The 121,803-nt window shown below is 28.9% G+C and overlaps 1 protein-coding gene and 1 long non-coding RNA gene across 4 annotated transcripts; one reads left to right on the top strand and one right to left on the bottom strand.

The window, feature by feature from the left end:
- Positions 1-1,696: 1,696 nt before the first annotated feature.
- LOC111034938 lies at positions 1,697-48,645 on the bottom strand. The gene is made up of 3 exons (XR_002604598.1): positions 48,519-48,645; positions 28,678-28,754; positions 1,697-2,217 (listed from the first exon to the last, which is right to left on the bottom strand). It is a non-coding gene; the product is annotated as an uncharacterized LOC111034938 (long non-coding RNA).
- A 2,835-nt stretch (positions 48,646-51,480) lies between these two features.
- On the top strand, positions 51,481-105,747 carry LOC111034945 (cytokine receptor-like). Of its 3 annotated transcripts, XM_022316394.1 has the most exons (22): positions 51,481-52,064; positions 81,083-81,273; positions 85,824-86,291; positions 87,054-87,192; positions 87,260-87,432; positions 87,552-87,709; positions 87,775-88,000; positions 88,160-88,337; positions 88,430-88,578; positions 88,639-88,805; positions 90,060-90,261; positions 90,358-90,513; positions 91,046-91,216; positions 91,317-91,534; positions 91,651-91,762; positions 91,838-92,071; positions 92,142-92,306; positions 98,060-98,141; positions 98,238-98,313; positions 99,203-99,484; positions 101,778-102,347; positions 104,069-104,551. In XM_022316394.1, the coding sequence occupies exons 2-22, from the start codon at positions 81,129-81,131 to the stop codon at positions 104,549-104,551; spliced, it is 4,554 nt and encodes a 1,517-aa protein (XP_022172086.1). In that variant the 5' UTR covers positions 51,481-52,064; positions 81,083-81,128. The 3 variants fall into 3 exon arrangements, with proteins under 3 accessions (XP_022172086.1, XP_022172087.1, XP_022172088.1); XM_022316395.1 differs by lacking the exon at positions 51,481-52,064 and having other exon boundaries at positions 81,129-81,273; positions 104,069-105,747; XM_022316396.1 differs by lacking the exon at positions 51,481-52,064 and having other exon boundaries at positions 81,129-81,273; positions 101,778-102,380; positions 104,069-104,125.
- Positions 105,748-121,803: the final 16,056 nt, after the last annotated feature.

A 121,803-nucleotide genomic window follows, 5' to 3' on the forward strand; every position in this document is an offset into this window, starting at 1 on the left:
TAGCCTATTGCATATTACCCTGTGACTATATTATCTTCTAAAATTGTATTTTGTTATGTTTTTGGTTACTTGTATTTTGTTACATACGTTTTTTTATATAATCTTCTTTGTTTTGAACACTACTCCCATTGTTTCGAATCAGTTATGGCTCGTTCTACATTAGATTATATTATTTAATCAGTTATACTAGACGTCCCGATATCACATGGTACAAACCAGACCTTATAATGTAACGGCATAAAGCTAAACATAATAGCACGAGTCGCCAACCGCACAATATTACAGAGATCTGTTCAGGTCAGAATATTATGTAGATATTGTGAAACTTTCATTTGCAGCTATTTTCCCTCTTTATATTTTTTACAGTCAGTGCTAGCTTAAAATTGTAGTTACCTACCACTTGAGTATATCACTTAATAGTTCAATTATAAAAATATGCATTTTATTTGCATGGGTATATTTAGTAAATAATTGAAACTTAAAAAAATTACAATTTATAATTTTTCTGAATCACCGAAAATTAATTTAAATACCATAAAATACTTATGAATTCAAATACTACATTCAATTTAATGTTGTACTTATAAAAAAAAAAACTTAAATAAACAACGTCACACACTATTTGAATAAAAAACTAATTGTCATGTTTACATTGCATGTTATGAAAATAATAAAAATATGATGTGTATACATTTATTTTTTATTACGTCTGGAACAATGTAAAAATGCCCCTCTTTTTTATTGAGCTAAAACTGTGGATATTTGAGCTCACTCGGATATTTTTTTTACTCGTGTTGTTTCTAATGTCGATATCAAACGAACGAGAAAATTTACCTTGTAAACTATATAAAAGCCAATAAACTAACTGTTTGCAGGGATAGTAGATACTGAACCAATATTGACTTTTCACATTGCACGGGGTTAACTATAATATTCATCATTTAGTCAGGTTATGTAATAGCACAAAGTTTGATCAGTCTCAAGCTATTGACCAATGATGTATTATTTTAGAACTCGTTTTTTGACATATCATAATATCATAAACTGTTTATCATATGGCCAATCAACCAGCCCAAGGCTTATGTGAATATAGTTGGTAATCAATTTCTGTAGTTATGAAGACGGTTTTTGGCTGTATCACAGTAGTTATTTCCTACCACAAAATAATAACGATAAAACAAAATGAATTATATTTATCACATTATTTACAAAAACATTTAACTCAAAATACCAGTAGAGATGTATGTACCAGGTCCAAGTATATCAATATATCATGCTTGCATAATTTCATCCAAACATTCATATTATTGGTTATAGGTACAACTTTATACTTACGATGTCGTTTAAAACAAATCAGTCAAACATCAGAGAGACTTGTTATTATAACACATTCACTATAAAAGCCTTTGACCACGTCATGGTTTTCTGTCAATCGTTTGAATGGTGACGATATCGTTAGCCCACCGCTTTCTTGACGTTTAAAATAATAATATTTTTAGATTCAAATACAGCGTTGTGCCTTTATGGAAACATACCAAAAAAAAAAATCACCAGGATCTTGACGTAAACGTTACAAAAACACATTCATCTCCAATTCTGGTGGAGCCTGCAGTAACGTGCAGTGGACCGAAGTAGCGGTTTCGCCCACCCACCCTTCTACCCACAACCTTTGTTTATACCTACTACGCATTTCATTTTAAAACTATATTTTCAAGAAATATCCTTCACGTTTGGTCTCAGATGAAAAATACCCATTATAAATATGAAAGTAAATGACTCTTCCAATAGGCAGGTCGTCGAGACGGTTTCGCTAACTTAAAAAAAAAAGTAAGCTCGCAAATTACACCTTTCACATTCGTAATGTATTTTTTTATCTTTTATTTCGTATATCGATTGTTTAACATAATAATAATTTGCTTGACAAAATGTAACATGACGGCCACTCATAAAAATATATATATTTGTTATTCTCTTTATATTTTATTTTGACGGTGTCAATTTTAAGTGTCCATTTCGTCTAAAGATTAAAAACCAATTTTACGGATATTCATTTGGAATTATAGGTGATAGTCTTGTGGATATGATGCACAAATATCACAGTAAAACGATCCACTCAATAAACCCATTTCAAAAATACCGTATTTTCACAATGAATCATCTTTAACTAGGTAGTCGTGTCCACTTCAATCAATGTCAAATTCCTGGTAGACTCGAAACCTGCAATACATAAATCCACTGATTAAGCTTAAAATAAACATCAAGTGTTATACCCAATATGAATGCTTCAGCTTGTTATCACTGTCATTACTTACCATTGTATTGTATTCATTCACAAATCACTGTTAATTTATTTGGGTACTAGAAGTCTTTTTACTCATAGATAATCGTATATTTGATCTAAACATTTGTGGTTTTGTCGGTGTAGAGTATATTTGGAAAATACTTAGACTGAAGTTCTAAACAAACAAAAATGGTACTATTCTGTTTAGGTAAAGTATCAGATGCCATATTAACAATCGTGACGGAATGTCACAGTATCTTGAAATAATATGCATAGGTAAGGTAAAGGGCAAAGTGAGTTTTTCGGACATATTGCCCATTAATTTTAAGCAACATTAAAACATATAATTAATAAGATAAATATTATAGTTAAGACCTTTCATGATCACAAACGTAAAATAAATCGTTTGTATTGTTAATACTAAGACATGAAGATATTAAAATATGAAATTTCTATTTTTAAGCTTTACATATTAGTTTTTGTGTATGTTTTTATTTATTACACAACTATAAGATTATAAAAATAAATATATTATAACTTTAACTTTAAGAAGTTTTTGAAACATAGTACATTAGTGTAAAATATAATATAATATTAATAGTTACATGATTCTAAGATTGCAACTAACTTTAAGTTCTAAAATGTAATTCACCGAATTTAAAACCAATGAATACAAAGAAACTTAGCTCCAAAATGTGGTTGATATCAAAAAGTGTGCAACGTCGTACAGTATGTGGTTTTAGTCTAATGAAAATGAAAATGTACAATAACTTTCTATTAACAGTAATGTCTTAATAATTTAGCACTGATGCGTTATTATGTAGGTATAAATAAATATTATTAACATAATTCATAAGCTTAATACAAACATTGGTTGATGTTATACAACAATAATGTAAGGCCCCAATGTGTATCTCTGTTTTGGATACAAACCTGCATATTTTAATTCAGAGAAAATGCTCGTTTACTAGTGCAGTATATTTTCAATTCGTATAGGTGTGTTTATGAGCAAGCTGCCATGTGTATGATCTACATGTTTATTATATAGCTGTTTTAGCTATTATTTCAGTTTTACAGTGAAAAGTATAATTCAGTGAAATATATTTAAAATGTACGACTAATAAAATTGAAATTTAACAACACCCTTAGTTACTAGGAATTAATTGTTACTCAATTTAGGGTTCTACAATCACATAATATACGTACAATAAACCATTAGATTTTAACATGGTAAGTAATTTATTTCACAAACATTAATAGAAATTAATAATGGCATTGAAGGCACTTTGAAGTTAATGTCAATAAAAAAAAATGTCAGCTATGTATTGAATAATGATTTTATCGAAACATACTATGTAATTACTAATTACCAATAGGTATGAAATTAATTTCAAAATCAATTTTAAATATCAAACAAAAATTAATAAAAATTTTCAATGAAATCAAATTTGAAATTGTTTGTAATGATATTCAACCTGTATATCAAAATTAAAAAATTTTAATTAACGATTTATATCAAAAAAAAAAATGATTTTTTTATAACTCGTATATTCAAATTAATTTAAAATTGAATTAAAATTAAAAATTCAACAATAACCAACAGTTCAAACAATAATGTTCACCGGTATTCGGTGGGTAATTCCATTTTTTTAGTACTGTTTCACAGCCACGTAAAACAAAGTGAAAATGTAACGCTCAAACCAATATGCGGATATGGCTCGTAGGGTTAAATCGTAAAACCGTAAAATGGATATTTTAAATAAAAATAAAAAAGAAGAAGTTTGTTTAAAATTGTGTTAAAATCAGAAAAAAATTATAAATTTAAAAAATCAGTGCATTATTTTTAAATTTAATCAGAAAAAAACTAATATCGATTAGCAAAATTTAAATTGAAATAGAAAAATGTAATTTCGACTCCAAGCCTGGAAGGCCAATAGTATACATTTCATAGGTATACATATAGTTGTAGTGTAGAGGTGACAGTTTTAAATAAATAAACGTGGTAACTGGTAAGTATTTAAATTTCAAATGTTTTTTAAACGGTTCGAAATATTACTATGCGGATTTTCTTTGCTTTTTATCAATAATCCACAGTAAAAATAGTGTTTCTCAAAAAAATTATAAAACGGGAATAGTACTTTTTGAACGTCACCTATCTCCCAATTATCAAATTTCTCAGAGTACCTATGTATATTGATCATATTTCATCATAAATAACTATTTATCGTCTTGAAATAAGATGTCATCATTATTGTACCAACAGAAGTATTCATATTACATTGTGTTTCAGGTTCACCTAAACATTGCCACCAAATAATGTAGAACTCAAATGACTTTTTCAACATTTAATTATTTATTGTTTTCCATTAGTCTAATAACAGGAATCTACATAGTTCAAAAATTCGATTCATACCACACGGGATATCCTATAAAACATATATTTTTTTCTTCTGAGTTATATTTTTTGACTTATAATTCATTAATTCGATTTTTTTAATTTCAGAAGTCACAAATATCATCACTTAGAAGTTAGAAAATATTTATTTCCTAATTAGTTTTTAAAAATAATTTTTAGTTGTTAACCTATGGTTTTTATAATTTTTTTGATTTATTTTAAGTACATTTCTATAATCTCACAAACCATCAAAACTCTAGACTTGCTACTCAGTATATTGGTGAAAATAGTTATATTATTGACATAGGTGCTCATACATAGTACTCACTTTAATTACAATGTACATTTGAGCGAACGCAAATGTAAGTAAACCTTAATGAGAGATGTAAATAATCGTATATGTAAATAAATTGTGTATATTATAATTTCACAGCACGTCGCGGTCGTGTTTTAATTGTGATTTTCTCAATTCAATCGGAACCAAGCGAAGACAATGTTTTGTGTATTCAGTTACTGTACCTAACTGTATATTTAGCTTTTTTTTAATAACAAAATCATTGATAAAATAAAAGAAGTGAAAACAACTGCAAAAACTACAAATAAATTGAAACATATTAAAAATATATATACCTACCTATAATGTAATTACATAACACAGTCGAACGTAGAAATTTCAAAATCAACTGTGCCAATACTGACAATCAATTTTCGTAATGAAGGGAATTCTAGGTTTAACATTACTACCAGGGACTTATTGATATATTATTATGATAGATTTTAAAATGTAGACAAAGACACAACAATACCAAAATTATACCATCATTAAACGAATATGAGTTAAGTCCACACATAATGATTGAGACTTATATTACTTTGGTAGTAAAAAAAAATACCTATAAATATTGTGTTTATCAGTTCAGTCGATTGGTATATTAAAAGAATCAAAAAATATTTTTGAGATAGTCACAAAAATGTAGTTTGCAAGTCACATTTCTAATAAATAATTTTTAATTTCCCAAAAATTAAAATAATCAATAAATTCATATTAAAGCACTGGGAATCGTATGACGTCTGGTCTATATTTTATTTTTCAATAATAACAATTGTATTTTTGGGCGAAATATATAATATTATGTACATATTTTATAGATAATTATTAAAATCAAATAATTACTTTTGTTTATGGGTTATAAATTTGTTAATGTTTCAACTTTAAAAAGTATATTTCAAAATCTTAAATAAACGCATATAATAATATTTTTTAAGATCGTGTTTAGGTACATATATTTGCATATCTTTAAGAGAATTGTTCGTTGTTTTATAGCGCATAAAATTTAAAATGAAATAAATAAAACTCTAATAAAAACAACCGCCCTTAAAACAGTAACCAATGATGCGTTGAATGCCAATGTCCATTTTTTTTTTATGTTAATCAAATACTGCATTTGTTTGTTTAGTAATACAATATGATGTAAAAATATACAATGATTCGAAACCACGTTTGTTTTTTTTTTTTTTTTTGTACAATGCATCGCACATATAAGTTTATAGATTTATTAAACAAAACATAAATATACCGAACATTAGGTAATAATTACAGTTCCTCTATTATAGTAACTCACATTTATTTACCTTCGGAGCAGTGCTCTAGAAAGTGGTAAAAGTCAAATAAATAGAAGTGCTAAATATTAAAAAGCTCTATAAATCATATTATATTTTATGGATAGAAAACATGTCTGGCCGAGTTGAAAAGAAATTTTAAAATGTGAATGCGCCAAACGGTGGTTAGCGAGGCACTTGGTCTAGTATATTCAGTACACATACATTTATTTTCAACAAATCAATAAAATATCATATAACCAAATAATATTATGTTGTACAAAGTATTTTATGAGTAGGTAGGTCGTAGGTAGGTATTTCGATAGAACTCAGTATAGCTCACTATATTATACTGGTATTATTATATTTCACGTATGGCCTCGAACGAGGTTTTCCCTCATCATTTCTCGCTAATTTTGACAATCTATTTGAAATATTTTTAAAACAAAAGTTTGAAGCATATCATATGCATCACGTGTTTTTACTTTTACTGTAGTCTACCTTCGCTGTTCGTTTTTCGTAGTGATCAAATGTGGTAATAAATGTAAAAGTTTTATGTCGAGTATAGTGTCTAACATGATCCCTGTGATATTTGCAATTACTTGTTTACATTTAATACGTACGCTGTTCGTATAGAAAAGATTTGGAGATAAATTTTAATATAGGTACTTCGCCTGCATACACTTGTGCGAATAAAATATTAAACATTGTGCAAACAAGATCCAAAAATATATAAACCATTAAACTATGTTATATCCTTTAAAATTAGTAGTAACTACACGTTGTTTATACATTGAGTTTCTATGAACTTTGTACGGAATTTCCACTAAAGGTTCTTTCGAATAATTTAACGCAATGCATCATTTACATTGAACTTTTTATTCCGTCCCAATATTCATAATATAATGGCAAAAAATATGTATTGTTTTTTTGCTTTTTACTCGTGTACTGAACAGGATTTTTTATAAATAATTATTCTCTTTAAAAAACAGTGATTTATTAAATTTGTTTATTTTAAGTTACATTCAAATATTAATCGGAACTTTGTTGAACGGTAAAACCATAATATTGGTACGATTTATTACACAGGAAAGGTCAAATCAATTTATTTCATATTCATGTTCAGTTACATAGTATGTAATAAATTAATATGGACCAATATAATATGGTTGTTATAGGCTTCAGAGCAAAAATAAGTGGTTGAATACAAAAATGAATACCAGAATAATACGTTTTATTTTGTAGACATTTATAAGTAGGTAATTTTATGTTTTTATTATTTTTAACAGAACCATATGAACATTGGATAAAATTTATTTGTGTTTACTAATATCTAAAAAGTAGTAACTAAGGAAATATTATAATTAAATATCCTTGTTTGAAAAAAAATGTATCCTGTAGAATGCAATTATAAACGTTAAATCGTATTTGAATAGTCTCGTTTATAAAACATAGTAACCTCAATAGGTAGGTATAACAACATTAGCTAGTTTAGATTAGACTTTATGTGTAGCTATTATAAATCAAATCGTTCATCTTGATGATCGGAGACGGTGGGATTATTTTCTTTAAATTTCCAAGTCTATGTCATTTGTTAGTATATATAATATTATATGTTGTTTTGTTAAAGAATATTAATATATTTAAATTCAAAAGGGCCAGAAAATAAATAAAAACTGAAAAAGTTAGCAACGTTTAGTGAACCAGCTGCGACGTTTTCAAAGCTTAACTATTTTCTCGGTGACTTGGACAATTTACTGAACACGAGAAAAAAAGCCATTGCGATATTGTCAAAATTAAATTTTACCTAATCTCATTTAGACTGAGAGATCTAGCAATAGAAATGAATAATATATTTTACTTTAAATAATAAGCCTGAATTTCAGTTTGGCTTCCACTCAAAAACTTAAATTAAATCAAAATCATATACTCTACTAATCTATATAAAAACTATAAATATTATAAGACAATTTAAAGAAATATCAAAACATAAAAAGACAATCACATTAATAGCTTTTTGAGATCATTAACAAAATCAGAACAAATAGTCCAAAACCTGAACAGGTAATTTGTTATAATAAATATAATATTATATCTACCATAATGAACATTAAAAAATTAAAACAATAATAAATTACAAACGTTATTAGACAATTTATGATGTAATTTGTGATTTAAGACTTGTAAAAAAACATATTTTAATTGATGGTGGGAAACTCTGTGGACATTTTAAAATACGTGGTGTCACCTACGACAGCTGAGATGAATCGCACAGCTACGCAGGTTTTATTATAATAATAATATAATATAATTGATTGTGGCGCTGGCGTGTGCCATTAATATAGCTGGCATTTTTAACATTTCTGCATATTATTATAAATGTATAATATAATTGCCATTCATATTTTATCAATACACAAATAAAAAATACTAACCGTCAAAATGTATTAAAATGATATTATAATTATTATTAAAAGTGATAGTTCAATAATATGTTATGAAGTTAAATTATCATACATTATTAGTTATTACTAATAACATCATTACTAATTTGACATATTATTATTATACAAGTTGAGTACTTGCGTATAGATATATTACTGTTTATAACATCATAAAACCACATTTTTGCAATCGTACATATAATTAAATCCATGTATTTAATATATGATATATTTACTAAATAATAATCTCTATTTTTAGAAAAAAAATTACAAATATTATAGGTATATTGAATATATTTGCGTGTTCATGCGGATCCCGGATTTCAATGCAAAGAGAATTTTTTGTTTTTTTGGGTGCTCTAGAACAAAGCACTTCAAGTACATAATTCGATCTATGTAACAGATACGTACTTCAAGTGTGAAACTTTTATTTTGAACTGTTTAGAGTTTTTAGTGCGTATTTGTTAGGTATACATTTTTCCAGTTCGTATATATAGTGTAAAATTTCAAATTAAATAATTCGAAACAAAATCTATAGACATTTTTGTAGATTTAATGCATTGCACACAACTTAACACTTATCGGGTATGAAATAGTTGAACAAAAAATTACTTACCGAAGTCTAACACTATGTTTGGATATTAGCATATGAATAATACAGCCGAATAAGATAATGTTGTTTTAGGGTAAAAACCATTGCCGGTGAGCCATTTTGAATTTTTGTTATGGAATTATTAAACTTAGGTACTATTGTATAAAGTGATTTATAAAAAAAATAAAAACGTTTTCAAGTAATTTATTAGGGGCATTATTTTGGTCGAATGTGTGGCGGATTAGTGATACTGATTATACGGTCCTCATAATATCATAATAATAATATTTAACCACAATATAAATTATATATATCCAATACAGTATATTATCCTTTATGCACAGTGGTATGACCAAGGGAATTTGGATATTTAGTGGTTGTATGTGTTATAACCGCCCTCTCACAATCAGAAATTTATTTTTAATAATTCAAATTTATTGAATGCTTTTGAGATGAACAATACAATGTTATGGTATCTGCGTGACAAATGACAATATTGTACACATATTATCATTCCGTTCAGGTGTATGAAAAGTCATCAATTTTGGTTCTAAAAAAAATTTATCTGCTACTTTGGCATGACTGTCATAGCTTATCAGATGGGATGAAACAGTTGATAAGATTATAAAATGGTAACGATAAACTATAATAATTGAAAAATGGTCTTTATATTATATCGATTTTATTCTGTGAGGTTTGTAATTTTATATTTTTTTTCTAACTATTTATTTTTGAGTTTTATCTATGTTTTTGGTATATGATCATAAATTCATAACTATTGTTTAATGTGGACGATTATTGTTATAAAAATTATTATTTTTTGTTTTGATAATAATATATTATATTAATTGTATACTGTTACTTGATTTTCTATACATTAACCCAATTTTACCCGTTTTTTTCGTGGTGGAGTACACAAAAAAAAGGTACTTGTAGCGGAGCTTACATTATGCACCCCTTTTTGTTCATATGTGCCCAAAAGCTTCTGGTAAGATGATAGGAACTAAAGTTGTATCAGCTATGTCCAGAGCCTACCCTAGTCAGAAATATGAGTTGTTGAAAGGACAATTTGATTAGCTAAGAACAAATACCATACAAATTCATGTCAATAACATGCTGGCGCTAATATTTGGTAAAAAAGTTATAGTTTCACTTTGGGGGATGGGGGCTGGAGTCACATTATGCCAGCCCTCTCGTACTTTTATATAAATAATTCGTAAATAATAGTCATGAAAAAATCATGCTAATGGCATGGTAATTATTTGCATAGTTTTTTTAAAGTTCATGGATGAGGGGTCAGTTAAATGTACGCGACAACCAATGCGGATTTGACATTTTCATAAAGTGATAAAAAATGAATTTGAAATTATAAATATTTAATTTTGTTTTTTATTATTTAAAAAATTGTTATTTCTCTAGAAATTACAGATATACTTTCAGAAACACCAGTAGGTAGTTTATATTTTGAAAGCCATAACCTCAGACAGTCAGCTCCGTATACTATTTAAGATATAATTGCTCCAGGGTAGCATTACATTACAATATCAAAAATGTTCTGATGGTATAGGTATATAATATTATGTTTGGTACAATCATCTCCTTTGAATGTAATGTTTGTTCTCGTTATACTCCCCTCTCCCCACACCACCCTTAAAAGAAATCCTCAAGTTACGCCATTTTCACACTTTTAATATATTATAATACTCAGGTATAACATAAACGAAGCGTATACCGCACCTAATTAATTATTATTGATTTGTCTGATATTGTATAGTTTTTACTTTGGTGAGAGAGAAGAGATAAAATAATAAGCATGCAGCAAATTCCAGCATCGGATATTTTATCTAGCTTATACTTTTATTAAAACCGACGTTTATCAATGTTTTTCAATATTTTTGCAACGATTTTTTTTTAAGTTCGGGTTAAAACTTCTGATAATTGCGTAAAAAAATGTTAACCAATTATAAACACTGTACCTAAAATACCTAATTTTCTGACAAAATATACTCTTTCCTTCCTATTGTAAATTTTATGACTTTATATATTATAGGTATTGCAAAATTAATGCAACGAAAATCTGAGCATTTAATAATAAATTTACAACCTAGCCTGTTATGAAAAGTTTTTTAAGGGGTTTACCTTTTAATTATGACGAATTACTTTAAGTTTATGTTGGTAGTATTTTTTAGATATTTTTTTACATAGTAAAATTCTTTTACGGGGTATCAAAAATTAATGTTTTAATACAAGGTTATATTATTACTTCACTAAGCGTTCAAAATCTTTAATCATAATTTGTATGTTCTCGGAACTGAATGTGCAAAAAACCAACTATATTTAAAACTCTATTTATAGTAAACCAATCTGTGTATACTCAGATAAGTTTTTCGAATACTATATAAAATATGGTTTATCATGATTGGATTCAAATCTATAAGAACATAAAATATAAAATAATTTATCATACCAGTGTCCTGCGCCAAAATGATCGAAGAGTTACGAGTGCCCAATATAATGGCTGTCCGGTTTTTTGTTTTTTTATTTTTTCGTGGTACCTTAAGATTAGTCGGATGCGAATAAATTTATGTGTGAAAAATAACTACCTGCAGCATGTTGTTTTCGTTCTATGGTAATTTTTTTTAATAAACGATTGTAACAAATACACGAAATCTCGTTGTATTTGATCAGGCAATAACAGATGTCACTGGCTGAAATTTTATTCTGGTGGTGAACCGTAACCTGCAAACTACTACTGTGATGGTTATTTCTCAGAAACGTCGACAGGATTTCCACAGAATTAATCACAGTCGAGTCCGCCATCGAATGATTTACACGGAGTTTGAGTATATTTTACGCCGAATATATTTTAATTAAAAAATTCGTGACTCTAATGGAACAATCTTATGAATTATGTAGATGACTGAAAAAAACAAGAGTCATTTCACATCGGGTTAAAATACCTGTTCAATTTCATTTGTATATGTGTCGATAATAGCTTTGACTGCGTGGTATTATTAAACGTGGACAAATTTATTTGTTGTTGATTTATTTAATTTTTTATACGTACAGAGGTACAATTTTTTTGTTACAAAATAAAGTGTATAATGTATAATATTTTAAGTATTTTTTTTTTTTATGATTTTAGATCCAGTTAAAAATTATTATCCACTTTAGCTGCAAGCGTATTTTTATTCTAAAGACGATCTAGCAAAATAACTTTTAATGTAATTTTAATTAAAAACATTTTTTACATTTTAATTTGATTACGAAATGGTAACATTTTTCATAAAAACCTCCACTTAAAAATATTTTTCAGTTGTTTGTATTGTATAATACCTACTATAGGTACTTGTTTTTTGAAATAATATTGTAACTCATCGAAAATGAATATGAGAATAACATCCAAAAATTAATAATCTTGTTTTATAGTTGTGTTAATTAGGTATACCAAGGTAATATACAAACATTAATTTTTATTGCATAGTTACCTATTGTCTGGATATTGAGTGTTTTGTAGTCGCATGGTTAAATGTAAATAAGTTTTCTAAATTGAACTGTAGTACCTGCGAGCGCAGTTGTACAGTTGTAGAGTGTTTTCAGTTCATGCACTGATCGAGTTCCGTGCTGACTACTTAACATTCAATCGAGACATTCCTAACTACAAATAAATTAAATTATTCTGCACTTTGTCTCTTTCTATGCATTTTGATGGTATACACATAAACCAATCACCGTCGTTTATTTGATTGGGTCAAATTTCTCTCTCACCATGTGTAGTACACATGGTTAAACTCTAAAAACCGTATTGGTAGGTATGGGTACTTGATTTGCTCAAATGAACTACACTAACATGAATTATAATAACATGATTTTTTTTCCCCCTTTGTGATATTTTTTTACCTGAGTACTTATTTAATAGTCTAACTGATTTAGGTCAAGTAGTTATGCAAAAAATATTATACTGATCAACGATAAGTTTTCCATTCCTTTGATAATGCATATAAATACGTGATTTATTTTTTTTATTTAATGATAACATAAAATATTATTTTTTTTAATTGAAAATATTATTATTTCATGATAAGTAAATGTTAAATTTATTTAAATCTAAAATGATTTAGAAAACATGTACATAATATAAAGTGAATTTAAATTTTAAAATAATAAACGTATGTTTACAATCAGGGTGAATTCATTAACTTAAAATAATAATTCTAGATTATCATAACCTATAAAAACGATCATTTTATTTTGATATACATTTTTTTAGGGAACTTAAAGGAACAGCACACTCAGCAATTTCAGGTCATGAGTATAATAGTTTTTGAAATATAACAATAAGAACTACTCAGAACTTTATCCAAACATCATATTTTTTTACTAAGGTTAGGTAAACTATAAAGCCGGTAAATCATACCATTAATTTTAGCTGTCCCTGCAGGCTATCATTGTGTGAAACTTTTTTCAGTAGATACATATAAAACTAGTTGTTGTATAAGTCTCAATATTTAATGCAATCAATATCATTACTGTTAGTTTCCGATCTTTACTCTGAGTGAAGTCCTTTTTTTTTGAGAATTATTTTAGCTTTGATTCACAAAGTTTATAGAACAAGATTAATACATTTACAAAATAAGCTCGACCTAACCACAAATACTGCTGCTTATCATTGTTTATTAAAGTCTAAGCTTATTGTTAAAACCCATATTGCAACAATAACAACAACAACAACCTATATACAAACCTATATACTTTCCATTAAGCCGTGAGAAAATTATTAACGAGCAATGAAAGTCAGAATTTCCTGAATAATCTTGCATGAACAAATAACTTCACTAGAACTTCTACTAAAGAGCCTATAATATTACTCATAGGTAACTTCAATAAATGGATATACAGGTGTACTCTCACCGGGCCGCCCGCGGTTACCGCAAATACCATGGCCAATAATTAAACCGGCAGATACATAACGTAATCAAACCATCATCGTTGGGGTGGTGAGAACGGTATACCTAGTACCTACATTAACTAGCGCATAAACTTTTTATTTTATTTCTTCCGTCTTTGATCGATGTACATCTTCTAGGTACAATTTAGGTACACCCACTATTTGCTGCAGTTTGCTTGCACTTGTAATGCTGCAACTACCGCATAAGTGCACCGCCTCCTGCAGGTTTTCGTCAAATGCATATTATAATAATACCTAAGATATGTATTATAATATCAATTCATAGAAATATATTTTAATAATGACGTCTTGTAAAGAAAATGTGTACTCCAAAAATAAATGGTTCCTGTAATTTTATTATTAAATATTATGAATATACGTACGCATTGTATGGTAGTCCGATAAAAGTATGTTTTTGTACGAATAAATAAATAACCGAAGAACCGCACTTCCCGCCCGATGCGCAGAGCACAAAAAATCAATGCTTAAAAATGATTTAAAATTTTCATTTAAAATACATAGGTACTATATATAATATTATTATTTTCAGTTATTTTGCACAACTGACGTAATAAGACAGGTATGAAAAATGTGTTTGGATGCTCTGAAAACAAAACATGCTAATTAAAGATACTTGATTGTATTGCGATGTATTGTAAATAATGATATGGTCGGCTGCATAGTACAACCATATTATACTTATTATAATAATCTATCTGCATTTGAACATCACTAATTCTGCATAAAATAAATCTTATTTTCTTACATTCGTTAATAGTATCGTAAATTAAAAATATAATGTAAAATAATCGATACTGATATTAATGAAAACAAAAATAAAGGTCGTGCAGGTCGTGCATTATTAGAAGCAGAATCAAAAATACTTAGTGAAGAAAAAAAGAAAGTAAGCTAATAACCATTGTAATAAAACCTTATTCAAAAAGAAAAAAGAAGTATTTTCCGCTCCAAAAATTCACGAAAAGAAAATTAAACGAATGGAATAATGGTTAATATTAATATTGTACCCAATAAGTCTTTATTATTTATTCAAACGTTTTTATTTTATTGTTATGATTTTGTAATTTTGTAAGTCGAAGAAAAATGACGGTATTGATCAACGAGCTATCTTGTATACCTACATTTTATATTATATTTAATATTATACATGTATATAATGTACAAAAACACAAGATCAGGCTACTATTAGGGGAAGTATAATGCGCAAACATTCCATCCTTCCATCAGTGGTGGAAAAAGGGACTTCTTTAATATTACAACAATACTGCAATACATAATAAAACAAACAAAACAAAGAAGTAGTTGAAATATTTCGCTATACCAAATAAATATTAAAAACATTATCGTAGTCGGTACGGGCACAGGCTATTAGACCGGAATAAAATAAGTTTAATTTAACCATTTATGATTTATATTATAAAATTCTAACCAAAAAATTCAGATAGTTAATCCGACAAACCCGGAATCGTCAAACTCAGATATTCAGATTCTTTATCCGTTCCTAAAATATTTATGTACAATTTTCAGGAATTCTCCTGTAAGTAATATAAATATTTTTTCGTCCCTTTTATATTAGCTCTCTTTGCCATTAGCTATTCTCTTTCTCATCGTTCTATTCTGTTGCTTACTGTTACATTTATAATTCATGGTGTTGCATTGTAGTCACCACTTACCTGCAGCTATTATAAGTGTAGGGCACAGATTTAAAGTGCTCTAAAAACCATGAAAAACATTTAAACATCCCATAAGTCGGAAAGTAAAGCCTGAACTCTAACCTCCAAAAAATCCACGGTCTCTTGATTTTTTCTTGCAGGTTTCTTGGAGGTTTTGTCAAAACGTATATAAATAGTAACAAAACTGATCTAAACCTAACCTGTAAACATGGACGTGTAGGGTTGACTGGAGGGTTCTATTTCATCTTCCGGTTTACATTTCAGAGGTTTACCTTCGCGCTAGAACATCTCATGTATGGCCACTTTAAGACCTCTAGAGCTGCTAAAAATATGAAATACAACTATCGCAAATATTTGAAAATGATATGACGTCAGAAATAAACACGACGCACCAATAATGACTAATTAAAATGTCTTATTTTCTGACGAATTCAGAGGACCGTCTCTCAGTCGTTTACGATGATAAGCGTTATCGTGAATATTCATATAAAAATAAAACCAGTAACGATTTTTCACTAAAATATTACATGTTACAAAAACTATTTCTGTTTAATGAAAATTATAATATTATGATCATGGCTAAAATATACAAACTATTATTGCGTATATACCTACCCATTCTCCATAAATTACAAGTTTCGTGATAAAAACGAAAGTGTCAGAGTAAAGGGAATCAATCATTTTCAAGTTTAAACCTAACTATATATGATGGTACGAAAAATTGATATCTTCCGGTACGCAGCCATTTTTTTTTATCTGTTGATAACAATCCATATCTATATTTCAACCATGGTTATAATATTTGAAAGAAAATTATATTATTTACTTTATTCTATGTTAAATACCCTCATTTCTAATTAGTAGGTAGATGAAATGTGTAACTTGTGCACTTAATGTTTATTTCACTGTGATTAAAACAAATGTTTTGGAAATCCCCTGAAGAATAAAAAAAAACCAAAATGCAAAAAAATGTTTCATCTTTTAACTAAACGGTAATAATTAATGGAATTTTTTTGAAGGTTGGGAAAAGCATATTATACCTATAGACAACCACAAAATAATTAGTCCCAAAATAAATAAATACCTACCATCTTTAATAACAGCAGGTGTCGGCATCTCTCTTGAGTTTTCGCACTACTATTCCTGAAATAAAACTGCTATTGGACATAATTCTGTCCCTCTATTACGTAACATTGAATGTCGTATTGAAATTACAAAGGAAAAAATTCCACTCAGAGTTGTTGATAGGACATATACACAACTTATAAGCAATGTTTCCAAGAATAAACTTAAGGCACGAGGCATCGTTCGTGTATTCGCGGAACTCTGGAAGTAAAAGCGTCTTCGCCGCATACAGTTAATGAAGTGTCCTTAACCCAAGTGTCAAACAAGTAATTACTACTGTAAAGTTCTTATGAACAAATACACAAGCCTCCGTTGCTCGTTAAGGATATTAAAATATTATTTTGTGACCATCAGGAAAAAAAAATGTACCTAGTTAATATAATATGATGTATTGTGTTGAATAATTATTCATAATAATAATAATTCATATTGCAGGTTTGACATAACCGGCCAAGCCAGATTAATATTGCTGTGAATTTCTTCAGGAATTTAGAGTGAAAAAAATTAAGATACTTCCAATTTAATTTCTGCTCGAACGTTAAGTAATTAATCAAGTTGTATATATGCAAGGCGGATAACTATTAATAAAACACGACAGACATTCCAACAAATAACATAATATTTTACAGAATATTATTAAACTCAGTTTATAAATTATAATTCACATTTCACTGTATATAATATATTTGGTTTTATTCCTTAAAAGTAATATAAAAATACAAATGCACACTATACCTTATAGTTTATAAACAAATGTATATTTTATTCTTAGCTATAGCTATTGACTGAAAAAAGCGAGTTTGTAATTTATGTCGAATTAATATTTGTCATATTTTTAAATGTTACTTGGAATAAGAATGATTACTGTGTGTTACCACTATAGATAACCAAATATAAATAATTGTTTTAAGGAATGGCGTTTGGGTTTCATTTTATTTCAACGCTATGTCAAGCGCTATGGGTACATAATATATTGCATGTATAGTCATATAGAAATAACTCAAATAAGCACTAAATAACACCTATCTATAGCGTCTTGATGAAAAAATGAAATTTATATTGAAAGTTAAATTGAGAGTTACTTTTTAATAATAATTTATTGGAACATTATAATATCATATTGAGCTAACTTCTCACCCGAAACCCCGCAATTAATTTTAAATCTATATAGAAAGAAAGGTATTATAAGTACGTAAAACTTTTAGAGCCATTATTTTAGTACCCAAGACAAATTCTTTCCAAAAAAATCAAACTTTGCTGTAAAAGCATTAGTTTCCTCGAGTCACCAAGTAGCAGGTAAAATTCAGTTTATTACGGTTTAATACGGTTTTCAATCTATAAATAAATTTTATTTACCCTCTTTATTCTTTTTTATATTCTGTAAAAAAAAAAAAAGAATTGATAAAAGTTTATTTTTGCCTGTTGTATTATTCATTTTTTCCACCACAGCCAAATTGTTTATATTAAATTATGCATTACACATATGACAATATAATATGTACATTATTATAATATACTCGTATGTGATGATACAATAATTATAATTTTTTATCTTGTGAACTTTTTTTTACTTAATACGCAATGTTTTAGAATTAGGATCTTTGTTGACCAATAATTAACCAATAAATTACTCAATCTAGCACGATAAGATTTGTTTTGTATAAACACTTTAGGAATCATTTACACCACATTTACATTAATAGGCGAAATACTCAAAACTGATTAGAAAATCCTCTGTTATATTGGTTATTATTATTATTAATTAAGAGTTTCTTTCTTAAAACTATCTTCGCAGTATATACCTCGACAATTTCCCTTTGATTAACTTCATTTCCTACGATGGGTGACATAAAAACACAGGGCAATGTGTATCAATATATAGATAATGGATGAGACAGTTTCAATAAACACTGAAGTCTAGTAAACATGATTTTACTACCTAGGTATAGGTACTATATTGTTTACAATTTCAAACCATAAAACTGTGTATCGGTTTGCTGATGAATAATATTTTATTGTGTTTGTACAGCATAATATAATATAAACAAATTTATACGTACACAATTGTTACTGTTTTATCATTAAACAAAACCACGATCACAGATAATATAAATATTTATTTTAAATTAATTATAAAATACAATAAGTAGAAACTTAAAAAAAAAAAGAATGAATTCAATTAAAATGGAACTGATTGTTAAAAATGTTAAATGGAATAAAATCAATTCAGATCGTAGTTTATAAATAAAGGCATGAAAGGCATGAAATTAAAAAGCACAACATTTTTCTGTTTGAAATGGCACTGTCTAAATGCCCGCTCTCTTGATTAGTGATAAGTATTGGTAAAAGCAATACTACTTATTTAAGATAATATTTTTTTTAAACTATAATTAAATAACCAACATGTATTTTATCTAGATATACAAAAGACGCATAACATGACGTAAATGACGACAATTTACCATTCATTTTGCACCTAAAAGACTTCTGTGAAAACCATAAATCATATCTCTAAGCTCTACATTTCCAACTAGAATTTCAAATTTGTAAACAAAACAGGTGCACATAATAACACTCAATCTACTTTTCATAGTCATCGTATACATATTACCTATATACTAATATAATATTATATACATGGAAATGATGAATATTATAAATATTATGTATATTATACAACAAGAAAAAAAAGCTTAGTACAGAATCTCAAGGTAGACTAAATATCACTCAAGAGGACGGCACAAGAGTGGTTATACCTTTCGCATTTACATAATATAATTAAATATTTTATGAATGTAACCACTTCATCCCAAAATATTTTATAGTTGCTCCACTGCAGTTTACGCGCGTCCGTAGAAGCGTTTATTAAAAGCTTTTTCGCGAGGGCAAGAATTGTTGCTAAAATATATAAAGATTATAGTTCATAATCCTACAGTTTTTACAACCAAAAACCGAAGAATCCCTTCAGCTGTATAGTGGTTAAAATCAAAATCAAAAATATTATATTGTAAACACGATCACACATGCAGGGAAGTAGGTATCCTATAGGTACGTCAAAATATCCCGTAATCCATTGAGGCAGGTTGTTGGGGGTGCAGGAAAACTGTTTTGTTTATATTGAAATATTGATGGAATTGCACCAAATGAATGCGCCCATAATAAATAATAATATTATACAAAAAAAATAAATACCAAGTACTCCAGATACAATTCCGATTGTATGTAAGTATAACACTAATTTTGTGAATATAGAATAAATGTTAATAATTGGAATAATAGATGATGATTCGTCTAATGCTCGCACATAATAATATTACGTTGGTATATTATATTGTATATTTTTTACACTACAACTACTACAAAACACTGTCAAAAACAAAATAACAGCCCAAATCCAACCTGTATCTGTGTAGGTACCGTATTTGTATTATTTCACACGGCTAATTTTTCCGTATTTTATTTTTATTTCCTCCTGAAAATTGAAAATTGTTGTAGGCGCATCATCTAGTTCAAAAAGTAAAATGTCTTCATTGTTGCGTATATTTCCTCGTTTCAATATAATAGCTATCGATATACATGTCTATTCCAGCTAAGTGGTTATTCGTCTAAAAACGAGTAAATAAGGTCTTTCGAACAATCGTATTACTGTTGTACGTATAACATATAAACTCTGAGGATATATTATGTCAAAACTCAAAAGTGGATTGTGTTGATCCAGTAAATTATCTTGCAATAATGGAACGAACGGAAATAAATGCGTTTTATTTTGACGTTTTTTTAGTATAGTTTTATTTTTATGATATTTTACAGTCAATATTTAAATAGGCATAATAATTATTTAACATTTTTTTCCGATAATAGAAAAACTCATTTTAAAGTCTAAGCAACACATGATATTGTAGGTAGATAAACTAAATTGTATCTATGAGCATTTAAAATTCTTGTCTAGTTTATTTATCTTTGTTTATTTATTTTTTTTTGTTACAGCTTCAACTGCTAAGGTTATTAGCTTACAAAAATAAATATTATTAATGCTACAAAAGGATATATTTTATAGTGTAGTGAATAAATTGAGTACATATTAATTGTTTGTGTAAAGGGAACAATATTCTTAAGGTTGTCTTCTTGTGGATTGTTTTATTTATTTGACATTATTCTATTTTCTGTATAATATATATTATAATTGTCATTTATTATTGTCTTAGATTTTAATACAGTGTAAGTAAAAATATAATGTTCAAAATGACAAGAAAACGTTAGACTAAAAAAGACAACTAAAACAATATCTAAAAAAGTTCCTAAATACTTAAATCATAAAAAATTAAATGATATGAATAAAAATATTTTACACTTAAATTAAATAAACTTAAACATAAAATATTTGAAATAAACAAGTGTAGTTGTAATTGTGCTATCATTCTCAGGTCTCAACTATTATTGAGATTTGTGTTTTGTGGTAAGTGCCTACGTCATACACATGGGTATAATAATTTTCTAGCTTTGCTGTTTCAAAAGGTACCTATATATAATGTATTCAACAAAAATTGTAACTAATTTTATGACTTCAATTTATACTATAAATAGAAACCCTCATCTGACAGTCGTCCATCTGAAAATCCATCCTCATAAATTCTCTGGTAACTTATTTTTACCTTTGTTATTGTTAATTATGGTTTATAAGAATAATAAATGTATTGTTCTATTAAAAAATTGTTAAGATCGAGAAACAACCGAAATCAGAGTGGCTATACATTATATTCCTAGATAAGAAATCATATTTTCAGGGAAAAAAAAAGAAAAACGTTGACTGTTTAATATTATTATTATATTTTCAATTTCCGAAAACATAAAATAATAATAACATTTTAGCTAGGTAAAGTAATATCGAAAAATGAAAACCACATTGCATATAGCCAAAATTCTCCTCATTTTATATGGTGAAAAATTGGTTTCTTATGTTTAGCCGTAAACTTTTTGGTACTATCCCACGCAAAACAGCTTTTCTGTATAATTTCCTAAATCTTAGACAACTCTCAACAATATTGAAGTTTACGTTACTTTAGATTAAATTTTTGTTAAATGTAATATGCTATATAGTGAGATGTCGACAATTATTGGTAATATCGTTTTAATTCAAATAATGAGCGGGAGTGATGTAGTTAGGCTTTTTTACCTCATCTATATTTTGATGAAAGTAAAAATGTTTCAATCTTTAACTATGAGAGTGGTTACTGGTCAAAAATCTGATCTAGTTGACATTTGGTTAAAAGAAAAATGTGCAGTACTTTTTAAATTAATCAGGAAAGTGATATTTTTATGCAAAACCCGATTACGATAAATCTAATTTGTTTTTTATTGTTCTTCAAAAATGAATAACTCTAGAGACTTAAATTGTTCGATAAATGTTCTTATTAGCATTTTCTATATGCAAATATAATTTTTAAAATGTTTTGACTCTTACTGTGTAATTTATAAACATTTAATTTTTTAAGTTTTATTTCGATTTATGCAAGATAACATTTTTGTTGATGAGTAAAAATGGCATGCAGATATGCTAGTTATTTTATAGTTAAAAATTGTATACCATTTTTAATATTAATAACTTGGGCTTGGTAATTAATAACAAGGTTCTTCTTAAGTTATTCTTACAGACACATAAAAATCTAAAAAATAAATGTATGTATTCACCATTTTATTTTATACTTTTTTCGACATAATCTGATTTTCAAACAAAACATTTTAACTATTTTGTTGTAATTTAAAAAATATTATTCATAGTGACTTGAAACTTTTTGAAAATTACTTGCATATATACAATAAACACAGTGTCGTTTTCAAAATATTTAAATTCATTTTAAGATTTATATACACCGATCTATGCATACCGTTTTTTTGAAAATCTATAATGATATTTAAGTGAATTGCAATAATGTATTATAAAAAATATTATTAATTAGTATAATATAGGTGTACTTTGTACGATTAGTGAATGACCTTTTGTATTACGTACTATTATGCAAATATGTAGATTACTAACATAAATATAAATATAAAATAAATATAGTAAGAAATATAGGCTGACAGCCTGTCCCCGATCAGAATCGTTTTTCGTATTAATAATGATTTATCATTGAATTCAAATTTGACACATTCATTAGGAGGTACACTCGACACTTTCTTTACTCTAGAACGACTTCCTCTGTTTTTTTAAGCTTGTTTTTGTATGATACATGTAAATGCTATGCAATATTGGAAATGTATAAATCATAAATGCAATTTATAGTACCCTAGCGATTCATTTTTCGATATAGATAAATGAGTTTTCTGACCACAAATCGATTATATTTTATAAATTACCCGCTTGTGCTACTCAGTTATTGTCAATAAGCCGACAGCAGCGCTATTTTTAAAATAAAATACATTTCTGCCAAATAATAACTTTATGTTAAATCGTATTTTTTTTTTTACATTTTTGCTGTACAAATGGTAATGAGGTTGTGTCTAAAACGACAAGTATGACACAATATAATATAAATAATGATTTAATATTAACATACCTAGTTATAAAGTGACTTTAAAAAAAAAACGTATTTAAATCCGGAATTCAACACGCTCAGAGAGTTTTCCTCACTTATTTATATTTGACATTCACGCATGATGTATTAAAGGTGTATTTTATGTAGGTATATAGGTATAGTACCTATGGTATTAAAATTATTTCAAAGACTTACACATAATACTTCAACATATTATAGTTTAATATTTATATATTATAACATAATATATATATTTTTGAACAGTGTTATATTTTTTTCAAGTAACTCTAAGTTCCTTTACTAGATTCGTTAGATTGAATCCGGTACTTTTTTAAGAGTCATTTCGTATTTAATCATGAATACGTTTTCACATTATTTCTCGATTTATTAAAATCTTTAAATCTATTCATATACATTTAATTATTAATGTTGTCATTTTTTTAAAAAAATGTACAAACAATAGTATCCATCTATATTTTTACTATATAAAGTTATACCTAAAGTAAACACGAGGTGTACCAGGGAAGTTAAGCATTTTAAATGTTCCTATAAATATGTGTTCACTTTACAGAAAACCTCGATTCATACAGCCATAAATCGTAACCCAGGCAATAAATTTGATAAGAATGATTGTGTCTACAATTTAATATAACAATTTAAATGATCGCACTGTATAGAATATAGATCCATGTTTAGTTTAAATATATTTCTACATTACATCGTTTAAATCTAAATTTCAATAATTACATTTAAAACTTTATCTAATTTGTTTGAATATTAGATTCTAATTGTTTTTAATTTCTGCAATATCTATCCTTAGTTATATTCTGTACACATATTGCATATAATATAATAAACATCTTATTATTATATATATTCATTATTTCAATAACCATCGTTAGTTATACATTTATAATTGATAATATTATGATACTTTTTAACCACCAAATTGTTTTTAAATAAAACAACAAATAAAGCAAGTGTATAGATTAACATTTTGAATAACCTTAAATGTTTGTTTTGTTTTTCAAACTAATGAAATAATATAAGTTTCAGAAAAAAAACAAATTTGCTGATGTTGTGTATAAAAATATTGGGTACTTACATAATGTACAATGTAAAGAACAATTCCTAATATTATATCAATCTTGATGTTATTTGGTTAAAATAAAAGTGGCACTGAACACGTTTTCTATTTATTTGAATAAATTAGTATACGTGCATTTAGTATTATAGAATATAATCGATCGTACAATTATTTTTTTAATCTAATCGTATTTTTTTACGAACACGCATGTGACTATAGTGGTGTATTCACGTGTTCCGAGACTATCAAAAATATTTGCGTTAGTTATTTTCTTCGATGAAAATTAGTACTGTGGAAAAACTAAAAAATCCAATGTACTTACAATATTTTGGAGCAAGATAGCCTGATAACAGTAATAATGCAACATAGGATTCAAAACAATGTATACCTCTGATAACATCATTGGTGATTCATAATTACTAATTTGTAGGAATAAAAATATTTAGATAAATAAAAAAATTCGATTTTAATAACTTAAAACCACCGGTAATGTTGCTGGTCCATTTGAAGGTACTTATTCTAAATTTTACCTACCGGGGAAACTTAAATAAAGCGCCACTGCCCACATCATTTAAAAGTTCTCTAGTACGTTTAATAAAACCAATTATTTGTATAGATTTACATAATGGCGATTATGTCTTAAATACGTGGCCTCTGGTTTAAAAAAAACAAAGATTTAAATTTATAGTTTATCAACTATTGTGTATATATTCAGTCAAAATAAACTCAAATCGTTGAAATGGATAATTGTTTCAAATTAACGCTAATGTTAAAATAATAAATGTGTATAATTCGTGTATTTTCTTAGTTGAATGTAATAAAGTTTTTGTTTAATGATCAGTTATGTCGACATCGTCGAACCACAAATAAAATAACATCGGACTTTGGGTTGTAATTTATAATCATCTAAGGATTTAATAGAAAGAAAAAAAACTTTAAATCATTAGTAAATAGAAGTACTTACTTTTGAAAAGTTACCAGAAGTATCATTTACGAACAAAGACAAAATATTAGAGCCAAATGAAGCCCTTAAGAAACACCTGCGGCTACAGAAGGGATATAATAAGGAGCAGATAAATACTTTTTATTATACGTAATAAATTGCCTTTTGCCTGTAAAATAAGAAGTCAGCCATGGAAGTGAAGAATTTCTTATACCAAGAATGGAGTAATTATACAGAATCAAAAGTTTTTAAATTGTTGGTGAAAAAGCATTTACTTGACGAACCATAAACATATGAATATCGGTATAATGTACTTGTTCTTAAAACAATACATTTCGAACAGTCGATCAACCACGTTCAAAACCATGCTGTCACAGTACTTATATTATAGTGCTGTGCAATATTATACTTGGAACCTGAATACCTACTGGTATATTAATCTTCCGATTAATAGTCTAGGGTTTTTTAGGAACATTCGTTAGCCGAGTTCAAAATTTCATTAAATTTATTCGAATACCTTCTAAATTTGGAGTATTTCTTAAAAAATAAAAACTGCAATATGTAGTCAATATAATCCAAAAATTATTCATGACAAATAAATGCTTGAGTTTTGTAATTTTTTGATTCGTAGGTAAGACTATAAATATTAATTAAGTAACGTTATTAGTATTATTGAACTACCATGTATCATGATAATAATATTATCTGCTATAATTATTATATTTAAATTGTATTGTATTATAAAATATATTGGACAACGATTACATTCATACTTTTTATCAGAGTAATGACTAACTATTATTTAATATGTATTATGTCTAATTAATAATTATCATCATCGTTGAGTGTATGAATGGGTGATTGGTAGAACAACTCATATTTTTGAATTGATGAATATTATCGTCAGATAGAATTATATAGATTATAACTATAAGTGCTCATGAAGTTATATGCCCAATAGTATAATACACCCCTTATCATCAAATTAATAATTCAATTTAAAAAAAAAAAATGGACAAGTAGGAAACCTCTCTGCTGTATAGTAGGGTTCGAGTGTAGGTACCTCGTCATTCAGTTGCTCACTGCTGTAATGGGTACCGATGTTAAATTTTAATTCAATAATAAATCATTGCATATGAAAAGCGATTCTATGTCAATACATTCATCATGCCACTTTAGAATTGTATAACTTTATACCTAATAAACTAAAAGAAACTATCAAAATGTTTAGTTTTAGTCTTGACATATTAAGTTCTCAGATAAACTTTTAAAATATTAATAGTATATACTCTCATAATATTTATTTTGATGTTGTGATTCACGGATGTGAAGGTGGGACATAAATGAACTCAATTGAAGACAAATATTGTAATTAAAATACTCGTGGAAGCAAAATAGTTATTTATTTAACCATTTTTAGTTACAAATAAAACTGTAGATTTAAACAACAGTAGTAACCTATTTAAGTTTTTATGTATACTAATACTTTGACCAGACAACATTAAACTTAAATATGTTGTTTTTATTTAGATACCAATGTTTTCAAACATCCTCTTTCATTTATGGAATAGGTAAGATTTTACTTTAAGCATTTTTTAAATTTTAATTTAAAGAAATATAGAATTTGTACGAATTTGCACCGGTATAATGAGTAATAACTAATTAATAGGTATATAATAACAGATAAGAAAATATTACAAAACATGGATATCAGTCCTGTTTGGGAAGTCATTATCAATACTAACTCCATGTATGAGAGTGTAAGATGTGAAAGGGGTGATTGGTATAGTTGTGTTTTGTTTTTATTTTTAATGTAATATATAGTTAAAGCAAAATATCTCAGTACAATATTCCCAATTTTAAGTTTTAGTCCTGCGGAATGGAATTTCGTAATCTTATATGCGGAGAAAACCCATAAAAACAGAAGAGGTATTAGGTGAACTCGTGTCTTTTGGACAAGATAATATTATATAGTATCAAAAGTACCCTCTGTTTACTTTTCAAAACTAATTTCGATGCGCCAGGATGTAACTTTCGACACGTACATTCATTTCGTGACACAGGTCATGATGAAAATATACAATGATCATCGCTGCTCACCCGGGTGCAAAGTGTAGGTAAATCATTGAACTGTGTTAGGCCGTTCGTTATTATTCTAATTTTAATTTCTTTTTTCGATTATATATTGCTTAGTCAAACATTAGCTATAGTTAAAATTATTATAGTTATTATTTTAGCTATAACATTATCTACAGCTACTATAGTATCATAAATGACCAATAAGCATATAGGATACTTGTTAAATAGTGAAATTCAACATTTTTGTACTCCAAATACATTTGATAACTTAAATACTTGGCTATATTATGTAATTGTATAATTAAGAATTTAAACTAATAATAACAAAAAAAAAACAAGTACACTTTTATGCTAAATTCTATAGGGCTTAATCTAATTATGTTTGTCCTTGCTCAATTTACAATATTTGTGTAGAAAAAAACCTTAGGTACACCTGAACAAATTCTGGTCTGAAGAGCTCTATTGACAAGTAGGTACTTACCTATTTAGGTATTTATGAAATATTAATTTGACTATTTCTTAAATGTATTCATTTGATTAGTATTTAAATACTTATTGGAAAATATATTGACATACTTTTTTATCCAAGTATTTCTATACATATTTTAAATATATTTTGTAATTATTTATAACAATCGCGGATGGTAGAAAAAAACGTTTCTGCTCTAATGTCCTTTACTTGAGTGATTTTTAAATAACAAAAATAGGTGGTTCACTTTGTGTTGTTTGTCAAAACCTAAAGGGCTAACCTGAGGATGATGTGGGGGATCTTCAACATCCCTAAGTCACTATTATTATTTGTTTCAATTATCATGCATTAACACGTACTCATGGTTATAATATGTAGAATTTGAATCACTAAATTATATATATGTTTAAAAATGTCCCTCTAAAAATGGAACATGAGACGCCCTTGTAATTTTCCTGCCATTTAGTTTTACTCATTTTTCGGATTACCTGGAATGTTGTTTGTATTTGAATTGCAACGTTTTTAGGTCCATGCATTTAATGGACACAACTAGTAGATCAATTTCCTAAAAACAAAACTCTTATTTATTATTTGCTTTAAATATTATTATAGAGATGACTTTTCGTGAAACAGAAACGGATGTTGAAAAATAACATTGTGGATTAACAAAATTATCAAATGTACGAATACATAATGTATAAGCATGGGTTTATAGACTAATATAGTTTATGAAATATTAATTCTGTGGAAGTCCAATTAAACTTTATAATTATGTGAGTATGACATAGACATAATATCGTATATGCATACATATACATAAATGGGCAATATTTACTATTAATACATTAATACATTAGTATTAATTCGATAATCCAATTGGAATAAAATATAATAAAAATAAGTCAATCATGACTTGATCAGAATCAAAGATACGTAACAGGTACCTAACAAGAAGACTCATAGTAGAATATATAATTTCTAATAAATATATTATGTTGCTTAAACAGTTATACTTAATAATTTACTCAAACTATAATAAAATATATCTGTTTTACAGTATACTTCTGAACTATGTTCGAGTGATACTTCCATAAATATTGGATAGTGGTAAAGCATACAACAACAATGTTGACATTATATTTTGATATTATTTCAGAGATTAATACATAGTTTATAAGCACTGTGGTAAACTACAGTGACCGGTGAGTGCAGGCTAAGTCGAAGTCAAAATAACTTCTTAGTTACTTATCTATATTATACTGACCAGGTGGCCAACTGTGATATTCTATAGGTCTCTTCGAGAAAAATGAAACTATATCAACTATATATTACCCATGTCCCGTGTGCTGTAAAAAATGAAACAATCATTTTTTTTTCAAACAAATAATAAAATATTATAATATCTATGCACTTAGGTACTTCAAAAACACGTATACGGTATATTATTATTACTAGTAAACTTCCTTTAAAAAACAAAACATAAAAGTATGTATATTTGTTGTTTTATCAAGTGCCATTGTATAATGCTATATTATATATCCATGTAGGTAAGTACATAGGTATATAATTTATAAATGTAACTATAAGAAGTAATATAATCATAAATAGAAATATATAGTGAAACACATTATTCACATTACTATATCCATAGCACTGGTTCTCAAACTTATTTTCCTCGTGGCACATTATTATTATTAGGTACCTACTAAAAGTTGTGACATACTTTCGTTAAGCATTTTTTTCTTCTCAATAACAAGTATTTTTTGGTCCGGGAAAAAAACGCAGCAAACCAAACGAACATTAAAATATTCGCAATCAAATATTGAAGTATATATTTTTATTATTTTTTTATAGTTATTATTGTTTTCTAAAATAATTACATCTCGAATAATATTGAAATTTCTAAAAAATTATTCAAATTATCACAGTACACCCTTTGGGAAATACTGATACATAAGTAATAACTAATAATAGATAAGAAATCAATAGTTCATTAAAAGTGTTTACAAAATAAAAATAATAATTAAACTATTGCGAAAAATAAAATATCAGGTCCTATTTCTTGGCCAACTAAAAGTCGTCAGAAATTCATACAAATGTATGCAACTGACAATAAAATAGCATGCCATGGCTCAGCGTATATGACTAAATAGTTGTAATAATTAATAATTAGATTAGTAGGTAGTAATAACAGTTTTTATTTTTTTTTAAGTTTTCCTGATAAAGTCATCTAACTTTTTCATTACAGTATTTTATTAATAGTAGTTAGTAATAGTTATGAGTTTAAATAATAATTTTACATAGGTAATATATTATTTTCATTAATTAAGCAGTTAAGGCATATTTCTTAATTTAATCGTAATTTACGTGCATGTAATAATAAATAATATTTATTACACTGTAATATAAAATATTCGTGTAATACAATATTTAGGTTGTTCAACAAAACTTTGTTGAAAACAATAATTTATCGTACATTATTCAGTAAAATATTATTTTATCTTTTATTAATTAGGTATTTACAATTTTATTGTACATCTCCATTAGGCCGTGACTGTTAACATTATTTTTATTATTTTTCGTTTTATGCGCCACAGTGGAACACGACTACATATTATTATTGCAGTACGTGTGACGGTTATCAATTTATTTGTCTACTTTTGTCAAAATATTATTTTCCACGCTTGACATTATTCGTACGTACAATATATAATATTTGACACTTTTTAGTAGCCGTTTTTGTCTATTTTTGTTCCTATATTATATAACTTCCGAACACGGCAAAACTTGAACACCGAACATAATGCAGCGGAAATTTCAGAAATTATCATAAATACAATATTGGAATATTAGTTATAATTATAATACATAGTATATCATACATGCATGAATGAAAACGAACGGAATCTTGACCTTTCAACCATAAAACAACAAGAATATCCTCGTTAGACGCGCATTCGGGCGAAATCGTATCAACAGCATAAGTAAAATAATGTTGGATGTGAAAAAGGACAGATGGTCGAGTATAGTGATCGAGATTAGGGATTTGATAAACGATTAAAGCCCAGTGCAATCAATCAATGTTGTCAGGATAGAAGATTGGACAACAGGGAGATGTCTACGAACTATGACATCGGCGCAAGAACTATAATTCAAAACCGCACAGACGATTGAAAGTGTAATACGATTTCTGGTTCAACGCTAACGCATTACAAGACTAAATAAATAACAACAAAAACGTACAAATTAATTTTTCGTTACATTTACAACGATGTAAAGATATTTTATAAGCGGGTGGTTTTTCCATCTGAAAAATTATGTTCTTTTTTCTAATCATTAAAAGTTAAAACATTTAAACCTCTATACAAGATTTAGCAATACTTAAAGTATAAGTAGTTATATGAGGAATATTGCACTAAATTTTCAACATTTATGAAGAACAAACATTTTTTATCAACATCCATCGCAAAAAAGCTAAAAACGAATTCAAAATTCAAATCTTTTATTTAATCTAAATATTTGGACAACTTAATTTTAAGTGAAAAATTATAATTGAATTCAAATTGAAATGTTTCAAGATTATAAATTATGATTAATATGTTTCAAATCACATCAAAATAAATAAAATCGTTAGAGAAAAAAATCATTATTTTTTTACGTTTGAATAAACAATTCCGTCAAAATGTTAACTTCAAAGCTTATAAAAAAAAAAACAATTTGTATTTTTGATGTTTTTAAGCTGTTATAAAAGAATCTTTCAAGAGACCTTGTATTACATTTACTAACTATTTGATCTAGGAACATTCAACATCAATCAAATAAAACTAAGAAACTTCGAACATTTCAAATATTCACAAATGGCCCAAAGAGCCAAAATGTTTTTAAAATTATGAAGCGTTTAGTTAGTATTAATATAATTAATATTTGGAGAACATTTCAAGCATACGTTTATACATTAACTTAAAAAACATATATTAATAAACTGTTTTGAAATAGGCATTACCTATCTCACGTTAGTATAATGTTTAAATATTTGTTATTGTTTCATACAATTTTAATTAATTTTGATTCAGCTTAATTGTGATTATCATCTGAAATCGTAAACAATTTTTCAAGTTTAGACCGTCTAATACTTTTTGGTTATATTAAGCCAGGCCAATAATTGTATCACGCAGTACGCACTGAGACCGCAGGCTGTCCATCATGGGGTATGGAGTAAAATATTTCATGTTTAATATGAAGATTGGTGGGTTAGGTATAACTTATAGCTAATATAGTCATCAATTTTGGTATTAAATTCATAATTTATAATTTAAGTAAAATGTTAGGCATATAGGCGTATAGAGAGCATCTGAAAAAATGTTAAGTCATCGGTAAATATATCAAATTTCAAATTTCAACTAAAAATAGCATCAACCAACAATTACCTCCCTCCCCTGATATTTACCACTGAAAAATATAAAATATCATTGTTAATTTAAATTAAGTTGTTTAAGTTTTCATTTAGTTCTTACCTAGGTAAAATATAATTGTTGTTCAAAATGTGTATGTATAAGTAGGTACTTACATATTCATATTTTTATCAGGTAGTAATATTACGTTCAATACATTCAATTCATTCAAATAAAAATGTTCAATTTTATGAACATAAAATTATGTAAAAATTAATTTGTAAAAATAATCAATAAAAACCGAAACACGTTCATAATTTTTATGAATTTATAAGATAAAACTAATTATTATTTATTTCCAATTCCTAAGTAATTGTATAAACAACTTAAAAATCTTACAATTTATGGAAAAAATTTTGTATTTTTTTTTATTTTTAAGCAAACTGTCGGTGGCATCTGTGGCTGTTGGACATGACATTAAATGTAAATAATTTAATAATCAAAATTACGTCAGTGTACCTACTTAATAAAAAGTGAGTTTTAATTCCTTATAAATTTAACGTAGAACCTGTACACTATACAGTATTTACATTTTAAAAACATAATAAATGTTAAAGAAAAATATATTTTTTTGGGTGGAAAATAAAAGTACCTACGAAAATTGTTGTAATAAAAGGTGAATTAAAATTGGTTTCTTTAAGAATTAATGAATGTAAAAAAGCGAATGGTAGATATACATTTTGGTTATAATGAACGTGAACTCGTACGAGTTGGTTTTTAAAAAAAAAATCTACAAACGCTTTAACATGCTGGAAATAAAATATATGTATTATGAACTTTAAGTGAACAATAAAAAATTGTATAATAATTTTAGTGTTCATATAAAACGCATGAAATACTTATTAATGTCGTCAACAAAACAATCCTGATGCAGAAATGTATAGGTATACTGCAGTATACAATTTTCTTAAATTATAAATGTATAAGTGCTTCACGTTATAAGTTACTGATTTTATTGTTTACATAATTCATTTTAATTATGAAAGTAAGTGCCTCCTTATCAAAAATACTATACCTAGATATTAATTTTTTAATACCTCTTCAGTGCAAATTTGAATTGGTTTTTCAAGTGAAATTATCTAAATAGTATCCAACCCATTTAACTTAATATAGTATTTTTATAAATTACTTTAAATTTATTATGCATAATACATACCTATAGGTATTTAAATCAATAAAATATTATATTGTTTTCGAGATAAAAAAATAAATATGCACTTTAAAAAGTATTGTTTATTAGATAACAATATACAATATTTTACATTAAGACGTATAAATATAGTTTATGATACTGAATTATTAAATAATTATGATATTTTAAAAAAAATCAGAATTTATCTATAAACTATGAAATATTTATCATAATAACAATCCAATTCTTCCTAAACAATTATTATAATAAATCATAGACAATCACAGCATAATCGATTCTACGAACTGCTGTTATAATGTTATAACCCTTCTATAATAATAATAAATAGGGCACAATCGTATTAGATATGTGTACACAATATTATATTTATAAATTTATAATATACAGCTGAAATTTTTTTAATCTTTCAAAGATGATCTTTTATAATAATATTGTGTACTGTGTGCTATTGAATAATTTATAATAATATGTGTATGTTTAGATTATACGTTTAAGCCATCACACCGTGTTAACGTAAAAACGTCAATGTCTGCATGTCACGACCGCTAACGTCAGTAGTATTTTAAATAATACATAAGCAATATTCGACCGTCACTGCAGCAACTATAATATATAATGTTGTCTACATTTATTACGATCAAGCCCCTGCACATATAAGATATAAGACAACCGATTGTAGAATAAAAAGTGTATACAAATACTAACATAGCCATCGACCAGCTTAAATAATTAATAAAAAAAATCAGTATATAGACTTTTCAACAATATAAAACAAGGGGGGTGGGGGATTTTATTTATTTATATAAAAAAAAAAATTAATACCATATTACCGTGATGGTTATAAAGGGTAGAAAATAAGTTATATAGGTAGAGCTATTTTCTTTTCAAACTGTCGAATTAAAATTGTTTTTACAATCTTTAAAATATAATAATAACAGTGCAATCAGTTCTATACCGAACAAGGCGTGAGCGCATCACAGAGTTTATCGACATTTCAGGCCGTTCATTTTTAAAAGTTTTCTCAGTAAAAATCATCCCCAAAATTGTTAAACTTGATATGTATATTACTTCACGTCATCTGCCCTAGGAATAATATTATAAGCCTAATAACATATAATGGAAACAACAGATAAAATGGACAAGAAAAAATAAACTAAAAAATATTTTTTTAAATGTCTCACGTCCAATCATTAATAACAGAAGTAAAACTGTACTATGTACATCACATACGTCCTACAAGTTTATGCATTAAGCATTTTGATATATATTTTATACTCAGTGAAATGATACATCTAAAACTTTTGACGTTTGCAAAATGACAACACGTAATATTGTGATTTTCGTTTATTTCAATGTGATAGGTACATCACAAATATTCAACTCATAACATAAAGGTAAATTATATAACCTTATATTATAGTTTTTAGTATCGATGACTTGAGAAGAATAAAAACACTTAGTTTATAATAATACATGGTAGCTTAACTTTAGTATTGAAACCCTTTTTTATACTTACATAGTATAATTAATTCGTAATATAAAAATATAATTATAGGTGCTTTTGTCATATTATTTTTTATAGTTTGAATTCAGAGGCACAACTAGGGCTAAAATGTTGAGGGAGGCTGTGACCCCCACCTGATATATTACATGAAAAGTAACCAGAAATATAATTTCTCTAAGAACAAATATTGTCATACAGCTAATGATATTTACCATTTTTATCATTCATAAATTCATCAATATAAAATAATTATAAACTTAAAATATTAATTTTTAATTTAATTTTTTTCCAACAAAAATATAATAACTACAGTTGACTTTCAAAAGGTTATATTAATATTTTCGAAAACAATTAAATATTCGAATAAGAATTATTCGTTTGGACTGTTAACAAATACATCAATGTATTTTCATAATAACAAACTATTTATCTGCAGTAAATTTATGCGTTATTCTAAAAACAATGTTTTAGTAAATTAGTTAAAATAATACAAACATATATTATAGGACTTAGTCACCTTTCTTCCACAAAAAAATTAAATACCTATTCAATCGATTAATAGATCTATATTAAAATAAATACCTACTTGAAAAACAAAATGTAATAAAAGTTTAAATTGCAACAGATTTTAATAATATCTAAAGAATTTTGTAGTGGAATAAGTCAAAAATTATATTAATTAGGTAATGCCCATTTTTATAAGTCTAATACTGATTTAACATTTGTGTCCACAGACTATTTATCTGCAGGAAATGTAAACTTTATTCTAAAAACATTTTTTTTAGTAAAATAGATAAAACAATGCTCAGATATATTATGAGAACAGCCCTAACAAAATAAAAAACCTGCTTTATCATTTCACTTGTGCACTAATTCCATGTAATATAGCGAACAAAAACATTTGTCATTTATCATACTGATAATAGAACTGTAGAATCACATAAGCTTCACCGTTTGAAAGTCAGGCAGCTATATTGTGTTATCTTTTTTGAACTTTGAAAGCAATAATTATGATTTATGAGTTATGACTGTCCAGAGATGTCAATCGCTTTAAGTCGTTTTATATTCTTCCTTCTGGTGTTTACGTTTAAAATCGAAATATGATGTTTAACAGATATAGTAGGTAAAAATTTGATGAATGGTACATAATAAGAATGCTTAATATTATTTAAATTAGTGATAGTGTTAAATTACTGTTCTAGTTGAATACAATAATAAGATACTAAGTATTTATAAGGGTGGAACTAAAGGGTTTCTGTCCACTCCACTAAGAGAAAAAAATGAATAATTTTTTTGTGGGGCTTTATATTTTTCAGATTTCTTCAAACATACTGAAATAGTGTATATTATTATTTAACATTTAGTAAAATCAGTGTTATATTAAAAAAGTTATTAATTATTATAATTTTTCATTTGTTTCACTACATTACAACAAAGTTCCATACTTCAAGAGACTCCTAAAATCTGTTACTATTAAATCTTTCAATAAAGTTGTTATTTAAAGTAGGTAGGTACTTATTTTAGTATCAATTGAATACTAAAAAGTGTTTTTATTCTCATATTAAATAGTAAACATTATGATAATAATCATAGACCATAATGGCTTTCATTTTTATGTCACAAAAAAATCTCAACGGGTATACACTGTATATATTTTCAACAGAATAATATAAAATATGCACCCCTATAGTAATAATTATTCAAATTTTAAAATGAATTAAATAAATTTCATAACAATATCTAATGTTATGATTTTTAATCTTATTTATACAAGAACAAGGCCTCAAAGTAAAACAACGTTTACTCTCGAGGAAACGTCGATAAAAATGTTATTATAATATTAATAACAATTATTGTTTTGTTTGATGGCATTCCGCTGTATAAAGGTTATTAATCATAAAAAAACAGTAGCAATCTTACGATATAATATAATATCAGAAAATTCGTGAGGTACCCAAATTCAATGATAATAACATATTTATACCATTAAACAAAATTGTGTAAGGTGCTCCTGCTGCTGTCGGCTGACGGATATAAACGGCTAGAATATAGAGTTATCTGTGATAATTAACAGCATAAGTCGACAATTTATTATTTTATTTATTCTTTAAACCGATTGACCGAAATGCCATAAATAATAATACACCAATTAATAATTATCGTCATAAATCATTTCTAAAGAATTTAGAATATCAAACATTTTACCGGGAAATTGATTAGGACACTTATGTGAAAGTATAACCTCGTGAGAAAAATAGCAATTTTGATAAATACTATACATTTTACATTAAACACCGACATTATTAAAGAATAATCTACAATTCTGCAATATTTTAATTATTTCAAAATCAATTTTTTTAAACAATTATCAAAAATAGGCTTTTTTTTGGTTCTTCGCTGACATTATTAAGTATAATATTATATAAATTATACATAATATTCATTTCATATATTTTTTTTTTCACCTCATTTTAATGATAATCCGTGGCAACAAAATAGACTCATATTAAAATAAATAATGATACCAACCTAAAGTACCTACTTGAAAATAAAATACGAGTAGGTATAACTCAGACGCTGCTTAAAAAACGCAACGATTTCCTTTAAAATTGTCATCAACTCGATAATATGATGAATATTCTCATGTAACTATAATAACAAATATTACTACGTCGAATCAAATATATCAGATTGATAACGAATTTCAGTATAGTGCAGGTATCTACTTGGTAGGTATAGGTACCTATGCACGATTTCAATATTATTCATATTGGCTATTATTGCGTGTCATAATATTATATAGCTAAACCATAGTATTTTATATTGATTATTTTTGTATTGATATATAGATGATATTATATTATATCATTATTATTTTTGGTTCTTAGATTAAATTATAAGTACCGGTACTTGATTGTTAGTATTTCATAAGTCAGGTAGACAGACGGTCAAAGTCATATATATATTGTTTATGTGCTTTGTAAGCTTTGTTTATACAATTATACCCAGGACTTAAATTGTGTGTAGTAAGGAACTTTACATCATTAAAAAAATGTAAAAGCCTAAGTTTATTTTAATCGTATACATCATGAATAATTTTGTATTAACTAGTTATTTTTATTATTATCATAAATAATTTCTAATTAATTTACCATGAATTCACACACGTCATCAGTTTTAAATAATTTATTAAAACACCTTACACGTACTTACATGACCGATTTCTTTCTTTGTTTTTTGAAGAAAAAAATCAAATCAAATATACCTGTTTTTTTTTCATATTCTATTGGTGCCTATGGGTACTTAATTATTTTATATTACAATAAATGATATGTTTGTTGATAAATATACAGGTGATTCTTCTATCGTGAACCACTCATTATTCCAAAAAGTATTAATGTTTTTTGAAAATATTTTTGTTTCATGGTTTCAAGTCGTCACAAAACCACGTTTTTATTAAAAAATTATATTTTAAAATATTTGTTATCCTCATAATATTTTTGTTTTTTTTTTAAATTTTTTAAACTTACTACACACAATTTTAATTTCATCTTTGAAAGCATAATATTTTCCAAGGTATTTAGATATATAAAATCAAATCTAGGATTATATTAATTTTATGAGTTACAAGTATTTAAAGTTTAGACGAGCGGTGTAGAGGACTACATTTTGTGAGGTAACCGCTTACTACTCCACTCCGCTCATCAAAACTTTAAAGAACTATAACTCATACACTACTCGTCCTAAATTTAATGTACTCAAAATACTCAGAAAAATATTCTGCTTTCGAAGATTAAAATAAAACTGTAAGTAGTCATTCAAAAAAGTAAAAACTTAAAAATTATAAGAATAAAAAACATTAAAAATATAATTATTTTAAAAACCGCTTTGTTTTATAATAACTTGAAACCATAATAAAAATATTTTGAAAAACATTAATACTTTTTGAAAGGATGGTTGGTAATGGTAAAAAAAAAATAGTCGTATATGATACAATGTAGGTATTATAGCCTTATTGGACTTACCTAAATTGTATATTATATTATTATGTAACAAATAATTGGGCTATTTTGTAGCAAAATAAATAGTTAAGTGTTTAACATTTTCAGAAAATCATTTATTTCATTATTAGCTTTATAAACATAGAATAATATGCAAATATACTAAAAAAAAAACACAAACAATTTAAACATTTAGATTAAAAACGAATTTACTACTATTCAAGTTTTTTAATTATAAGGAGATTGATACGAAAAGCGTTTTTACAAGACGTATAATGTGAGAAATTATCTTTCTGTCACTATCTCAGACAAAAAATCATTTGCTACAAAATCCGAGCCCTAGTAATAAGCACAATAAAATATAATTGAAGTAAAATAAGTAAAGGAAGTCGGGGCATAACCGTACTACCTACTAACTTCAAAGAATTCTGAAACTTTTAATACACTTAAATTGGACTGTGTAATATTATATTATAAATATTGTTATCTTAAATAATGATCATACATTTTTAATAAATCTTAATATTAACTTTAAAAAAAATTCAATTTCTTAAAGTACTCACTAAAAAATACGATTTATAAAATACTAATTTTTAAGTTTATTACGTATCCTCACCTGATCTAATTCTGATTTCACCATACAAAAATGAAATACTATTTTGTCACAACGGTTTTGCCCCCGAAATGAAATTTCAAAGTTACAAGTATTACGTAAAAAGTATAAATAAGATTCCTAATAATCAAATTATTAAATAATCTATACTTCCTTTTTAGTAATTTGACATTGTTTTTTTTTTACATTAAACAAAATTAAGTATAATAATTTTTAATGAATAGTGATTATACATAATTTGTGATAATAGGAATTTGTGAGGGAATTTGTATAACAAATGAGGTTAAAAGTTATCAATAACAATAAACATATACAGTCATGGATAAATAAACATCATTAATTTTTTTCTATCTTGACTCAATGTTCAAAAAACCTTATCATACGGTATTGCCTTTCGTACGGAATTACCCCACTTTACCACTTTCCACTAGGTAATAGGTACTCTTCATACATATCCCACACAATATAAAAACAAATATAAATGTTTGTTTTTCCAAAATTTAAATTAGAATTATGACCTATCATAATAACATATACCTAAAATAAATGTAATTTAACACTCATTAAGACGTAATTGTACATTTGCACGTATTGCAGTAAAGATAAAAAAGGTAACGAATAAAAGTAAAACAAGGAGAGGCATGGACGGCTCAGGGATCATTGATGTTATCGGGATTCAAATAACTATGCCTATACAAGATCGTATGTCTTACCACGATATTGTCAAGTTTTTTAAATACTTAAATAATTGGTACGTTTTGTTTGTTGATTTTTAATTTTATATATCTATATGGTGCAAAACACAAATCCTAAGCTTACAGATTCATGTATAATTGTATGGAAAAATGTGTGGACACTTGTTACACTGAGATAAAAATAATATCAAATCAAATTGTAAAATTAGTTATACAACAGTCAAATCTTGGAAATAATAAATATTAAGGAAAACGAAATCAATTTTTTTATTTGAATGTGATTTTTTATGTTTTCAGACATCCTCTAGTAATTCGTATAGAAGACTGTGAAGAATTGATAACTTAAATCATATTTATTTCATTTAAACCTTTTTTATCTGAATTATTCTCACTAAACCAAAAAAACATTTGACTTATAAGCATCACCAAATATATTACTAGCTGATCCCGTGCACTTTGTTGCCCGTTAAAAATGACAATAACTCTATATGACTATATGAGACTCGATGGTGTTAATGCAAGCAGTCTTTTATGCCTACCTGCTGTATATTATTGAAATAATATGTTTTATATTTAATTTGATTGCGGACACGCCGATGAGCGGCTATAAGTGCAACTCATCCACCTTGGTAGGCAATGAGCGAAAATTCAATTGTATGCAAGCTTATACCTGATCTGCCCGATGAACCACTGAACCACTGCAGGCAACAATAAACAAAAAAACATAACCATTTCTACTAAATATATTTATATTTATCCTATAACCAATAGCAACCGAATATAAACAAATATTTTCTTCTTAAATCTTAAAATCTCTGAGCAACTCCCCGGGTCGGACCTATCGGGTCCAATTGTGAATCTAAACCATCCAGGATTGCGTCTTGTTAGATTAGTAAAATAAAATAAAATTCTACTCTCGCAGTTTTTCTGTAACGCTAACAACGGAAAATGGAAAATGAAGTCGTAATAATCGAATAATCATATTTCATATAGATAAAACCTAAATTTTATCTCTACTATCGACTATAGCGTTCTATGTAAAGAGAGGGTATTTAAGCTATAAATAAAATTGAAAGGAATAAAAACGATACGAAAATTATCACTTTACAAAATTTAAGATTTACTTTATATAGTGAAACATAATATTAATACCTAATATTCAATACACGACATATTTCTCCGTGTTGATCCATTGTTTTGGTGTTGGCCGGGGCCCCATTTAACGATTAATTATGTCATATGGACAATTTTATAAGCTAAAGCTTACTGTAGTTTTTTCAATTCGAAAAAAACATTCCGGAACTCAAAAAATAAATCATTAAAAAAAGGGTTTTTCCACAATTTTTTTCGTAAAAACCTTCTCTTAGCAATTACGAACAATTAAAAAAAAATTTGAGCCAAATCGGCCCAGCCGTTCTCAATTGATTTTTTGTTTTACATTTATATATATGTATATATATATATATTGTTAAAAAAAAGTGGGTAACCGCTCTACTGCACAATAGTTGTCGAGTCATTGACATTGAGTAAGTCATTGTAATGGATACTGGATAATATGTTGAATTTGACTTTAATGATAAATCGTTGAATACAAAAAAAAGGTTCTAAGCTAAGATGGTTTGTAAGCATATTATATAACTAAAATTATTATGTAATATATTTAATTATAGTTATTTATTTTACTAGGTACTAATGTAACGGCGGGTTGAATTTATTTTTGCTGAAAACATTGCATTATTATATTGCTAATATTTAATTATTGAAGTGAAATTTCTTTGGTGGGTACAGCGCCGAAAAATGAGTAACAGAATTATGCTGAAGACACGAAATTTCCATGATAACGAAAAATAAATAAAACATAAATCATATTAATCCGATTATTATTATTAATATTATCTGTTTAGATATTTAATAATTAGCGTAGAATAGTGAGGCGGAGCGTCGTTTTAATAATATATGCTTTAATTTAATTGAGTTTAAAATAATTATGTAATAATCATATACCTATATTATAATTAATGGAAAATAATTTGTGGAAAACAGTGGAATGTTTCAAGGTTTCTTGAATTAATACTTTTTGAGTTAGTAACTCAGAGCTACAATGAAAAAACGATAATTTACAAGTATAGTATACAAATTAGTCAAAATTTAAACTTCAGCTGACAATCCTCATAAAAAAAAATTTGTGGGGTTCGCAAAACATTTTTTTTCTACTTTTTGTAAGAAAAATGTATATAGAACCTTGGATTCAATTTTCAAGTTTTTTTAGGCAAAAACAAAAATTTGTCATTCATAAATCAGAATAAAACTAAAAAAATCAAACATTTAATAAATACTTAAAAATAGCACAAAAAGGACCAAACTATTTTGAAAATTATTTTTTTACTAGTAAATAGTAGTATTAATTTTTGATAATAACGACAAGTTGCTACAGTCATTTATTTTTGGTTTTTAGTAAGGCATCCCTTTTTTCAATAATTTGTTTCTTAATTTTTAAGATAACAATGTTACATTCGGTTATTATGAAAAGTACTGATAATTTGTATTTTTTTACCTCCTGAATTACTAGCTAGATTTAATTTACTATCAGAAACCATAATTTTTTTACTACACTGTTCAAAACTTAAAGCTTAAAAAAATAATTAAAATAAACACACATTATTGTAAAATCAATACAATATTGCTATAAAACAATATTTAATTTTCATTATTCGATATTTAATCAAATGTTCATCGATAAAATATTATAGTTTTGAGTATAGTTATAGTCAACTACTTCATCGAATGTTTAAACTTTGTTTGTAACTTATAAGTAAATCAATGAATAGTTAACCCATACTGTAACTATTTGGCGGTAATAACGATTATTCCATTATGTATAAGGATCGTGAAGTACGCCACCCAAATTCAATTTTTTTTCAACTATCCTTAGTTTTCTCAATAATCAGTTATTAATTCAAAATTATAAAGCCACCTCTCCCTATAAAAAGAAATTAGCCATGCTTCACAGAACTCTTTGCACTTTAGTTACGTCAAAATATTGTTTTGGGGCGGGGAGGGGGGAAACATCATGATGCGTTTACATGATTGCAATGTAGCTTTAAATTACATGGAATTGTAAATCGAAAGATTCTTAGGTAAATATATATAATGTTAATGTTATTTAATAATTATTAATTTATCATATTTTTTCGTATATATCATCACTATATGTAATTTGTGCCTTCTTTTTATACGTACACTGTATACCTGGATAATTCTGAATTAATTTAATGGAGAAAAAAATAAAACTGTTGATTTAAAATGTCAAATTTTAAATAATATAAGTACAATGTTTATATATATATTATATTTATTGATTCATCAAGCTGCTCACATTTTCCCATTTTTTCCGCTAATAAAGAATTTATTGAAATTCTGATATTTTAAATTTTAAATTAGGTATATACTTATGGACCGTTTTTTTTCAAATGAGAGTCATCCTTTTCCTGTAAATTATTAATCAGATAACTTTTTTAAAATGTTTATGAATCTGAATCGAAATTCAAACTATAGGAACTGTTTTTTGTGTTTAAATTTGTGAACTAATAATTAATAATAATAAATCTACATCTAACCATTTGGTTGCATATTTATGCGTATGAAAGATAGGACTGCAGGAAATATGTTTTGAACATTTTAGTAATTAATTTATTATTTTATATTAATTGATTAACATTTATACAAGCAATACCTAAATAATTTGTAAAAACTAAAAATCCTCTGAGTATATTAAATACTATCCCAGGTCTAAGAGTACATACATTTAATATTTTTGTAAAACCATTTATTAGGACTATTATTTTTAGTATAATATTTCAATAACTCAGTAACTAATCGTTCATATTTTATAATCTTATTTATCTACATTTTCAAAAAACTTATTTAATCAATTAACACTTAACAGTAAATAAGGTTGGTTTTCATTTGGAAATGTAAGTTTGTATCTCCAAACCCTATGGTAAAATGTATGGTTACATACCTTAGGCCTTAGACCTAGTGGTTTCCAACTTTTTATAAGCGTTACTTTGAAATACTATTAACGTGTTAGAGGAAAAAATATTAGTTTTTCCTTGTTGCTTGGTAAATCACCCTGAATAGTTATTAATTGAGAACTTATTTTAGTTGACAGAACATTAGGCAATTTTATCATTTTAAGAATAAACTACAATTTTACATCACAACTAAAAATGTCAATATTTAAAATGAAATAAATTCAATAATATACATTAGCTTTAATCATTTTAATGACTTATTCTTCTGACTTTGTTGCAACAAAATAATATACTTATTATAAAATTTGGATTTTACGAATATATTTTTTTTTTAAATTTGACATTATTTATGATTATCTTGCTTGTATAGTTAGACACATGACTCTGGCTCAAGTGAATCATAGAAAATTAATTAAAATTATTATTTATACACCATTTAAAATTAACTGCCCATAAAAAAGTGTTAAATAGGAAAATCTTATTCTAACCTCATCCAATTCAGTACAGTAAAGTTTTCGTCATCCGGAAATTCCGAAAAGATTAGCATCTTTGTAGTCCGTAGGTATTAAAAAACCATTCTACTATTACAAATAATTGAATTCTACTCTTTTGATTTATTTGGTGACGGTATAGTTTACATGGTGAATTCAGACCGAGCCTTGTAAGTAGCAGTAATAAATCTGGATTAATATTGTTAGGTTAGTTTATTCCTTAAACACTCGCTGGGTATACTAAAAGACTGTAGTCTGCAGTACATACACGACATTTTATAAGCATTCTATATTGCTATCCCTTTGAGTTTTGATGATAATACATATTAATTGTGTACAGACCCTTAATGAAAACTATTCAATATGATTTAATGATAGATCCAAACGCAGTATGTAGTATTATAATATGTTATGCGGTATACATTTAATTTTATACACATGCAGTGATATATTTTTTATTTTTTATCTTAAATACTTACATTTACTTGGATATATTATATAAGTTTACATTTAACTACATACATCGTTTCATCTACCTTGCGTTTTATATTATGTATATAAATAATAAGCTTGTTGGAACATGTGTGTTGAACAGAATGTTATACTCAATAAAATAAGTTTGGGAGTTTAATTATCAATCTCTAATCTCGATCGTATCATTCATTTCTTAGTACGAAAAAAATTTATAATTATATTACTGTTGAATGATATGGCAGTAAAAAAAAATTATCATCTTTCAAGATAAAATATTAAATAAAACTCCATTTGAGTAGAATAAAAAAACTGCATATTAAGTATGACGTATAATATGCCTAGTATAGTATGTATTTTATTTTAATTATACGCTACAGATATTAATAATTTTCTGTTTTAATCAGCATAATATATTATAGTCCTATAGGATTATAAATTCTAATCTTCATGGTGAATACCATGATATATCATGATGCATTTAATTACGTTAGATGTGATATTAATGTTTTTGTACTTACTATCTATAGAGTAATTTTATAAATTTGTAAGTGCTGATTTGTAATTACAAATTTGAATAGATGTAAAGATAAATAGATTTCATAAATTTTAAAGACATAGCTTACAATATGATAATTTTAGTATTTAACTTGTAATACATCACATTTAGTTTCATAAAATAAACCTATGGCAATTATATTATATTGTTGATAATATGTTTAAGCTAATTAAATTTAAATTGTTTAATACCTTGTCTAAGATATTGAAGTCTTAATTGTGAAAAAAAAATAGGATGTCGATTAAGTAAGGTTTGAATTAATAATTCAATATTTAAAATATACAATTATTAATTCAACTTTTTTGAAAAGTTTGACCAATTCAATGCCCAGCATTCCTGCCAAAAGAATAAAAAGGAAATGGTGTCACGACCTTCTTCCCGTTCAATTTAACCCGCCCTATAACTATACCCCAACCCCAGAAGGATCGTCAGTAGGTGGCTTCTCCCTTCAAGATACCAAGCTAAACTTAATTAACCTCATTTAATCTTATTATTTATTTCTTCAAATATACAAAGGACAATAAGTCCTATTACAATTATTTATACATTTCTATTATACAAAAAGTGTATAAATTGTTGTACAAATAAAAATTTAAAAAAACTTATTTTAGATTTATATTCTTGCCTTGCTCAGAATGTATTGATTTTACAAACGTGTGAGTGTTTTTTTTAGATTCTAAGCTGAGAGATAAAAGTATTGGTTTTATAATATACTCAGTGTGTGAGTGTGTGTGTATGTGTGTGTGTGTTTGTGTGTTTGCCATCATTCATCACGTTTTGGAGAAGAAAAAATGCTTCAATCTAATACTAGTGGTTTTGGTAGAAAATTGTATTGCGCTTGTAATTTGAGTAAAATGTAAGAATGACTAAGACTGACCAAACAACATCAGAAAACGGAAATATATCAACAGAAGTTTTCATCAAAATCGATTAAAAAAAGTTACCTAGGTTAGGTTAGTTAAGGTTTAACTACAGGCTTGACATTTCACCAAATATTTGTATTAGCATTTTATAAACACAGTATAATTTTCAAAATAAGTTATAATTTCTAGGTTCTATATAGTCATATAAATATTTAAAATGATCTACGTTTTTGATTTAATGCTTAAAAATATTATCGAAAATACAGTCAAAAACTAATTTTTTTTTAAACCATATGAAGTTTAAATGTCTTGATTAAATTTGTTAAAATCACGAAAAATTGGATATTATACTGTAGTTGAAAATTCATAAAAATATTTAAATTTAACCAAAGACTTGAAACTTAATACAGGGTAAGTTTCTAATAAGTTCTCATGGCAATAATAAAATTATTCAATACTATAGTAAATATATTGCACCTATATATAGTCAAAGTTTTTTTTTTGAAGTTAAAATTTCGTCGAAATAGGATATTCCATCATAAATAACGATTTTAGTAATTTGTCCGTAATTCAATAAATATTAATCTTAGACACTCAAAACTTTCGTAATTACATATTATAGCATTATCTACATACAATGAAATTTTGAATATACTTATACAAATTATTGCAAGCTATTTCAAGCCTTCCACAGAAACTTCTTAAACAAATTCTAAAAACTTCTTGACAAAATTTTAATAAAGCTTAAGAAATATTATCACGTTTATTAATTATAATTTAGTTAAAACATACATTTAAAAATATCAAAATATTTATTAGCAAAGATATTATAAAAATTGTCGTTAATATAAATTATGTTATTGATTAAATTGCCCCCCCCCCCCAAAAAAAAAAAAATAAATAAATAATAATTAAAAGTTTATAACATATAATTTATGTTAGATTCAGCCATGAGTCCAACTACCGTAAAACTAATTGAAAAAATAAATACATTATAAATGATGATGAAATATATTGGTAGATTATCACTTGTAGACATACGAAACAATAATAACAAATTCTGTGCAGATCTATGGAACACAAAACTACGGAAAATTAATTAAGGGAAATCAAACATTCTGTTGAAACTAGGACGAAATACATTGATCTAAATAGGAGAAAAAAAAAGAGTTGTAATTCTTAATCGACAAAGAATTGGCAAATCTTTGTATAACATTTGAAATTGTAAAGGTTAACAGTTATAATAACATAAACATTTTAAAAATAGGCTTCAAAAATTTTTTTATTTAAAACGGCTTACATCCACGATTTTTTTAAAATTAATCAATTATGTTATAGGCATGGTAAGCATTTTTACTTATTGAACATTGTATATTAATTATTATAAAGGGATACTGAAACATTTAAAATATAGGTAGCCCATAGGTACCTATCAATTATCATATATCTATAAACGTTACTTAATATTACTAAATATTAAAAAGGTGAACTTACTTTAGAATTATCTTTTCGATGATTTATCATAGCATTTAAATGTATAACGATAAAACAATAAACGTTCACCTACGCTGAGGTATTACATAATTTTTACTTCGTGTGATTCAATTTTTATTTTTTAGACGACTAATAGCACTCAACTTCAGTTTTATTACTTATCTTATTAGTTATTGCGTAAATAAGTTATAGGTAGGTAGCGTAGTGAAATCATCAATGTATAAATATGAACTAAATAAATAGAAAATCAACTAATATCTATATGGGAAAGAATAAATGCATATAATATTGTATTATTATTGACATCAAAATATTTTGTGTACAAGATAAAAAATATTTTACAAGAAAAATTGACAGTGTTTTGATATTTTATATAGGTAACTAATTTTCTCAACCACTCTACAAAAATTCAGTAGATACTTATATGAATTTTCAGTTGGAAACTGCATATTTTACATTTTATAAATTCTAATAAAATAAATAATATCTAATGACCAATTGGTAATAGTGTAAAACACGTAGATCAACATAACAAATACAACAAACATATATATAATGATATTCATTACTTTTAAGTTATAGCTCCATGAATAAAATAAAAATTATTTTGTATAGGAATTATTAACTTACCTCATGACTCATAAGTGCCTACTACCTATATATATATTATATTATTCGAAGAAACGGTAATAACGAATCAATGAACTCAACAATTTAATAGGTACCTAGGAAATATAGAAACAATTCAAACACTTGTTGTGCTTGATTCGAGAACAAAGTAACTGTTTCCCAACGAAAGTATTTATTTAATTTATAAATGTATTAGGTGCCTATTAAAATAATCTTGGTCGGCACAACGTATTTAATTTGTTGTGGATTTGTTTGGAAATATGAAAATATCTGCAAAAGCAAACAAATTATACATAAGGTATTATTAGTTTTACAGCACAGAAACATAAAGTCATTAGGTATAATATATTACATGCATTTATTGAATATTTAATAGCTAATGTGGCTTATATAATATTATTTTAGAAATGTTAGTCAATAGTTAAATATTTTAGAATTATTTAAACGTTATTTTTGCTCATTTCTGACTTTGAATAATTAAAATAAATACCAAACTATAATTTTGTTATTGTAAAGTATTGATATAATATACAGTTTAATTACGTATGTACAATCTGAACAATTAAATAATGGTAATGTAAGACGATGTTATCTATAAATAAATAGCCTATAATATTTGCGTTTTTTAAACAGTTTGAATTGAGCTATGAATATGTATACTACTATACTGTCTTGTTCTGTATATTATTACGAATAAGGTTTAATTGTCAAACTAAATACATTTTGAAAGAAATGTAATATTGTTAAAAGGTGGTGGCTATCCTATGATGTAGGTTGTGGGTATGTGTTACCGCAACATCTCATGTCTTATATTATATGAAATTGGGTGGTTTATAGTTGTAAATAATTGAAAAGTATAAATAATTATTATTTTATATTAGTTCATACTAATGTTGTAGTGTTCTAAAGCAGATGAGTGGATCCACAGAAATACCCTAAGTGATAAATATAATGTTTAATAATATTCAGACACCACTGGAAGCAAATTTATTGTAATCCTTATGAAATTAATCATTGAACTTTAAATTTCTGTGTACAAATTAATAATACTGTCGTTTAAAGTTTCAAACTGTGAAAATAGTTCAACTATAGAAGCATGTTTAGTGTTTATACCTTATAATCTATATAATAACAAGCATTCAAATTTCAAGTACATAAAGGCGTTCTCAGACTTTGGCCGCAAGGTATGCAGCTGATAAAATGAGGTTCCCAACAATATAAATGCCCCTTAATAAATTTTCATACCAAAATGACTTAAAAATGTTTATGATTATCATTATCGTTATTACTTATTTTTATTGGAAAATATTAGGTTTTTTAAACATTTTTTTATGTTGAAAAATAAAAATATATTTTTAGAAATACATGAATATTGAAAAGGATATAGGTAATTTTATGAATTTTGTCTTGCGTAAATGTTTATCATATCTGTGTATTTTTATTTTTTATTTTTCTTAAGTGTTATTTTAGGACTATTTATTGTTATTATATTATATTCATAATATATATTTACCTACATATATCATTTTACTATGCTATCTTCAAAAACTGTTGGCCCTGCAAGCGCATACCTAATGAGCGATAAAAACTATTCTTAGAGTTACTTATAGGTTATGGGTGATACCTACCAATTAATGAATACAATTGTTTTAAGATATTTAATTAATGTATAGCTATAAGTATTTCGAGGCCAGATATTCAATTAGTATCGTACACACTATACAGCATAATTGATACCAAAGCATAAAAGAGTACATTATATTTTCATATTGAATTTTTAAAACATTTTTGCATGCTCGTATAGGATTAAAAAAAACCCTGCTTATCGTCATCAAAAAAAATTGCTCGCCTAAAAATGCCTGTGCATGCAGCTCGTGCAAGTATTATAATATAGTATCACAGGTACACAGGATAAACCCTATAGTAGTAATTAATTTAATAAAATAATTATGTATCTAGTATCTGTAATAAAATAGTATACATAACATAATTATAACATTATACTAAACATCGATACGTATGTGATCGGTAGAGGGCGCGTATAGTTCGCGCGCGCACACAAACACAGACACGTACACACTCACACATGCACATAAACGTAAACATAATAATAATATAATATAATATTACCTATATACAATATATATTATATACGTTTGTATAGATATGTATATATAACGTGCATCCTCCTCACCCAACCTGTCGACCACAACTCACCTGTTTGCCATCCCTACCACGCCGCACGGCTCGTTCCACCCGGCGGCGGCAAACAACCCCCACCGCCGCGGCAGCAGCACCGGCAACAGCGACGACGGCGGCAGCAGGTGGTTTTTTTTCGTCCATCCATCGACTACGGCCGACTGCCGAGCAAGTGCAACAGTTTCGTTTGTTCAGTCTTACTAAACTGTAGTGGTTTAGATTAATTTTTTTTCCTCGGCTCGCGATGAGTACATTTACATCGTATCGTCGTCGTGTCTTTAGCAGCTTACTTACGCATTTGTCTACCCAATCCACGAGTCTGGTCAATGTTTTATTTTGAATTTTTTTTTTTACACCCGCCTAATTAAATATATTTTTTATTTTTCTAATTTTTTTTTTTTACTCAATTTAAACCGTTTTGCTTTTTTGACGTTTCTCTAGAGTCGTCAGATTTCTGATTTATTTTTATTTTTTTATCATTACCAATTTTAATAAATAACCACTTAGCTATTATATAATAATTGTCGGGTACAATTCAATAAAATATAATACACTGGAGATTGTGGATCACAACATTCTATAATATTATATTGTAAAATATATATTATTTACACTTGACCGGAGCGGGCCGAATTACAGGAAACAGTATCGTTTGCTGCCAAACCGTATAGCTAAAGGACCGAAAACAGATTAACAACGGCGAAGCCAATATCTTAGGTAAGTGTATCATAGAAATAATTGCTAGTTCATCATATTAATATATCACGCACGATACTAGTGATTTTATTGTTTGAGTATGTACCACAGAGTAGGAGTATACCTATATTATAATATTAGAGTTACTTTTTATGATATCGAAATCATTTATTTATCCCGTTTTACCTAGAGAGATCGGCCAAATTATCATTTAGTGGAGGCCGGTCACGGGTTTTCAGAATATTATCCTTTATCACTATAAAATTTAAATGCACGCGGGCACGTGATAATTTTATCGCCGTTGTTTAGGCCAGCCGACAAAACGTGCCCACAAAAGTGATTTTTAATCTTCGGGATGCGCAAATGGTAGGGAGGTCGGTCGGTTGGTCGGTTGGTCGGTACGATATAATTTTTTGTAGGCCGTTAGTTAGCGATCGGCAGCGACGGACAGCGGAAGAGAGCGAGCGCGCGAGAGACGATGACGGGTCTGGCGGCATTTCCGAGAAACGCCGTCGGGCCGGCCCCGACTACTACAACTCTCGTTGCCGACTGGCCGCCGCCGTCACCACCGTAGTAGTACCTCGTCGTGTAATCCCAGTGTACTATTCGTATTATTATTATTACTATTATTATTACTATTATATTTATAATATTATGGTCAGCGCAATGTTGCCGCCGTCGCTGTGGACGTCGTAAAAATCGCGACGGCGGCCGTCCGTGGCGCCGCATATGGTAATGCGATTTGGCAACGTCGGAGGAAAGTAGGTGGACGAGGAGTAGGCAGGAGGTGGAGGTGCTTGTGGAGTTGGAGTAGGAATAAACATCAAAACATGACTGACCCGCCACCCGCGTTTTCTGCGCGTGCACAAATCGTTGTTACATATTATTATTTTTATTACCGTCATTATTATTATTATTGCTACGGACACGATAGTAAAATGTGCATTGTGCATAATGAAATGTAATATTATTATTGCCGTCGTAAGATTTCGATCGCGAAACGCTCCGGGCTGGTTAGTGGTGACGTCCTCAGCCAAAAAAAAATGTGTTTTTGTCAGACGTGCGTTAAGTAATAACAATTTTACCAAATAAAAAGGCATGAAGAAAACGTTACTTAGGTAAAAAACGCGTGGACGATGTTTCATGCCAAAAGGCACATTAGAAATTTTAAACGTCATCGTCGTCGTAGTTGTCTGTATCAATTGTTTTACGCGATCGTCTGGGATTCGTGTTTTCTGATCTATTGGTTCCAATAATTGTTTTCTTAAAAAATGTTTTTTCCTCACGAGTAACTTTCCTCTGTTGCCGTTGCCGTATACGATTTAAGTCGATATCACGATTGTTGTTATTGCTGTTATCATCTATTATTAGTAGCTATTTATAATCATTAATGTTAGCTAAATCTACGGGCTACGACCTACCTAACTTAAAAGTTAATAACATTCACGCACCAAACGTTCGTATTGCGCATTCATTTAGCCGCCGTACACACACGGGTATGATTACGTCACGCACTCACGCGTCGCTACTTAATAATACCATGACGATAATAATATTATTGATTGTAATTATAATTATTCCTTGTGTTTGGCTGTTCCAAAATATTTGAAGTCCAACTATGCATAATTTCACGCTTAAATATATTTTCGACGAAACGATCATCTCCTCCGTGGTAATCTGTGAAAAATATGTTTTGATTATTGTTATTGATTTATCTTGTTATTATTTTAACACCAGCCTTTTATTCGTAAAATAATTTATAGATACATATTTTTAATTCTTATCATCAAATATAAATTTGATAATATATCCTGTATTTACGCAAGTAATATTATAATTGATATGAAAGTTACAAATTACTGCACTACCGCCTATAAATTATAATCGATATTATACTACCATTTTATATTCTTCAGTTTTACAGTGTCCATAAACCCAGTTTTACGGTCTCGTCTCATGCTTATTTAAATATAATTTAATTTAATTTCATATAATACGTCATACTATAAAATACTCTAATAACAGAAAACAGTCGAGAAACCATGGTAGATCTGTAGGTACTAATGGTACTATACTATTTTTACACGAATATATAATATTATAATCTTTATTTCTTTAGTTTTTCTTAAAATTTAATATTTTTACTATAAAAAGTACAGATATAATCACTTGGTAAAATTAAAAGCCGAGAACAATATAGGTTCTTTACATAATATAATGTCCCTCCGACACCACCTGATCACAGTTTAATCCCGTCCTGTCTGTAGGTACTTCTGTAGTCAACTTTCCTCATGGATCGGCTTATAGCGTCTCGGATGAAAAATATCTACGTTTGTGGGAAAGCAACGAAACAATTGGAGAAACCGCTCTGCTAAAGGTTTTGATTGTATATCTCGTCATCGAGTAGATTGCTGTAATGGGTGTGTGTTTCATTTGAATTTCTTGATAAATCATTGTAGACGAACAACGATTCTAAGAGGTGTCTCAACTTTATATTTCTTGGGATATTTTATAATAATATATTTATTTTTCTATCGGGTGCTTATTACTTATTAGTAAATACTATATAGTAATACTGTGGGTTGAACAAAATTTTTCCAAGAGGCAATAAAATTGCACATTATATTCTAATAGTAGTATTTTAATATTAAATCATATATCATGATTGTTATTAAAAATTAAGTCTAAATATTTTTAACATTGTATACATATAGTTATGGATAATAATAATACATTTTATTTTTGTTAATTTTTAACTGTAATTATAACAATTTATGAGGTACTTTTTTAAATTATTTTTTATTGAAAATTCAATATTGGTCCCGACATTAATTATTTCAATGCAACGGTATGAGAGGTCGACGATAAATGATATTAACTTGTGCTTTTTAGAACATAAAAGCACTTAAAAACAATTTCGAATCTCAACGAAAAACTACTTTGGGTAGGTCGTGTAGTTTGTATCAAGCGTTTCTCTCGCGGCGTACTATAGCAGCGTTTACAATCGACCTTTGTTTGTGTCACGCTCTCTATGGGGTTTCTGACCGCTAACCGAAAATGTGTGCCTTTTTTTTATTATACTACAATAACAATCATTGTGTTCGGGAAACCGCGGTCTTTATCGCCCGTCTTAATGTAAAATCCGTAGTTGCCGACGCAACGTGTGTGTATGCCGAAGCGTAAAATAAAATATTTTATGGAATTGTGTCGATAAAGGATAACATAATAATATTGTTATAATGATATTGGCACAATAATAATAATTTTATAGATAAGTGATATTTTAAACCAAATGTTACAGATTTTTATTGAAATAAAATGTATTTACCTATAAATTATTTTACTTGTACTAGTGAAACATTGGTATTATGAACAACTGCAATAAAGATACAATATGAAATTATTTGTATTTAATGGAACTTCAAAATGTTTGATCGTAAGCAAAATTAAACTCACAATGCACACAACTAACGAAAAGCCATTTCATATTCAATATTCTTAAATTAAAATATGAAATTATAAAATACATTTTACAATAATTGTCTTATTTTATTAATGCGAAGTTAATAACATTTGTCCAGTGGCGGGTCCAGAGTTTTCGAATAAAAGATGTGTCTGAGTTCTATAGTCTAGTCAACGATCCAATTGGGATTTTTCATGCTAAAATTCTTCATTAAATATCAAAACTTTCCTCTCGTTCCGTGAATCTTCGAAAAATATAATACAATAACAGTTTCTCGACGACAACCATTCAACAAATATGCTTTTACACAGTGACAATAGATATTAAAATAGTATTCCGAGAAACCTTAACGATCGCAGGTACTATTAAAACATTACTTATATATGTATGTAGTACATAATATTATAATATGTATATATTAATTTAATAATTTAATAAAACTTTTTGAAATACACTGCAGAAATCTCGATATGGAAATTTCATATTTCTCAAAACTTCTAAACATTACAATTGAATATTCATTTATCATCAGCCCTCATAATATAATGTATTGTAATAATTATATTATGTCTATTTATCATAATTCATAATAATATAATGTACGTAAATGCTAGTACATAAAACCAATCGTGTAGCCATATAGGTATTGTTCTTTTTATAAACAAAAATACTGGAAGTTTTGGAATTTTCCAGACATAACAATATTACAATATCGCGCATATAGTATAATAGCGTATTTCCGGCTGACCGAGACGCACAAAAGGATTGAAAACAACGTTCTTGACTGTTTATTATTATTATTACGGTTGTCGTGCATATTTCGTGTGTTCACGTCGAAAATGAGTTTATGCGACCTGGCCGACCGGCAGGAAAATAAAATGCACTCAAAGGGAATGTATAAATACTAGTTTGAAAACACCACATGTGTTTCGAATGAGTTTGGCATTTTTTTTCCCATTATTATTATTTCTATTTGAATTGAAAACGTGCGTACGTATACAATATTATGGTTTATCTGACCGTATAAAATAACCAGCGTTCGAGATTAAAAGTGAAATGCCGGATACTGGAGACTGTAGTCGTTTAACCCTTGTTTTGTGGCAGTCGTCGGACATGTGATCACGTCGAACGTACGTGGTGCGTGTATATGCGTCTCGACTGTATTTATTATTTCTCGTGGTCGGCCGACCGGCAGTTAATATTGGATTCGAGTAAATAATAATGTACTTAATATGATGTTATATAGTTGTTACCATTTCGTCAAATTCTGCAAGACAATAATATCGTAGTATATTATGATACTATGATATACAAAACGTGCACGTATTTATAAACGTATAAAATAATATTCAATTTTTGTGAGGGGAGGGGTGATGGAATTTCAAACCTCACCAGGAACCCGTGTCTGGTTGATTACGCGCCTACCCAATTTCCGTCGAAGTCTGATTATTAAGATAAAACAGTTACAAGCAATTATTAATAATGAATATTTCAACTATCGAAATTATTTCATTATTATTTAATAAAAGTTACTGTAGTAAATCTCACAGTCTACTCGGATTTCGTCAACGTAACTGATGACTGGGCGTATCGATGATCTTGGTTTATGACACATGGTTCATATAGATAATACATTAAATTGTTTATTTATTCTTATCTTACTGATTTTTAATAGTTATAAATCATGGCTCATGAGTTTATGGTTATCTCTTCGATCTCCCCTCCGATGATCTTCACCCCAGCTTCAGGGTTACTGCGGTACACTGGAGTTTTGCTTTTATATTAAGCGTTTTTTAAAATATATTTTCCTACGAAGTACGAATAAGTGAGTAACATCACAAAATTCCCATTCGTAATTATTACAGACAATCTCCTTGATAGAGAATAATAAACAATTAATTAAGCAAAGAAAACGCTATTCGCAACTTCCGGTCGTAGTCGAGATCAGGATTCAGGAGTGTTTAATACGAGCAATAAAACAACATCTATTGAATTACAGCGGCATCGAAGCTCTAAAAGTTGTGCGCAGTGAAGCTACGCTCGTTTTCGAGTCGACAAAAAAACATTTAGACATTTAAAGTAAAAAAAAGTGCCCATCGTTTGTTGTAGGTACTTACAAACGGCGTTTTTCATCTAAAACTGAAATGTAGAAGATAATGGATATTATTAATTCCGAGAATTATTCCGAACTGGTATAATAACATAATATTGTTGTATGTAGGATAAACAATGATGGGCGGCGAATGCTGGCGTTGTAATATTTTTTTATGTATCTATGGTACGTGATGTATTTTATTTTGAAACGCGTTAACTCGCCGCCCGGGCACGTTAATAATATACAACGCCAAGGAAACGACAACGGGCCGCCGCCGATCGAACAGTAGAGGATAATAACTAATAAGTAATAACCAGAGACCGGCATTATGTGCACTAAAACTTAATAATATAATATTATGATGACAATATTATGAAATGACAACATTTATGCAACAATGTGCTCAAAAACATTGAAAATATATGCAGTAGGTATAGGCATTTAAAAATGTGTACCAAATAAATAAAAATAATGAACATCAAAACAAGACAAGGTCTAACCAAAGTTCCATCATAAACCAGGTAGTAGCTAGCTAATTATTTATTGACATTGATAGCAATTAGCAGCGTAGATACCTAATATTAGATATATAATTTCGATTGTTATTTATTAACATTTTTTTCAGTGATAATTTCAAATTAATTGTTGTTCGACTTAGATTATTATTATTGTCTTTATAGTAAAGAGAAAATAGTTAATTTATTAAGACTTAAGTAGGTATAGAAAATATGAAAACGGTATGCTCTAATAACTAATTTATTATGCCTTAACCCTTCAAATATGCATCAATATGCAAAATACAATTTGGTCTATGAAATCTGATTTATTTGAAACGCCCACATTTTCCAAACCTCGTGGTCGTGCATACGCTCAGTTTGAATATGCAAGCGCATATAATTTCCGTCTAGTAATAACCATTATTGTTATCTCGGTTTCGGCGAAATAACAATACTACGTGCGTCCGAAAAACGATTACCAGCGAAATGCCGCAGTTCACATGTTGCTTGGTGGAAAATGTTTTCACTTGAGGTTGTAGTTCTAGCCGTATTGTTGTGATTATTATTTCGATAATTGATATGACGTGTCGCTGTCTCCTTCCTATCGGTGCACCAGCCTTGTAAGTACTGAGATTTCGAGGGGTACCTAAAACTCTCCGGGTTTTGAGTTTATACGCGAATATGGCATTAATAATAATTTGTGGGTCTGTGATACGAAATAATATGTGTGCATTAAGGAAACGTTAAAAATGTAATTCGACCCAGATCCTCTGATTTTCAGACACTTGTGTATGTATTGGTTTGGTGTAAGGTGTGTTATTGCGACCGGAAACAGTTTTTTGTTTCTATAATGAAAAAACTTTTTCAGCCTAGAGGCGTAGATCGTAAATTGTTGTAAATTTTCAGAATAACCTATAGTCTTCAATTTAAATCGCCAAGGATAAGAGCACCGTAACACTCGACCATATGGTTTGAACACCAACCGAGCCACTTATAATCTGTGTGTATAGATAATATCAGAATCTTTTTCCTTTATTCAATTTGTTACGCTATTGTGGCACATGTGGGGATTCACATAGCACATGTTCGGGTGTCCCATTAATTGTGCAAGATACACATATTTTTCGGAATATTTATTATCATCGAATCAGCAGCTATACACAATGGAATGAAAAAAGGTTCGTTTTGCCTGAAAAAAAACGGTCCATTTGCGATCCTCTATAGACGCCGAAACTCTGTCTCGGTGTTCTTATTATATACGTATATGTACTAACCTACTACCTACGTCTCTAAAGAGAACATGGATAATAATGGCTTTTTGGTAATTTATACGTTGTTTTTATCCAACTGTTTTTTTTTCCGATTTTTTTTACCGAGGGACCGAATTCCGTGGATTTTAGACATTTATTCTGGTTATTTTATTATGCCCGAAGTAAACGAATTTTGTCGATCGTCACGAGTTTCAGCCACTTGTGGGAGGGTTTTTACAATTCTACGTGCCCGCGCGTAAGCAGTGGTAAATTTCGTCCTCGTCGTACGTGACTCTACAGTTGGTGCTACGGGGTGTGGAGGTGCAAAGCATCATAATAATTATCATGTGTGTGTGTGTGTGTGTGTGTGTGTGGTGTGTGGGTCCGTTTCTCCCCCACAACGTGGTGTGTACTGTGTAGTTGCCATTCTCTGCAAATCACCGGTGCCATCAGTCGTATTATAGGTATTTATTACTCTATATGGCGGCGCGGTGTAGGCATACGATCTGAGGCGGCGGTGACTGTGCCATTGTGCACGACAACAATGATAAAATCCGCAGTTTCGCTGGGGTCCGCGGTCGGTCATTTTAAATATTATACCTATATGACGTTATTGTTGCAGTTGTATTGTTGCCTAAATTATTGTCATACCGCCATTTAAGGTGTATAAATGCACGAGTCTCGTAGGCATATACGATTACACACGCTGCACCGTTGTGATATGTAGGTAGTCAGCACCGCCACGGCGGCGGTGGGTGCAATTATGTAAATTGTATTACTGCACGCGACCACCCCGCGGCGGCGGCGGGCGCGCGGATGCGCTTTTCTACTCCGTCGTGGTTTTTTATTAGTGTTCTTATACATATTTTTTCTCTTATAAAATATAATATTATTTCGATTAACGGTATAGCGCGTGTGGGACACGAGCCACTCGTTACGTATTTTATTGATAGTGGCGACACGGGGCACGTGCCAACCGCAGTCACATGACGCTCGGCTCGTGGGTGACGACGAACCGACGCCGCTGTGTGCTCACCGGTGGGTTGCGGGGGACGGCGGTCAGCGCGGTCTGCTATTCGACGCGCGGGCGGTGCGGCGCCCCCTTTTTCCGTTTCATTTCGCATGCACTTCCCCCGGTCGGCCGGGATCGCCGCCGGCGCCCCCTCCTTCTCACACTGCTCACCCTCCGTCCACCCTCTGACCACCCTCCCCGCGATGCACAAACTCGCGCCCGAGTCCTGGTCCAGAAGTATTTTTAATAATTTTATTATTGATATTACCGACGATGTTACGCACTTGGTGAGCGGGTGGTGGTGGATGAGGGGCCAACTCGAGTACACACACGTGACGCGCGTTGCGATTAATTATTAAACCGATTAACGATAATATTGTTATCCAGGTCTTGGCCTCGGCGGCGGCGGTGCAGCGCGGTGCATATCGCTGTACTGCAGCTTGCTTACCTGCACCGGTGTGTCGCGGTCGTCGTCGCCGCTGCCGCCGGGCTGGGGGACGTCGTCAATAATATTGATGAATTAATGCGAGAATAGTTGTATTATTATGTAATAATCGAATACGACCTACCCGTCGTCGTGCTCCGCGTATAGACAAATAAAAACACCTGTAATCGGTTCACACTTCATCGACACAACTGTCGGTCGTGTATGAAATTAATAAAATTTGAACTCGAGTGCAACACTGCAGCAAGCAAGTCGAGCAGCACTTAATGATAATTTCGTCGTGGCATTTGTGTTCCCGCGGAACGTCTAACGGTAGTTTTAGAGCCCGCAGACTAGTAAAAAAAAAACCTATCTATGTAAGACAACTATAACCGACAATAAGTATATTGTACTATTTGTTTATCGGCGGTTGCCTGCAGAGAAGTGGTTTTGGACTTTTGAGCGTCTGACGATAAAAAATCGTGTGTATCTATAAAATATAATAATATTATTATTAACCCTGTGTGGGCTCTCGGGATGTGCTGTCAACAATGGTTGGTGACAATAATATATTTAGCGTATGTAATGTACGTGACTCGGCGGGCATTACGCGAGGCTCACTTCCGTTCGCGTTCGGGGCGGCGGCGCGTTTTAAAATTTAATATCATACGGAACCATTTTATTATTATTATTATATATTTATATTATTATATACCGTCGTCGTCGTCGTTGTCGTCGCCGTCGGTCAAATCGTCGTCGCCGCCCGTCGCGGCGGCTGGTCGGCGGGTTGGGTTGTCGGGATGCTCACCGGGCGGGTTGCTATATACTTACCGCCGAGCGGGTGGGCGGGCGGACGAGGCACCGCTCGTTCGCGCGCGCAAGTGTGTGTGTGTGGATGTATTCGTGTGTGTTGTTTGACTTTGCGCGATATCGATTACGCGCGCGCCGTATACCCATTTGTCCACGTTATTATTATATAATATTATTACCTATTTGTATAATATAATATTATGTATATCGCGTTACCGCCCTGCACCGTAACATCATTATTACTATCGATATTATTATCATTATTGTAAATAGGAGATTGTGGCGGTGGCGGCGGAGGAGGAGTAGGAGTTATGCTCTTCGGATATAGTGATAAAGCGTGAGAAATTAACCATCGGTTTTTGGTGTTTTCCCGACGATTTATAAACTAACCGCGTGTACATATGTCCTATATATAGTGTAGGTAGGTATCTACTCGATGAAGTTGGCTATTGATATAATAATATCGTTTTTTTCCCCTGTCGATGGCAGTATATAACTATAATATAATATTGTGATGATCGATAACTGTCGTCGATATGATATGTATAGTATACGCTATAGATAACATTTTCTAGCGAATAAAACGTAGTTGGGTCTATATACATTGACGTGTCTTGCATGTTATGCGAGTTTTGAAATTAATGTGTGATTGTGTTGGTAGGCTATAGCTTTAGCCTATAGGTACCTATAACCTTTTTCGTGAGTTAACATGAATATTCACCTTTAGGGCACACCCTCACCTTTATACTAACATGGTGTTGCATATTTAATGAAACAGTGTTTACATTTATTGTAATATCGAAGCTTATTATTACTAGGCGGCGAAATCATGAAGTATAAAAAGTTCTTATTCACATTGAACGTTACTCTAATTTTGGAGTGAATGCAAAATTTAGACTAAAAGAAGCGATTTTAAAAATTCGCTAAAAGCGATTTTAAAAACAATTGATTACAGTACCTATATAGTTTTAATATATTGTGGTGTAGGTAGCACAATACTGCTAAAGCTCGTCGTTATCATGGCGATATTGTATTATCGTTTTACCACCAACGTTTTTATTTTTATTTAATTAGATTTTATTTCGCGGTCAGGCGAGTTAGTTGCGGTTTTGTCATCGTGACGAACATTATAATTGATTACCTATATTATTTTATTTAACAATATCATAATGACAATATGCTAAGAAGTGAAACAAATTATACTCATTATATCACTTATAAATTACTTATGTACCTTCCTACATTTTCCACCGCGGTAGTTTACCGACCGCAAACATTGCACTGACTAGTGTTGAGTGAGTGATGGCTGGTTACTCGAGATAAACGACAAAGACTAGATTATGATTGTTTCTCTAATTATTAGTTTAATTTATTATTTAAATATGCCTGATTTAAATCCAACGTTGAGTGCAACCTAACTGTGCCGATCCGCTCGTAGTTGTATTTAATTTGAATCCTCCGTTAATACTTTAAGGTATATGAAACTAACCAAACTAGACATTAAAATGTACTAAAAATGACCGAAGCATAAAGTATTTAGATTCAGGGCAGTCAGTATATTTTATATTATTTGTCATTAATGTAAAAGTATATAATTATTTTGCTTTTAGATAAAGTTGCTGATGTGTCGTACCGTTAAATCAAAACTAACTTTTCACCGACCATCACATATTAAAGTAGCTCTATAGTATCGAGAATTATTATATAAATGAGGTTATTTTTAGTATTTCGGACGCTGAAAATTGCACGAATTTTCAATCCAAAGTGTTCGAAATAAACCTAAGACAATTAATTTTCGGCCTCTGCAGTCTATTATTATATTGTGTTGTAGCACAAATCCGTGTGTAGTCGTGTAGTATACCGTCGCCCATTGTATACCTATTTTTTTGCTATTCGAAAGTGGCGGGTTTGTAGATCTGCCGTCCAGGGGTATATATAAGCACGGTTTCACGGTTTGGAAATACGGTCATTGTGTTGGAAGTCACTAAAAAGACAGCTTTTGTGATTGAAATCTCTGTACGTTAGGGTTCTGGCCACCCGGGGGGTCTTGCGTGTAGGTCGTCGAATCCCGTAGGGACGGCTCTATTATACGCCTTTTCGGTAAGCAAATATCCAGCGTAGAGGATTCAATGACATATACGATCTGTATATTTTATATATATATTCATGGATTGTAAACCTTATATATATGAAATTATAGTACGTCAAGTATGTTAGGTATGTGTTATGTCGCAGAATATAATAGGAATATCCGAATATTATACAAGTATAGGTATAGTATAATATACCGATTGAAAAACGAATGTGATTAGCATAATTTTATTCCATATTCTGTTTATCTGGCTAATTGATTGTATCGTAACCGTGTGCACGATATATGCGGCATTTAAAGTATTTAGGTAACTCGATGCTAAGTTAATTATTGCACAGGTTCGACCCGGGCTTAAGTTCGGACAGTTCAGCTGGCCTCAGTGGCAGGATTGACTACCCGTGTATACCTAATAATTATACGTAACTATATTATTATTATACTCCACGGGGAAAGACCTGCTGACCCCCCGGATGTCTGTGGACCGCCGCTGGTGTCCGATATCGATATGCCTGCGGAAATCCGTTAGCGTATACCCTCGTCGTGCCTTTGGTGCGGACGTGTATTCGCAGATGGCAAAAAACAAATTCTGACCGCTGGCCGTAAAATGTAGTGAGTGAGTGGGTGGGTGGGTGTGTGTGTGTGTGTCTGTGTGTGTGTGTGTCTGTGTGTGTGTGTGTATAACATGATATAATATAATGTAATGTATCATCATTTAATCATTTGTAAAAGGTAATTTATATTTACCCGCGGGACGGCAGTGTGATATACCTATAATATAATAATATCGATCCTCGTCAATCGAGCACATCCTATTGCGTGCATTTCAGCATTTGTATCATTATTATTTATTTTTCCTTGAAACTTTATCTTGCTGTTGTATATAGACTCACGACGGGGAACCCGCGCCATCAGAATCCCCGAATCTGAGTAGGATCGAATTACGCACGTATTTTTGCGGGTGTGTCGAGGTAGACTCGTGTAGTCGTGTTATAACGTTTGAACGTCTTGACAAGGGATCATTTTCGTCCGACCGACTCGACAGTGCCGAGTCGATGACGGCCGTACTGGCGTCTTGTACAAACATAATAATATAGTTTAGAGAGTGTGTCATTTAAGCATGTAAAATAATAAATTGTCCATTTATGTACGGGAAAACTGTAATAAAACGAATACCGGAAAAATGTCCGCAATATTATTTTATATTTAAATACTATGCGTTTTGGCGTGGCCAATTAAAAAAGGATATTATCCCGACTGTATTATAAGCTTCAATTTACACTATATGAGATATTACTTTAATGAGATTAACATTAGTTAGATAAAATAATTTTAGTCAGTAGCTTAGCAAATTAAAAAAATGTAATGTACCTATGTGATCTTAATTTCAATTAGTAATAACTAATGAATATGTAGTTTCGTGTGAATACCTCCATAATATAATTAAAGTCTGGATACTATTTAGCCAAAAAAATAGAGAATAATGAAGTCTTAAGCATTATGGGCAGATTAAAGTACCAAATAGCCGTTAAATTTATAGTTGAAATTTGTCACTGATAAAAGCAATAAAAAAAAAAAAAATCAACTTATAAAAATACCTCAAATAGTGCAGTGGCGTCATTACAGTTTTTGAGACGGGGGTGGGGCAAAAATGTTGACCGGCCCATAATAAAACTGAAAAATAATCGCTCTCTAACAACATTTTTACCTCAATAACCTTCTTCAAATGTATAAAATTGAAACGTCAAACAATGGTTAATCCAAACGAATAGATATACTATGTACAACAGTGCCCATGGACTATAATTCGTCTATTATCTAAATTAAAGATACATACTATACAGATATCTTATTTATAAGTATTTACCTGTATTTACTTACTAGCAAGAGCCACGAATCATAGTTCAATTTTATTTAGTAATGACATTAATAATCATGTTTGCGGGCTTGCTGCCCAAAACTAACAAGACACCAGCCCATATCCGTCCCGCTTATGACAAGGGGAGGGGACAAATGCCTAACTTGCACCTCCCAAAATTATGCCACTGATATGGAGCAAGTTGTGCAAACTCGATTGAGGAACGTATGTAAACAATTTTTTTGACTTCTGTAAGTTTAGTATAAATGTCATCGAAAAAGGTAAAAACAGGTAGTGCTTATAAAAGGTGTCGAGTGCACCTCGTCCTTAAGCAAGTCACTGCTATGTATATTGTGTTAAATAAATTTGAATTCAATGTTAAACCTTTGCATACGAAAAACGATTCTGAGCGAAGACTGTTAGAAGACTAATTACCAAGTACTTATATTTTATGCTAAAGGTACATTGCTATTATATCAATAAGGTAGGTTAAATTAATTTTCGTCGAAAACATTGCAGTCATTGTAATAGTATGTATTTTTATCATAAACAATTATATTTTTACTTATTGCTATTAACTTTTGAGTCAATACTGACTTACCGTAGAATTGTGTGAATAGGTTCGTGATAGGTATAAGTAAGCAACAACATACAATTAATCTAAATATTTTTAAAACGTCATTGTACATAATATATAATAGTTAAATAGTATAGGTAAAAGTGTCCCCTTGAAAAATATTTTTGAATTACAATAAAATACATTATTCGTACAAATATCTAATTCATTCAAATTTTTAATTCAAATGTCAAAATATATTTTTAATTTTTCATGATATAATAATTACCAATACGACTAAAGACTAAATTATTTGTCTGTCATGTCATTTAGGTAAGGTTATTATTAGTAGTTAGGCTCCTACTAATATATATTTATATATTATATTTTAACTGTTAATGCGTTGTACTGCATATAGTTTGCTTTGACAGTTGACATTAGCAGTTCACACATTTATGTTTTACATAGTATCGTTTTTGATCCACGTTTAATCAAAGGCAATTGTCCGTACAAATGATATTATTAGCTATTTTTTTCGAAACTAAAAAATGTTATTTAATTGAAATATGTATAGTAATTATAAAAATAATGTTGAATTGTTAAAGTATTATTTTATTTGCTTAAAAAATTGTAGTTAATGTTAATTTGTTTTTATTTTTTAAAGATTTCTATAACTTTGTAAATAATTTAAATAATATAATTTTAAACACTATTGAACTAGGTTGGGGCTGGACATTTCTCTCGCTGCAACAACATGACATATAATAAGCTAAATCTCTACCAAATAAAACAATGAATACCGGCCAATTATTGATATATGTATTTTTTTCTGGAAGAGTAGGGTTGCAGTTTCCCTTTGATTTAAATTTTATATTGCATAATATTTTGATCGGTAGTTATCATTCAATTATAATATATTACAAATCAAATATATTTAGTATAAACAAAACGACTTAACCTCGCATGACCGTAGTCACATATTATGATTGGTCACGATTTCCATTATGATGAACGATAAACTCAGATAATGTATAAGCGTGGTCGATGCGCTCCCCCTGTTTCCATTAGATCGATAATAACTGTATAAAAATAATATACAGTTCATTGTCGTCATACTGGTCGCAAATATTCAAATGTTTTTTGATGTGATCGTGTCTTTTAAATAGCCATAGTATCGACGACGGTGGTTATGATATCTGATTAATCTTTGTCCACGGTGATGGTATTCATATGCGGTCGCAACTTGGTAATTCAATTAATAATAGCCATTATTAATTAATAACAAGTTGTAAATAGTAATCGTAATGAAAAAAATAAAGTACCACCCATTGGATGAACAAAAAATGTACAGCCTGGGGCTGAAAACCGTACACTTGCCTACAATACGGCAATAGAAGTAGGTAAATACAAGAACAATAAAAAAAAAAATGTGCTCCCAGAGTTTATAATAAATATATATAACCACACGGCAATAATAATAATAATCGATAAAACGCATGCTTATGAAAAATAGCTCCTTCTTTCTCAAGGGTTATAAACGGTTTTTGTTGTGGTTATTGTTATTATATATTACCTTGTCGATTCATCGTTATTTTCACCCCTTCAATATTTAGAGAAAAAAAAACCTTAACCATTATATTATTATCTCTGATATTATAATATACGTGTTTTATATAGGCTTTACCTTGCTCATTTTTATCGGTACGTACAATAAATATTACCAAAGAATGATTTTTTGCCCTGTCCGATACAAGGTAGGAGAGAATATTATCATATAACTGTCAACAGAAAACCAAATACAATTTACATGTTTATTATTATTACATTCGACCTATTAAAATATATTTAGGAAACGGCCCCTCCATGTACGTTTTATCTGTTTCGAATGGTGATGACAATTGCAAATAATTTGAATAAAACCATTTCATTTTACGGGGGTATTTCTTTCGGTTTTATACGCATAATATTAATTTTAAGAAAATTCCCTTGCACTCTACCCGCATTATATTTTAACTAACAGCTGTAATACGGAATACTGAATCTTCGGAATTTAGATAACCATCTAATGATGTACTTTTGCTTTTAAGAATTTGTTTAATTTTATTATCCCGCGTAATTAATACGAATTCCATTCAATACTCTAAAATTATAACATTTCACTTTTAATTTCTGCGTTTACTAGAATCGTGCGCTATAAACTCGGGTTTCGGTATCTCGATTAATCGGAATATTGCATTGTTCAATTTTGATGTAAATAACATATTTATATTTCATTTTGCTAAATTTTCTATATACTGGTGTCAGTTCCGCTTAACAATTATGAAGTTTATGTCCGCTAATGAAATTACATAATAATCAATTACATTAACGCTTGTTATTAATATTGAGGTTTTATTTTAGGTTTACGCGATGCATTATTGCTTTGGTAAATAATCGAATAGCATGGAAAACTTGTTATTTGAGTACATCGTTTTGTCACAATAAATCTATACTGATTTATTATTATATAACAAGTAAAAATTCTATATCTGTTGAATTGTGGGAGCAACCCTGTTAAGATATTCATAAAATACAAATAAACGGTTCGGTTTCGAATGATTGATTATCAATACTTTTCAATTTTGTATTATACTTATTAACTTATTATAATTAATTTATCATAACTATGTCTTTCCACAGTAAGCATACCTTTTTTTGTTTAAATGGAAAGGGGTAACGACGCACCAACATGCACCTCCAATATAAATTCTTTTTTTACATTTTTTTTAACAATTATTACGTAACGATAGCATTTATTTTCGATCGTACTTTGATCTTACTGTGGTTATATTGCATTAAATTGTATTTTTGAAACTTTACTCGTTAGTGCATTACTCATTAGTAATGTTACATGCTATTATTGTACCATTACTATTATAATGTATGTATAATATTGAGCAGCATGTACCACTAGTGTGATAAGAAAATATCTGATCGTTTTCATAACCAAGATACGGTTCACAATAAGTACACAATTACTTATACATTCTATTATGTAACATAATGTAACATATCAGATTTCAGTGGTTTATGTCTTGTATTATATTGATTTTAGTGACTTATATAAGAACAGCAGTGGCATGTAAATAATAGGTAAACAGTAGGTTACATTAGATATTTTCGAGCCGTCCATGCAGTGAACGCGGAAATTAAAGAAAATCGGTGTACATAATATGTGAACTCACAGTTGCAAATGAAAAATAATTATAATAGGTGCACATATTATAATCCCTACGTATTATTTGAATTGAAATATTTTTCACAACATGTTATAATATATACCCTTTCAAAAACATAAAATCTGTTAATCTCTTCCATTGAACATCATTTTATGCGGAAATCATTACATTCTGTGACACATTTCATATTATGTTTCATTGAGTACTCGTCTTTTATTATATTTCGCCGTTCGTTCCGTCGTCGGTCGCAATGCGATTTTATTTTTCAGTCGAAATACAAATTTTATGCACCGTAGTAGGTTTTTGTACACCACAATAATGATGTAATACACAGAACACGATTCCCCCACCTCTACATTGTCGCATAGTATAGTATAACAAAAATTATAATTATCGACCGTCGAATATGATAATTCGGAGTGAACACTGAACAGCAGTATAGTATTATAATTCGTAATGCTCGTCCGTACCATTTTAATACATATATCATGGTAATAATGATGATAATAATAATTATCGATAAGTTTATATTCCATTTTAAATTTTGCCGTACAAAAAACTGGGCTGCAAATTGTCTCGACGAATCGGCAACACCGCATTACTTATACCATATGAACACAGTAGCCGGGTATAACAACACCGACACACTATAATATAATATTTTACGAGCGGCCTCCCCGGCGGAATGTCGATCTCGGTAGCTGTTGGTAATCTCGGCGTTGCACGTCTACAACAGCACGACGATCGTTGCACCTGCTGCCTTTGACCATGTCTTTACCTTTTATTGCTTTTTTTTTTTTAGTGCATTCGTTTATTATTATTACTCTTCAATTTTCTTTCGTTTTTATACTTCACGGCTGCAGCACACAAAAACTACCTGTTGACGTAGATTACGGTACGATTATCGGCAAACCAATATCTGATATAATTTGGGCACACCCATACGGGTTACCTCACATATTTCATATTTTTATTAAATGGTATCGTAGGTATCACGATTGAAATTGTTTCTTTGGACACACAAATGCGTGCCGAATTCGTCTCCAAAAAATGTATCGGTCGATAAAACAAATAATAATAATAATAATGGACATTCCGAAAGCGGTTAATTTATGCTGACGGTTGTTTTTTTTTTATTCGATATTACCCCGTTTGCGGTCGCCATCGCGTATTTTCACATTACACCGATAAATATATATATATATATTTTTTTTTTACCGCTCTTTACGCCGAAATTGCAACTGTTTGTTACAATGGTATTATTTTATTATTCGTCAATAATGCATAGAATAATATTGTGACCTACCCATTGTTTGATCCCATTTAAAATGTATACCAATATACCTTATAATATCAATAATTATAGTTGATGATGGTCAGTTATGTTATTATATTTGTAATAAAATTATTAAGTTGGATGGTTTTTGCTCCGAGATGATGGATGGCCGGTAGCTGTACTAGATACATTGTATACATTGTATACATTTTGTTACAGCACTGAAACACAATTTTGCGTGCATATATATACATAATATATAATATTAATAATAATTTTAGAATACACGGTTACATGGTAATAGGGGTGGTGGTGGCGGCGGCGTCGGCGTCGACGCAGTAGGGGGTGGTTGTATACCGTTGTCGGTGTTGGCCGTAAATACAAATTATATGTATATATACGCGTTGGTGAGGGCGGAAATATGCTTGCAGCGGTAGTAGCATCGGTGCAGGATTCAACCTTGCTAATGCAGCCCCCGGTGTGACCTACATAAATCAACCCCCGCGACCGGCCTTTGCTTTCGTCACTTGTTGCCTTTGTAAAGACTACCGTTCCCAATATGCAGCGAGCACCGGTGGCGTTGAGGGCAATTACGGATGATGCAATTATTAATTTTAGTGTTCAATCCATAGTGGTAATAATAATAATTATTATTATAACAATAATCCTGTAGGTGCTCGCAACTATAGTAATATTTATTTGATACAACTTTGTTTTTATTTTTTGCGTACAAGTTTCGTATTTGGTATAAAGTAATGTATAATATTACAATTGGAAACACAATAACAACCCCTCGATGATGTCATTAATGTAACAAATTTATAATATAGTACATTCTCGATATGTGATACTCAAGGTACCTACCTATATGTAACTCCAATGTGTTTTGTAATAATATTATATCGCTGCAGTCTCTTAACATAATAACGGTAAAAAAATGTTTATCTCTAGAAATGCCTATTACCATAAGTTTAAACTCCAGGGACATATTTTTTCAACAAAATATTAAAACAACATTTTTCGCCTAAAAAAGTTGTATTGTTTCTCTTGTCATATTTTGTGCTTATTTATAAAACAACTTACTATGTAGAATACTACTGTGATCCTAGAAATTTCTGTGTATTCAGTTTATTCGTCGATATTTTAAACCTCGTATTCTCACACAGTCGTGTTATCATAAAAATCCCACCATTCTGGGCATAATATAATATTTTAATAATTTTTTGTATATTTTATCGTGTTGCAGCTTTTATTATGTATATATTGGGAATTTTAATTTGTTTACTATAGGTAAAATATAAAACATTTATTATTTTTAAAACGAAAAAAAAATTGTATGGACATCAATGAAATTAAAATTAGAATTTGTGTACCTACATAATATTAATTATCATTGTGTTCATGATATATTAACTTTTAATATTACGCTATATGACTTACAACAAGTAATATCTATATGCAGCCATCGTACGAAATAATTCATGGGTTCAATTTCATGTTAACGTTTGATGCAAAAAGAGTTATTTCAGTCCTAAGAAAGTACAACAAACAATTGCTACCGTGTGCATGGGGTAGATATTTTAAATGTATTTATACTATACTCAAGTGTACTATTTAAGGTCGTTTAATATTTAAAGAAATTGAACGGGATAAAGAGGCTGCCGGGTGTTGTAGACTCGTCTTGCTCTGACCCCAAACCAGCCCGACGGATAGTTTATTGTGTCGTGTAAAAATTTAAAAGCAACATTTCCGCTGTTTTTTTTAGTTCTTCATGCTTAGAGTAACTACCGAGAAAATCGTACAATAACCTCTTCAAAGTTACAACATAAAGTTTTCGATTTCTTATATGCGATTTGCTGTGCATGCAACTTTTAGACCTATTTTACTACCGAAGTAATTTATTCAGATCACTTTCAATTTACTGCATTGACAATTTATATGCAGCATATACTACCTATAAAATAGGGAATTATTGATATTTTATAATTTATACGACGGCATACTGTTAAATGTTCTACAAACTCATTAAAATAATTCTATTTCAAATTTTAAAATATAAAATACCTTATAAAAAAGAGATGTGTGCATAGCCGACGGTTGATATTTTTTGGGACTTTTAGTAGTGAGGTCTTCAGCACCGTCTGATTGATTACCTCTCGAATTTGCATATTTTAAAGTACCGCTCGCATACATTTCCATAATACACACATTGTAATATAAATATATTTTTGTCCATTATATCATTATATTACCTACTACGGTCATATAAATTATCATAATTTTTCAAGGAAATCTAAACAATAATAACTATAACCTTTATTTGTATACTATAATAGTGATTAATAACTAGATTCTACGTTAAGCAAACAGCCGTTTGGTGGCTCCGCCCACCACTCAATGCGTTTAAGCTAGTATTTGTTTGGCGCAATATTTTAGAACAGCTGGTATACCTCGTGCGTTTACCGCGTTTTTCTTATTTATTATTCATTCATAGTATTAATAATATAGACTATAGTATTAGCTATAGATAATTATATTATTAAATAAAACTAGTATCGATGTTCAGAAAATATTAATAATATATTATTATTATTTTCTGTTATTAGATTATTGTGTAGTACGCAATATTATTATTGCAATAACTCAAAATGTTTGATAAATGTTTCCGAATAAAATGTGACATGAGTATGTTCTTTATGAACTATTTAAAAATATTATCCTTCAAAAATATGATATAAATCCTTTTTTTTTAAAGCAAGTTATACATGTTATAGGTATTATACAATATACTGTAAATCGGAGGTTTTCGTTAAAAATGTCTGAATTGTATAAAATCCAAAACTTATTTTATATTATGTAGGTAAAAAAAATAAAATTGTGTAGTGTTATTTTCATAGGCATTTTGCATCTTTATAGTTTATTTGACTCGTAGCTGTGGTAACTTTATTTCACCTACAGTGCCCAATCGACTATCGGTGATAAGTGATAACAAAATAATATTTATTAAATATGTCCATAACACTAGTTCATCGAAAACAAATAACTAACCGCATAAGGAAAATTGAAAATTGACCGTAGTAATCATATTCGCATTATGCAGTATAGCAACAAACGTATTATGTAAATAATAAATATGCATAATTTGCACACATTTGAAATTTGAAACCCAGGTATTTAGTACCAACATAGTACGTTTATGTTTAGTGAGTCAGATTTAATAACGAATGTTCACCAAGAAAATATGCGTTTATCAACATTACGTCCGGGAGACCTTTTGATATTATGATTACTGTTGTAAAATGTACCTATAGGCTATAGTTGATGACTAACGTTGAAACACATATTTCTTTATGTTTTTTTAAAAATTTATTTTATTATTTCATGTAAATTGTTCAAAATTTGTCTTATATATATTTTTCGATTAACATTTTTGGATTCTAATAATTTTGGATCAGTCCCTACTTATTTCCTTAACACCGCAGGCGCAATTTAAAAAAAGTGTATGTATGTAAAGGATAGGTGGGGCGGGGGCTAACTATTTCATGTATAACTTAGTTCATACATCTTTCTGAACTATTTTATGAATTTATATGGATAATCGTCTTAACTTTATATTTTTGTGTATAGAATCAATTAAATACCGTAAAATTAATTTTTAATAACGATATGTTTACATAATATATTTTAATTAATTTATAAAATATCAAGTCGCTACCAATTCAAAACCTATACAAGATACTTTTGAGAGGTATAGTTGGTAAATTAATTTACGATTTTGATTAAAATAACGGGAATAAACTAACCTTGCTACAGCGCCCAAAGTCTGCTTCATTAGATTTTCTAACTCAAGTTTAAAAGTAGTATTTAACTTAATTACTATAGAAAACAAATTAAATGATTGTATATAGTAAATCCCAAAACTATGTTTTAAACAACAAATTAGAGGTATTAAATTAATAACGGTTTTCACTGAAAATCATGTGTATAAGATAAAATTGTAACAAAAAATAAAATTTTAAACATCAAAAACCGTTTACATTTGAATCTATATCACAGATTACCTATTTTAATATTTAATTTAAATTTTAAGTTCGTATTAAATATTATTTTGGATAATTATTGCTGTACGGTGTATGTATGCCATAAACTATATTATACTGGATGTTTCTTTAAGCAGTAAACACTTATTTTTATTTCAAAGAGTATTTACGTTTTTAAAAATATTTTTTTATTTATAATAATAATTTTAACTTATTATTTAAAACAAAATTTTTGAACTCCAAATATTTTTTACCAGTTTTTATCTTTAGCTAGATTTTAATGCATTGACATTTTTGGTGGTCCATGTGACACTTCACTCGTCTAATCTTTAGTTATAAGTTCTTACTACGGATCAATTCTTTCAAAATTTGATTTTCTAAATTAATATTCTCTGGTAAATATTCTGGTTTGGTATATGAAATTAAAAATGGTAAAAATATATTATTTTTCACGTTTTTGAGTAAGAGGTATTCCCCCCACAATGGCCAAACTATAGGTATGAATAATTATAATATTAAGTACTAAAATAATTTAGTACTTACAATATTGATTAAGTTGTAAAGTCTAGACTGCAGATGGTAAATGATTAAATTATTTGTTCGTTGGTTGGTATTTATTCACAGTGAGACACATTGTAGTATTATGTATTCTTTTATTGTATTTTGAAAAATCAAATAAATGTTAACATGATTGGGTAGTAATATAATTCTCACTATACTTATCAAATGCTTATATTAGTATTATAAAAAAAGCAGACCTTATAAAAAAATATGGTTTTCAATAAAAACGTAAATAATAAAGTGTATAATATTATGTGTACCATATATAGGATAAATAGTGTTGATAATGTGCACTACAATCCACAAAGTAATTTTTATGTTATTTTTTTACAAATTTCAATTATTTTCATGCTGTTTACCTCTTTTATTCATAGAAATTGTTTGTATAAATTAAGTACCTGCACAGTGCACCTATTTACGAAAATATTAAGCTGGGTGGGTACAGAGACTAAGGTTTTGGCACTTGTCGTACAAAGTTTTTTTACACGCAAAATAATAGCGTAGGGATTATTACGTTTATTTGTCGTACATTTAAATCTAATGTACTTAAACGATTTAATAAAAATAATTTATGAATAATGTTTTTCATTGGGTTGTTTTTATTTAATTGTATTATAATAATGATTGCCCTTTGTATTTAAAATCCAAGTGTTGATATTTCTTTTTGAAAACTCTAAAAGCAATTATGTGACCCAATTAAAACTTAAAACCCTTATGCTTACTGCCTACATATACTACATATTTTCATAATGCAGTTTAGAGGTTTATTGAATTTTTCATTCTTAAGAGGACGCCACACCCGCATGCGTTGTCTCCGTCTTACAAACGAGTAACATACCAAATTTACGCTCAGCAGTTCAAGTTTTATGCCGTTAGCTTAAAAATTAGAGTGAATTCACCTATTATGAAACTTGATGGTAAGAACTTTATCCGTGTTTTGTTGGAAGTTTTTTTTACGATACTTCAGTTTTTAAGCGAGGTATGCTTGTATAATAAATGTAAATTAAAAATGCTCATAACTCACTTAAAAACTGAATTATTGTAAAAAAACTTCCAACAAAACACAGATAAAGTTCTCACCATCAAGTTTCATAATAGGTTAATTCACTCTAATTTCTAAGCTAACGGCATACAACTTGAACTGCTGAGCGTAAATTTGGTATGTTACTCGTTTGTAAGACGGAGACAACGCATGCAGGTGTGGCGTCCTCTTAAAACAAAATAAAATAATTTTTAAATTATTCAAACCAAACTTTGAATTTATATGCCTACACAAATTATTTCAGAACGAAAGAAATCGGTAATTTTCAAAATATTTTAATCTAATTTTTAAGGTATTTACACCACGAACCTATTCACACCATTATTCTATACGATACCCCGGGGTATTGACCTAAAAGCGGGCTCGAGACTTTAAGTATGCAAAATATGCGTTATAATATGCCTCGAAAAAATGTAAAATATTTGCTTTAATATAATTTGTAAGTGTGATTTAAATATTCAAATAAATGTATTACAATTTTTAAACATGATTTTGTGCAAAAAGTACTTTCGTTGTTTTATTGACTTATAGATACATTGTTATTAAAACAAGATTTTTACTTGAAATCGTATGTTGCTGTTGTTTTTCTTATTGGTTTTTCTTGTTGACGTTTAATTTTTATGTTTTTCTGGGTTGAGTTATTGTGTTATTTTATTTTTCGTAATTTGGTCAAAAACTATAGTACAAGGTTTCTTATGTTTTTCTTAGACCAATTTCCAAAATATCGTAAATACATATACATTGTTTTAATTAAGCGTTTGATGTTCAAAATAACGAAAATGAATATTTTACCTACTACTTACCCTAATAAAAATGTTACTTGAGGTATCTAATATTTTGACATGCTGTATATTATATATTACTGGAAGTTTAATATTATTGTCTTACTGTACAATATTATAAGAGGTATATTATATATAGTAGTATGTAGTTAATTTATTACCTATGACCAGTGTCCTATACGCGAATACTAGGTACTACATAGGTAATGAGAAATAAGTAATAAGTAATAAATCTTCATTAAATATCATATCACTTAAATTAATTTGTACGTATCCTATAAAATATTAAATGTGTTTTAAGACTAAATAAATGCTGATAAAGAGTTTACATTTTCAGGAAAATAAGTTTATCGGAACTTTTATAATAATTTCCTTGTAAAGATATTTCTAATAAACCAATTTATGGGGGCACAAATGGCAAAAATATGCCTTGTAGTTTGTTCTATGTTTATATTTTTCTCTATAAAAAAATAACGTTATTGATGGTGATTCCTTGTAAGTTCTTCATTCTATTGACTTAAGTTATATTTTCATTCGTTTATGTACACAAATTTTGACTGTGCAATTTAAAGAAATTCAAGTATTGTTTACCTATAATTAATTTAGTTAAGTTTTTAATAATTGTATCGTATTGTTTTTGTATGTGTATTTGCTATACAAAAATATCGAAACCCATAAGACTAATTTGTTGTGCAATGTGCATCATAGATTTAATAAATAAGATATTTAAGAATATGTCAGCGTATTGTTTGTTTTCTAACCCCTGTGAACATAGACAAAACACATTCACACTGAATCATTTTTTGAATAATCTTAGGGTATGACATATCGATTTGTCTAAATATTGTCTCAAAACAATTTAAACATTTAAATGTACAAAAAAAATGTTTATTTAGAAAATCGATCTCAAAGTCAAATAATTATAAAAAATAAAACCGATATGAAATATTATCATATTATCATCTATAGTTTTTGTCGTAGATTATATTCCTCTAAGATTACTTAAAAATCATAAACAATTATTTTAGGAGAAAGCCTTTTATCTATGTTGCGCGTTGGCGAGAGATAAAACAAATATTGCACTGACATCTTCTTAAATTAATCTTACATTTTGTAAACTTTAAACAGGACTTGGGACCTACTAAATTATTGAATAATGTTGAAATAGATACTCATGATAAATTCAATTACATATCGAAACAATCAACGAGAAAACATAGTTAATTTAGATATGAGATAATGGATAAATTTAATTCAATATTTTAAATAACAAATACGATTGACGTTACAACGAATTAATGTCTGTAAATGTTTGGAAACATTTTTGGACACGAGTTGCATTGTTCCAACGTAATATAATTTGTTAGGTATTCCGTAATAATGTCTTTTATTTTGATCTCGTTTTTTTTGTTCATAATAATATAAACTAATTGGAAATGAAACAAAACGAACACAAAATTTTATTTTTTATCTGGTTTTTAAAGTGGATATTGAAAACGTTAAATAACGTTTGGGTCCAATCACGTTGTTGAACCTAGCCAATCTATATCGGCATGCTGTACACAACAACCATACATATTATATATTATTATTTAGATTATTATATATTATTATATTACAATTATACACGTGTCCTCGGGAAAGTATAGCGTACGGATGAATACACGATAACACTACCGAGCCGATAAGACTCCTTTTGTAATAGTTACGGCAAAAGTAAATCTCATTGCTAGCTAGTTATATTGAAAATATTTTACCAAGCTCGAAAATGAATAGTTATATTTTGTTTTTGTTTGAATATTATATAGCACTGTTAAGTTAATGAACTAAAAAGAAAATCAACTTAAATCAACTAAATAACTCGCTAATAATAAGCACTGTCGCCCTTTTATCCACACGGAAAAGGTCAACAGTAAATTCCATAAAAATTATATATAATTATGAAAATTAATAGAAAGCAATGTGTTACATTGATGTGCGTACTGCAATTATAGATACATGCGTCTATGAAATATGATTCAGTTGGGGGGTATTGCCTTGTAATTTTGAACATGAGTTANTAGCTATATGGGAAGCACCTACCTAATATTATTGAGGGTGGCTTATCCATACAAGACACCGAACTTAACTCAATTTATAATACTTCATAATAGAAAGCAATGTGTTACATTGATGTGCGTACTGCAATTATAGATACATGCGTCTATGAAATATGATTCAGTTGGGGGGTATTGCCTTGTAATTTTGAACATGAGTTAATTTGTTTGTTTGTAATTGAAAGTGTATCGGTATAAACGACCTTAGCATAATGAGTGAAATATTAATCGACTCTGAACGACTAAATCAAATTATATGTTAATATTATTGTAAATCGTACACTTTTTAACCGTACAATATTATGTTTTTTATTGGCGCAGCGTTTATAGATTAATGACCCTATTGAATGCCCGGTTATTCAATTATTCGTTGTATACGGTAATAACTCATAGCTATTAAAAATTCACCATAACTACATTTTGGCGGATATGTGATTTAATTGTTACTAAAAAAACGATAAATTTACGAGTGGTAGTTTTTATGAACCAAGTAGGTATATACTCTAAAGTGGCATAATTAATTTCCTGGTGTATTGTAGTAGCTTGCATAAATATATTTTTCTAATTGGGTTGGATTTTTACAATTTTCAGTAATAATAATATGTACGTACACTGGTGGTTTAGATTAATTTATTGTCAATAGCAAATAAACGTCAAACTATCAGACTTCGAAATCATAAAATACAGTACTCGATATTTGTGCAGGGCATACACGAGCATCATATAGCACCAACATAATATATTATTACCAAAACTACAATAGTGCCGTTCCCACAAGCCTGTCGCTTTGATTACGTTTTTACAACTATGCCGCTTGTTATGTTTTTACTACTTCGTGATAAATCCTCCAAGAAAACTTTTAAAAGTCATAATGGCATTCAACTATACATACTATGTGCGATTCATCAAACATAAATACATGACGAACTTTTTACGACAAAGGAGTTTTAACGTCAACGTGAAGTGTTGACCCTCCACAAAAAGTCGGACATCCGTTGTAAAATATTACAATATACTTATATGACCTATGGTAATAGGAAGGTATGTTGCATTGTTCCAACGTAATATAATTTGTTAGGTATTCCGTAATAATGTCTTTTATTTTGATCTCGTTTTTTTTGTTCATAAGGTAATGAGAAATAAGTAATAAGTAATAAATCTTCATTAAATATCATATCACTTAAATTAATTTGTACGTATCCTATAAAATATTAAATGTGTTTNTGTTGACCCTCCACAAAAAGTCGGACATCCGTTGTAAAATATTACAATATACTTATATGACCTATGGTAATAGGAAGGTATTATAGTTGCAGTATTTTATTATTTCTGTTTTTTTAATTGTATGGTAAGTAATAACACACTACATAACAATTGAAAATAAAAACTGAATCTCAATCCAAAAGTTGGTTAAAATTATTATGTCTGAAAACGTTGCATGGGTAATATTTCAAAGGTAGATAATTAAAAGACAATTAGTTATTAGAGAAATGTGGGAATATAGTTATTAATTAACATAGCTATGAATTAATTTAACAAACCATGCGGAAATTTAACATGCTTTGTATATTGGTAAATCTAAAAGGCTAAAGGATTATTTACATAATAACATTTCTCATTCAACTATTTAATGTATATATTATATTGTAAATGTATACATATACATACATACATTATGTTTAGATGCAACTAGGTGGAAGGATGTTTGAAGTAAATGCTTTATGATTAAAATTAAATTGATGGTCCTCGTGGATCTTGTACATTAATATATATACATAAACAATGTAGTAGACGTTTTTAAATAATTATTGAATGGGCTATTATTAACTCATTGGTCCATAAATGTATTTAATATAAATATCGGAGATGCCTTTGTATTTTGTAAACATTTAGTTCTGTGCAGTTACTGCTCGAATATTATAGAACGTCAAATTTGTTTTTTTTTTAATACCATTTATTATTTATTACAGGTTTTACTGAACGCAACAATACGTTTATGGTAATGGAGATGTAAACATGGGGGAACGACAATATATAAGAAGTCACCGACACAGTTGGTGGCCACCAAGACCGCCATGGATAACACTGATGACGGTTACATTATTTGTGAATTTGGCGAACACTTCAATAACGTGTGGCCCGGGTATTAAATCAGCTGGAGGTAAGAATAAGAATTATTGCTTTTAAACATTTGGCTGTTAAAGCTCTTAGGAAATAATTATTCTACATGTGTGATGCAATTGTTTTACACATTTTCTGACAAATGACGGTGTCTCTGTCTACTATAAAATTGGCAATATTCATAGCTATATGGGAAGCACCTACCTAATATTATTGAGGGTGGCTTATCCATACAAGACACCGAACTTAACTCAATTTATAATACTTCAGCATATTATACAACAATTGCATTAATTGTCAAACAAAAATAAAACATGAATCCAAGAAAAAAATAACAACTGTGCATTAATAAAAATACATTGTACGCTATCCGACTTTTATAATAATCAAAACGATGCAGACTTAAAATAAAATAATAATTGATATTTAATTGGCACGTAATATATTATTATTATGTTTTTTTTATATTATTTCTTTAACGAGTTAAGTCTTTAACATCTGAGGTCGTTAGCCTAGTATACTAGTTGGTTTTTTACTTAAGAGGAGGGTACGGTTGGTTTGGAACACATCTAAATGTGGCGAGGATGCGAGGATTCATCACTAAAACCCCGGGTGGTCACCCATCCGGAAGCTAGCTACTCCAGCCGATGCTTGACTTCAGAAAATGTTAGTGACTTTAGCCAACCATCTTATAATAATACACATGATAGGACGATAATAACGTGAAATCTTTTATTTCTATATAATAGAACACTTAATACTCTATATTTAATAGTTTTAATTTTTTTACAAATTCACATTTTTATTTTATTATAATTATTTAGTATGTTGTACCTATCTAAACTTACTTAATGCTATTAGTACTTAATTTTAATATATTATCTATGGTTTTGGTACAATTTAGTTATAGGTACTTACATGGTGTTATGTTCAAAATGTACATGAGTTTTTTAACTGTTCGATACATTTTTTTATGTGTTTGGTGGGGCAACAGTAAAAGATTTGCAAATATTGATATCCATTTTTTTTTGTAAGCTTTATTTTTTCATTCATTACAAATCGTTCTCGATATTTTTATCAGTGTCATTTAAACTTTACCCTTCTCGGATAAAAAAATGTAGCCGTCTCTATATCTCATTTTTGGTAATAAATCAATTGTTTTTTACTTTGTTGAACGTTTGAAAAGAAAGGTTTCTGTTTTTTATTTTTAAATTAACTAGTTGTTAACTAGTATAATAAGTAATAACACTGAATATAACTAATAATATGTGACATAGGTATAGGTAGGTACTGCTGTTGTTCGTTGTTAAGTATTTCATAATATTTTGGAAGATATTTACTCACTATTAATACATTTTAAAATGGTGACGTTAAAACGGTTTTAATTGAATAAATACACAGATGCTGTGCATCTTAAGATGGTCAGAGTATTTTGTTTACTACATAGGTAGTTAAAAATACAAGTATCTGAGGATCTAAACCCGTTTTAACATCATCACCTATCATATATACATTTGTAATTGAGTATAAACTAGTAAAAATAAAATAAAATATATACATGTATACACAATATTACTGTAATATTATACAGATAAGCCACATTTCGCTAGCCATCGACGAATAATATTTCAACAAATCATTGCCTGTATTGTTATTTCAGATATCGATTCGGTTGTTTCCCGTACGTTTTAGTTATTTTGTTTGTTTTACTATAGTGCGACTGAGTGCGAAAGATTTGTTCTTCTTATTGGTACTGGTAAAAGTGACAACGTCGTGTCTACACTACAGCCAGAACCACAGATAAAATATGTTTAAAAAAAATATTGAAACCATTAGCTTTTGTAGTTTATTGCAAACATATAATACGTAGTATACTTGACGGCACCATTTAAACACGACCGACTGACTGCCGACTGGACTCTTGTCGTATTTTTACTACTTTGGCGTATGATACTGCTAATTATTTATATTCTAATTTTAACACCACAATACTATTATTATTATACAATATATTTTATAACGTACCTAACCTGCTGCGAACGGCATGACGATGTTCTCTTTGTTTGAATTTTGATGTGGTCGATTCGCTTGAATAAAAAAAAAACAACACCGTGGACATCACGAAATTGAAATAATTAGAAACGCCAATTTCAAAAACAGCGAAGACCATTCGTCACTAAGTATGTCATTTGAGATGTGGTTGGTTCGCAAGAGTTTTTTTTTCCTGAACCGTTTCGTTCGGATATTGTGAGTGTGCTGACCTGACCGTACACTTTGCTTGAACACTAACTGTTATGTGAATAGGTACTACGTGAGCTATAACTGCTTCGAATATTCCGATAATGGTCCTCATAATAATGGCTTTTATAAATGTTGATTGATAAACGCCAAATGTTAATGTTATCTTATTTGTCTTTTGCTGTCGGTTGAATTTCACGACTTAGTTCATCAATATCGTTTGCACAGAATTGACTTGGAAAACTCTAAGGTACCTTAGTACTATAGGTACTTGTTAAAATCCTAGTACCAGAGTACCTACTTAAATTATGTTTGATAAATACGCGCTTTGTCAGTCTCGTTGTATTGTATCCTATTGTTTAATCGTTGATCTAGAATGTTCATTTTATATTCCGAATAGAGCGATAAATTTATTGATTTTACAATTGTGTATGTGTTTTTTGTTTTCTTTAAACTCAAAATATTTTAAAAACATTACTCTAAACTTTGAAGTTGACTTCTGATAGACAATAGAATTTTGTTGTTACTTTGGAAATATCAAAATTAAAAATACCCATTATTTTACTCGATAATCAGTGGATAAAAATTGTCTAAAAACGGCCATTTTCACGCAAAACTAGTTTACGAAATTGATTTTGTTTTTTAGGTGTCACTCAAAAACAAATAACCTTATATACTTGAAATTTTCACTAAATGTTTTTAAGAACATCGGATTCAATGCTTAAAATAACGAATTTCTCATTTAACGTTATTTTTTTTTTTTTTTGTAATTCTGTTTTAATTGAAAATTTCAATACTCACCAAATGTTTATAATAGCATTTTTTACCCATAATATAATTGTTAAAGTATTTTGACTTGTGATATACCTATTGATGTTTTCTATAAGCATTAAAGAAAAATTTTCACTTTGACAAATAATTAGAAAATTTAGCACAAAGTTCCTCATTAGTTTTTATCATATTAATTTAAAAATATTAAATGTAGGTACATCATAGGAACGTTTTATTTTTATTAAGATTTTAAATTCAAATGTTGCCCAAATTTGTCAAAATCACGATAATTTTCAAATTATTTTGTAGTGTTTAATTTTTATAGTTATAATTTTTTCTTTTATCAGAACCAAAAAATCTGAACAGTATATAAATTTGATTTTTATTCATTGATATTTTCTAAACCTTTATTTTAATTTAAGCTATTAGGTACACATTTATAGTTAATTTCGTATTATTAATAGTGTAATAAATTAATATCATAATTAATAGCAATGCATTTGTAGGTATTAATATGATAATAGGCTGACAGGCCGTCTAATATCAGAATCGTTTTTCGTATGCAATGATTTATCATTGAATTCAAATTGAACACATCCATCATTGCACTATTACAGTTGCCTACTCAATGTTGAGTATACTCGACTACTACTGTGCAGCAAAGCGGTATTATCTGCTTCCCCTTTTTTATTTCGAATCATTATAGATGTAGCTAGGAAAAAGATTATTTCGATACAATATATGAATATTATTATCCCGTTACTTACCTAAACTATTATTGCTTATTATGATATAATATATACATTATACTTAGATTTTTTTTATATAAGCTCAAAATAATTTTGTCATTTTTTTTACGGTTTTGATAATCCAGACCATTTTAGAGGGGAACAAATAACCAAACAATTAATAATGGAGTATTGAAGCATTTTAATTATTAGGTACGTAAATTGAGGGTCAACAATAAGCGCCACTAAAAATGTTGCCATCAACATATAAATAATTCATAATTATAGTATACATTGTATATACGGAAAAAAAGTAATATTTTTAATTTAATATGCATATCATTAGAGATCACCAATTGTACAGTTATGCGCAATATATAGTTCGTCTGCATATTAATATGTAGAATGCAATACGCTATATATGCATGCATCTGAGTATTATGCACCTTGGGCGAAACGATTAGTTGTAACCAAAAAAGTAATTCTAAATACAGTTTAAAATTGTTTTGAACTTTTTATAATCTTGGTATTTTATTGAATCAGTAGTCAGGTATTTAATATAGAAGTACATATTATCTCAAAATCCATTTTAATAAATACATACTTACTATTTACGTACAATTATTTGTGTTTGGTTTTTTTTATATTTATATGCTTTTCTTTAATATGTTATGATTTATATACAAAGAAAATGTTGTAATTAGAAAATGTCTATTATTGTTAATTTAGTATGTTTCGCTCGGTTATTGACGAAACTTATTCAGAAATCTATCAAATACCTCTATAGTCTATATTATGTTAATGCAGGGTACCTATAATATGTGTTAATCGATGTGTGTTGATAATATTTTAGTAACCGTTCCGAGAGGTGACATTGTCATTGAATACGGCTCCGGCACCCCCCTGGAAATCACTTGCGTTTTAGACCCGGACAATGAAAAAGTGAAAAGCCTGTTTCGGAATGACTCCACTGACGGCGGCGAAGCTAAAACGCCGAGCCAGCGGATCATGTTCTACAAGAACGCCGAACGCGTGTCCAAACAGTACATGACGATTATCAATGCAACGGCGGCCCAATTACGCATCTCCGATCCACCGGCTGGCCTAGATACGTATTATTGTACGCTGTTACTTGACCATCAAGTGGGCCCGAATCATAGCTATGACAATATCAGTAGTGCTCAGTTACTATCCACACCGGCAAGCGATCCGACGACATTCCCCACCCCTCCGCCGACGAGCTTGGAAACCAGTGGACCCCCTTCGCTGGTGTCACAATCCTCCGAGGTCGGGGTGTGTCTCAACAGCGTTGCCGTTGGATGTGAGTTACCTCATTATATTTATTCGAACCCTTTTTTCCATTGCCCGATGACGTTTTTATCTCTATGTAAAGTAACGCTTATTTGTGCGGTGTTCGTACATCAAATGAAAAGCGAATGATTATTATTTGTAACAAAAATCGTTTTAAACTCTATAATATGTGTACGTTTTTACATATTATAATATTTACAACGATTTCATCGAAAAAAATGCTTTCCATGTGTTTATAATTTGCTCGGGATCAAAATATTTTGGATTAAGATGGCAACTATTATGATGTAATAAATAAATACATAATTTTTTTAAATTAACTTTGTTCTCATAATAAAATATTGTAACCATCAGTTCAGATTTATTGTTTAAGTGTCTGCAGTAAATAAGTCAATTTTACCGTTTTAATCATAGCTGAAGTGCAATTGTTCAAATTAATTTTCGTATCTGTCTGATATGCAGAAATTGATACGTTTAGTACTTAATTCTAATTATTATTCTAAATTTTGTTTTTCTTGAACTAAGTAGATAATTAGCATTATGTATAAGCATAACACTTACCTATTTTCAAGTACATTATTTTATTTTAAGTGCTTTTAAATATTTGTGTTACATATAAAACATATTGTGAGGTTATCTTTGAAAATCGAGTATACTTATCTCATTTTATTAATTTTGATCTTTAAAATGCATATACTTACGTACATTATACTTATACACTTCATAAATAATAATTATTTTTTTGTTTCTCATTTGAATTATGATTTTTTAGATAAACCGGCCACAATTACAAATTTCTCTTGTATATCTGACAATTGGGTTAGTTTGACATGCAATTGGACAAAACCAGAGAACCCAATTAAAACAACCTATAAGTTATTCTTCAGGTTACCTGGTCGTGCTGGAGGCAGGTAATGTATAATAGAAATTTATAGTTAGGGTTACTAACTAATGCAAGTACCTATCCTTTTTTTCCAGAACTATTATAAATTGTCCTACGGATTCAGATTCCAGAGAAAATACTTGTTATTGGGATTTCTCTACCACGCCAATATATAGACAACCATATGAATATTACTACTTCACATTACTTGGCGATAACGTATTGGGAAATTCAACTACACCTATTCGTTTTCATCATTATGCCAATGGTACATTACATATTCTTTATATTTTATTTGAAAAATGTTTAAATTACAAGAATTTTACGTTCAAATAGTAACATTGTATAATATAGGTAATAAAATAAATTTTTTTATATTTTCTTTAGTTATCCCCGCTAGCCCTATTAATATTACAGTGGTGGATAAAACACAATCTAGTGCCATGCTAAGGTGGTCCGTAGGCACAATGACAGCCTTTCCTCGAGAACTAATTCATAAGATCGAATATAAGTCTCAATGGGATTCCAATCCTGAACATTGGCATGTAAGTTTTCATTCATTTCCCAATAAAAATACAAATTATATTATGGTAACATTTATTTTTTGCAGTCTGTAAATGTGAGTGACGTTTGTAATTCGTCATCAACATCCAATCAAACCAATTCTTATTCGAATTGTCGAGAACGTGACACTGACTATTATTATTTTAATGTAACTGATTTAAAATACCCGTTCACGCATTACGATTTTCGCATATATGTACGTTCTTCAGTTGCTCGTGGAGAGGATAAATGGTCTCCTCCTGGTTGCATAACTTTGAAAACCAAGCCTTCAAGTAAGTTTATTTATAAATTATTATCTATATGGTTACACGCATACCTAGGCTGCACAGTATGATATGAAGTCTGTTAAACTTAAACATTTAAATAATAAGTGTGCGTTTTGTAAATAATAATTAATTAAATTAATATCTTATAATAATAATTACCTTTAGTACCTAGAAGACCTCCACGAACTGATGTTGGAAGCTTTGAGTGTGTTACGTCACCAGTCGACAAATCCAAAAGAGACGTGTTCATTTACTGGCAAAATATTGAAGACAACGAGAAATGTGGTGACTCATTTGAGTATCGTGCTTACTATACTTCCACAACTCCAGATAACAAAACGATGTTAGTACTATTTTTCAATTTATTTCTTAAATTTTCTTTTCTTATGTATTTTAATTTATTACTGAATTGAACATTTTTTTTTCACAATATAGTATTCACCGCAGTAATGAAACTTATAAGAATTATGCCAAGTTTGAAGGACTCAGTACCGAAATTGGGTACAATTTTACTGTGTATTCATCAAATAAAGAAGGTTTATCAACAGAGTATTCAACAATTTTTGTTCCCAATGAATCCAACAGTAAGTATATAAATGCAATTTAAAATTGTTTGAATGAGTTTTAATGTTGACTGTTATTAGAACTTGACGAACCGTTATCATTTACAAAAATGGCATTTGATGAACGAGGTGTATTTGAACTTTCGTGGAAAAATGCCAGTAGTCAAAAATTATTAGCTCCTAATCAAGTCAATGATTATACTATATTTTGGTGTGAAAATGATAAGGACCGTCCATACCAGTGCAATGTATGTACAATTTAAATAATATTATGCGTATAATAGCACAACTTGTAAATATTCTTAAATATGTATAATAATTATGTAGCCCATGTACATATTTAAAAGTGGGAACGGGTCACATGTTCGAATGCTGTCTGCTAATCATAAAATAATAATATTTAAGTGAGCCTAACAGAAATAATTAGAGTACCTGCATAAGCATGTATTGTACATTAACTCGAGTTAATCAACGTGTTATCGTTACGTACGTAACGAGTACTTTTAATCATCATTAAGAACATTGAGTTGTAAGTTGATAGTAAACAAAAAATACACCTATTTAAAACTAAAATGTTAAAGTTAATATGGGAAAAAAGTATTAAGAAGATGACTGCGCGCTATTTGTTTGTTTTCTTTCCTACTCATACGTGGCAGAGAATACGAGTTCAACAAAACCAATCTGATGTAATCTTTAATATTAGAGTTAAGAAATGATCTGTGCTTGTGCGTTGGCGTTTTTACTATATTTTGGATTTTATGTTAAGTTTTAAGTATGTAAATTATTACGGTTTAAAATGATCATATATCGTAGAAAAATTGAACTTTAGTATAAAATGCCAACCTATGAACACAGATAATAAGTTCATAACTTTAAGATTTATGATCGGTTATAGTAAGTTCATTCTAATATTAATATGCTTACGAAGTTAAAACACAATGTTTTGCTAACGCAAATATAGAAAACAAATAGTTTGCTGACATCCTTTTAGTAAAATTAACTCAGTTAAAATGAAGTTAATTCATTCTTTTAAAATAAAAATTTTAGTGTTTTTAAAAATACACTCTACTATACGTTTTTCATTGCACACTAGCTTTAGTGGTTTTGGCAATTACACGTAACCATCAATCAATGACATTCATTTGTTTATTTTTTATTTAAAATCAGCGTAGAGCTTGGCTATTAAATAAAAGAATAAGTAAATAATTATTTTAACTACAGTTACATAATATATATTTGTCAACATGATTTTAACTTAACTAAAGTTGTTTTATTGGTTACTTCAACTAGTCAAGCGAGAAACAGTTAAAAAAATAGTTCCTATTAATGCTACCTTTATTAGAGTTATTTTTAAATAGTTTTCAACTATCTTAAAGTATACACTTAAAATTATAATATTTTCGAACAAACGTATCCCTCTCCCAACAAAAAAAATTAAAATACGACATAATATATCGTTTACTATATGTAATTTTCATAAATTGTGATTTTTGTGTATATAGGGTTACATGAACTGGATGCATATACCAAGTTCAGAATCTTGTTATAATATAACTGTATCCGATCATATGAAAATTTATCAATTTGCAATAAGCGCTAACAGTCAAAGCTCACCAAAGACCACCGGCATTACTAGTATTTATCAGCCCACTTCTATCAGTAGTGGGATGGTATGGGCATCATGCACAGTACTACATAACAAAAGTATAAACATAGTATAGATTATTTTATTCGCTGAGTTTTTAATTCGTAGATTTCAATACTGTATTTATGAATTGTTTTTTTTTTTTTTATGATTAGTCGTTGGAAAAATAAAAAACGTCTGGGTAAATATGATTAGCTCGACATCTATGGAATTGAGATGGAAACTTGACTGCTCTGATAGAATAGGCGCAGTTCTAGGATTCCGTATATTTTACTGTCCTGTAGTATCCATAAATAATTCTGCTTGTAAAGGTAAGACATTATTATAGTTATTTAACTATCTAATTATATATATACAACATAATATTTCGAAATTAATTTCATAATGTTTGTTCTGTAATAATTTATTAACGTACATCGAATAATGTTCATTATAAATATTAGATTCTGTTGTATTTAAGTGTAAATCAAATGCGAAATATTCGTTATTAAAGAGTTATTTTTACGTCAGTGAAGGAAAATGTTGAATAATTGTACTGAAAGTATATTATGAATAAATATGTATATAAAAATGTTTATTTAATTAATGAGTTTATTATAGGTATTGATTACTGAGATTCAAATGTTGTTCTTAAATACTTATTTATACTATAAACATAATATATTGTTAGTATATAATATATAGTATGCATTTTGTATTAACTGAATTATTAAATTCAACTGAAATTTTAACTTTTAGAAAAATAATTCTGTAATGAACTTCTATTATTATTACACAATGAGTTGTGAAAATCGTTATTTTTTTGTAAATAAAAATAAAAATATAATTTATTTTACATTTTAGAACCTATGTTAAATAAGACTGTTAGTGGTGAGATGGCACAAGACAGCAGAGGAATAGCGAGCATTACTGACCTCAAGTCGTACACTACATACATGGTTACAATTGCATTAATCACAAAACACGGTGAAGGGTTACATAGCGATCCTTTGCTCAACACCACTCTAGAAGGAGGTAAATTTGCGTATATTATGACACATTGTTTCTAATTAAATTTTTGCTCGATCAGTATAATGTTATTAATGTTTATTAATTAATGTTGTTTAATACTCAGCACCCGATATTCAAAACCTAATAATAAATGTCACGAGACTGACCAATACAACCGTATCTCTTCAGTGGTCGCCTCCTAAATTCACGAATGGTGTTGTCCGTTACTACCATATCCATTATTATTTGGACGATATATTACAGCAGCAGGATTTGATTGATTCGTTTGACGAACAGCAAGTCATAAATGAACAACGTCGTATTACCGTTCATGACACAAAGGTTAATATATTTTAATACATGTATATACAAACATGACGTATAAATTCATTATTCGCACAGTTTTAAAAAAAAATCCGATAAGTATGATTTAATACAATATCAATTCTATTTTTCAGTGTCGTCTGGATCACCTGGAAAGTTACAGAAGCTATACAATTACCATCACAGCATGCACAACAGTTTGTTCGGAGCGTTCGCTTCCCATAAAAGTTCGAACAGCTGTAGGGCGTGAGTTAAAAGCTTAAAAATAATTTCAAATTTCGATACGATTCAATGTTGTTTAACACGCATATTAATTTATAGTGCCGGGAAGGGTTTCTCAGCCGAATCTGTTTTACGAAAACAGCACTAGGATAGCTGTGTCTTGGCCAAAACCCGCGAAACCGGCCGGTCCGGTCGATTATTACGAATTGATTGTAGCGCATCACAGTGGACCGACAAATTCGCAAACTACAAACAGCGGTTCATCTTCACCTACCGCCTTGGCTTCTACACAAATACAGGAAAATCCGAACAATTTCTTGTACCACAGCAACTGTAAATATCACTGCACTTGATTTTCGGTTTTTATAGGATTTTTAATTGGTTGTTTTTTTTACTCGCATAGCAAACGTGTTCCGTGTGCCTGTTCCGGATTGTAATAATGAACAGGATAGGGGGCAACAAACATTTTCATTTGCAGTACGAGCTGTGAATAACAATCCAAACGATCCTCATAGGCCATATTATGGTCAGTGGTCTGTTCCTGGGTCCGTCAGTTGTGTGTTACCAGGTAATTTTCTACGGCAATTTTATTTTAATAAATTTAAACATTTCAAACATCCAAACAAGGATTTTTTAGAGGACGTTACCCATGCGTTTATCGTCTACGTCTTACAAAGGTACGAAATGTCAAATTTTTGTTTACTAGTTTCAATATTCAACCTATTATCAGAGTTATGGGTAAGAACATTTTATCTGTGCTAACCATCGACGATATATTTTGGATATTTTAATTTTCAAACAAGATGTGGACATGTGAAATATCACAAACTATAAATACTCATATCTCGCTGAAAATCAACATACCTATCGAATAAAAGCCGTCGCTTGAGCATAGATACGTCGTTACCCAAACATTAGATTTTATTGGTCAATTCACTTTATTATCAAAACAAACAGCACACTATTGAAACTAGTGGACGAAAATACGTAATGTCGGACGTGTGTAAGACGGGGACAACAATGCATAGGTAGTGTCATCTTAATAAATTATTATTAAAAGCATAATATGCTTATTTTGAAAAAATCCGCATTGGGGTAAATTTAAATTATTTAAACTCAAGGCTTAAAGTTACAACAAGTTTGTGTATTAAGTTAAAAATAAATAATAACATATTTTACTATGTTTTTCAAATCAATGAAATCATAAGTCTTGCAATAATAAAGCATTATATATTTCATATTTTACAAGAATAGGTACACGATTATAAAATATAGATTATTAACAAATATTTACAACCTTTCAAAAATAACGTAATATATGTACACAACATTTTAAAAGTATTCTAAAAGTTAAATAAACCATGTAAAAATAAAAAATTGTAGTCCTGGAAATATTGTCAAATTCAAAACGTCCTCCATCAAGCGTTATAAAATAAAATAGCATAAATGGCATTTTTTTCCTTTTATTATGGTGTATTTGTAATTCATACTTTGAACGATACAGGTTCAGAAGAAGTTATTGATTTTACAACAATCGTATTTCTTGCAGTAGTTCAGTAGTTTGTATAGCATAAGTAAAGTGGCAATATTTTTTTATAAACGTTTAAAATTAGTATTTTGATGAAATTCGTCAAAATCCAGAAGATGTGTAAATTATTTTACAGTTAAAAATGCATACTATTTTCAATATTGATATCTACAATTTATAAATTATTAAAACGATCCTCATAAATTGTTATCACACGAATTAAAATTAAAGTTGAGCGTAATTCTACAAGTATTTTTCATGAGCGTCTGAAGTTTAAAATTTGACAAAATTGGATATTCACTCGTAAAATAACAATTCCTCATCAAACGATTTTCAAGTATTGTTGTAATTCATGAACGAACTACTGTAGATACTTTAAATTTTCATCAAACTTAAGTATTGGTATTTTATATACATGGTACATGGTTATTTTCAAGGTTCCTTCTGAGTTGTTGTCACAGCCATCTAAAAATATTTAGGCATGATTTTTTCTACAATTATTTGAATTTCGAAGTTTGACAAAATTCATGAACATTTTCAAATTATTTTGTAGTTAAAAATGTATAAAAATGTTAAGTTTGTATATGTAAGGTTTAAAAATTTAAAACAAAGTCCATACAATAAAAAAAAATGTATAAAACATTTTTTGTGTTTAGACATCTAAGGTTCAAATTTGGACGAAATTAGATATTTAGATGAAGAAAATAAGGATTTCAGTTATTTAGCTAAAATTTAAAAAATATTATATTCGGAGTACTAGAAACGTTAAACTATGTTTATACACACAATAACATTTTCAAATGCATTGTTTTCGATAAAAACTAAGTCAACCTACTCTATTACTGGTAGTAACATCTTTTACTTCAATACCAATATCAAAAAACATATCATGAGATATATTTGATGTAGGCTGACAGATCGTCTTCGAGCAGAATCATTTTTCGTATGCGATGATTTATCATTGAATCCAAATTTAACATCATACATTACAGTAACTTACTCAATGACAAGGTACACTCGACACCTTCTGTACTGCTGAGTTACTTATATATTTCTATTTTAGTTTCTTATGGGAAAACAATTTTAATAACAGCACTTGTGTATAGTTTTTATAACGTTCTATTAATTTTTAGATTTAAATGTAATAAGTAATAAAGCATGCATGAAGTAATCTAGGTGGTGACCTATTACTGAAATTGTATATGATTTCCATTTTTTATTTCGAGTTGTGCGTTTTGCAGTCTGGACATCTGGTGGATATACGCTTCACACATTTAAAAAATAATTAACTATTCTAATAATTATTATTTTTAGTTCAAATATGCAAGTGTATAATATTTTATGTTTAAATTATATTTTTGAAAAAATATTCCGTTAGTAGTAATTTAGCCGTCCAAATTGGACATATAGCTTACGGTCAATCACTTGCTAATTTCTATGATAGTGAAACTTCTATAAATTATTCAGTTTTTATGTTTATTATTATCTCGTTGTATAATAAAAATGATGTTGAATAAAGCCTTTGAAACTAGTTACGACTTACAGCAGTAGTAGTCGTACCCAATTTATAATTAATTTTATGTCTAATAAAAATAAATTAAAACAGTTTTCTATTTGTAAGTTATAATTATTATTCATTGATTTGTGAGTATTATGCTTATTGTATCATCAAATTAAGTATAGTAAAACCAAAAATAAAATAAAATAAATAATAACATAGTATAATACTAATTACTCGTAACGTCTTAACAACATGATAAACGGTTACCAGAGTATGTGCACCGCAGTAGTATATTATAATGATGCAGCGTTGGCATTTTTATTAGGTAGTAAGTATACCAATTTTATGATTATGTGATAATTATTTTTTAACTATTTTAATGTATAAAAATAGGCGCATATCGTTGCCCGGGACGAACGAAAAAGGTTTTCGGGTCTTTGCGACGACTTATTTTTTATTTATATATAATATAGGAGGTACGCGATGCGCGAATAAAAAAGTTTTATATTGTTTTAATTTCGCGAACCGTCCGTAAACAGAAGGGGAGTGCAGGGTGGCCGATCCACACCATGATCCCGCAGGGCATCACTTCGGTGTGTTGTTGTAATAGTAGGTACCAACTCCGGCTAGTCAGTTTTTTATGATAATATAATATGAACCGGGGATGAGATTGCAAAGGCACTTACTCTTTTTTCCGGCTCTTGGCCAAGAGCTACTCAAAGGACTGCCACTCAATTTATGTGGCGTTATCGGTGTAGTTCTGACAGCAGACCTTATGTATACTAAAAATGGATAAACATGAAATGTCACTGTGTTATATTACACATTCATAATGTAATAATTCAAAACGGCTCGGTAATCTACGCGCTTATATTATTATAACACAAAGGAAATGTTTAGGTAGCTAATATTCGATTGTTATAAAAGTAATTATACAGTACGCACGATATTATGTCCGTGATCTTTGTATTCTTATTTCATATATTTGCACATCTTATATTAATTAAATACATAGTTTCATAGTTTTTGATTGTAAGATGTGTTGGCAAATAAGTACCTTGGTACTATATTTTTAAGCTCCGAAAAATCTTGACTCCGAACGTGAATAATTTAATTATCTCATTGTCTTTAAATATTTTAAATTTTTTGAGCTGTATTTTTTATTTAAATAAATGGGTACTTTCGTTTGTTGTTAATCACGTGCATTATATATTGCACATTAAAGCTTTCACTTTCCTAATATATAATGATTAAAAATATGCATTGTCTTAAAGTGCGTAAGTCCTAGTCCTTGGACATCTGGATTCTCCTTTTAATAGTTTTCACTAGGACGAATTTTGAATGGCCCTAAAAATTAGTTTGAAGATGGTTTGACTATTTTCTGCTTTATTAAATAGTACCTATCCTAATAAATTCATGTTGATACTACGTATTTGTCAACAGTGATAGAAATGTAACCATTTTTTGTTCTTATAATTTAGAGCAGCAATTATTTAATTACTTTTATAATTTATGTCAGAAGAAAGAAATTATGTCGTCGAGTGAGTCCACGGTATACTTTTTAAGTTAGCTATAAATATTAATACAACGAAATTCAGTGTAGGTAAACCATTATACTATTGCAACGTGTGTGTATAACTTCACTCAACGGTAGTAAAACTCAACACTGAAAAAATTTACAGTTATAGAATTTAGGAGATTAAAAATAAATTCGATTGTAGACAGCACGATAAACAAAAATTATAAAATAAACAAATAAGGAACGACCGAGAACAACAACTCACTCTTCGGGTATGGAATGTACAATGTATCCCTGGTAAACACATTGAATTAAATATAATATTTGTTATAAACTTGTAAAATTATAATTTATTATTTTTAATACATTTAAAAAGTAAAAATATTTTTTTAAATATATCTACTAAGCCATTACTTTTTTTTGGATCGTCTCCAAAGCCGTAGGCGCTAGATTTAAGATTGTCTAGTCGTCGAAAGCTTAACATTGTTCGAATAACAAAATAACAGAAATCCGTTAGAACAACATTTCTTAAACCCTAAAATGAAATAGCCATAGTTATTTTTTATAATAAAATCAAGTATTTGTATTCTTATCGGCAGATAAAAAATTTAAATTAGTATAATTACCTATGTATCTTAATTATCTACCTACTAAATTATTATCGAAAAATATAGAAATGTAGAAACAGACACGACCATGCTCTATTGCTCTACTTCGTATACAAATAATATACTAAACACGCCGGGGTCAGAAATTAATTATTGACAATCATAACCAAATTATTTTATTTTTTAAAAATATTAATGGTAAATAATATACCAACTGCTATATTATGAAATTTAAAATAGAATTGTACACCGCGATCGTCGGTCGTCCCGATTATTATAATTATTATTTTACGTCTAAAATGTTTTTGAATAATTTAATACAGCCAGTATTTTTATATACCTACTTAAATATTCCTATCCCATTTTAATATTAAATAATATAATTCAGAATAAAATATTTATTCTCGAATATTATGCATGTAAGTTATTTTTTGGATTATAATTTATTGATAAAAAAAACTACTTACTGCTCACTAAACCGTAATAATTTCAAAATGTATCTTGAAACAGAAGTCAGATTTCTCAGATTATCCTTAAGGTAGTGATAAACATTATCCTTAAGTATCTATTTAAATCATCCCTGAATAATATAGTGTGTACCTATACCTAAAAGTGGCGACTTGATTTTTCCCAACACTTTTTCACTGTCATTCGTCATATTTTTATTTTTATTTTTTTAATATTGATCGACTTCTATTTAATATTGTTTCATTCTTTAACATGACATATTATTTTAGCCTTTATAATATATTAATGTCGGTAACAATATTAATCAATATCATATATTCAAGATATAATAAATATGTTAGTTTTTAAATTTATTTAACTTTATTTTATCATCAATGTATGTGTACATGCTATACATACATTTAAACTTTTTGTTTTTATTTTTATTTGTACTTGTAACAAAATATAGCGAGTTTTTAACTTATTGTATGGTCGAGCTATTATATTATGTTGGTTTACTAATACGATTGAGAATAGTAATAAAAAATAAAAATAAAACTATTGGTGCTTGTTTAAACCACCATTACACTGCAGTGAGCACTGGTCATTGTAAAACGTATATTGTGTAGACCTATGATATTATTGTATCGTATCTCGACCAATTGTTTTTTCTCTATATTGTTTTTTCTGTATTACTAAGTTATTGTTTTTTCTTTAGGTCTTCCTCTAGCGCTTCATTTAGTCATATGGTCATGTTTGTTCATCGTTTTGTCCACTGTTTCCACGTACTGGGGTAACAGGTAAATTTCGCATTTTAAAATAATACATTTTATATTGTTTCTCAATATCGCTTCACAATAATATTATTATAATGTATATTTGTTTTATTTCATAAGACTCTGGAGAAAATACAAAGTAATGCATAACGTAGAAGTAGTTCTACCGCCCACATTGAACATCAATTTTAAATTTGTAAGTATACTTGTCTATATTATTATTTGCAGCGAAATTTTCGCTAACGTAGCCTCTGTCTAAACAACATTCATTTGTTTTGCTCCTGTCGTGCATTATTAGAAAATATATTATATATCATATTCACTCTAAATAATTGGTACCTACGGAAACATTTTGAACTGCTTAAGTTCGTAAGGTAGAAAATAAGAAATTTGTCAAGTTGGATGCGGTTAACTGGGTCAACTCAAAGTTATATGTTTATTTATCATCAATATTAGAGCGCTTTAAAAAGTACACCACGAAATTCATATTTGTGGTTTGTCAAGTGTATTTTACCCGGCAAAATGTCTATGGCAATAATGGTTGTTGTGGCAGCATAGGTAATAATTATAATATTACTCGGGTCCCAGCAAATTACTGCCTTCGTAAGCTTTTCACGGCATATCGCAACCACAAGCCAAACAATAAGGGCGGTATACTTTATTATTATAGTTGTACCAAAGCAAAGTAATATTTAAACAACGACAGCGACATAATTACCGTCGTTATGTATTTCTTAAAAACGCTTTCGTTCGTACTACCCTTGTCTATTGACGGAAATCGCGATGATTTCTCTAATGCAGGGGTCTTCAACCCGCGGCCCACCTTTCCGTCTTTACTACAATATTTTAAGCGTAGCATGTGTTTTTTAACCAATTAATACTTGATTTTTTTTTAATACTAATGAGATTTTTTAAAATAATAAGTGGCCCACTGCCTAAAAAGTTTTAAGGCCGCTGGTAAAATGAAAAACTAGCACACCCATCGACGTTTTTTTTTCCACGCAGCTTTTGATCCCTTTGTTAACCGTTTCACCAAGTATTAATTTATCGTTGTAATTGTCTGTTAATCGTGCCAATCTACACAGGACCATTACAACAACTTCGGCGAAACCATATCGGAGCCGGGTCAACACTATTACGTAGAGGACGGCCATATCATATACGACAACGCGCCGGCCGATGTTGACGCCACCACCATAGCTTTCTACAACGGAAATTCGAACGTGTCGTCGGGGTCGAATCGCCGGAAAAACAGCAGCGCCAATGCCAGTTCCGAGCGTCTGCCGTCATCTCGGTGGAGTCCCGCGACGGCTTCGACGACCATCACTGTGGCCGACGACGACGACTCTTCGTCCAGCAAACATCAAGTGATTACATTATTGTTATTGATAGATATTACCGGGACTTTTTATTGAATGCACTGAAAAAAAAAACGGCTGAATAGTCTTGCACTTACACTCATTGGAAATCGATGAAAATATTCCCTACACACAAGCGCTATAAAATTAATAAGAAAAATAATTTCTTTTTTCTGAAATGAAATTTAAAAATCTCCATCAATGAATAATGAAAAATATTTTGATAACATACAACGTTAGTATATTATTAAGCTTATAACAACATAATTTTTCGTTCATTTTTCCCATATAGCTTAAATCATTAAAATATATAAACATGGTTTATTAGAATAATAATTATCGAAAGGAATTATGCACTGTACTAAACAAATTTCAATTAAACTTAATTCTTTCAAAAAACGCAGAGGCATTAAATAAACAATTATAATGAGGGATCGATATTTTCGACGAAAATTGGCATATTATGTTGTTATTTATTATATTATAAGAGTGTGGGATAATTGTCGGTAATGATTCCGAAAATGTTTCAAAACCATGATCCCGTATTTCATACAGGCTTTGTAAAATGTAACTCGTAAAAAATGGCCTTATCTTCTAGCTTACAAAATACTAGGTAGCTAAATCGACATATTTCAATTTTCAAATACTCCTACGTCGTTAAAATAAAATAAAATGTTTGATTTGGATACGTACGATCCTTGCTTTTTCGTGACACATGATTGTTTAAATACTTTTTGACAGCTTAACTTAATTAATGTTTCGAATTTTTTTTTAGTCAATTGGTATCTTCTAATCAGAGAATAACTGCATTTCAATAACGTTTGCTGAATGATATTGTTTTAATTAATCCTTCTCAATTCATATAGTTTTTTTTTCGTTTGTGAATAAATTCCCAAGATAACGTTACTGAAAACGAAATTCAAAATCCTCACTGTCAAAATAAATGAATTGAGAAAAATCCAGGATTATACATAAACGTCCCTCAAATTAATAATTCATAATCAGTGTATGTGAAAAATTCGTGTACTATTTCCTGATGTAAAATTTCACGACCCATCCGTACTATAAGGCGTACTTATGACATTTATTCATACAAAAATAGAAATTTAAAATTAAAACTTTTATTTTGGTCATTTAAAATTTAAAATAATTATACAAGTTTCCCTATAAAAAATGTGTGAATTACGATGATTGAAAAATATTATTTATAATATATAATATTAAAAAAACAAAATAAACGTGTGTATAAAAAAAATAGAATTTGATCCGTTGTCAAAATGTCTAACCATATCGGGATTTCACACTATAACACTAAACTCGAAAAATGTTTTATTAACTTAGGTAGGTACGCTATTAACATATATTATACCTACACTTGCATAATATTATATTATCGTCTCAAATAATTGTTAAATACAATTGTTATGTTTGTCGAATGGCGTTTTTGGCAAATTTTACGAAGACTATGGTACGTATGGCCTTCTGCGTTTATACTGTAATATTATATCATTTGTTAAGTCGACTTAAAACATTGTTATAGTAGGTTTTCTGTGTCCGAATGGAGACACAGTAAGCCTCAGTTGTATACTAGATTTGGCTTATTGCGTGTCCTCTTGTCTAGAGAATAAATGTTAAACTATAAACCTACAATAACCTACTAAGAATTTAGAAAAAATAAAAACCATACCTATTTATCATTTTTTAAATAATAAAATAAGATATTTATTATTGTTTTTAGATTATATATAAGCGGTACGATTAAACTAGATTTTGGTGTTTTTATGTATGTCATCATTCATTACCCTTAAGAGCAGTTGGTTACTTTCGTTCGTCAAATATTAAATGTTAAAAATAAATTACTTTCATTAATATATATATATATTATCAACTACCCTTAGAAATAGAGTAGGTTGACTCACGGTGTCCTCTCGGAATCGTTTTTCGTGTACATCATCGAATTAAAATTTAACATTTATGACCTACCCAATTACAAGGAACACTCGAAATCTACTATGAAACAGATCGATTTCCTAAGTTTTTTTTTATAATATTTAAACAATCATCACGAATGTTCACGGTTTGTGGCGAAACCTAAGAGTTACCTCTTTAAATTTTACCCTCGATAATTTTACATGATATTATGTAATTATTTTCTCACTGTTAGGGGTGAGTAACTAGGTAAGGTACGAGGAGCTTCGATTTTTAACTTTTTTTAAGGGAGGCATTTAGAGGAAACTCATTGTATTTTAATTTAAAAAAAATGGCCACTAACTCGTCCTTATTGGTTGTTAACTTTTTATAGCTCATTATGCCATCGTCATTGCCAAAAACGAAGAGTGAGAGTGTTAGCGACGGGAACAGCTTGAAAAGCGAAGAAGAAGAAGTACTGGAGGTGGTTCCTCCCACGGAGCCAGTCTTGCCGTTCTTTTCGTTGCCCGCCACGCCAACGATAACAACTGCCCCGACGACCGGCAGCATCATCCGCAGCGGTAACGGTTACCAGAGCACCGGTAATGGCTACCAGAGCAAAAGTAATGGCTACCAGAGCACCGGGAACGGTTACCAGAGCACCGGTGGTAACGGCTACCAGAGCAATGGTTATGGTTACCAAACCAACGGTAACGGTTACCAGGGCAGCAACATTTGTCAAGGCGTCGCGAAAAGCCGATTCGTCGGTGACAGTCGCGGCGACGGTGTTGTCGCTCCTTCAGCGGTCATCAGTTGTTTTGTGGGTGACCAGCGACAATCGAATGACAAAAATCTCCGGCGGTGTGGTGGCGGTAACCCATCACCCGCTGCAGACGTTGCGAGGGAATTTTTATTTCCCGCAGCGGAAACCGTCACTGACGAAAATCGCTCACACCACGAACAGGCGAGTGAATAATTTTCGCTATGATTCTTGAAGGTATAGATTTTAAGTTATAATATTTCGATTGCAATATTAACGCGTTGTCCCCCCCCCTTCCACCCACTTCAACCCGGTGTATACGAATTTAGTTCCAAACCTAAACGAGGACAAAAATAATGTACTAATTTGAGTCCGGTATTAAAGCAATATATTATATATATAAATTGAGTATTTAGATATTATATTTATACCTTATGTGTTAGATTGTGATTTTGTACAGTTCTAGTTGAAATAGAAGTACCAACATTGTTAAACACTAACCAAGTAGGTACGGGCCCTAACCAAAATAAATTATGTCAAAACTAAAGAAAATACATTTAGAGGAAAAATGCATGCATGCGGCGCTATTACTAATTAAACAAAAGGAGATTTGAGTATATATTAAAAAAGTTTAATTGATTTTGTACCGATATAAGACAATTATTAATGTATGTATTTATTACTTTAACGACGTAATGAAACAGTATAACTATACAGTTACACACATAATGCAAATGTATCAAATATTTTTAGATTAACAAAAAAAAATATTTTTTATCATACTCGTATAGAATTTTTCTTATAGGGACTCGATATTGAAAAGATTTTATTGGAACTTAGTTCGTGTGCACTCGCACCACCCACCACTACTATTTCCACAATAACCGCTCGAATAAGGGTCGTATGTGGGGAATATATACTATGACCTCAAGGTAATCTAAGAAATGATAACAGAGATTGGATAAAATCAAACCAATTACATATCTCGATTTCGGCTGATTGTTTTGAATAATTTGTGAACATTTCGAATACACATATATTGTATTAGAATATAATATTTATATAATTTTATACAAATATCGGGACTAGAATATTATTGTTGGTTGATAATAACTGCAGGCTGCTGCATTTAATGCAATAATATTATTTGATGTTAAATATTTCATTTCGGTATATGGTTTGTTATTATTAAGTACTCACACGTATTTTGTTAAAATGAGTACAAAAATTGTATATATTATTGTATCTTTGGAAATAAGACAACTGGTATTTGAAAGACTAATACTAGATTACACTTAGCTGATGGTCCTAATGTCAAACTACTTGTTTTATCAGAATTATTGATCTACAAATTATTAACAGTTGTTTGAACTTGGAAAACATCATACTTTAAACACTGCTGTGTAATACTGTGTTCTAATATTAACTATAAATAAACTGTAGTAAAAATCCGATGTACCTACGTAGATTTGCTATGTTAACGCGTATTCAAGACCAGATACAACACTCACACAGGTTCGACATCCTCTTAACTATTACAAATGTCATTGGCTCATTTTTGTAATCCTTTATAATGATTTCCATGAGAGTTAAATTTATGCGTCGAGGACAGCCGGTTTATAACTATAGTCGACCATACTAGGATGACCTATTATAATACATGATATCGTTCAAGTTGTACGTTACATTGGAACAGTGGGGATTAGGTAGGCACGTCACAAGTCCTTGTGCATTCTCCGAAGATTTTTATTCGTCAAATGTAATCAACCTCCATTTTATTCTGCACGAGGCCGGTGCCAGAGGTGGTGGGAAATTCCGCAGCACACACCCTCCCAATCGATTTGCTTGTATTGTAGATCGCATGAGTTTTAATTTAAAAAAAAAAAATGATAAAATCGATCTTAATAATTTCGAATTATTAACAGGAAAGTGAACTGCTGCCGTATCGCATTGACGATAAACAACAATCGCTACGAGTGCCACAAAAAAATCGACACGACGGTTATTGTGGCAAACAAATGATGATCGCAGCGGCCACAGTTGCTGGTGGTGTCCCCAACGATCTTGGCAGAGTCAGCGCCGGGGAAACCAAACCAAGCCAACAACAACAGGTACCTCTACCGCCGCTTCCATCGACGCCGCCGCATCAACAGCAACCGAAACGGCTGCAATCGCCGCCGCCGCCCCCGCCACCTCCGTCGCCGGCACAACAATTGCCGTCGACGACGACGCTTCTCGCTTCGAGCACGGCGTACGTCATGCTGGACATGGTGACCGCGGCGGCCGAGAAAAAGCGGCTCCTGCACATGGGTGGAGGACGAATAGACTACGGAAAACCCGTCGTCATCATCCAACAACCGGCCGTGTCGGTGGACGCCGGTTCCGGTACTTCCGCTGCTCAAATATGAACTTAAGTTGCAGTAGTGGCCGCCCTATTTTATAATAATTGTGTTCTGTGTCCAATAAAAACCATTAAACACATTTTTCCCGTTAGTTAGTTATAGTCATTATCGTAGTAATTATATTATTAAATTAAGTGTAAGAACCTGAACGGTTAAAAAACAGACTTGACATTGTGAACATTTACCATTTTTAGAATTCAGGAGATTAAAAATAATAAATTCCGACATCGAAGTGACCGCATAGTATTGTAACAATAATATTATCATCATAACGATACCGACTCCTGTCTGCTGTACATATTATATTATTATTATTTTTTATAAAAATATACCACCACCGCCCTAAGTGTATATAATAATATTATTGTTTACTATAGTTAATTATAATAATTATAGGTCGGTGAATAAATAAACAATTAGATATGCACGCCTAACACACATGAATTACCTATGTGAAAAATGCTCAATCATTTTTAAAAATGTAGTGTACGTTAGTGAGTAGTAAACAGCCGTCTATCAATATATAATATTATTATGTTTGACAAATGCCCGCGCGTTCGATTAGTGTTATTGTATAATAGCAATCGGTTATATAAAAAAAAAATGTTGAACAATATACCATGACGAAATTAAATTTTGAAACACGTCCGAATTGATTGAACAAAGTGTCAGTGTTTTTTTTAAATTTATTTTTTAAATATATTTTCATTAATATCTTAACGTCACTGATCAAAGCACTAATATATACAATTTAATCGTAGTTGTTATTTACGGCTAATAAATACTTAATAACTTTCAAAACATATAGTGGTATATACGCACACACATATATATACTGTATATGAGTGTGTATGTGCCAATGTAATAATATTATCACCTACCTTTGTTCTTATGGACAAGTAAATCATTTGTTACGTATAAAAATTGATATTTGGTGGAGGGTCTCAAATTTTTGTTGTACATTAAGTTAAATAGCGCTCAATTAATTGTGTTCAGTCAGCGGTATTAGTACTATAGTAGTAGTATACACAAGCACTAATTATATGAATTTAAATTATACGGGGTTTTTTTTTTATTGTGAGATTTTATATAAGTCTGTTGTCAACGACGGCTTTTGTTGGTCCAATCGTTTTTGACGAAAAGTGAGAGAAACGTATCAGTGTTTGTTACACATATAGGTACATACATATTACATACATACACATAAACACATAAATAAAATGTTTAATTTAAAAGATAATATTTTGAGTGTTTTACTTTGAAAGAAATTTGTTTTTATTTTTATCTTTTAAAACTTACCTATTGTAATTTGTATTTCTTTAAATGTTTATTGTTTCATAATAACATCATATTTTATTTTTATATTTATTTTATTTTATTTCTAGGTACATATTATATAATATAATATATATATTTATTTTATATTATTTGAAATAATTAGAATAGTATTTTGTTTTTGTTTATACTTTATTATTTTATTATATTGTACTTGTATAATATACATATAATATTGTCATGGTGCCATAAAGATTGATATTGAAATTAAATATTGTCTATTTTTTTTTTTTTTTTTATAATTGTTAACATAACAGGCTTCAACAAATAAGTCAATAACCTATTTAATTTAAGCATAAATTCTTAATGCAATGGTAAAACTATAGCTATGAATTTAACAATATTATATTTAATTAGCATTGTCTTTAAACAATGATGTTGCTCTTGGTCTCGAACAAAAAAGTCTTAGATGTAGTTAGCGTGTTCTTTTCTCTAAGTGATTCTTCCAAAGGGGACAGTTTAAAATGTATCTGGGATACATATATTTTGTACTCCATGCAGTGTTATGTTAGGTTAAGTACTTATTGAGAGAAGTTTGTTACATGGATCAAATATTGGGTTTTATCCTTGGTTTTTTTTATTACTACTTGGACGAGGTTTGAATGGCCAATTATTTCTCTAGTCGTCATTATGTATATTGTTTTGCTTAATATATGAGGCAATGAATGTAATTAGGTTAGGTTTATCAAATTAAAAAAATGGGAAATTTTGACTAAGTCGCTTTCTATGGAGTTATTTTATATTTTTATGTTGTATGGTTTTAATATTTTATATATTTTAATGTTGATAACTTCATTAATCATAAAAATGAATGTCAGCTGTCACATAACTTGTAGTAGGGCATTAGAGCTTTTATGATATGGGATAATGCGAGTATTATGGGTTATTGTTGGAAATGTAATTTAAATTGTCACCTATAAGAAAAGGGTAACATAATAAATGTTAACAATGAGCCTCGGTATCAGTAAATTTTCAGTGAAATGGTAATTGGATAGTTTTTTTACTTAAGACATCTTATCATGGAGGGAATTGTAGAGAAATGTTGAGCATGTTACCAATTATTTTTCATTTTTCTCCAGACTCATATCTTAAGCCTTATTATTGTTATTATTATTATTTTTATTATTATTATTACTAATTATTAATTATTAATTATTATATTTGTTTATTAATGAATTATAAGTTGGTGTTATAATGTTTAATTATATTATTATTGGCCATATTGATGTTTATAACCCAATTTTAAGTATTAAAAGTGTTAAATATATGATTGTTGACACATTTAGGTAATATGAAATAATCTTAAAACCTTTAAAATTTATTACCGTACTTTTTGTTACAAGTAAATAAATAATAAACAAATATTACTGTTATTTTGTGTTATTCATTGTTTGTGATAGCATTAATTAGTGAAATTTGGAATAATTTTTTTTTTTATTGATAATAATAATAATAAGTTATTATCATTTTTAATATTTTTGTGAATGAACATATGTTTCAATAAAATTATATGTTATTTAATAACAACTCTATATTATATGTATATATACTTATAAATCTTTTTTTCTATCCAACGACAACTTATTATAATATTTATATATTGAACACTATTTTAGACGTTGTCAAGGACATTAATTTATAGTCAATACATGTGATAAACTTGCTAAAGGATGCAATAAAATATAACATCTAAGATTTAAGACCATCCTATAGAATACTCGGAATAATAAAATAACTATATATTCGGTATTATAATTTACAAACAAACTCAAATTATGTGTAAGTGTGGAAACAATTTTTAAAGTATATTTTGGTAGTATATTTCAAAATTATATTTAAATTCCATATCTTCGAATCAACAATTAACATTATTAACGTTTTCTAGCATAAATTTGCTAGATAAATATACATAATTAATTTTTTTCCTCTTAAAATTGAAGATAAAAAAATACATTTTTACATTATATTATAATATTACGACTTATAGCAAGGCATACCCAATTATAAAAATGTTAATAATACGAGCGGTGAGGTTCAATATGGGATACTAAATTTGATATTTATTTGATGCGTATTAAAAATATATAGCTTAAATTCTTTAAGTATATATAAGATTCCGAGAGGAGCGATGAATGTATTGATTTTACAATAATGTTTTTTCTATCCGTCTATTTTTAACTTGAATTGTTTCTAATTAAACTTTGGGGGATTTAAAAGAAAAAAAGTTTCTAATATTTTTCAAAATAATCGGGAAAAATCTGAATTTGTAGGTACAAGACTAATTATTATCGACAATCGATTTTGTTTTTTTTGTTCAACTTTTAAAATTGGTTACCCTTAAGTTCTTGAAATCTTAACGAAATATTTTCTATACACGATCAAGTTTTGATGTATTTTATACTTCATAGACATAAGAAATGTACGATATTTTATAATTTTCACTTGGTAAAAAAACTTGAAAATGTAATACAAGGTTCCTTGTACTTCGTTATAACTTATAAGTGTTATTAAAAAAAAATTAGCATAATTCACTAAAAAAATTATGGACGTCTGATGTTAAAATTTTGACAACAATGGTCAAACTCGCGAAAATTTGCAAATTATTTTATACTTGGAAATTCATAAAAATATCCTCTTCGTATTTAAGATTTGAAAATTAAATAGGTACAAGATTCCTCATAAGTTTTTCTACCTATAATTAAAAAAACTTTACCAGAAAGTCTCATTCATTTTTAATGAGCGTTTGAACTTTGAATTTTTACGATATTAGACACCTGTAAAAATAACTATCTCTCCTCAAACGATCTCTTTGATATTTTGTTGTAATTCAAAAATGAATAATTGCGTAGACACATGAAATGTTCACTAAATATAATTAATTTATATACATGCTATAATTTTAAAAACATTTTTTCACGTGTTGATATTAATTTTTATTTTATACATCTTTAAATAAAACCTTGAATAAATACTTAAGGTATGTATATTTTTTTTAAAGTTATGGTTTTGAGGTTATACTTTATTTGAAATACCCCTCTGTAGTTATCAATCAAAAGCTTAAACTTTATTATCAATTATAAAAAATAAAATTAATTCTCAATATAACCCCTAACATGTGTATAACTAATGATAATTTTAGTAGCCCATATTGAACGCATTTAGGTTTTACAATTTTAAGAACATCTTAAATATTGTTCAACAATGAATTAGTTGATACAGGATTATAGCACAGCATGTAAATAAAATGTCGATAGGCACAATAAAGTATTAACAAGTCACGATAGCATTTTAAATAAATTTAAAAAAATTTCATTTAAACTAGACACTACTGAGTACTAATATTATAACTGAGTGACATTCGTGTGTCATTCTAAAATTATGAACTTGCACGCGTTCTTTTCAAACACTGATCGTGACTTATATCATGCAAATCAGTATGTAAATGTGATGCATATCTAAAGGTTGAACGGGATGGAGTGATTTAAATTATTTAATACAACTCTAAAGGGGGTTGGAATCACGTCTTCTCAAATCAGTATTCGATTGAAAATTTATAAAACTCGTATGGTCACGTAGGTACTGCTGCTATGTGAGTCGTCGTGAGTAGTAAAAGATAATTTGTGTGAGTGTCTTCAACACCGACTGAAAATTCTACACGCTCATTCATACGTCATACGTTGAACTTAATTTATTTAAAATAAATTTGACCCAAAAACCTGACAGTACACACTGCTGTATTTTAATATTGAATTTTAATTTTGTAAATTAGTTAAGCATTCTAGGTTATATTGAATATTATGTGGAAGTCGATTTTTGACAACTGTTCTGTAATTTCTCTTTATTAAAGATGAATTTAATATATTCAAAATCAAAATAGGACCCAATTAAACTATTTATTGAAATATCAAAATCTGATTTACCAATCAGATGTAATTTTTCAGGATCTATTAGTACAGTCGACAAATAAATTATTGGACCACTTAAGAGGGCTGCTACTCAACCAATTTAATTGGGTTTTGAATAATGTTGTGTTGAGAATATATTGAATTTATTAATTCAAAGTTACTTCAATTTCATACTTCAACGCAGAACCATTATTGGTTGGAGGTGCAATTACGAAATTATATAGAAAAACGGTTTCGAACGCAGAAGGTTACGGCTATAGATTTATAACCAAATTATCAGTATAAAAAAGTGTAACTTTGTCTATACAATTTCGTTTTCAATATAACTTGTATAAAAATGTATTCAAGGTTGTACCTGTACAAACATATAAAAAAGGATTTTATAACAATAGTAACTTTTTTCGTCGTATATATTTTGTAAAAAATAAAACAAAAAATAAAAACTGTTGCATAGTAAAAGTTTTTCTAGAAGTTTTACACTGAACATTTGTTTTTTTTTAAATAGAACTCACCCAAAGTTATTCATTCCCATGCGTACTTATTAGTTTTTAACAAACAAATTATGGACGTGACTCCTTTGGTATCCAATTTTTTTTTTGTCAGTAATATTTAACCCCCCCCCCCCCACAGACATAAGACATATACATATATTTTTATAATTCTACAGATCCTGATATTACTATATTTAAAATCACAAGTTTCTCTACCCTGAGACGGGTAAAAACCTGGCTACGCTCTAGAATGCAAAAGGATCGCCTAACTTCGTTATGTTTACTTAATATTCATAGGGAAGTTGAAATAAGCATTGACCAAATAATTGACAGATTTGGAAAAAGTGACAATGTAAAAAGGCGTTTAGACTTTGTTATTTAATATAAAAATATTATTTTATTTATCACATTGATGCCTACTATTATAACAAAATTGTTAAATTAAGAATAAAGGATAATAATTTATTATAATTGTATTTGTGTTGTAAAAAAATTGTTGCCCCCTCCCCCCAGATCTTTGCTCTGAGTCCGTGTCTGAATATAATAAACAACCAGTAAGCCACAGTCCTTATGATTTTGTACCTAACCACATTTATATATAGGTACGATGAATTCCGACGAATGCAATTACTACTGTTACAATTATAAATAGGTATTAAGTTAGTTTTGATCATAGCATTGTTCGTATGCAATTATTGCGCATGTAAACTAGGTATTTTAAAGGTAGATTTAAAAGCTTTTCGTTTGCTATGAGAATTTGGAATCTGAAAATAAATTAATGAATTTCTCTTGCATTTATATAAATCAATTAGTTTTCGAATGTCAATAAGAATTTCGTTTATTTTTGGTTTAAAACGTGATCGAAGTAGGTACTTTCATAATGATGTGGTTTTTATTCATTAATTTATTAATGGGCTTTTAAAACTTTCGGACGAAAGGAAATCCATAAAAAGTTTCCGGCCCTTCGTTTCTTAATCGATTGAAAATACGACATAAGAAACTCCCCACGGGGAGCAAACAGTGAAAGCAAAACCGAAGTTATATAACTTCACAAAACGTCAAAATGTTATATTAAGTGCAGCTGAGACTTAAAAACAAAATTAACCCTGCATATAAGAATGTGTTGGTTGCTTAATGGTTTTCAGGAAATGTCGAGAATAAACAAAAACGAAATTCATTGAATCTCATAATATTATAATAGTAGGTGTTTACTTAACCTATTGACGCGGTAAATAGTGATAAGTGTAAATCACACAAATGTCATTATAACACTAAAAAATAAATAATGAAAAAAGAAAGAAGTAGGTAGGTCATTTACTGTTCAGTTGGTGTTAAGTGTACCTCGTAATTTTAGAGTCATTATAATACATATATTGTATTGAATTTGCATCCAAAGACAAACCATTGCATACGAAAAGACGGCCTACAACTGTGCAACTATTACCTAACTATTAAGTATACTGTAATGATATGCTCACGCATCATTATAACGAGTGTCGAGTAAGCTAAAATGTAACAGGCTAATAAATAACAGTCAGACTGTCACACATAGAAATCGGACATCCCCAATAAAACCATCGTCACCGACAGAAACGGACGATCTATATTGTATGATCACGAAATCGGCGCGTACCTACTTGCAACGGTAAAACGTAGGGAGTGTGGCTTTCTTATATGCCGCCAAAGAAAAGGTATGGTCAAGAAAGGTCATGCCGCCGAGGAGAAATCTAGTTCCCGGATGTGCAAGAACCTTTTGATAAAGCCGCCTGCTTCTCTTTGGTCACCATATCCGTGTCGTCCCTTTAGCTATAGTGCATGCACACTTCCCAACACAGCAACAACCTCTCAGGCCGTACATCATAAGTGCATCGTCTGGTTAGGTTTACAATATACTGAACAATATAATATAAGGTTATGAAAATAGTGTATTGTTCGTTGAAAATGTAATGATTTTCATAATCCAAATATTACCTAAATGAACACAATCAACTAAAAATAAATTAGACTAATTCAACCGAATTGTAGACTTTGTAATTAATACATATATTTATGAGCCTACATAAATATATTACATAGTCGTATGAATAATTTAGATTTGTTCAATTTGAAAATAATAAAGATACATAAGCACAAGTTTTTGTTTAATTAGAGTTTTAAGTTCAATTTTTGACAAAATTCCTCAAAATCTCGAAAAACTTGCGAATTATTTTAACCTTTTATAATTGTTCAACTACAAATCACATTTTTACTCCATAAAACAAGTACTACACATATAGTTAGAGTAAAAATAAATTAAAAATGAGTTTAGTTTATTTCAATTAGGCACATTATAATACTATTATAGCCATAGTTATAATACAAATATACATATTATAATTTGAGTAAAAATTAATTAGTAATAAATACATAAATAAACCTTTTTTCAGTTATATTAAAAAATATTGATGTGCAAATGATGTACGATCTTTTGTCCTAAGGTAGACGGTTGATGCTCAAACGATACATAAGCCAAAAATGGTAATAGAAAAAAAGGACCAAGGAATAAAAGAAAATTTTTTAAAAATTTAAAATTAATAGGTACTTATTGATTATGAAAATTTAATCTGTAATTAGTGTGTAAAGTGATCACTTATTAGTTACTATACACATATTTAAAAATTTTAAATATATCAAAAATAATCAAAAAATATTCCAATATTATTTAATTCCTTAAAAATGGTTGGTATCCAATCCCCCTAAGAAAAAATGTATAATTAATTATAGTTAAATTATTGTTAATTGTTATTATTAATAATATATAAATATAATGTCCTTCTAACAAATTAAGTTATGTTTAAATGTATGTCGAATTGTCGAATGATTTATAAAATATTTTATGTTGTATGTTGTATGTAACGAAACATTTATGTGCATTTTTTTTTTTTTTGATAGATATTTTTTTCTGTTTTTCTCTTTTTCCGGGATTCTCCAAAAATCGAACGATGCTCAACTATCTTCCAAAAAAGGTCAAAATTAACATTAGTGATGCGCAAACGACTACCAGCGACCTCTGAATACCGGATTTTGCAAGCGACAAATGGATCTCTTTTATTAATCAGTAATCAGTGTTTTTATTATTTTGGTTCACGTATTTCGAGTACTAATTTCTTTGTGTCACCTAATACTTTTACAGCCTAGTCCACACTGCATATGCCACTGCTGGTCAGGTAAGGTATTTAATATAAAATATATATTGTACTGACTGCAGATATTACATTATACCCACATTTTACATACAATTATATAATACAGTGTACTATTTGATCAAATTATCGAATTCACGATCTCGAGAGCCCTCAGAACACTTGAAGGAAGGTAATAGCGTGATTTTAATATTTGCATATGGTATTATTCTCCAGCACTTATAAATGAGGAAAATCATACAGATTCTTAACTTTAACATACGATTTCAATTTGACAGGAGTATTTTTTATATTTATCTTATTTTTACGTTATTGCAATACTAATATATTTTTTTTTCGCTACTAAAGTAATTTATTTTACAATAATTTGCATTTCGGTTGATTGAATTGATTTTTACCAAAAAAAATATGCTCGGCGTTGCCCGTGCTAAGGATTTATTGCCTGTTAAAAATGCCAACTCTTATTGCGGGTTGCATGATGAACTATCACTAAACATTTAACAAATCAATAGTGAGCTAATGGTCCTTTAAACATGATTTAGTGACGCATGATTGGTCCATTACATTTTATTGGACCATTAAATTAATACATGTATCATGCAACCCGGCATATATGACTTAAACTTTATTCAATTCGTTATTTAATGCTCGGTGTAATGGTGTTCAGAACTTATAAAAAATGGCATCGATTATCTTGAAAGCGTATCTCACCGGAATGACTATAATATGATAATCGAACGTATCCTCACTGACTCACTGATTGATCAACTTAAAGCCTAAATAATGAAATGGTTGAGTCTTCAAGTTCTTATGGTACCATGATGTAAATATGCACTAAGGAAGCATAGGTAATATCTCGACCTCGTTTGATTCAGTATTGAGTTGATTATTTTATCCTTATTATCACCAAATATTTATTTCTTCTATACATTTTTAGATACCAGTTTTCCACTCGGTTAAGAAAATAAATAATTTAGTTAGAATTTTGATGTGAAACATTTAATGCGGCTGGTGAGACAGGCTGTTGGCTTGGCGACGCTCGCAACGCCTGTGTACATGCAATATAAACACTTGGAGTATGTATACGTATTAACTACAAAATATGTTCTCAATGCCAAACACATTCGCACGTCAATTTTTGCCTACTGCGGCTGACGGTTGTTTTAAAATAATCATATTGTTGACACTATCATTTTAATGTAAACTCTACTGTTGGAGTTAAAACAACACCAGATCTTGTTTTAAATTAATATTACTTTTATTGTTCCTTTTAGTTGTTTAATGTTGTTATACTATTATTTACTTTTGAATTTAACAGTGATAAATAAGTAAAGTTAACAACAAGCAATCTTAAAAATATTGTAATTCTATAAAAAAAAATACACCAAGTTCCTTTCTCAACCATCGAGTTTTAAAAGCGCAGAGTTAAGATTTATTATATAGCTATAGGTACGCGCTTTTATAATAAATAACAATTTTTCTTAAAAAATCTGAATATTTCGTTTTAAATTATGCCATGTTTATTTTCTTTAGCAAACCACCCTTTAAATTTTCATGCGTATTGCTTGTACGAAATAATTTCGATATTTCACATATGCTAGGTATCCCGCAACGGCTCAATTTTTTTCTTTACTTCTATTGAAATTAGAATTATGGTTTGTATTTTATAGCACTGATTGATTTTACATTTGTGAATATACTTTAGTCTTAAGTTAAGATATAATTTTATAATCTACTTTCTTGTGTGAACTTCATTTTTTGTTTACTTTAAATCGGTTTAAAACTTTTTGTTGCAAATTATTTCTATCAATAGTTCATGAGGTTTAAAATCTGGAGGACGGAGGTAACGATAGTTTTATTTTTTTTGTACTTAGTCAGTTGGACACCTGGATTATGTTCATTAGTTTTTTATTATTCCGTCCTCTTTTCATTCATTGCAAATAAACTATTACTTATATACAGACATACAGTCAAAACTCTTTATAACGAATCTGAAGGGACCAAGAGATTTCTTTCGTTATAGAGAGTTTTCGTAATAGAGAGGGTTTAAAAAAAACAAAATTTTAATTATTTATGTATAATATTATATATCAAACACATCATTATTTTTACAAATAATGAAAGAATGTAATCGTTCTTGGAAATGTCGGCATTATTGCCGATTATTTTTATAGTTTATATATGTAATAGATACGATAACACGTAAATTGTATTATGAAACATAAAATATTGTTTCGTTATTGAGAGTGACTAATACGTTATAGAGAATGAATTGTCTAATGAGTTATATAGCAAACCAACCATTATTATGTAATGTTTACGTTATATAGAGTTTTTCGTTGTAAAGAGTTTCGTTATAAAGAGTTTTCACTGTATTTGGCAAAACTTCTTCATAATTTAAATTCAAAGAGGAGATATAAATTTGTTGATTTTTCAATGATGCGAGTGTTTTTAACATTTTTTTTGTGTCTGTATATTCACGAAAATTAGTCGATAAAATGCATCGATTTTTTAACTTAAATGGTGGTTTTGGATAGAAAATGGGATCCAGTTGATACTTTTAAAAGATCAAAATTGAAAATGATCGTACTTTTATATTCGAAAAATAATTAACTGGAAAATATTAATTTTTATGCAATACTTGTTTTGACATATTGGTTTTTTGATATAACTTAGTAACGAATAACGATAGATAGTTGAAATTTTCACCAAATAATCGTTTTATTTTATGTACATGAAAAAAAAAATGTTGACTCTTTTTGAGCTATTTATGAACATTTTTAATATTTTTAAAAAAGATGTCGATAAAAATGTTTTTGATGAGTCCATAAAAGTTTGAAAGTTTAATACAAGGTACCTCATAAGTTGTTATAATGATCAATAACACTTAAGAAGTATTAAAAATCCATTAGCAAATAATTATATAAGTAAACATTTTATGAAATATTCAATTTTTATAACCATGGATTACAAATTTAAAGTAAGTTTTCGAAAAAGTAGTACATTTCTCGGAAGCAGTGCGAAAGCAGTTCCCTCGGTGTCGTCGGATAAAACAGAAACAAAAAATATATCGTGTAAGTAACCAACAAATCTAAACAAATATATAAATACAATTTTTTGTGTATATTATATTTCAAGTTTAAATGTATGCGAAATAAGATATTTAAACGAAGAAAAACGATTTTAGTTACTTTATTGGAACTTAAAAATATTATTCATTGATAAGAACTTGAAATTTTTAAAAGTTATATTTATATGCAAAATTGCATTTTCAAATGCTGTATTTTTGGCAAATATTAATTCAGCCTAATGTATTACTATATTTTAATAATAGTAAAAATAACTTACTTTAATTGCAATTATATCATAAGATTTACTTAAATTCAAGGGATCTTGAAAGTATTCTATGTACCTACACCCGGCCGTCGTCACGAATCCGGATATTTTCATAGAACGTCATAAAGGAGCGAGTTTCAGCGTTTTCCACCGATCCGTAAGTCTAACTATCTCGATTCCCCGTCACGCCAATCCTTTGATCGGGTAAGGCGGGCGAGTCGCGGTGTTAGGTTAGCTGATTACTCGAAGTGGGGGTTAATAGGAACGACTTCGGAGGTGCACCTCAGTGCCTGTACTTGGTACTTGCAACTGCTTTGGGCAGTGTTAAGGTGATCTCCTCTTTTTTTTTATTCTTTTTTTATCTGTGTCCATTGTATACGGAACTACAGTGGCATAGTGGATTTCCGAATTTATAAGCACATACATTCAGCTGAAAAAAGTTACGTCAAATTATTATAAATATACCTATATATTTATAAAAATATTAATGAAATATTCAAATGAAGAATTATTTTAAGCTGCTATAGCCGCTAGTGAGTAGAGTAGTAGCCAGTGGGCTGTGACGAAGTGGTCGGTAAAGACCATAGGTAAGTTTTGAAGTATCATGAAAAATAAAAAAGTTATAAATGATGATTTATAGTCGATAGAAAAACATTAGAACTTAGAAGTATACTTCTATTACATAAATATTATACAATTTTATTGATTTTATTTGAATACACCACTTCTTCCTATGTTTTACCCGAGACTAAAATGTACAAGCATAATATGTATAAATATGATGAAAATCCTGATGATATAAATACAAATTATGCATTTTCCAAACAATAAATTTTGTTCGCTAGTTACGACACTTTTATTTATTTAAAAATTGTACAGTTGGATGCGTAGGTTTAGTATTAAACCTTTCGAATAGAAATGGTAAATATAGGTCAAACCAAACACATGTATTTATTGAACCCAGGAAAAAACGACACAGAAAAAAACGTCAAGTAAAAAACGTCAAGTAAAAACGACATATTAAAATACGACAAGAGTAAAAAACGTCAAATTTACTCTTACCTAAAGATCACAGTTATCGTATAAGTAATATTTGCTATAGCTGATGTAAAAAATTTACAAGTTGAAAAACGTCGAATAAAATATCAAAAATAAAAATTAATAATAGTTTTAAAAAATCACAAATATCGAATAGTTTATGATGGAAAAATATATATGATATAAACAATTTGGGATATCTCTTTCCCCATTTGAATATTCTTAAATGTTTATTTTTTAATTTATTTTGTAACTCTGCATAAGTCTTCCCTTTTTTTTTTTTAAATGTCCCTGATGTATTTTGAGCTAATTTTGATTTGTCATTCGCTACCTCCAGTCGGATTTTTGTCATTAATACTCTCATAGAGGGATGGCAATATCCACTGTTGTTGTCGCCTATAGTGGCAATATTTATAGATTATATGAGTATAAAACTTATGAGTGGCTTGTTAAGGCGCGGTCATAGGCTCAATCTGAGGAAACGCTCTGAGCGTACGTTCCGGCAGTCGTTGCTACTTAGATGGGTGACCACCCGGGTTTTTAGCCAAAACATCCTTGCCAAAAGTACCAACGTGTTCCAACTAACCGTTCCCCCCTCATACAGTACCAGGCTAATAACCTTAGTAGTTAAAATATTAATACTAAATAAAAAAATAATAAAAACTTGTGACTTACTGTATTTCTTTTTAATAGATTTAAGTTTACAAAATTGTTATTAAATTATAAAAAATTGTAATTGGGTTCTACCCGTTTAAATTAATAATAAATAAATAAATAAATAATATAATAATAATCTATACTATTATATAAAATTGTAAAGGGTTTTCTACGACCGCGCTAACCGAGGAAACTGCTAATTTTTTTTTCGTGCAGTTTTTTATTAAAGAGGACATCGCAGAGAAGGTTTTAGGCATACATTTAGTCCGATAAAGTTAATAAATAATTAGTTATTATTAATTAAAATAAACGTGAAAATTGAGTCCCTATACCTTTTTTGGTAAGAAATGGTCGCTGACTAAAAATAAATAACAATTAAACTCGACAACAGCAGATGCTTCCAGACTGGTCGGTATCAACGTGGAATAATAAACAATTATTATAATTATGTAGTTTAGTAAAAAAAAAAAATAATTTTATCTGAATAACTATTATTAGTATTTATAATCAATGATGTTACATTAGTTATTGGTAAAAAATAACTAATAACTAATCGAATTTTCACAAAGTGCTTGCTGAGATGGTTGAGTTGCACTTATATCCACTCATCAGCGTAACCACAGTCAAAATAAAGAATAAAATAAAAATAAAAAATATTATTCATATAGAGTATTTACCTAGCTTGGGGTACGATAATAATAATATAATATAATATAATATTCTACCTGCTAATATATTTCTCGCATTATAACAAGTGTATTATATATCATGTATAGATTTGACATTCTCGAAAGGCACGGGATTATTATTAATAATAAAATTTGCAATACGCATCAATTTTTCCATCGACACAACTACACAAGCAATATAAATTTTTTTCAACGTGGAGAACCTAAATTTATATGGCTACATTAACACGAAGACGTGACTAAAAGTGGTCTAAAATAAAAATAATTATTTAACATCCAGAAAATAAATATGAAATTAATATCTGAGAAATCTTGCAATAGCGAAGATTGCCGGTGTCACCGGCGATTTGTACCCCCGAGAATTTTTACCGGGGGGGTAAAAATCGCCTGAGGTAAAAATCGCCTGGCGTAACGGGCGATTTTTACCCACCTTCGAATTTTTACCGGGGGGGTAAAAATCGCCTGAGGTAAAAATCACCTGGCGTAACGGGCGATTTTTACCCACCTTCGAATTTTTACCGGGGGGTGGGTAAAACTCGCCTACAAATTTTTCTAAGATGCAAGAGTTTTTTAACGCATCCACTAATGCAACAGTGTTATGATTTTTGTCCATATTGTCCAAACAAAATTAATTATTTGTTTAATTTATCTACAGTCTACACAACTATTAAAGTCAACCTACCATTTTGTTTTGTTATTACTTATTAATAGGTTTTATAAAATAGTAAATACTAAACATCTTAACATAATATTTATATTTAATATTATTATAATAATTGTATACTACCGAGTACCGATATAATAATTTGCTTATCGAAGTTTCTATTTTTGGACGTATTACGTATTTGTGTTTATAAAAAATGAAAACAAGATGTATACATAATATATTTTTGAACGTTTCTATTAAGCTAAACATCTATTTTTGAATCCACAATACAGTTATAATTGTTATTATTGATATTTGGTATTTACATATAAATTTTATATAGTATCATTATTTGTCCTTAAAATTATTTTATTCGAACATTTCATAATTACTCCTAGCTTTACTGTTGTACAACATGGTTGTTTCATAATATGAATTGATTTATGATATTTTATACCCAACTATTTTGTTCAAAGTAGGTATTGCTGGTTTATTCAATTTGTGTTTATTATTTTTTAAATTGATTTTGAGAAAAGACGTACGTACAAAATAAGGTAAGTAATTTATAAAAGTATTTAAGTATTTTTTGAGCTTTAATAATAACTATAATTTTTAAATAAATTTTTTTTTATATGCATTGAAACTTAATACTTAGCCACTTAACTAAGTACATGATATTAAATGACAACACGTCAAATCTATATTTTATATATAATAATAATATATTACCTACATTGGATAAATTATTATTAATAAATCAATATTTTCTAATTGCTACGTGACCACGTCATGGTACTGCATGGATTTAAATGTTTTAAAAAATAAGAAGCTCTTAAGGCTAGGTGATGAGACATTATTTTACCTATTATTAAATCTACTGAATAATTAGAAATTTGAAACAAATCCAACGACACAATTGCTATTTAAGTAAAAAAAAATAAGTCGAAGCACAAGACCGTGTATATATATTATCATTCAAAAACATTCCCATTTAATATGTGTTAATATTTTTGTATTATTTATTAAAGGCTACAGGTCTAATAAATGGACCAAATCGTTAGAATGAGGACGGCAATAATAAATATAATATATTATATACAATTTATAAAAACTAATAATATACTAACAAAAACAATATGTCAACTCCATGTAAAAAAAAAAATAATTTAATTTAATCTGTTGTTGGGCGTATGGGATAAACAATTAACTCAGACCTATTAATACAGTATATTAAATATGGTAATTTATAAAAAAACTAACGATATACTAACAAAAGCAATCCGTTAACTACGTGTCTACGTGTAAAAAACGCTAAGTGAAAAAAACTTAAAAGATAAATGGTATAAAATGTGTGATATAAGATGGAATCTAAGTAAATGGTCTAATCGCTCTAAATGTGTAAAATTTATATAATATATAATAATATATATTATATTATAAGTAATTAGGTAATCAAAATTTAATAAAAATTGGTTATTTATATTTATTTATTATATGAATTATTTTAACTAAAATTAATCCAAATTTAGTTTACTTGGCCAGAGGATTCAGTCTAAAAATGTATAGCCAACTAGGTACTAAGTATTACCTATGTAATAACTAATAATAATAATGCAGAACCCATTAGGTACAATAAATAAATTTATGAATGGGTGACGGTTCAACTTCAATTGTCAATTCAAAATGAGATAATAACGGGTGGTCCATTAATAAATATCTACACTCATTATTTAGAAAAGTTTCAGTTTTTAAAAAAAAAACTTTAAATAATACCTATATGTATACTATTAGGTAGTTCTTAAGAACTACATTTTGAATTGAGGTCCAATAAATGGCAATTTTTACCCCCTCTCTATAAAAATATCCTTGTATATTACCTATAATTTGAAGGTGGGTAAAAATATACTAGGTTATTTAGAAACCATGACCCCCCCCCCCAGTCACCATCTATTTGCATCAATGGTTATAAGCATATTATT

The sequence above is a fragment of the Myzus persicae genome, unplaced genomic scaffold (assembly GCF_001856785.1).
Source record: "Myzus persicae strain clone G006 unplaced genomic scaffold, MPER_G0061.0, whole genome shotgun sequence".
Classification (NCBI taxonomy): Eukaryota; Metazoa; Arthropoda; class Insecta; order Hemiptera; family Aphididae; genus Myzus; species Myzus persicae.

What these genes read in the sequence shown, in the direction of transcription:
- LOC111034945 (XM_022316394.1), top strand. Translation starts at nt 81,129, where the DNA reads ATGGGGGAACGACAATATATAAGAAGTCACCGACACAGTTGGTGGCCA. An exon ending in CAACACCACTCTAGAAGGAG is followed by an intron (nt 91,217 to 91,316) that starts GTAAATTTGCGT and finishes TTTAATACTCAG; the next exon opens with CACCCGATATTCAAAACCTA. An exon ending in CTTCGTCCAGCAAACATCAA is followed by an intron (nt 99,485 to 101,777) that starts GTGATTACATTA and finishes AACTTTTTATAG; the next exon opens with CTCATTATGCCATCGTCATT.